Source organism: Chaetodon trifascialis, chromosome 14 (assembly GCF_039877785.1).
Source record: "Chaetodon trifascialis isolate fChaTrf1 chromosome 14, fChaTrf1.hap1, whole genome shotgun sequence".
NCBI classification, from domain to species: Eukaryota; Metazoa; Chordata; class Actinopteri; order Chaetodontiformes; family Chaetodontidae; genus Chaetodon; species Chaetodon trifascialis.
The window spans coordinates 16,252,111-16,392,092 of record NC_092069.1 but is presented as its reverse complement, the minus strand read 5'-3'; the positions used below and the strand labels follow the sequence as shown (position 1 = coordinate 16,392,092).

The 139,982-nt window shown below is 42.3% G+C and overlaps 11 protein-coding genes and 4 non-coding genes across 19 annotated transcripts; 5 read left to right on the top strand and 10 right to left on the bottom strand.

Annotated features, from left to right (window-relative positions):
• Positions 1–8,327: 8,327 nt before the first annotated feature.
• On the bottom strand, positions 8,328–11,549 carry rpl13a (ribosomal protein L13a). Its single transcript, XM_070979056.1, has 7 exons — positions 11,451–11,549; positions 10,674–10,746; positions 10,301–10,366; positions 9,972–10,073; positions 9,318–9,403; positions 9,063–9,122; positions 8,328–8,640 (listed from the first exon to the last, which is right to left on the bottom strand). Exons 1-7 carry the CDS (start codon positions 11,538–11,540, stop codon positions 8,431–8,433), a joined length of 687 nt encoding a protein of 228 aa, XP_070835157.1. The 5' UTR covers positions 11,541–11,549; the 3' UTR covers positions 8,328–8,430.
• On the bottom strand, positions 8,871–8,946 carry LOC139342832 (small nucleolar RNA SNORD50). The gene has a single exon (XR_011603069.1). It is a non-coding gene; the product is annotated as a small nucleolar RNA SNORD50 (small nucleolar RNA).
• On the bottom strand, positions 9,483–9,558 carry LOC139342831 (small nucleolar RNA SNORD50). Its single transcript, XR_011603068.1, has one exon. It is a non-coding gene; the product is annotated as a small nucleolar RNA SNORD50 (small nucleolar RNA).
• On the bottom strand, positions 10,159–10,239 carry LOC139342827 (small nucleolar RNA Z195/SNORD33/SNORD32 family). Its single transcript, XR_011603065.1, has one exon. It is a non-coding gene; the product is annotated as a small nucleolar RNA Z195/SNORD33/SNORD32 family (small nucleolar RNA).
• LOC139342826 (small nucleolar RNA Z195/SNORD33/SNORD32 family) lies at positions 10,487–10,569 on the bottom strand. The gene has a single exon (XR_011603064.1). It is a non-coding gene; the product is annotated as a small nucleolar RNA Z195/SNORD33/SNORD32 family (small nucleolar RNA).
• Positions 11,550–12,510: 961 nt separating the features above from the next.
• On the bottom strand, positions 12,511–13,918 carry atp5if1b (ATP synthase inhibitory factor subunit 1b). The gene is made up of 3 exons (XM_070979382.1): positions 13,751–13,918; positions 13,022–13,134; positions 12,511–12,801 (listed from the first exon to the last, which is right to left on the bottom strand). The coding sequence occupies exons 1-3, from the start codon at positions 13,901–13,903 to the stop codon at positions 12,660–12,662; spliced, it is 408 nt and encodes a 135-aa protein (XP_070835483.1). The 5' UTR covers positions 13,904–13,918; the 3' UTR covers positions 12,511–12,659.
• A 794-nt stretch (positions 13,919–14,712) lies between these two features.
• Positions 14,713–20,266, bottom strand: zmpste24 (zinc metallopeptidase, STE24 homolog). Its single transcript, XM_070979939.1, has 9 exons — positions 19,860–20,266; positions 18,877–19,023; positions 18,580–18,783; positions 17,880–18,032; positions 17,567–17,708; positions 17,214–17,389; positions 16,501–16,605; positions 16,207–16,350; positions 14,713–16,113 (listed from the first exon to the last, which is right to left on the bottom strand). Exons 1-9 carry the CDS (start codon positions 19,965–19,967, stop codon positions 15,889–15,891), a joined length of 1,404 nt encoding a protein of 467 aa, XP_070836040.1. The 5' UTR covers positions 19,968–20,266; the 3' UTR covers positions 14,713–15,888.
• Positions 20,267–21,626: 1,360 nt separating this feature from the next.
• On the bottom strand, positions 21,627–36,641 carry rlf (RLF zinc finger). Its single transcript, XM_070979215.1, has 8 exons — positions 36,430–36,641; positions 34,239–34,393; positions 32,339–32,420; positions 31,051–31,186; positions 30,736–30,938; positions 28,856–28,992; positions 28,521–28,662; positions 21,627–26,761 (listed from the first exon to the last, which is right to left on the bottom strand). The coding sequence occupies exons 1-8, from the start codon at positions 36,607–36,609 to the stop codon at positions 22,112–22,114; spliced, it is 5,685 nt and encodes a 1,894-aa protein (XP_070835316.1). The 5' UTR covers positions 36,610–36,641; the 3' UTR covers positions 21,627–22,111.
• A 2,875-nt stretch (positions 36,642–39,516) lies between these two features.
• znf593 (zinc finger protein 593) lies at positions 39,517–40,870 on the top strand. The gene is made up of 4 exons (XM_070979604.1): positions 39,517–39,555; positions 39,841–40,085; positions 40,227–40,289; positions 40,396–40,870. The coding sequence occupies exons 2-4, from the start codon at positions 39,886–39,888 to the stop codon at positions 40,520–40,522; spliced, it is 390 nt and encodes a 129-aa protein (XP_070835705.1). The 5' UTR covers positions 39,517–39,555; positions 39,841–39,885; the 3' UTR covers positions 40,523–40,870.
• A 787-nt stretch (positions 40,871–41,657) lies between these two features.
• Positions 41,658–47,947, top strand: selenon (selenoprotein N). Its single transcript, XM_070978849.1, has 12 exons — positions 41,658–42,069; positions 42,820–42,937; positions 43,027–43,157; positions 43,725–43,937; positions 44,026–44,150; positions 44,695–44,832; positions 44,916–44,997; positions 45,311–45,499; positions 45,581–45,686; positions 46,056–46,168; positions 46,272–46,373; positions 46,535–47,947. Exons 1-12 carry the CDS (start codon positions 41,881–41,883, stop codon positions 46,700–46,702), a joined length of 1,674 nt encoding a protein of 557 aa, XP_070834950.1. The 5' UTR covers positions 41,658–41,880; the 3' UTR covers positions 46,703–47,947.
• Positions 47,948–48,012: 65 nt separating this feature from the next.
• Positions 48,013–62,260, bottom strand: LOC139342022 (nuclear receptor coactivator 7). 2 transcript variants are annotated; one of them, XM_070978847.1, is made up of 16 exons: positions 62,083–62,260; positions 61,121–61,343; positions 59,453–59,649; positions 59,109–59,188; positions 57,408–57,554; positions 56,779–56,958; positions 55,111–55,242; positions 54,825–55,009; positions 54,369–54,739; positions 54,121–54,280; positions 51,975–52,170; positions 51,724–51,840; positions 50,309–50,461; positions 50,125–50,220; positions 49,134–49,207; positions 48,013–49,021 (listed from the first exon to the last, which is right to left on the bottom strand). In XM_070978847.1, the coding sequence occupies exons 2-16, from the start codon at positions 61,219–61,221 to the stop codon at positions 48,886–48,888; spliced, it is 2,325 nt and encodes a 774-aa protein (XP_070834948.1). In that variant the 5' UTR covers positions 61,222–61,343; positions 62,083–62,260; the 3' UTR covers positions 48,013–48,885. The 2 variants fall into 2 exon arrangements, with proteins under 2 accessions (XP_070834948.1, XP_070834949.1); XM_070978848.1 differs by having other exon boundaries at positions 56,779–56,955.
• A 451-nt stretch (positions 62,261–62,711) lies between these two features.
• On the top strand, positions 62,712–68,710 carry mtfr1l (mitochondrial fission regulator 1-like). Of its 3 annotated transcripts, none has more exons than XM_070979487.1 (8): positions 62,712–62,836; positions 63,758–63,921; positions 64,109–64,195; positions 64,315–64,424; positions 64,893–65,104; positions 65,637–66,015; positions 66,597–66,758; positions 66,935–68,710. In XM_070979487.1, exons 2-7 carry the CDS (start codon positions 63,907–63,909, stop codon positions 66,712–66,714), a joined length of 921 nt encoding a protein of 306 aa, XP_070835588.1. In that variant the 5' UTR covers positions 62,712–62,836; positions 63,758–63,906; the 3' UTR covers positions 66,715–66,758; positions 66,935–68,710. The 3 variants fall into 3 exon arrangements, with proteins under 3 accessions (XP_070835588.1, XP_070835589.1, XP_070835587.1); XM_070979486.1 differs by having other exon boundaries at positions 62,725–62,836; positions 64,088–64,195; XM_070979488.1 differs by having other exon boundaries at positions 62,718–62,836; positions 66,597–68,710.
• A 14,395-nt stretch (positions 68,711–83,105) lies between these two features.
• stac (SH3 and cysteine rich domain) lies at positions 83,106–113,852 on the top strand. Of its 2 annotated transcripts, XM_070980074.1 has the most exons (12): positions 83,106–83,617; positions 84,875–84,907; positions 86,601–86,934; positions 95,088–95,221; positions 100,244–100,325; positions 100,543–100,649; positions 101,587–101,668; positions 102,612–102,679; positions 105,895–105,992; positions 109,947–109,998; positions 110,737–110,874; positions 112,503–113,849. In XM_070980074.1, the coding sequence occupies exons 1-12, from the start codon at positions 83,504–83,506 to the stop codon at positions 112,599–112,601; spliced, it is 1,341 nt and encodes a 446-aa protein (XP_070836175.1). In that variant the 5' UTR covers positions 83,106–83,503; the 3' UTR covers positions 112,602–113,849. The 2 variants fall into 2 exon arrangements, with proteins under 2 accessions (XP_070836175.1, XP_070836176.1); XM_070980075.1 differs by lacking the exon at positions 84,875–84,907 and having other exon boundaries at positions 83,137–83,617; positions 112,503–113,852.
• A 7,185-nt stretch (positions 113,853–121,037) lies between these two features.
• On the top strand, positions 121,038–122,456 carry nkl.4 (NK-lysin tandem duplicate 4). The gene is made up of 5 exons (XM_070979501.1): positions 121,038–121,093; positions 121,172–121,257; positions 121,636–121,713; positions 121,797–121,951; positions 122,351–122,456. The coding sequence occupies exons 1-5, from the start codon at positions 121,045–121,047 to the stop codon at positions 122,424–122,426; spliced, it is 444 nt and encodes a 147-aa protein (XP_070835602.1). The 5' UTR covers positions 121,038–121,044; the 3' UTR covers positions 122,427–122,456.
• A 2,732-nt stretch (positions 122,457–125,188) lies between these two features.
• On the bottom strand, positions 125,189–136,171 carry tonsl (tonsoku-like, DNA repair protein). The gene is made up of 28 exons (XM_070978758.1): positions 135,820–136,171; positions 135,634–135,729; positions 135,287–135,429; positions 134,948–135,131; positions 134,713–134,842; positions 134,428–134,599; positions 134,193–134,307; positions 133,928–134,079; positions 133,641–133,793; positions 133,397–133,522; positions 133,081–133,279; positions 132,912–132,967; positions 132,712–132,801; positions 132,290–132,362; positions 132,030–132,193; positions 131,502–131,625; positions 131,164–131,405; positions 130,575–131,019; positions 130,250–130,452; positions 128,985–129,097; positions 128,645–128,801; positions 128,484–128,562; positions 128,085–128,392; positions 127,173–127,344; positions 126,695–126,870; positions 126,474–126,547; positions 126,010–126,143; positions 125,189–125,709 (listed from the first exon to the last, which is right to left on the bottom strand). Exons 1-28 carry the CDS (start codon positions 135,842–135,844, stop codon positions 125,510–125,512), a joined length of 4,305 nt encoding a protein of 1,434 aa, XP_070834859.1. The 5' UTR covers positions 135,845–136,171; the 3' UTR covers positions 125,189–125,509.
• Positions 136,172–139,982: the final 3,811 nt, after the last annotated feature.

Genomic DNA, 139,982 nt, shown 5'->3' with positions numbered 1-139,982 from the left:
AATACCCATATACAGCAGGTATCATCTGAAAATACTGTATGTTTACTTGTTTTTCTGCCTTTCTCAACTTGCCTGCGCTGACCAGTGGTGGGCTTTCAGCCAGTGAGGACATCAGTTTGAAATTTGTCCCTGATATGAGCAGCCTCACTCAATATCTGTCTCATTACAGGTAATTTCACACAAGCAAAACAGCCTCTTCAAAGCTGCAACAGCAGAAAAATAATTTACAATTTTACAGTTCACATTGCTGGGTTCAGATTGATTCATTAGAGATGGAGTTTGCTCTGGATGAGCTCCATCAGTTGGGGTGGTGTGTGTGTGTGTGTGTGTGTGTGTGTGTGTGTGTGTGTGTGTGTGTGTGTGTGTGTGTGTGTGTGTGTGTGTGTGTGTGTGTGTGTGTATGCGCGCACGCTCGGAGGTGGATAGCTGCATCTGAAGCCTTAATGGCTTACGTGCTGTGCTGCTGAGAGGGCTGCTGTGCAGTAGGACAGACACTAAGTACTTGTTCAAATGCCAGTTTTGAAGCCCCGTTCATGCTGATAGAGACTGAAAAAGGCAGCAGGAAAGGCTTCCAGATGCCTCCGGCAAAAGCATTAACTCCATGTGAAATGCATTTGTTTCACATAGCTCTGAAATAAATGCCTTCTCGTTTTAAGACCGACCATTTAAGGTCCTGTTTTACAGCATATACCAGGATATTTATTTGAGGGAACCCATTGAATCTATCAGTTCTGTTTGCTGTAATATCACATGCATTGCCTCTGTGATTGCGGTTATATACAGTACCCTGCAAATGCCCAACCAAGAATCAATGTGCAGCAATTGTTTATTGTTCCACAGAGACCAATACTGAAAATAGCTTCTGTCCGTCAACTCCGATAATCCTGCATAGTTGCTGCTCTTTACCCTCTTGTGCAAAGTCAGGTTGCGTAATCAGTGGAGCTGCAGAACAACTTGGAAGTTCAAGCAAAAAATCAATGGTGGCAAAAGATGAAGGAAGAATGCAACCTGTTTCTCCTGTGGCGCTTGTAATCATAGTGCTGAACTGACAAAGGCATTTCTTGGACTTATTCACATTAATGATCTGGTCTGGTCTCTTCTCACGTCCTCTTCACGCATGTACAATCCAAAAATCGAGCTGCACTGCTGAGAGTTTCATCTTTGTTCCTGCCTCGGCGTGTTACTTGACATGATACCACACTGGCTGAAACTTTGGGTCATTCAGGAGCTGTTTTTGTGTTTTTCCTTTGATTTATCTCCAGTTTCTTTGGCGCATATATTTATGTAATATTGCTTTGCATTTCTTTCTGCTGCAGTAATTTCTTTATAAACAGAGATGATTAATGCTGCCATTCAGGCTTATATACCATATAGGTGATATGTATTCGTTCCTGGGGTATAACCCATAACCCCCATTGACTATGAATATAAGGTTAAGCAATAAATCTATTCAGGAGCATGATGTGTACATTATGAATCGCTGCGACCCCAAAGGTCAAATCATTGGTTCACATTGCAAGAAGGAGAAAGACCTCATTATCATACCTCATTATGACTTCATAGATCCAATTCTAATGATCTTTATTCTAACTCTAATCAAATCCTGACATGTTCATACATTGCGTTATAAGACCTATTGGGATGTTTGAAATGCAAATTAGATGAAAAAAAAAATCAATTTCTAAAAAGCTGACATGTAGAAAATACCACCACTTAACAAAAGGCAGTTGAAAACATGAAGGAGTACAAAGCTAAAACCAATGAGGCAGTTACACAATTTCAGTATCAGAAAAGCACATCTCAGCTGCAAAATAGGTCTGACAGGCAACATTTTAACAGTATGCAGGAGGTACTATATGAGGCACCTGGACACCGTGGAATCAATGCCAGAGTTACAGCTGCAGTGCTCAAATAGCTGATAAATTGCCTGAAAATGGGATCATATTTAATGGTGCAGACGAAGAGTGGGTTCGAGTCAAAGCTCACTGATAAACACAATAACCTGTCAGCAAATAAAAAGCACAACAAACCTGAGAAATTACCAGTGAATTGAATCAATATCTCTCTGAGAGTCTCGGAGAGTCTAACTTCACAAAGTTATTGGAGTGAGGTAAACAGTCCCATAACTTAAAGTAAGCAACTTAAAACCTGGAGCCCTGCTCAGTGGAAAAAGGTAATATAGTGTAATAAGTTACATGTCCACATTTTCCACAGTCATTGCCTTCAAGCTGTTGGAGGAAGCAACATTACAGGAAAAAATATATGGCTTTTTTTCACACGCAGTTCAAACTTTCAGGCACCGCTAGTGATTTTCACTGTTCACGCATACATTCAGGAACATTTGCTCTTATTTTAAGGATTATTTCCTCCATTATTTCTGAACTCGTGTCTCTTGTTAAGCCTCCTTCTTCCTCTTTCTAACCACCTGTGAAAAGGCAGCCGTAAACAAGCCGCCGATTCGGACGATCAGCCGAGTCTTGTGATTGGTTGGCTCGCTCCACGTGAAAGCGTCTTTCGTCAGACAGCTTGTCCTTGAAATGCTACTCTTGGTCTTGAGGTGGGAAATTGGTGGTACAGATTTTGCTGAATGTTGATCCTTGCTTCCATTCACACTTGACCTCATGCAGGAAAAGTTACTGAACATTTCAGGAACAGCATGTGTGAAAGGGGTCTATGGGGCTGTTCTACAGGACAAGATGCACCCAGACTATTATGTAGACACTGTTTCTTTCTTAGACAGTCTGAGATTTGTGTGTCAGCTCTCTTAATGCTTTTGTTTCAGGAATTGTTTGGCACACCAAGAACAACCTGACAATGGGTGAGAGCAGGAGAGCTGCTTAAGTACTGCACTGATTTGTGATGATTGTCAGGTGTGTGCTCCGGAGATAGGGCAGGTGGGCGTGGCTGAGTGGTGAAGGGTGCTGGCTCAACAGGTGTGCAGACGAATGGCCTTTTTCAACAGTAAAGCATCCTTTTAAATAAGAGACACATTTAATATTTTAACATTAGCAGAATGTGGATCTGAAATTCTTTGTCAAACCCCCTTAACAACTCCTTTTCCTCTTTCACCTCCCCTTTAATACTTTCACAGTGGTTAAAATCAGCTTCCTCCACACTGCTCGGCCTCGCTGCTCATGCCCTCCACGCTGTTGTGATGTTGTGGTGATGTGTATGTGACAGACAGAGGTTAAAATCACACGGGGAGGCTGATGGTCTCCAGTTCTGAGGGACTGCTGCTGTCCCATGTCATTTTGTCTTTGATTTACTTGTTTCATTTAGCATTTTTAACACTGGCCGGACGCTCCAGGCCAATCAACGTGCCGGGCCGATGGGATTTCTCCAGTGCTCCCGATGGCCAGTCGCAGTCTGCTCTTCACCGCTTATGCGAACGTGTGTCTTGTGTGTGCGCTCGCCTCAGAGGTGCTTCATTACAATGAAGTCGATAAAGGTTTCTGTGATTGGTCATTCTCCCTTCCCGGACTTCAATTTCTGAATCCAATTTGTGACTCCCTGTGCCCAATAGCAATCTCTCACTGCCGCTGTCTCTCTTGTCTGAAATTTACAGCTGCTCTTCGCTGTAAATGGATGTAATGACTTCAGCATGACTGAATGAATCTAGTTGCACCATTGTCGTTCTAAATCATTTCAATTACGCTCAGAGGTCAGAGAATATAAACAAGGCACAGGCATGCCTCACTCCTGAGATCGCATGTTTAAAATGCATCACAGTGCTTCATCGTATAAAAAGGTTCTTTGAAAGGTGCTCATGTCCTGCCATCAGCGGCTTTGTGTGGGTTGAAAAATGTGTTCATGCATATTGCAGTGATAAGTGAGCTCCATCGACATTTTCATTTTTCTCTGTATATATAGAACAGTGAGTCAAACCAGACATATATGTTCCAAAGGCACAGCAGATTATAGAGCTCCACGAGTCTTATCATCTGCCTCTATGCTACATCACTTCTCCCTTTAATAATACTCAGGAAGTATTTGGGATCTGAGGACACAAACTGTTGAAGCTTTGAAAATTCCTTCCCATTCCTGCTTTATATACGACTTCAGTTTCTCAACAGTCCGAGGTTTCTGTTATCGTATTTATTGCTTCATAATGCGGCTCACATTTTCAGTGGGAGACAGCTCTGGATTGCGAGCAGGCCAGTCCAGTAGCTGCAGTCTTCTACTATGAAGCCGCACGGTTCTTGAAAAAGATGCCATCTGGAAGGCAGCATGTTGCTCCGAAATCTCTATTTGAAATGTGGACTCATCAGACCACAGCACACTTTTCCACTTTGCCTCTGTCCATCTCAGATGAGCTCGGGCCCAAAGACGTCGGTTGTTGTTCATACATGACCTTTGCTTTGCATGGTAGAGTCTTCACTTACATTTACAGATTTGTATCAACCTGCATCAGTAGTGTTAGATAATATCCTGCTTTAAATCAATCCAAATGTAAATTTGTAAGAAAGAAAAAGAGGAAAAACAGCTACAGGAGGCAGAGTATTTCTCTAAGGTGTCATGTGTGAAGAGTAAGTCAGTGAGACATCACAGCAAGGACAGACACTTCAAATATCCGTACATCTTGTTTTAGTCTGTTCGTTGATGCATTGAGATCGTATCAAGGCTAAAGATGAGGAAATGACAAAGGACTGTATTTCAGTGAGCCGTGTGTGGGAAGCAGCACGGGGCATTCACTGTCCATCAATAGCAAGAATTAGTTGTATAGATTTTCAGAACACATTTGTGAGGAAAAGAATAAAAGCGATTAATCTGAGTATAGCAGCCGGTCAATATGTGGATGAACAATATGATTTACGCATTTTTCTTCTCAGTCAGGTTCATGTTTTTCAAATCCTTTATTATACGTTTGACCAAACTCCATCTCTTTTTCTCCCTCGTTATCTTTTTCTTCTACTCTCTCAAAGCCAACCTTTGAGACGTTGAATGGATGTGCTCCCATTCAAGGGTGACATTGGCAGAGACTGGAAAAACTTTAACTGCTCAAAGAAGGAGTCAGCTCCTCTGCGATGCCTGCGCACAGAGCAAAATGAGGGATCAGGAATAAATTAGATATGTTATTCAGACTGTGCACCCTGACATGCTCCTCTTTGCTAATCTGATTTTAAAGCTATCTTTGGTTCAATAATGACTCAACGGCATAAGCTTGAGACAGAGTCAGTAGAAATGAGACATTACCGAAACATCAAATGAAAGCTTAAAAAACTAATCAGCTCATGCTGGGATGTAGGAAAGCCTTTTTGTCGTTGTCATTACTCACACGCTGTGTGTTCTGAATGCACTCTGTGGTAAAACATCCACCGCATCAGATGACGTAGTGGTATAACCCCTCAGGTGTGTCGCTCCCAACGACACCAGCCTGACAGAGGTAAGTGTGGACGCTAGAAAAAGAGATGAGGCTTTAAAAGGCAAACCGAAGTTTAAAATCAGCATTGTAAGGAAATCAGGATATATGCAGTATTATACCAATGACTCAGCAGGTGTTTAAATAACGTGGGCTAAAAGTCAGTTGGAATAAGTGCTAATGTTAGCAGGCTGGGCTAACTAGCGTTCACAGACATTACAATTAGTTTTTTACACAATATTGAATATTGTTAAGGGACAGATGTCGTAAAATCCACGCAGTTCATATACCCCTTCACAAAAAGTAGATAATTTAAAGATAATTTAAATTTCAGTTTGACTTTCAACTTTCAGCCCACACAGATGAGCGCCGCCATCCTGAAAGTCAAAGCAGGAGGAAGAGGAGGAGCAGGAGCCCATAATAGGCTGGGTCTGCAAGGGCAGTTTCAGACAATCATGGTCTTTTCAATCGGTCTCAGATGGTGTGATTAGAGAGCGATCCACTGCAGGCGGCATCATCCAAAAATCTCATTCTTAGAGCCGTCACAGTGATTTCTCCGTCTGTTTGCTGACGTCCCTCCTTAACGCAGGAGGACAGGCATCAGATTGGCCTGAGCCTGAGACTTGGTGGGCCTGCTAGTGTGTTTATAGTATATATAATACATTATTCTAAACAGTAAAAGCAGGAGAGAAGGCAAACATATAATGCATGCAACGTCTTGCCAGCTTTTGGTAATACAGGAAATCCCCCCGACACCATATGTCGTGTATAATATGTATAATTAGAAATGCCATATGACGCAAAGTCAATGCCTGCACATGCGCAACTAATCGTCTTAAGATACTGAAAGATGCTCAGAGGAAGTGGTAAGACAGATGTTTGGAGATGGATGTCTTTCAGCATTCGTCTCAGTATCAGAAGCCTCTTCATCAAACAGACAGGAGCTACGCGGCGCTTCTAAAGCTGTCATGTTCTGGTATAAAAACAATCTTCACCACACATGTTCTATTATGCTAAAATGACATTGAGGAAAGAGAGGAGACAACCTCAGAATACAGATTATCCGCTGAAAACGAAATCCGAGCTAACTGGGACAAATACTGAGAGAAGGGTTTGTGAGACTCAGCAAATATGAAGATTGAAAGTCCAGAGTCAAATGATTTCAAGAGGATTTTTTACACATTACAAAAGCAACCGATTAAGTTCTCTGAAGCATATTTTGCGTCGTAGTTAAGCAGCACAAAGAGACTGTTGTATACTAAATTAGATCTACTGTAATATGCATGCTGAGACAGTTATATTGAAGCAGTACTTGTAAGACTTTGCCAGAAGTTGTGAAAGCAACAGGCCAACGCAGATGTGATGCTCATTCGCCTCCTCAGAGGCTTCGACAGTGACTCACTTTGTCAGTCGTCTCTCACCTGCTCCCTTTGACCCACCAAATGGCAAAAGTGGTACTCTTTTCTAGGCTGGGTTACAAAATGTAATAATAGCACCTGAAGAAAAGAGGGAAGAATAAAGTTTATAATAACCTCAGAGCTGTCCTATTTTAAGTGGCCTGAGGTCCAGAAAACTGGACAAAAGGGCATTGAAGTCCACTCATTCCTTCCAAGGAGTTTCACTGCAAAAGTACAGCTAAACTGCTGATTATGTTGAGCCGCCCAGGAGGAATCACCTGCACAGTAAGATTACGTCCTAAACAGAAGTTGCTGGGATCAAGTGTACTGCCTGGAGGGTAATCCTTTAAAAACATACTACTGTACATGCAGTAAAACACTTTGGTGGGTGAGAAGCTGTCAAAGTTCACTTCAGCAGGAGCGTGTTGTTTCATATTCCAGGAACTTCAACCTGAACCTTCAAAGACTAAAACAAGATTGAGACATGAATCTTTTTGGGCTGTCCAGACCAGAAGGCTTGTGAAGGACTGCATCATGTTTGATGTTACGTATGTAAAAAGTACACACATTTTTGACAAATCAGTAGAAAGGAGGGAAGCTGTCTTACTTTAGCTTGAACTCCTCAGTGCAGGAGAGCAGCAGTAACACCTGTATTACGTTCTCTAACTTGATTCTTTGGCAATCAAATACTAAAGGACTTGAGTTAATCGTCCATGTTTTAACCAGTATATTGAAGTGTAACGCTGCTCCCTGCTGGTTGAAATGTTCAACAGCAGCAGCAACAACACCCAGTTCACCTCTGCACCTGATTTAGCTAAAACTCCACAGTTCACCTGAAAATTAGGCAAATTGTTGAACGCCTGGTGTCACAATCCTAGAACTTGTCTTTCTTATTCTTTTTCATGTCTTGTCATGTGTGATAACTGAAATAAAATGAGTAATAGAGCTGCAGCCTTGTAAACACTATGAATTACATTCAACTCCCATGATCCTTTTGTCATGTTTCAGGACAGATGCAGCAGATGGTGAAAAAAATGGAAAACTGAAAGGCCCAGATGGGAAATATTACAGAAAGGGGATGAAAAAGAACATGTTCACTGCTGTCAGTATTTTCAGTCGTTACTCCTTTGAGACCTCTGATGAAATACCACTGAGATTTTTCACTTGACATTGGAAGTGCCCAATTTCTCTAACAGTGGCTGTTTGGATTTATTTCCACGAAAGACTACAGAATTCAGAATTGTCCTACGATGGAAGTGTTTTTCCAATTACTTGCAAGTTATAAAGGCAAAAGCAGTAACTTGGGTACTGCAGGGTGTACATACATTTAGTCAAATACCCACATCATGTCATATGTGGCTGTCAGAAATTTGTGCATATGAATTACACAATTACCTCAGTCAGATGCAAGTGTTGTAAATTTCTCAATGTAAGTCAATTATCCACAGCCACATTTTGAAAACTAGGCCTGCCACACATTAACTGCTTTATACTGTAGTTTATCTACTTACTGCAACTAATTCTCAGAATATTTATATTCAACCTACCTACTAGCACACATACCACTGAACGTTATTTCAAACTTTATTTTAGTGCCATCTTCAGTCAGGAATGAAAAAGTCAATACACTTTCTATAAACAGTTATTTATTTTTATTAGCCAGAGGTAACCAGCTCAGACAAGGACTCCATATTGTTTCAGAACGTCTGTGAATTTTGCAATCTTGGCCTCAACGTTCTTTTCTGCCTGCTTGGTCAGCTTGTTCACTGTCTTTTTCTTTTCGTAGCGGAGCTTGGCCTTCTCCTTTCTCTTCTCCTCCAGGGTGGCTGTGATGGCCTGGTACTTCCAGCCAACCTCATGAGCCAGACGCCCAAGAAGGGCGAACTGAGGGGGAAAGAAAACCAAAGTCAGTATGATCAACCATGTAACTAAGATGTTTATACCACCAGTGAAAATTAAAGTAAAATTCACAAGGGCGGACAAATTTCTTCAACATTTAGAATGTTTTTAGACATAATTTAAAAGTAAAAACTGCCTTTTGATATTGCACTCAGCACATTGACAAGTTTCTTATGTTTCAAGGTTCAACTTGAGGCACAACTTGTCCCTCACTCGACTCAGCAATCAGATCCGAAAAGTTTGTCTCATCAATAGATGATCAGTTTCGGGATAAAGAGCTCATCACTGTCAAGTAAGAACCGTTGTGGCAGGTAAAAGCACTCTGATTTCAATGTATCCAAGTTTGCCAATTTTTTAGCCTGGTAAGCTCACTGAAGTCAGCTCTTCACCAAATAATCGAGGCTCACCTTGCGAGTGGGCTTCAGACGCACAATCTTAAGAGCAGCTGGAACGACCATGCGCTTCCTCTGTGGAACAAAAGCCAAAATCAGATACAGAAGAACACAGCACATCTCAGCCTTGACAGGACAGCATGTCTCAGGGATGATTTGTTTTCAAAGTCATGACTCAAACAAGGTACGTAAGGAAGTTTGTGACATCACAGACAGCAGAGTTAAAGCCACATGTACGGGCCAAACAGAACATTCATTGACATTCATCACCTTGTCATAAGGTGGGGGAATACCGTCGAACACCTTCAGCCTCTCAAGGGCAGCCTGGCCTCTCTTGGTTTTGTGGGGCAGCATGCCTGGTGAGCAGAGAATACTTGTAAGTTTGATACATTTTAAATAGCAAACACTGCATCAGATGTTTATTTGTCCCTCCTGAACTCAGCAATCAGATCCGAAAAATTTGTCTCATCAATAGATGATCAGTTTCGGGATAAAGAGCTCATCACAGTCAAGCAAGGAACAACTTGTGCCGTGTCAAATGAGAGCACACACATATAAATTGTCAACTCCTGTGACAGTTTCCAGATTAATATTTAAATCCAACAATGAATCTTCGGTTAGATTCATAGTTTAAAGACCCACAACGACCAGACCAATGGGGCATCTCAGTCAAACCGAGCAAGGGATCAAACCACCGTTAGTGAAGAAATTTTAATGTCTTAAGTAAATCTGAATGTGTCTTCTTTAGTAATCTACACTTAAAGAACATATTACGCTGTAAATCCATTTCTATTAAAGTAAATGTGTCCATTATTCAAGTGATAGTTTCACTACATTCTCAAGTTAAGAATCTTCACCAGTATCAAGAGAATTTCATGTTCTGTTAAGAGAGTTTCCATATCTGGAGTAGTGTCTCATTCTCACCCCTGACGGTCCTCCAGAAGATCCTGCTGGGAGCCCTGAAGTGGTAGGGTCCACGAGAGGGGTTGGTGTTCATCCTCTTGCGCAGGAAAGCCAGGTACTTCACTGCAGAGAGCAACATGACAGACATCACTTGAGCTGAGTTAACAGACTTTGCATAGTGGTAACCATCACTTCAGTATGGAGTGCTGATGTCTCAGATGGTAGTGCATGTAAGGTCTTCTCATGGTCATTGAAACTCAAATACTAGTGATAAAACATCACTGACAACCAGCCTGCTGAAAAGTGGCACAACTAAACAGCCCATTTAATCAGACATATACGCTACTTACACTTGTTGCGGTAGAAGTTGCCAGAGATGTTGATGCCCTCACATCTCACCACCACCACCTTATGTCCTATGAAAAACAAAGAAGTTTAACTTTTGGGTATTTAACCTAAATATATATATATATATATATATATATATATATATATATATATATATATATATATATATATATATATATATATCATGTCCCGTCTCAGATGGTAGTGCATGTGAGTTTTCTCATGGTCGTTAAACTCGAATAAGGGTGAAGAATTTCTCATCATTGACAGACTGAGGAAAGGCAGCTGCATCTCATTTAATGCGCTGGTTAGTATATGAATATAATGTTTCCTTTCCCTAATATTCACATAATTCGCCTCTTATTTAAAACTTACCCAGCAAAACCTGTTTAGCCACAATGGCAGCAAGCCGGCCGAGTAGGTGGCCCCTGCCATCAAGCAGCAGAACCTGCAGGTTAGAGAGAAAATTTAATAATGCTATATTATCTTGCTGTATCATCCTATCATCCTGCATGGTTACGTTAGCCGATTCAGACGGGTGTCTCACAGAGTCAATACATGGCTGTTGACTCTTCACCAAGCCTATGGTCTATGATAGCGCCCCAGAAGAAGTTACAACTAGTTTTACATATCTACTGCTAATTAGAAACAAGTATCGGGCCTCTAACAAAAAAACAGCTAAATCCACGAAATGACCCATGAACCTCCACCGGCACATGGACGCTGCCAAGTTTCCGACTAAGACAGCGTTAGCTTAGCATCAACGTCAAACCACGCTGACACGTTAACTGTAAGTAGACTTATGTTTGAGCATAAACGTGTAACACTGTGACATAAAACAGTAGTGCTATCCAATACAGCACATTTGCGCGTCCGATTCCCACACTTACACATAATCATGATATTCGGTAAAGCTACCAAGCTAACAGCACTAACTCCTTGGGGAAGCTGCCATGATGAAGGCATGTCCACTCAGCTATAGCTAGCTGTCTCAAACATGCTTTGAAATCACGTCTTAACAGAAACGATAAGAAACAAAGATTACACCAACGCGTTCTATAGTTTTCGTCCACCGTCTTACTGTAAAACGCAATGCTTAACGTCCAGTAATAAGCAAAAATCAGCGATTATGCTTCTGCTGCAATTGCCCACCTTATTGAACCGGTCCGCCATGATGTGCGAAAAGAAAGATAGACGGGGTTGCTCGTGGTAAAAGGCAGGGGCAGGCGGAAGTGACGACATGTATATTTCTTACTCGTGGAAAGTGTTTACAAATGTACCATCGCCGCTGTTGTACGGAGGGAGAAGTTTAGGTAATTGTTGATGGACGTTATAGCATGTATTTTTTTTAAAGTGCCCTTCTCAATTGATGCTGTCTTCATTCCTAATTAAGACATTATGTTTTCGACTTTCTTCCTCCTCCTTCGTTCCTCCTCCTCCTTCCTCCATTCTGTTGTTAGATTTAAACCCGGACTTTAAGCGAGAGCAGTCTCCTTCTTGGTGACATTGCTGCATGGACCTCTGTACTTCAAGGCTGCATTACAAACCGGGGAAAGAGAGCAAGTAGCCCAGGGCCACATATTCATTTATGCCAGTCGGTTTGTGGTTATTTGATTACCTGGAAATGGCCATGTGCACCAGTAAAGTAGAACATTAACTGATATGATTAATAAGCACAATCACATGTTCACAAAATGCTTTTAAACTCAGGGTCATGTGTCAGTGTACATGGTGCATATTCCCACACATTTCCAGTGTCAGTGGTTCCAGTGTCTATTTTATTATTATTATTATTATTATTATTATTATTATTATTATTATTATTATTATTATTATTATTATTATGTCACTTTAATGGCCAAGTGCTTTCTCTGGTAATATTCCCCCATTTTTACATTTAAGATATAAGGGCCGCAAGTAATGATTATTAACTTTATAAGCTATTATGCCAGTTACTCTCACGATTAATCAACTATTTATAAAATATCAGGAAATTACAGCACTAAAAGATAGAGCTACCAATGCCATTTACATGCCAAATTTATTTACACATCACACAAGAAGATGATGTTACCATAGGATAAAAGATATAAAGGGGTTTTTCCACTTTGGCACTTGCTTGCAACATACAGCACACAGATCTACGACAAAGAAGGAGGAAGTGTTGAAAAGGTTGTACAACTTGTGCCACAGCATGCCATGGAAACAATGATCATTTTATAACCAGTTTTAATAACTTTCAAGCATTTACAGAACAATCACCCACACACTCATGACTGGCCCGCTGACACGGTGCATGCAGAAATCTGAGTAACGGTGTCTGGCTGGATCGGTGAGAAAACAGGGACTTTTTTTGGTTTTTCAGTCATCGTGCTTCAGCTTCCTGATCTTTCCCTTGTGGCGGTCGATCTCACGCTGCAGACGTTCAATCTCCTTTTTGTGGTGGTCAATTTCCTCCTGGTGATGCAGCTTCAGTGCAGCCAGCTGCTCCTGCTCTTTACGCCTTATGTGCAGATGGACAAATAAGGTGGGTGGCAACAGAGGGGCCGAAGGATAAACAGTGAGAGAAGCAAGGGAGGGAGCAGGGAATGGACAAAGAGACACAAAGAGAGAGGAATTAGGACACTATGAAAAGATCATAATAAGAAAATATGCTGGCTGCTGAGTTTTTAAATGACACTTTCAGCCCACATTTTGTTCCTGTAAAAGAAAGAAATGCATACTTGAAGTACATCTCCTCCTCGGCAGCCTGCTTCTTCCCCATGGCTCCACCTGCCTCTCTGATGGACCCTCCACCACCACCACCTTTTCCTGCACCTTTACCCAGCTCACCCAGCTGAGACAGGACAGGGAGCAGTCAAAAGAGACATGTTTAGTGTATTCATTCCAGTAAGAGCCTTGGTCGGGCTTTGACATTTGGAGACAGGTGTTTCAAGTTACACAATTTGAAAGTTAGTTTCTCTATCTGGTTTTGATTCGTCTGTGTGATATGAAGCTACAAAAATGACCCTATTCTGAAGGTCAAGAATAAGTTTATTTCACAAAACAGGGAGAGGGGCTTCTTTGTTTTCCAGGTGATGTAATAGAGATATTTGGAACGGACCAGAAACTGTTTGTGTGACAACAATGCAACCAAACCCTCAGAGGACAAACCATTTATTAAAACTGAGTGAAGCGGTTCAATAGGCAACTGCTGGAATTTTACTAAGACAAAACTTGATGTGATTGAAACGAATCCCTGCTCATTTATCCTCGACATTGTTGTAAATCTGTTGATCAGTGCCCCAAAACTCCTGTAAATTTCCTCTCACCTATATAGCCATGTCACCAACAGTTGTCTGACAGTTAGGCAACATTATCAGGCTGATTCATTTAAAACGGTTCACACAACAACAGTATGGCGTTCACAAAAAGCAGTGTGTTTACTGATGTGCTGTCGGGACGTATTTTACCTGGTCGGATGACATTCTCAGCTGTGAGGTGACAAAACTCCTGATGTTAGGCCTCAAAAACCTCGCCATGTTTGATTCTCGCACGTGAAAACAACACAGACAGTGACAGCCGAATTTGCCCTTGTCCTCAAATACGCCACAGGACGGCGCCATTATTAGCCGGACGGGGGTGACGACATCTGCATCACGTTGGTCTATTGAGAAATCGAGGTGAATAACAATTGATATATTGATATGTTATTACAGCACCGACACAAATTTAATTTTACGCAACAAATGATTGAATATAGCGTGAGGAACGAAATAACTCCTTTTTCATAATGGTATGGTCTCATAGACAGACGGCGTGACAGCGTTTCTGTCTACGTACCTGCTGACCACCGTGGACGTACAGTCACAGCTGGCAGCAGGTTGATGTCGGACATTTAATGATTTGATTGATTAATACCAAGGAGATTTTACCAGAAACATAGATGCAAATCTTCCGATTTCTTACAGGAATTCTAATTATTTAATTAAACTATTGAACCTTCCGTAAGACATTATTTGTTCCTGTAATTTATTATTTTGAATTTTCAAGTAGTTATGGAGAGAAAGACAAATCAGATATGAGAAACCTTTTTTTAAGTCTTACACATAGTTTGTAATAAAAGTTAAATATTAAAAAAGCTACAATGGAATCATAAAAGACAGTTGTAAAGTGCATAGTTGTAAATGAGGCCTTACGAAACCCTTACATGTACTTACACAAAAGGTATGTGATATCCATCAATAAATGTATCCCATATCAGTTATAGCTGAAAATAAATTATTACTTAAAGTTGTCACAGTAGCACTTAAAGGTCACCATTGTTTGCCATGCTTAAAACACAAACTTATTTTTTTCTTTACTTTTTTCTTATGTTTACAACATAATTACAATTACAACTATTTAAAAAAATAAAACCATAAAACGTAAAGAATGCTTTGACGGATTTTATTCAATTCTGCAAAGAAAGTATACAGTCCCCTCGTTGAACAAACCAAGCACTGGCTTATGTGGTGAAAGGAACCTCGCAGACTCCTTTCCCAAAGTCCCCTATACTTTGCTTGCCAGGCACCTCCGGGCTCACACCGGCCCAAAACCAAGAGAAGAAACTAAGAAACACAGTATCAACTGAAAATTTCAAACCACATTCAACATTTTTCACTATTCACATCATACACCATTACTCTATTCATCAAAGTTACATATATACAGGTATGGTTGGAACCTTGTTGGCAAGCAAGTGCTTTAGAAAAAGTAAAACAAGACCCCCAATGCATGTAAAAAATAAAAATTACAAGTTTAACCGAAATTGAAATGAAATTTTCTGCACTGCTCTGTTCATAATGTGTTCATCATGTGAACAAAAACAGAGATAATATGATGCCCTCATATTTTTTTTGCTGTGACAAAGCATTTACATAGTTCCTCTTGCAAAACTGACATTTTGAGTTGTTGACTATATAACATTTTTATTCTTGAGCTTGCCTGGGGAGAGATTTCTAAAGAAGCAACAGTTGCACTTGAGGGACAAATCAAATTCTGGCCTGTGTGTGTGCAAAGAGCACGGTCATGAGCACATATGAAATTGTCTGCCCACATGATGTCTTTTTTACTGTATTAAATAAAACTCAGTGTACGTCTGCAAGTAAAATTTCAAGTTTTGAAACAGTTCATTGTCTTTGTTATTTCTCCTTTTTAGAACAAAGTTCTGATCAAATTGTACAAAAAGAAAATAATTTCAAAAACTAAGCCTTCAGGTCGATCTGCACAATGTGACCTGTGCTCTGACAATAGCTTTTGCTCAACAAACATTGCCCAGAAGTGTTGCTCTCAGCAGGTGCGTGTTAGATGTCTCTATAGAAAGAGGGGAGACTTCAGTTCAGGCTTTTTTTAGGCTGGCTTGTGCTGATATGTTTTGGTTTTGTTTAAAACAACGTTTCAAAAGGGAACAAAATAGAAAGTATGGCAAGTAAAGAAATTACTAAAACAAGATAAAACAAGATGGGGGGGCGGACAGGTAGAAAACGAGCAGGGTGCATCACAGGGCCAGGAGCGGTCTGCGGAGGCACTTTGGAGGAGGCAGCGATCGCCGCCCCCCCTTCCAGCCCCGTCAGTCCTGCTTGACGTTGCCCAGCGCTCTGAGGCGCTCCAGGAGGGGAGGGTGGGAATAGTGCCACATGGAGAACAACCAGTCAGCCACAGGAAAGCCCAGGTTGTCCTTGTTGAGCTTGATGAGGGCAGAGTAAAGCTCAGAGGCTTTGCCCATGCTGCGTGCAAAGGCATCTGCCTGGAACTCAAACCTGCGACTCAGAACTGTCAGACAGAAGGACAGGAGCTGCAAAAACAAAAAATATATGTACATTTAAAAAAAAATCTGTTCAACAGCTCAAAAAACAACTGAAACAACATCTCTGGATCCCACACTCGCCTCATTGTACGGAGAGAAGATGAACTGGAAGATAATCATCAAGCCTATTAATGTGGGTTGGCTGTCATTGAAACCAAAAGCCACAAACAGCTCCTTTCGTCCAATCAGAACAGCAAACAGCGAGAAGCACAAGAAGGAATTCATCTGCAGAAAGAACAAAGTCAGTCCGTGTTATGTGCATATCAGCTTACATCTGAATGCCTGCATTTGATCACGTGGAATCAGACTTTAGTGCAGACTTTGAAAGGAAACTCTGAGAGGAAAGTAAATCTTAAAATAAAGACAATTCCTCACCTGACTGATGACGATGTTCTTGACGGTGTGGCCAAGCTTCCAGTGGCCGAGCTCGTGACCCAGGACTGCAAGGATCTCTGGGTTGTTGCATCCTTGTTTCTTGTTCTGTTAAAGGATTTGTAACAATAACAGAGCAGAGAAACACTGTTGGATTACACAGAAAGACAAAAAATATAACTGCCAGGTCACAGGGATCCCTGCTCACTCACTACAACTCATTTTATTGAACACTGCTTGATGACCAAAAATGTCCTCCAACCTCTTGGCCTAGTTGTTCTGGACCTCAAGGTATAATTTCTAAATATGCATTTTATTTAATCCTATTCCATTTCCAGGTTCTAAAACTTTAAATTAATTCAAATTCTAGGATTTTTCAATTAGTTTAAAGGCACTGTTTAGAAAGTTCAACAAGCGAAATCGTGTTTAAGTTAAAAAAATATGGCCAGCAAGATTACAAAGGGTGTCACAGGTATCAGATTCTTAAGTTTAGTATGTTTTAACAGGCCAACAGATGGGTGCAGGTATAAAGTAAGAAGACAGTATTCAGTTCAGTGGTAGATTTAAAGATTTGTAACACGCGTCAGAAATGTGAACTTTCACACAGAAGAGCTTGACTCATTCTGACAAGAAGACATTAAAAGATGGGTGAATGAAAATGTGTTGATTAAGACCCCACAAACTCAAATGTCAGATAAACTTGACAGCTGTGCGACCTTGGGCTTGGCTTTTGACTCGCTGGATGTATCATCGCTCTCTGGCTGCTCGGGCTGTGGCTCTCCAGACTTGTTGAGAGGTGAGTAGTCTTCCAGCAGAGTGTCAAACAGCACAATGCGCTTGTTCTTGAAGAACCCATAGAAGTACGCGTTGCTGTGTGACGAACGCTTGGAACCTGGAAATATGGAAGACATTCAAGAAAACTAAAGACTAAATGTAGAAACGCTCAAAACATCTTAAAAAACATATAATATTCATGACATAATCCTGGAATGATGTCAAACAAAAACACGAAAGTTTGAGGATTAAAGAAGCATCTTTGAGCATCCTGGATTTAGGAGTATTACTTTACCTTCAACTACATAAACCTTAGTGAGGGGGAAGCTTATACTTTTGGCCATAGTCTCTATATCAGTCTTCAGCTCTCCTTCTGGCAAAGGAGTGAACTTGTCAAACAGGGGAGCAATGTAGTCAGCATAGATTGTTACCAGTACCTGAAAACACAGGGAGAGAGGAGGTGCATCACGATGAATTGTTAATACCAAACTGTGACCTTTGTATTACTTTTGAGTTACTCCCTAATGCCTAAACAAACTACACGGTTCTCAGTATATACAATAATGTCTTTTGTGCACTCATCGTTTAACAAGCTGAGCAGCACTAACCAGAGAAACAGCCAGGGTAAAGAGCCAGGCGTAGATGAAAAAGTAGTCCCCACCAATCTTGATGATGTACAGGAGTAGTGTGGTGACAGGCAGCAGGATACACTGGGTCACAACAAACTTCTTTACAGCATCCTTAAGGAAGAACCCTATTGTCTGAGAGGAAGACAAGGCATCACTATTTTAAAAATGACAATTGTGAATAGTAGAAAAAGGGACTGGTTGTGTGTGTGTGTGTGTGTGTGTGTGTGTGTGTGTGTGTGTGTGTGTGTGTGTGTGTGTGTGTGTGTGTGTGTGTGTGTGTGTAAAATCGAGCTAGAATTCTGATGTGGCTGTGAAAATTGTGTAGTTTACTTCTTCCCAGAGAAAGCTGCTGTGGTCAGTTGTAATAGATCTGGACAGTGACATGATTCAAATTGTTTATATCAGTTTCCATCTGTGTGCTTGTTATGTACTAAATTGTCATTGTTTTGCCAAAATACAGCTGAAAACACTACTTCCTTTGTAGGTTTGGAGGCAGTAATAGATGTGACAGTGTGGCACACGTTCCAACTCAAGTGGAAGCAAACTTGGTTGCAATTCATTCTAACCATCATGAAATCAAGCTGATCACAGCTGCTGTTCTTCCTGAGGAAGGAAACTACAAACATTTAACAGGCACATTTCAGGCCCGCAGAGGGTGCGTGCTGTTCGGTCAGTATACCTGCTGATTAAAGCCGTGCTTCTCCTCAATCACAAATGTGTTGTACAAACTCCAGGGAAGTCCAGTCAAGGCACTGAACAGGGTGGCGAGGGTCAGAAATACGAGTGACTGGGTGATCTCGTACTCTGAGCCAAATCCAAAGTGAGCTGTCACACAGCCAGCGACGCCCCACATGAATGGGATTCCGCCAAGGAGCAGGATGAGCTAAAAAGCATGAGCATAACATGAGCCTTCTGCATTTTACATGTCCAATTAAACATGTGGCATAAACATAAAGAGATTTGCTGGCAGTCTTACCGTTCCTTCAGTCTCAGAGTAGAGTCCTGACCAAAAGCTGAAGTTGCTTTTATCCAGCTGATACAGACGTGACTTCTCAAAGGTTTCAGAATCCATGATCTTCCCTAGTTCCTGTGGCACATGTGTTGTTGACCTGTATATCCTCCTCTGCAGAAGGCAAAGAGATTAGCACCAATGTTATATCCAAATTCATTTATATTGTAAGCCGTTGGTACAAATTTCAGACCTGTAACAGGGTTTGTTGAATTCAAACATCTAATGAAGCTTATCACACTCATTTGCACTTTTGATTCAGCCTGATTATGCTTTGCCACAATATCCTGTTACAAGGGGAAATACACCAAACTCAGCAGTCCACTGCAAACAAGCCATTTCATTGTGACTTTAGAAAACTCACTAGGGTACTTTTGACAAGACTCAGAGGAAATAGGGCTTTATATTTGTTTCTACATTAATAGGATTAGAAACATACATGTCTGCCAACATCTGCACACAGCGTCCCAGCAGTGGTGGGGTGAATAAGTGAGGGGGAGAATAACCTCCATGGCATTCACATATTTTTCAAGAATTTTGTAAAGAGGAAATGTTCAGTTTTCAGTTTCACCAAGTGAACAAGTTTTGCAATACATGACTGACCGTTTGTAACAACCTGAAAATGTGTGCATGTATGTTGTTTTACCACAGTAACGTTACACAGGAGTGCAGGATCATGGGTAAACATGGTAACTGTTACGCTGTCATACCAGAAGTTTTAAGGAAACAACAGTTTGCATATGTTGTGCACTGAAAGATAAAAACTTCTATTCACGTTGGACTTTAGCTTGCAAGAACTGTGCATCATTTCTTTTTAAATCACAGGTGTCCTGCTAGCTAACATTAGCTTCTTTAATGAATTAATTTGATTTCAGGTATTTACCACTCAAAACACACGTTTAGCTACTAGGCAGAAACTTTGGTCCAATACTGATACATGATTAACTTACCTGTCTGTAAGAAAGGTATGCCTCCCATAGATACACTGTCCACGAAAATCCCAAAACAGCATAAAATATCTGCTTCTCCACCGGGAGGTCAAAAATAGATTCAACCATATTGGCTCTGTTTTTGGTCTATGTTGTTGGAGGGACGACTAGCTAGCAGGCTAACGATAACGTTAACTGTTGCCTAGCCTGACTGGTAGTTTTAGGCTAGCGGTCACTTAGCTTCAGCTCTCCACACAAACTAACAGACAGCACTTTAAAGCTGAGCGGAGGGGAACTGTCCCCACGTTAAACCCACAGATACCGACTAAAAATGTTAACTCGGAAACCCTTACATCCACTTTCCATCCCTAAGTCAAGGCTTTAACGGCTACTATCATTCCATTCATGCGAGCTTGACGGCGAGGTGTGGCAGCAAATTCTTCCCCTACGGAAATGACTACGAGGTCTTTGGTTCCGCAGCTGATTTATCGTAGTTGTGAGGAACTTGCTTTGTTTAGTCAGATAACACATATTTGTAAATTAACCACACGCCTTGGCACGAACTATATCAGCAATTACCCAACTTTTTTTTTTTATTCAAATGTAGCCGAATTTTACTTGTTTGAAGATTTTATCCATCGCATAATGAGTCTGGAAAAATAAATTTATCAAGAGCAGTCTACTTTTATCTACTCGTAAAACACTGACTACATAGACTACACTGGCTACATAGAAATTAGGAAAAAGAAAAATCTAACAAGAGAAATTGTGCCACACCCAGTGTATTTATACAGAAAAACACCTGTCAATCACACACACAATGACCTTATGTGCAAAAGGTTATCCTGTCTATGGTCTTGATAGACATCTTAATATATAAATATGCAATACATCTCAGTGTCTACAAATTTGCATTTAATCATAAGGAAGACTGCAGATCATGTGAAATCAGCACTACAGCCACTACAGTCATGGATAGTTTTGTGGCCCCCAGGGAAAATATAAGCAGCTGGGCAGCTATTATTTCCCGGATCTTCCCACTCTGTGCAGTGTAGGCAGTATTCCTGTCCTGCAGTGCTGCGAGGCTGCAGGTTTTATGTGCGGTGCTTCAACACATTTGTTAGAAAATGCACCACAGTCATAATATCAGATGAAATAATGAAGATATTAAAACCCAGTGAGGGGGACTGACAACGACATCCCTGAGGGCCGATACCATGTCAGGCGATATTGTTCCTTTAGTTTATTCCCAAACACAATTATGATTCATTCATACACAACAAACTCATTTCTGCAGTTTATGGGGTCTAGACCCCTAGGTAGATGTCGGCTTTGCCTTGTTGGTAATCCAACCTCATCTGCAAAATGAACAAACCCTGAGAGTGAAAAGCCAGCACAAAATACTGCAATCTGAGACAATAAATGCAAAAGGTAATCTGTATGCATCAAGACTACGAAACTAATAAATGGTCCTCACTTGAAAATGTTTTTAAAGTCACGTGGAAAGAAAGAAACATTTTATTCAACTTCAGTTCAATTACAATTTATGATAACAGCACCTCATTGTGTACCATTAAACTTAAAAATCATATTCCAGGCCGTGTATTTACATTGATACAGCACAGCAGATTTTAAGATGGTGAGTTAGCTGTATTTTCAATTTAAGAAACAGCTCCCAAGACTCACGGTGACTTTATCAAACAAAAGAAGTCACTCACACAATCCAGAGAGAAAAGGGCTTTATATTTGTTTCCACATTTATTTTATTTTATTTTTTTTTATTAAAAAGTGTTACATACATGTCTGCCAACATCTGTCCACTGCATCCCAACACTGATTTAATATAAACTGGGGTGAAAAATAAGCAAACATAATCCTCAAGAACTGTGTAGTAAGGAAATGTTTTTCAGTCACATTTTCACACAACTGAAAAGGCCTTGCAATACGCTACTTACCATTTCTAACAATCTGAAAATCTGTACATTTATCTCGGAGAACTACAGTATATACACTACATGAGTTAACATAACAGGAGTTATATGAATGCTTTCATTATAGATGTCTAAAAAAAACAACCCACTTCTCATGTGCACTGTATAAGCTTGTTCTTATCTTAACGCTAATTTCTTTATCTCTTTAGTTTGGCAACTTAAGAAACAAACAACTAAAAAAACATAATACTATTATTTTGGGAGAAAGAAAAATACTGGTACACAGCTTGTGAAAATGCAAAGTTATTTGCCATAGCTATGTTGAAAAGGTGCTCCATTAAACTAACTTCCAAGAAGCAGTTTGCTGTTGTTGGTGTCGGATGGGAAGAGGTTGGGCTCGGTGGTGGTGCAAACGGGTCTCCCCAGGACCACCACAGGTCTGAGGTACTGAAGCTGTTTAATGGCCAGGTCCCCACAACCAGCCAGGGCTTTGTCCAAGATGGACTTCAAGTTTTGGACTGATGTGAAGTCTCCAGTCATAGCGTGGGGCTTCAGCAGGGGGGAATGAGTGCGTCTGCTGCGGGTGTGAGAGATTCCCAGCTGGTTGTTCTCCTTCACAGAACAACTACGCCTGAAAGAGTCTCGCCGCTTCACCGGCACCGAGTTTTTGTCTTTTGGGGATGTCTCTTGTATGAACCTCAGGAATGAGGACTCAAAGCCAATAGGCTTATAGGCGGCAATGTCAAAAGGGCGTGGAGAAGGGCTACGAGGCTGTGAGTCTTTCAAGTTTGACGGCTGTTCAGAGAGTTCATTTTTCCGTTTCAGCGGCTGGCGAACAGGAGTGAGAGCTGACCCATTCAACATTTTACCACCGTCCTTAGTGCTTGACGTGTCTTGGAAGCCCTCCTCAGTAGTAAAGCGCAGTGAGCATGGTGGCGAGAGGTCAACAGTGACGGGACGAAGAAGAGGTTTGAATTTATCCAAGCTTAATTCTGGTTTCTGACTGTTCGGTGTTGCTGCAGTCGAGTCTTCGGTGTGCCCACCAGTGCTTGGCTCACCGTAAAGCACCTCGTCTGCACCAACAAGGACACCATTTCTCTCAACAGGTGGTGGCTCCTCCTCTTCCTCCACTGGGAATCCCAATGAATCATGATTTTCCTCATCCTGTGTGTCTGCCTTGACTGAGTGTAAGCTCATGGGTGCAGGCTGCCCCCCTGTGCTTTCTGGCTCTGCCTGATACTCCATTTTGCGAACCCCGTTGGGCGCACATGCTCCTGTAACTGTTGGCCTGGCCGACTTCCTCTGAATCAGTTCCTCGAGCTGCTCAGCATTAAAAACGAGCTTATCGTCATTCTTAACAAGGTCGTCTCGACGCATGCGGTGAACCTTCAGGTAGTGACGGTGCAAGCTCCCCATGTACGTGACGACAGAATCACAGTCCTGAACCATACATGGGTAGGCCACACGCAAGCATCGGTCTTGGCACATCTGTAGTGCTTCTTCATGAGATCTGAACACAAAGCGGCTGTAAGAATTTCTTCTTGATTTCTTTTCTCCTGACGCTTTCTTCTCCACAACACCCTCCTTGCCTATTTCCTCTGACTGGGTGGTCACTTCAGGCTCCAGACTTGAACTCTCTGCCTGCGTGGTAGTTGGACCAGGTTCCTCTTTCTGAGGACTCTGTGGCGCAACAATAAGCTTCTTTTGGCATCCCGTAATTGACTTTTTGTGAGTGCTCTGGAGACGTACCACCAGTGAATCGCAGTACTCATAGTGACTATAAAGTGTATGTCTTTTAAGTGCATCATCGTGGCTGAACACTCTTGAACAGCCTTCATACTTACACCGGATTAGCTCTGGTGGTTGTGAGTGGTAATCACGAGTGTGACGAGCTAGGCTGCTTTTAAGGTGGTAGGACGCGTGACAGTTGGCAAAGTGACATTTGTACTGGGGTTGAGGCTCATCCGAGTTTGGGAGAGGCCTTTTCTTGGCAGGCTCTTTTCTCACTTCTGGACTGTGATGTGCATCAAAATCTTTCTCCAACAAGAGCTGGGAGCGATTGTAATGATGTATCAACTGTAGGTGGCGCACAAGCCCTCCCTGGGTAGAAAAAGCTGCATCACAGTTTTTTGCCACACAATGAAAGGGTTTACTGAATTTATCCAATATATAGCAGAGATTACTTTTGGCTACCAAACGTCTTGTCGTTCTGACCTGTTGTGTGGTCTTATCCTCACTTTCTCCCTTGTGCTGCTCACTGTCTTCCTCTCTACTCTCTGGTTCATCGTCTCCTTCCTCTTCAGATGGAGAATGATTGTCAGAGTTTTGTGCATTTTCGGTGTTGATGGTTGAGTTTTGTTCGTCATACTGTCGGTGCAACTGAGGGATCTCTGTCTTCCTCACATTTAGACTGTGGGCAATCAAATGCTGAGATGTATGTTGTGAGGGGTCTTTGTTTCCCTCGTATCGTGTAGATGTCCAGCTTATTTTGTCCACAAAAGTCTCACTCAGGTTGTGTGCGTGAATATAGTGGGCCCTCAACACATGCTTTTCTCTGTGACTCTTGGAACAAAGATGGCACACGTAAGGCTTAAATGATGTTGTTTTCAAAGAGGTCAACCTTTTGGCCTGTTCAACAGTACGGCCATGTTTGTTGTTATAGTGTCGCAGTAAGCTGTAACTCTGAGCAGTCCTAAAGCCACAACCTTTCATCTCACAGATATATGGCTTAGCAGTGGCTAATGATTCAACACTGCCATCACCATCACCATCAGCTGCTGATGCTTCTTCGGTTTCAGTTTTAACCCCTTCCTCAGGCTCATGTGGAGGTCTCTTCTGAAGCAATACAACCGGGGGCTTAGCCATGATTGCCTGATGAAGAGATACTTGTGATGAACTGGACTCTTGGTCAGACTGAGGGGCCTCACTTGACGCACTGTGAGGCGATGAAGAATTCAGGTCCAGTTTACTGAGACCAATGAGAATTTCTTTAAGAGCATCGTTTTTTGTTTGAAGGCTTGAGGAGTTTGTTTCACTGTTTTTGGGCTGAGTGGATGTTTTCCTTTCCTTGCCAGACTCCTTGCCAGACTCCATGGGTTGAAATGGGGTCGAGGGCTCACTTTTTCCCTTTTCCTCACTGTCTGGCTCACTCTTTAACCCTTTGGACTTCGAGCCCCGCTCTTTGTCATGCTTGTGTTCTCTGTTCTCCAGTTTAAGGTGTTCTGGGTGGGCACATTTCAGATGTCTCTGGACATCTCTGGCTCTGGAGAAAGTCATGCCACACTTCTCAAAACCACAGGTGAACTTACTTCCATCAAAACACACAGCCACAGAGGTCATTGTTGCTTTGGGCTCTTTGATGTCTGGCGCTTGCAAAGAGGAGGCACAACTTACTGAAGAAGGGTTTGGGACATGTTCATTTACAATCTCTTGTGTATCAGAGGACTTATCAAGATGGGCTGTTGCTTCAGTAATGGTCTTTAGAAGTTTCCGCTTTGCCTTCCTTTGAGCCTCAAAGTCCTCTTCAGAGAAGGTGATGTTGTGTGTGGATAAATGCTTTATGAATTCCTTTTTGGATAAATAGTATTTTTTACATTCAGCGCTAGAGCAGGTAAATGCTGCATCTCTGAAATGCTGTGCTTCATGGTGATAGATCTGTCCCAAGTCGGAGTAAGTGACGTAACAGCCTTTGAGCTCACACTGGTAGTTGAGCTGATAGCCGTGGGTCTGTTTGTGCGTGACAAGTTCATTGGAAGAACTAAACTGAGCACCACAACCTATAACCACACATGAGTAAGGCCGATCACCGTAGTGAATTCTTCGATGTTTGCGGTGATGGTATGCGGAGACAAAATGACGTCTACAAAAAACACACTTCTCCCGCTTGTCTCTCATCTGCTGAAAATATTTCACATTCTCATCACCTTTGTGCTCTGACTTCAAATGGACATATAAGTACTTTGAATGTTTAAAAATCCGGGTGCATCCGGTTCCTGGACACTGATACTCGTCCCGGTTCTGCAGCTTGAAGTGTTGGTCGATGTAGTCGAATGTTACATGCTCGTCATCGTCCACGTGCTTGTCTTTGACGGTTTTGGCTTGTTGCACGATGTGGTGGAGCACATCTGGATCATGTGTGGATTTGTAATACAGCATTAAGGAGGGGTCAATGGTGATCTCCCCTGGTTCAATGTCATCATCCTCGTCCATCTGTTTCTGCACATCCTCCTTCTTTACGTCGTTTCTGTAAAGATGCGTTTCACTCTGAATGTGGTGTTTCATGTGAGAGACGAGTTCCTTTCTGCTCTTGAACTTCTCCAAGCACACAGGGCACGGGTGGCAGTTGTCCTCTGCGTGTCTTTTGGAGTGATGAATGATTTGGGAGTCGGCGACCGATCTCTTACAAATCTGACAGCACAATTTGTGTTTCTTGGCCTCGGATTCTCCTTGGCTTTCTGCTAAGTTAGAAGACTGCCTTTCATCCTGCTGCTCATGACCATCAAGACTTCCATTTATCCTCTTTTGATGCTCATACTCGACTTTCACTGTGACTCCCTGTGGCTCGGGTTGTTTACCCTTCTCTTGTTTGTCTACTGCCTCCTCCTCTTCCCCTTCTGACTCTGGCATCAACCCCAGAAGGGAGATGCAATGATACTTTAGAGTTTTCCAGTCCCAGAATTCGGGGTCAAAAGGCCAGTATGCTTTCAGTGCTAGTAGCAACTCACAGCGCAGTGAGTTGGGAATAACCTCATTTTCCTGGTCATACTTTTGGTCTGGGCGTAAGTAAAGCTCCTCAAGGCACCCAAAGACCTCCTGGTTGGGGCCAAGCAGGAACTCTGTGAGCTGGCAGGCACGCAACACTTCAAGGTCATCTGGAAGAAGGCAGGACACGGTCTTACAGACAGAGATCCTCGTATCTGAGTCATCCTGCTTTGGAAGTTGAAGGGCTTTGACACTAAGTTCTACTGAGGCAGGTACCCCAATCTCCTCCGCCTGAAAAGAGAGCGACATTTTATTAGCATTAAACGTAGACACAAAACCCACATTTTCTTCTAATCACAAAGCATTTCACATTCATCACATTCTTCATGCATACATTAAAGCATCGATGACTTTACTCTTTCACTTTAGTACAAAAAGTAGCAAATTTACCCCATTAAAGAATAAGTCCACATTTGATTTTGGAAAGAAAAGAGTAGCTGCGCTGTTGCACTCTATGGGTTCATTTCTCCGTGTGGTCAGGTGTGGTCTGTTGACAGCTGTGATGCAGCATGGTACGCAAGTGTCAAGCCACATCACAGCTAGACAGGTTGTGGAAAAAACATGTCACCACTAGATGACAGAGTATGGTGTATTATTAAACGGGTGCAGTTACTCTTTGAAGCCATGAAATCATGTAAAAAAGACAGAATTTCTTATGTCATACTGAGCAGAAAATGCCCTGTCGTAAGGCAGGCACCATATTTTGAATTGGTCTTCAGCAGTTCAGTCACCTTTGGACAACTTTTAAGGACTCAAAAGATCTGCTGTGTTTGTGAGAGACATGACATTGGTCAAAATTAAACATTAACCAAGTGAGGCAACTAGCAACTCCAGTATTGGAGTTGTTGTTTGGTGTGGTGTTTAAGGGAAGTCAGAACGCCTCTCTGTACTTTATGACATGTCAGTTTGAGCAACTCCACAATTCTTAAGTGTAGTGAGCTTGTTTTAATATAACTGGATGAGTACTTCATAAAATGTGTCTAAAACTGCAGTCTTGTCATATAAAACTGAACTTCACTTCAACTTAACCTTTTTACTGCAGCGCAGAGCTGTTTACTGTCAGCTCTGTGCATCGTCCAGCCAACAGTTTGCTGGGATAGAGATGCATGTACGAAAGAAAAGCTTGAAACACACCCATTGTTGAACAGTTTCAACAGGTTTTTTGGATATGCACAAGTATTGCAACCTCGACCTTTTCAAGAAGTCGGTTCAACAAATGAAAGAGGGAGGCTGTGTTAATCAAACAGTGTTCATCAAAGGGCTTCATGTAAACAGGAAAATTAGGGGAATGAGGGCAAAATCTGGAATATTTTGTGCATGTAAACGTAGACAGCCTTGGCGACGCGGCTGTACTGATTTAATAAACTTTATTCTAACTGCCAATGGACAAAACTGGCACACAGGGTTTACGTTCAGTGATCCATTGAGTGTGGGCATCAAAGTTGCAACTATAAGAACGATAAAGCTGTAATTTGTCTTGCCTGAACAGCAGGAGAGTGAAAGATGCTAATCAAGCACAATCTGCACATGTCCACACCATCTAATAAGGCCAATAAGTGTGGGTCGAACATGGGTGTGCAGGACCTTTTAGCCTTTGTGACCCACATGCTCAGAAACATTCAAATAAATAAACAAAACCTTTTGATCATTTTTAACTTATAGCCTGTTTTCACCTTCCTTTCAACCTCGTCACGTCTCCTTTATCATGATCGTTAGATTCATTCAAGCATCAGAGCTGCACAACACAATGACTTTTGCGGTTTCCTCAAGTGCAAATTGCGTGTTGTACATTGGCGTCGTTTATTTTAACCCCTTATCTGACTTAAGCTAATTTTCATGGCTCTTCAGATGTGACGGAAAGGCAGACAGGAAACACATGTGAAGAAAGCTTTTAGTTCCTGAGAGCAGTTCTTGTGGCTCCTTTGTACCTTATATGCATGCACGAACTAAAATCCAGTATAAAAATGGGCAGTATGGCAACTGGGCTCACCTCTGTCTGGATGACCCGGACCAGGTAAAGCAAATGGTAGACTGTTTTGGCAATGGCACCCAGCTGAAGGCATCGCTCAAGAAGAGACATCAATGAGGGGTCGATCCTCCTCTGAAGCTTGCTCCATAACAGAGTCAACTCCCTTTGGATTGGGGGGAAAAAAGACAAGAAAATCAAGTCCAATTTTGATTGACCACAACAATAACAAAGAAAATCAATTTACTTGGTAAGAGATCTTCAGACATTTGATTCTCCATTTACATTTGACTGTAGTCATAAATACACAATACATGCAGTCCACTCAACCCGCTGGGCCCAAACAGGGACTAACTCACCAGGAGCAGTAAAGGCTCGGCTGCTGAAGCTGCTGTGTCAGGAAAGTTGTGCACAAGATGAAGGCTGTGTTCTCCTCCCCCTCCGTCTCCAAATTACATGTGATCTCCAGCACATCCTTACAGTCAAGTCTGGATATCTGTTCAGGGAGTAGATGCAAAGTTGGCTGCTTAGAAAACAGTATGACAGACACCACATTTTAACTTTGAATTTGGAAATTGGACTGTGTAGATCTGTGTGTGCACCATTAAGGCAAAAGGTGGAGAGATACACCTAAGCCAGTGTGAGGCATGAAGGGATTTCTTTCATGGAAAAACTTCTAAATGTGTAATTCCGATGAACAGTGATGAGTTTTTAGGGCTTTAATCAATGTCTGGAGAGGAAAAAAGGAGCACTGACATTAAATAATTAGTACTGGGAGAAACAAAGTTAGATCTGTGCATCCCTACAGTCAATCCACACCAATTCAAGATGCCCCAAAAAGAAAATTAAGGATTTAAAACAATGTCATAAACATAGACCTCAAGACACACCAGTGACATGGCATTTTATGATATGTAATATTACTATTAATGAAGTAAAAGTAAATGAGGTAATGTGATTTTTGGCAATTAAGACCTCACAAATTTAAATTTAAGACTATTTACTGATCTTTAAAACCTAAAATTTAGAAAGTTGAACTTAAGACATTGTTAACGACCTGCAGACACCCTGAATTAATCACTCACACATGAAAGAGTTTGGCTTTAAATATTCAATTTGATCCTCAGCATGCACAAGCCCCCTTTCCCTTTCTGCAAACATTACTTTGACCTCCAGAACTTTGTCTATCCCCCGCCACAAGGCCTCAACAAAAGCCAAACAGCATGTGTGAGTAAGGCAAAGGAGAGCAAGCAAAGTTATGAAATGCAAAGATACCAGGGGCCGGGTGGGCTGTGCAAATAGCACAAAAAAAGACCTTAGCCAGTATTTGGCTGTACACTCGTAGCAGTATATAATGGAGGCCCATCACAAACATCAGTGCTGCAGGCAAACTAATACATCGCAACGCAACATCTTTTTGATCAGAGACGACAGAAAGACATTACACATACCATAACTGCTCTGTGCCTCAATGTTAAGACACTGTCAAGTTTCAAACGGTTGGAAAAGGTGGAAAAAGATGAATTCACAGTACGTTTTAGTGACTCCCTGAAGATTGAATCTCAATGTTCAAACTGAATGGCAGGAAGCTTAATTTGGGGCTCTATTTTTGGAGACGGTGCAGATAAACTTTAAAAATAGGCACCTTTTTCATATTTATTACCAACAAAAAAAAAGGTTTGACTTGCAAACATGTCTGTATTTTTTATTTAACACTTTTATAATATCAACTTAATATTACCAGGAGGGACAGATTTACTTCATTTGGAGACCACAGCCTGCTGCGAGCCCTCTACACATCCTGCCACAACCACATGTCTCTTAATATAGCAGCACCATGTTGAGCAGAAGCTGGATGTTTCAACCATTCAGCCATTACTTTTAGCAAAACTGTTTGCATTTTTCAGTTCAGGATTTTTCTGTCTGAACCTGACCCAAGTCGGAGGGAGCACACTGAATTTGTAATACCTTGTCTTAATTGTTTAGTTCAGTGTTTGTTTGTCTACATGTCACTGCACAGCTGCATTCCCAGTCCTCCTGCTGTCATATCTCATCAGAGCCCAACACGTTTTATATATCACAATTATTCATTATTATCTGCATTGAGGAATAAATGGAATGCTTCAACATCGTCACAATTCATCACAATTAACAAAATTCAAATGCATGACTGTAAAAAGAGCATCATGATTGTGCAAGTGTTCCCACCCCTCTTTAAGCAAACACAGTGTTGTCATACCTCCATGATGGCTTCCTCGTTGGGAAGCAGGTGACACAGCAGGGAGACATAAGTTTGACGAAAGGTAGCTTGGTTGGAGATGAAGCTACATTCGGTGCAAGCTTTGGCCAGCACCACTGCCTTGGCCACTTCGCCCATCTTCTCCAGGTGCTTCACCCTCATCTCCACAAAGGCCTCGCCCTCCAAGCTGATGAATGCGTCAACTGGTGACAGAATTCACAGCAAATCTACTCAGTTAACTCCCACCGAAGGGACAATGTGTAAAGGTAAAGTCTGTGCTGTCACGTTCACATGTAATAACCAAGTTATTCCCACCTTCTTCTGGGTTGGTGGGCTGGCCAGTGAGGAGAGATGTAAGGATGGGGTTGCTCCACGCTCCTCCCTCTCCTGTGATCTGGAGTAAAGCTTGGAGGTCTGTGCTGTCATACTGTAACAAAGTATCATGGGCGATCTGCAGAAACACACACAAAGAATTTTTCATCTAAATGCAGTAAAAAAAACTGTTTGTTCAGCACCCTCGTGAAACATTAGATAAAAATAATAAATAAATAAATTGAATAAACGAACCCAATAAGCCACACACAGAGGAAGCAATGGTGCACCTCCTCTACAGCCATGTGATAATATCATGCAATAATGAGATTTACAAATTAACTTCTAAAAAGGCCCTTTGTTCACATTATTACATGCCTGACTGTAATCTATTGGCCCAATTTCACAATTTCCTAAACAAAGCCAAACATTTGTCTTCTGAACATCACTGTTTATGTCTGGAAATTACATCTTGATCACAGCCCAGCTGCCCCATTCTTAATAACTTCTCCTTTGTTGTCAACTCCGCCGAGATCATTTAACACTGTCTTATTTGTAATTACATCAAACTATGTAATTCTTGTCCAGGCAAGTATGAGACACTCTGCTTAATTTCTCACAGTGACTTAGCCAGGCACAATCTGACAGCAAAGACTTTTTTAAAAAACATATATTGGACTGTATGTCATTGTGGTAATGAGATCCAATGACCCTTCATATGGCTTCATGTGAATCAGTTCAGTTCTACATCGACATACTGACTCAATGTTACAGGGTGTGCTGCAAAACCTTTCATGCACACTTGGAACAACAAGCCTTGAAGTCTACGGCCTCACAAGCCCCCATGAAACTGAAATGCTCATCAAGCAATTTGAAGACCACTTTGCTAAACATACTTACAATAGACTAAATATTACCCCAGTTCATGTCTTTAAGGATTAGAAAAATGTCACATTCTGTTGTACACAGCGCCCCAGTGTTTTTAGATTCATGGTTTATCTCATTTGAAGGCCCACAGCTGACATCAATGATGAGTTAGAGGTTGCAGACACTGGTGAGTTAGACTCAACAAAGGTTGAAACCAAACACTGGCTTCTACACCAGCTTGGGACATTTGTTCTCAGCCTTCACTCGTCTCCTATCAGAGGGTTTTTGATCACAACCACCGCTGAGGCACAAATAATCAAGTTCCTAAATTCTTTCTCACACGCAACAAAATTTTTGTCTAACGACTGCTAACTTGCGTCACCATGATGGGATTTAATCAGTGTGGAAAATCAAGATGCTCTACCTGAACTGAGTGGTGGAACTGAACCCAGGCTTCATATGGGATTTCATTCTCAGGCACTGACAGCAACAGTTCAAAACAGCTCCTGCAAGACAGAAAAACAAGATGACAATGATTTCTGTAAGTGTTGACAATTCTGGATAGTTCTATTTTTGACAAAAAAAGAAAAAAATAGAAAACAGAGGCACTGCAAGTATGAAGTCTGGACATATTCATCCACCTCCACATGATTTTTCACAGTCTGTCATGGTACCTAAATTTCTGATGGTGCAACAGAGTGTTCTCTGGCTCTTTAATGTTTAAGAAGCGTCAGCCTCACACATTCATACATTAAACATGTCAAAAAGGCTTGTTTGAAAATGAAATGGACAGCGGTGACATGTTTTTGAGCCTGTCTCACATCTATTTTTCTTATCTGCCCATAGTTAAATTTAACCGTTACAACGTAACTATTAAAAGACTCTTTTTATTGAGTGGAAAACACTGAAACTCATCCGTCACAGTAAAACATCTGCAGATGGATGGAGTGTGACTGAAGCCGTGGTGTGAGTGTGTGTGTGTGTGTGTGTGTGGGCTTGGCAATTAATCCTCAGATATTATGGATGTCTAACTGACCTAATTTAAGTGGTGTCAGTAGACGTTCAGTAAAATCCTTCAGACAGGCTGTCATTCACAGCATGAACCCTTTAATGCATCTTAAAGTACAACAAGAATCACCTCTAATCCAAAGCAACAACCAGTCACTGTCAGTCAGTGCATCCTCATGTCTTGCATGTGCGTTATTCGTAACAGTTAGTTCTGTTGATAAAAACGTTCATGTTTCAAGCCTGTAACACATCCACGTCATACATAACGAGTGCGTGACCACAAAAAAAGGTCAGAAAATGACACACTTCACTGTGGTTATCAATACATACACCAAAGTGAAGCCAAAGTAGTATAATTCACTTCTATTTATAATATTACTTATTTCATGATGTAAAGATATGAGACTATTTCACCTGGACTTTCTATTTTAGCAAAGAAATGCCTAAGTTGTTCTTGACTGTTGAGTTCATTGAATAAAAGTTACTCAGTCCTAATCTGGGAAATTGTAAAACACAGAATTCAGAAAAGTTAAAAAAGAAAACCTATTTCATTGGATCAGGAAAATATCCACAGAAGCAGCTCAGCATGGACTGATACCTGCCGAGCAAAGTATGAGCAAACTGCAGGTGGCGATTTAAAGGACAATGTCACTCACTGTCTGTTGAACCACTCAAACCTTGTGAACGCCATTTCAACCAAAGGTTACAGATTTTTAAAAGTGAAGCATGATTTTGCAGGTGCAGCAAATTCGCTTGCATCAACTCTATTCAAATCTGAATATGGTGGACAGATAGGGGAACATTATCTTTTCCAGAACAGCCACCCGAGAGCAAATCAGTGCATTCATGCAGTAATATATGAACGGTGCATACTGATGTCTGAGTGAAGAACAGACCTGTCAATAATCTGCTGTACAGCCTACGTGAAATGTCCAAAACAAATTTAGGCCTCATTTGTAGTTCTTTATAGGGCAACAACTAAGCAGCTCTAGTTACGTGACACCTTTCTGTGAAATGACCTTACTGCACTAACCAAACGTTTGCATTGTGAACATTTCTGTGTGAACGAGAAGCCCAAACACAGAGGAAAATATTCATTTTGCAAAATATCCATATGTGTGTAGTCGAGGCCTGGAACTACAAAAGGGAAACTAGGGATTGTAGGCTTTGTGTTGCCAAGCTATTAAGGACCATAAATAAGTAAAGGTGCCCCTTTCACCTTAAATCCATATAATGACCATTAACAGTGCTCCACAACACAAACTACTAAGTGTGCGCACAGGATATCATCGCTTGACTCCAAACTCAGTACTCACAAAGCTAGTCTCTTCAAAACAAGGGCCACTCTGTCGGACTCTGCAGTAAGGTGTGATCGGGCCGCAGCAAAACAGTTTATGGACAGACAGTAGACCTCCAGAAGAGGCAGACCATGCTCCATGGAGTTCCTGCTCCCAGCATAGTGCATCAGTGCCTAAAAACACACAGAGAGACAAAGCAAAATGAAGTGAAAAAGACATTTGATCAGAGGAGAGCATCAAAGGGGAGACATTTGTCTTGATGAACAGGGGGTTTTGTACCTGGGGAGATGCAAGCCTATACCTGATTGATCCCAGCTGACACTCTGTCAGCTGTGTGGGACACTCCTGATTGGGTCTGGGGGGACATGACTGTACAGCATATGACAACCCTGAATCTTCAATAGTGAGCCAACACGCACTTTAAAGACCTGACTTCAGGAAAGAGGCATGTTCTTTGTCAAATTTCACTCATTTCACAAACTTTCACTTTTAATATTAAAAGTGAAAGTTTGAAATAAAAATATTATTTTACAGCTACAACGGTGTAGCTGGAAAATGAATGTTTTTGCAATGAAGGGAAGCGGACGTCCCTCCTTCACTGGACAATGTTTCAAATCTAAAAATGTATCTCCCCTAATTACACTGACTCAAAATTTTAAAAAATGTACTCACACAAAGAAAAAAACGCAGGTACAGAAAACAGTTCTGTCTCTTACTCGCTCTTCACCTTGACCAGAGATCACGGTGTCGTTTGTGGTAAATATTACCTTAACTGTCAACTGTCCCCAGGCACAGAGCAGTCAAAATGAGTGTCTAAACCAGCGTGACACCTGCATGCAGCCACACACACAAATTCATCATCACCATCAACATCCCAGGAGTCCCATTTGCCAGACACCAGGAACCATGCGGGTTGGCCCTTGTGTCTCAAGTGGCACCAGATTAATTCCCTTCAGTCTAAATATACTGTACCTTCACAAAGGAAGCCAAGAATAAGGTATCAACCCTGGAGATCCATATCAGTGCACTAATTACACCCAGGCTGCTTCCGACTTCAACAGAAAATAAACATGACATTTTCATCGTTTAATATTAACCCAAAGAAAGCATTCAGTTTACCACCACAGGATAGATTCGCATTGTTTCAGGTAGTAAGTTACAAACCACAAAAGACAAACTTTGGATTGAGTGCGACGAACACAGACAATAACTCTTTCAATGTACATATGGCCATGTGCATGTCCTGAAACAGCAGCCACTATCCAAACAGAGACGTACTATCAGAGTGAGCTGGCTAATGAATGCCTCCTCTCTACTCATCAGCTTTGGCTGGTGACCAAGTTTCACTGATTGTAAAACGCACACTTTGGCTTCAGCACAGAAAATGAAAACGATAGCTGATGGGGGGGGGGGGGGTTAAATCAGGTACTCTGAACCAAGGTAGCATCCAAATTAAGTTTCCTCGGTCAAACACTGACATGTCTTTTTAAATTGTACTCTCAAATCTATGAGATTGGGGATGAGGGTAACTGCATCTCCATTGTTACAACATGGCAGATCTACAACAACATGCACAACAACAAAAGTGCTTGCCCACACATGTTTTGACACTAACAAAAGCTAAAGAATACAACATTTGACGTGTACACTGCGGGCGCAACTTGTTCTAAATGCCAAAATGTAATTTCGCAGTGTTTACGCGCCCCAACCAGCTTGGAAATGTAGATAAACATACGGCGATGCCGCCCCGCCCCACACACATGCAATCATGCATGGTGTGCAAACTATGTCAGTGTCATGTTTATGCAAACATCTGCTAGTTTCCCTGATTTCCATTTTCGTTCGAGAGAATTCGCAGCTAGCTTAAACGACTTATGTCAATGACAGTTTCGGCGAGCATACTGTACCAACTCGAGCCAGCAAACAGGCAACCTATCTCTCATCTGTCAGCGTAACAGCTACATTATAGTTAGCCCAATGATGGGAAGGTTAATTGTTTTGACGTGAAATTCTGTGCAAACGTGAGTGTGAATAAAAACACACGCTGTTGCATTCGCTCCCCAGTTGAACACCAACCCTAAACTTGGCCAGGCAGCTAGCGGGCCAGCTGCCGTCGCAGATTTAGCTAGCTTGCGGGCTGCGAGAAAAACAATCCTGGGTGAGCTAACGTTAGGCTAACCATAGCTTCGATGTTGCATGCACACATTACCTGACAGAAGTTGTCGCAGTACTCCGTGGAGGACGCCACGGATATTTCTTGTTGCCTGAGCACATCTTCAAAGGCTCTCAGTGTGGCCAGCAGGGTTTCCACTGCAACCAGAGTGTCCTCGGCCGTGTCCAGGGCCCGGTCGCTCCATTCGTACTCTGGTTCGACATTATTCTCCGCCATCTTCGCTCTCCGCCACAGCGCGTATGCATTGCAGTCTGACGCCGCCTTCGTCTTCTTCTTTATGTCTTTCTTTCTGGTTTAACGGCAGGTTGGCTCATCGGTGTTGCATTACTGCCATCCTCTGGAGTAAATTAACTCCTACAGAGTCCAAGTTGTCAAGCGTTTCTTCTTCTTCTTCTTCTTCTTCTTCTTCTTCTTCTTCTTCTTCTTCTTCTTCTTCTTCTTCTTCTTCTTCTTCTTCACCTCCTCCTTTTCCTCCAGTCAAATGTTGCCTGTCTATTCTATTTTCTTTAGAAAGCTGACCAGACACTTCCTGTCTGGTCCACATCCACCACACTTCAGTCTACCCTTTTAACCTCCTCCTTTTAGTCCTGATCTTTTCATTCCCTCCATCATATCATTTCTTGAGTTCCTGCAGTTAACAAATACATCTACTCTATTTTTGATACCTGATGGTGTTCACAAAGTCCAGTTGCTGTGGAGACTCTCCACTGGAGTCCTGTTCATGTTACTGTCTCTTATTCTACGTCTGGTCATTTCTGCCTCCTTCACATTTCCTCCTCTTTTCACTCAATACACACTCTGTTTTGTTTTAGATGTTGTGGCCTTCCTCTTATCTCCCGATCCCGGTGTTGCTGCCATTCTTTGTTAATTTTCCTCCATGCATCCATCCATCTTCCCCTTCCCTCTGATTTTCAAAGTTTAATTGTGGTGTTTTCTTTTTTAGCAGCTTGTTCAGATAGTTTTTTTTTTTGTTTGTTTGTTTGTTTTTGTTTTTATCTCTGTTCCTTCTCAGTTTCATCCAGTAACTGAACTGTTTCCTGCATAAACACTGCGGCGTCTCTCCTGCCTCGACTGGTGTGGCACACACAGGTGATGCTGTTCCTGCTCCTAACTGAGGGCCTGGGCCTGGATCACATCTAATCCCTCAAGCACAGTTTTTGCTGCACATCCATATACTACACTCCCATAACCCAGCCTTGATCTAACTAGTGCTACATTCACATATTTCAAAGATGCTGCATCAGCTCCCCAGTCCAACCCTACAAGGCATCTCATCACTTTCCTGTAATACTTTTAATGTGACCCTAAAATATAATCCTCAGAGTCGAAACGATCCAAATTGTTTCCATCTACTTTCAATTATTTCCACTAATCCTCTTTCTTGTGAAGACCATAACTTTAGTATTTTCAACTGAAAACCTAAAACCTCATTTCTTCCCCCACATCTAAACTTGATTTATTCATTCTCGCAGTTTTTTTTTAAATCATAAAGCTCAAATTTCTCCCACTTTTCCACCGAGCCCCATCATCTGTACGTAACGATGTTCCCATATCTAACAATACATTTCCAAATATGTCATTTGTGATATGGAGAATATTATAGGATTTATCTTACTCCCCTGTTCACATACTTATTGGTCATTTCAGACCCTATCTTTACCTGGATGGTTCTTTTATTCAAAAAGTTCATCATCCAGTTAAAAAGCTGACATCAAATTCCCATTGCATGCGGCTGCACCAGAAGTGCCTCCTTCCATAGCATATTATACACTTTTTGTACATCAAGATGCCACTGATTTGTTCTTTCCTTTATTCATAACACTGGAACCAAAGCATCCCTTCCTTTCCTGAATTCACTCCAACATTCTGCATTTTTACTTTCATTTTTATCAGTCTTTCATTTACCATCTGTTCCATCAGCTTATCTACTGTATGTATGATGTTAAGGCCATTGGTCTATAGTTTGTTGGTTTGTTTCCTTCCAACTCACAGGTACTCTTCTCCCACGCTTTAGTATACAGTATTAATAATTTCTTCAGTCTTTCTGCACTTAAAAGTTTTATCATCACGTAACACTTTTCATCCATTCGTGGTGCAGTCATGCCTGGTTTCTTAACTCTCCCAAAGGTAAATGGAACACTCTGCTCATCTATTTTCTGCTGTCCTTAAGGCATCCATGTTTTTGTTTTCTCCCTCACCTCCTTAGACAAATTATTAGAACTGTGCACCTCAACAAAAGTGTCAACCATTAATTCAGCTTTTTCTTTAACACTTAATGCTGTTTCATTTCCATTTCTTAGCCCTGAATAACTCCACTCCCTTCTGCACCCTCCCATCTTTATGATCATCCCTCACACCTCTCATATACTGGAGTTGTGTTCCCAATCCAGTCACCAACCCCTCTCCAGTGTGCCCATTTTACCAGTTATTGTCCAACCACAGGCTTTTTTGTACCTGTGTGTTGAAAATGATTCATTATTTTCAATATTAAATGCCTTATTTCTGTTTCTCACAGCTTCTTTGCAGTTATCATCCCACCACTGTGCTGCCTTCCTCTTTATTTTGCCTTTATTCTGATGGTTGATTCAGTGTAGCTGTTCTTATTGGTCTCATTACCATCCATGTGGTTCAGATATTTATCACTCCCTTCGTTAAATTTCTCCCAGTTAGCTTCCCAAACTCCCACTTCAATTCCAGATGCATTAATGTTTATCGTGCATCAGAGTGGATAATGGTCACTATCTACAGTATGGGCCCCTCTGAGTACACTTTCCATTCACATATGGGAGCAATATTATGTGAAACCAATGGATCAGGTGTCAACTCCTTCCCTGTTTTAACATTTATTATGCATCGACGTTTGGAATTTACGAAGTGCACAGGACGGCAGCACCACACTTTGAGCGTAATTTACCTGATGACTCCACTTACCAAGAAGCATAAAAATAACATTACAATTAGCGAACATGATTCAACTGTGCAGTTCGCGGAACATTTAATACTTCTTTGTACTTAATTATATACGAATGCGAGTTTGGGTCATTATAATTTTTATTTTTGCTGGGTCGAGCTCTTTGGCGCCCTCTACAGGTGAGGAAATATATCTTTGACTCCTCTTGACCCGGAAATAAAATCCGTCCCTGTTGGCCACACGTGTGAAAGGTAAGCAGAGCTGAAACTGACATACGAAGCTTTTTTAATGCATCACTGATTGTTTTGAGCATAAATTGTCCTCGACCAGACCTGATTTGGTGGCACCAAATACCAAGTTCGGCTTTAAATCTTTGTCTGACTGGTTTTCTGTTCTATTACTCGACAGCCAAGTAAGATTTTATCGGTTCGTGTCGCCAGATTGTGGTGTGTTCATCATCCCGACAGACAGATTAGATTTTCCTCCTGACATTCATCTAAAACGCTTTGACCAACTATCTGTGTTCACCCTCGCAGTCCACCTGGTCTGGTCTGGTCTCACGCAGTCCTGCGGGATCCACCATGGGCAAGTCCAAACAAACAGGAAACCACAGGAGTAGCAAGAAGAAGAACATCTCAAAGACATGGAAGACCAAGCGCAGAACCAAAGACCTGGACCAGATCCACTCGGACATGAAGCCTGAGACCGCAGCCAAGCTGCTGCACCAGGAGGTGGACTACGACGTGACAGGATGCGCTCAGCACTACTGCTTACACTGCGCGTAAGTTCAGCTGTGTGTTGTTGTGTCTTCTCTCCTCTCTTATGTCTCCTGCTATGCTCAAATCACTGAGATCAACTGAGTAGATAAAGGTTATAATTAAGCAGCATGCTGTTTTAACACTGACACTAAAATGTCTTGCAGGAGATATTTTGTGGATATGAGATCCTTGAAAGAACACTTCAGGAGTAAAGTGCACAAAAAACGGTGAGACCCATGTCTTCTGTAATACGCTCACATTTCGAGACTGGGAATTAAAACTCAAATGACCTCCATCCTCTGTGGCTGTACCTGTCCTTCTTCCTCTGTTCAGGCTGAAAAAGCTCAGAGAGGAGCCCTACACCCAGGCTGAGGCAGAGAGAGCGGCAGGCATGGGCTCCTACATCCCACCAAAAACAGTTGAAGTGAAGACGCAGCCTGTGGAAGAAGACATGGACTGAGAGCTGTCCACCTCAGCCTGTGGAGAGAGACACTCAGTAACAGAAGCATTGACAAAATGATAATGCTGATCTATCCCTCGTTGTCACAAATGTTGAGTGCATTGGTAAATGCTTTTTTTGTGACACACTCAAGCCTGGCTGTTAGACGTCTTGCTGTCAGCAGAGTCAGGAAGCCTGACTTATACTCAACGTGTACAGGACCTGTGTAAATATTGAGTATGTGTGCAACTGTGTGGAATGCTAATAAACTACATCATACAGTGGATTCAGCCAGGTTGCATCAGTATGGGAGTACACAGTGTGGTTAAAGCTTGGGAAACCAACACAAACCACATGATTAAAGGAATGAAAAAAATCTTACTTTTTTTTTTTAACCTCTAGCCTGGTGATTAGGCTGACTTTGCATTTTCTTTGTCACTTCAGTATTTATCTGAATTGAGGAAACCGAACTGGATTAAATATGCTTGTCTTAATTTTAAGGCTTAAGAAGGCAAAAAGAAATTGGCAGTGACAGGTTTTAGAGAGACATGAACACACACCAGATACTGACAACCTCTCCAAAGTGAATGCATCTGGGAATGTTTATTACATAAACTGTACATGAAGTCATTGTAAGTAAAACACAGACATGCTAAAGTTTAGTACAGCAGAAACAAAGGCTCCGTTTCGACTGGCAGGAAAGAATGTAATGACAGTCTTACTTGGCAGAAAACATCTATAATTGAAGCTTGTTAGCAGACATTCCTGGGATGACCGAGGTAACCCTGCCCCTTTAAATGTGACGACTGTGCCAGCACCGAACATCTGCCAAGTTAGGGAGAATGTAAACAAGCTTCCGGTTTACATTTTCAAAATAATAGTATCGTCCTGTTCAGAGAGGGGGCACTTGTGAGATGAGGAAAAAAATATTTAAAGACGCAACCAGTTGGTGGATAACAGGCAAGATATGATATTTTGCCTCTCACCCCTACGATTTCTGCAGGAAACACAACCACAAACGGACCTCTCTAAAGTTAAACGAACAGGTGCTTTTATTTTTATCGCATCGACGCTACATATCCGGTACTCCCCGCGGTATTACTCGCTCGCTTGACGCATCTGAACCGCATCCATATGGTTCCAGATTAGATGTGGGAAATAGGAAATCTGTGCCGCTAGCTAGCGTCTCGCAGTTGTAGCCAGCGAGTGTAACGGCCGGAAAAGACGCGCCGTCGCCGGCTTACACGATAACAGAACTGTCGGAAGATTCTGAACATTTTAAGGGGAAAGTTTAAACTGAGCGATCCCTGCTGGTAGCTTTTTTTGGACCTTATCCGACGACAATGCCATCGTCTAAATAGCTGTTGTGGAGGTCGAGGATGGCCGCAGACGTGGATAAAACAACCTCCGAGGATGGGAGTAAAATTTCGCCGCAGAACGGGCACCGGAGCCCGGGTTCTGGATCCCGGACCTCCAAGCGACTCTGGACTCTGCTTCTCGTCTGTGCTGTCCCTCTTCTCGCTTTTGGGATCAAGTATTACCAAGATGCCCTGCTCCTCAAACGCCATGTGAGATCCACATCTGGAGCAACGTTAAACACGTTTCATAAACCAGCATTAATCTTAACTTAGTGGTATTTTTTAAGCTTGTTTTTTAAAGCAGTTTAATGAAATACACGTAGCATGCTCACAATATGCTCGTTTACGTTAAGATGCGTGTGTGGAAGGTTGCATTGACTTGGTACATTTTATTACCTGTAATTAACATAACTGTAGGCGCATTTTGTTCTTATATTTCAGCACTGTTCTCCCAAAAAGGTGTTCAGAGTCATTGCCAGACATCCACAAACACCACTCGTGCAGTTTTTCCACCCCGTGGTGTTTTATTAGGGGGCTGGATCTGTGCCACAGCTGGTAAAACTCAGCCTCTCGCTTTAATCCGCGTCTGTTTGGCCACAGAGGGTCTCCAAGTTGTCCTCCCTCCCCCTCCTCTCCCTCCATTGTACAGGCGCTAGTAGGCACGCATCTGTCTGAGAAAGGGTGGTCTGACTCCAACACATGTGAGGAATCTGTGGCCTCTGGGCTGATCTTTATCCAGACAGGACTGCAGAGGTTCAGTGCTCTGAATGCAGGGACCCCACAGCAGTGTGGATGTGTTTTATAAGAATGTTGCAGAGGATCATGCATGGTCTGTTTCTATCAGGCCAGTAGTTGTGTGTTATGTGATGAGAGGGCCGGCTGTCCCAGTTTTGCATTGAAAATCCTTGAAGCATGTGAACATGAGGTGAAGGATCAGTAACGCTGGTGTCCCTCCAATAGGAAGAGAGCGTTCGAACTCTGGGTGCCGAGGGCCTTTTTCTTTTCTCCTCCTTAGACACCGACCACGACCTTTATCTCAGTCCGGAGGAGTTCAAACCTATTGCAGAGAAACTCACAGGTACTTAATCTTTCTTGCCTCATGTGCTGCTTAATCAGTGGCTTAAATATGACCCCACATTGGCTGTGATCCCTGTGGCTTCCTCGCAGGAATTACACCGCCGGTGGATTTTGAGGAGGAAGTGATCCATGACCCCAATGGAGAGACTTTGACCTTGGAGGCCAAAATGCAGCCTCTGCAGCTGGACTCCATGACAAAAAGCAAGGATGGATTCCTCGGGGTAAGACAGGACTAAACTCTTTTTCCTGACTGCTGCACAGGCTCGGCTTTGATAAAAGACACATGCACTGCACTGAGGCACTCACACACAGTCACACATTCACATTTCGGAAAGGTTGCACAAACTTTAAGTCACCATCACAGCAAGACACTTGAGGTTTTTAGGAATTAATTCAATCAGTATTAATGAATATTGCATTTTCTCAGCCTGAATCAGCTCTTTATGGATGCAGTTCATTCAAAATGAAGAAGCGGCCAAGATTTGTGCAATATTTCAGTACATAAAAGCCTGTAATCTGTGCAATATTTTAGGACATAAAAGTCTGTAAATACTATTCCCGGTACACCCTTTTGTATATACTTTGTGTTAACTGCATGCACTTTGCCTTTTAATATTCTATTCTGTTATTGATGCTGCTGTGAAATTCGGAATTTCCCCTCGAGGGACGAATAAAGGAATATTGAATTGAATTGAATTAAATTAACTATGAAAGCAGAGAATTAACTGAATTAACTTTACTTTGTTTTGAGGAAGCCTCATCTCATTTTGAAGAACTGGCTCTTGCAGGTGTCTCACAGCTCTCTGAGCGGGCTGCGCTCCTGGAAGAGCCCAGCAGTGCCTTCTTCTTCCTTCTCCGCCGGCCAGTTCAGGGTCTTCTTGCCCCCGAAGAACAAAGTCGAGGTGGGAGACACGTGGTGGGTGATTCCGAGTGAGCTCAACATCTTCACCGGGTACCTGCCCAACAACCGTTACCACCCTCCCTCACCGAAAGGCAAAGAGGTACCCTGAAGACCACTTCACTGTCTGATTGGAGTGAGACTTGTGATGATCACACTGTATGTTAATAGCTGCTCTTTTCCCGCCGCAGGTTCTCATCCACTCCTTGCTGAGCATGTTCCACCCTCGGCCCTTCATCAAATCACGCTTTGCTCCTCAGGGCACAGTCGCTTGCATTCGGGCCAGCAACGACTTTTATTATGACATTGTGTTCAGGTGAGGAGCAGTTCAGCAGGAGGCCTGGAAGAGCGTGGTGGTGCTTTTTCTTCTTTCAGCCCATTAAATATTCAATTCAGCATACTTTACATTAGCGCTGACTAATATCCATAACACACTATGAATTTTAATGGTAACGTTGTCCTTGGCAGGCAGCCATGGGCTTCAGTTTGAAATCAGCATGCAGAGACTGATCCACTCCAGCGAGTCCACCTTACTTTTTTACATTATCACTGTGTGCTAATGCAGTTGCAAGTACTGTAGGGCCTCACACGAATGCATTTCCATGTGACAGTGATGTAACATTAGCAAATATAAAGCTGCCTGTTTATAAAAGTGAAGTAAAGCCTCTGACTGCCTGAAAGGTTTGCAATCAATCCACAGATGACGGCTTTGCTTTGGAAAAGTCAGCAGTAATGTCATATATACACGAGCTGTGATAAAGAGCTTAGAAAAGCACGTTTCAAAGGCTGAAACAAGCCTCTCCTGTCACATATTGCTGGTAGAATACACTACAAACGACTCCTCCTCTTCACCTCTGCAGGATTCATGCTGAGTTCCAGCTCAACGATGTTCCAGACTTTCCCTTCTGGTTCACCCCAGGCCAGTTCACCGGCAACATTATTCTGTCTAAGGACGCGTCTCACGTCCGATACTTTCACCTCTACGTCCCCAGTGACCGGTAAATCCGTTCTACACACTGTCCACTCATTGGTTGTTGTCAGCTACTGTGGCTGTAGTGTGAAATGTCCTGTTGGGTCCCAGGTCTCTGAACGTGGACATGGAGTGGCTGTACGGCGCCAGCGAGAGCAGCAACATGGAGGTGGACATCGGATACCTGCCACAGGTGCAAGCGACGGGGTTCTCTGTTACTTTATGTGATTTCCCAGCACCTCCTGCTCTTATCATGGCGAAGCCATATGATGGAGCCCTTTGTATGAATTTTTAATCTAAGCTGATTTTAGTTTTTGGTCATTAAGACAGTTCAGAATTCGGCTCATTCAGTATGATTATTCTCCATCTGGGTGTCTCGTTTCAGGATTTTAAATGTTTCCCGTCGCTGTTTTCTTTCCTAATGAAAGAAAAGCTCACAGCTCAAAGCCTGTCATGTTTTATTCATGAGACTTGCTTGGTTTAAAAAGTCATCAATGTGTCTGCAGTTGGAACTGCAGTCCACAGGCCCATCCACCCCCTCCATCATCACAGATGAGGAGGGCAACATCATCGACAGTCGAGACGGCGGCGGCGAGCAGATCCAGTTCGTCTTCGAGGACATCCACTGGACCGCAGAGCTCAGCCGGCAAGAAGCCGCTCGACGCCTGGATGTCACCTTCTACCCCTTCAAGAAGGTAAACATCATGAAGCTTTTGTTGGACACGCTGTTGGCTTCCACACGGCGGCGTCATTCTTCTCACTGTGCTCCTTCCCAGGTGTCCTACCTGCCCTTCTCAGAGGCCTTCGAGCGAGCCGAAGCAGAGAATAAACTGGTGCATTCCATTCTGCTTTGGGGAGCGTTAGACGATCAGTCCTGCTGAGGTGAGAGCACGAGCATGTCGTCGATGTCACAGCATTGCACGCTGTTATTGAGAGCTAAGAAAAGATTGAAATCACATGGCTGAAAATGAGCTGCAGCCAAACAATGATTAAAACAGGGTTACGCAAGAGATGCTGCAGGCAGACTGGGAGCTTATTGGGAAAATAGTTTAGTCTGCATCTTACTGTTCCCAAAAATTTTGAAATTGGAATTGTAGCTTTTTTCCATTACTTTCACTTGTTGCCATGGTAACAAGAAAAAGTCATGACTCACTTCAAAAGCAAAACCATTGAGTCCTGAAATCAGCCGTTTGAACTGTTTTTTCAGTGTTTTTTCAGCATCTCTGTCTCCCGTCTGTCACACCTCTGCAGGTTCGGGGCGAACTCTCCGGGAGACGGTCCTGGAAAGTTCGCCCGTCCTGGCCCTGCTCAACCAGAGCTTCATCAGCAGCTGGTCTCTGGTCAGAGAGCTGGAGAACATGCAGGTAAGCAGTTCAGCCAGTAATCAGTCGACTGAAAAAAAGCTTCATCGTCCATTGACTTTAATAATTTCCACATCTGTCTGCTGTACTTTGTTCTGTGAAACAGGCTGATGAGCAGAACCGTGCATTGAGCGAAAAGGCTCGATTACACCTGGAGAAGTACAACTTCCCTGTGGAGATGATGGTGGCACTCCCAAATGGAACTATTGTAAATGTTTTATCAGCCTACATTTTATGTAACATCCAGTAAATCATCATTGACACAATTATTAACTGGGTTAATTTAAGCAGGTTCAAGGCTAACATTGGATTTGATGTGGCTGGAGTTCCACTGTTAAACAATCATCAGTCTCCTGTGTTTGGCTTTAGGTCCACCACATCAATGCCAACTTCTTCCTGGACCAGACGGCCATGAAGCCAGAGGAGGAAGGAGCGACTTTCAGCTTCTCTGGGGGATTTGAGGACCCCTCCACGTCCACTTATATCAGCTTCCTGAAGGAGGGGTTGGAGAAAGCCAAGAAGTATCTGGCACAGTAATTTGTGTGGTGAGGAAAAGAGTCCTTCCTCTGGGATCCAAGATAAGGAAAAACCCTCCAATGATTATGTAGAGATGCTTTCTCTTCAGTGTTGGCAGCTGGAAAACGTTTTTCTGTCCTCTTTGCTACTATTTATTTTGGCGTCTCTGTCTCGGTCAGAAAGTTTTATAAACAGCATTTGTATTGTGACAAAATCTGTAGAAATGAACAACAGGGGAAATATTGCCTCTTTAACCTACTGTTACTGTCAGTCTATTATATTTTAATGAGATACGAAAGCTTTGCACTCTGAGCAGTAACAGACATGTAAACACACTTAGATCTGCTCTCTGCTTGTAGCTGCTGACATCAAATGCGTCATAGCACACGAAACATGCCATATTTCTTCTTTTGTTCCCCGGTGTTGCATGTGCAATATTTAACGAGCGAGTCTCAGCGCTGCGGAGCGAACCCAGAGACGGAGCGGGTGCAGGCGTTGCCTCTTCTGCAGTGTTTCAGCAGTTTGTGAAGACGTTGCCTGAAAGCTCTCTGTGGGCCGGGCGACGCCTGATGTCATTGCTGAGGCTGCTGGAGGGAACTCCCTCCTCCATCTCAGGGGACGAAAGCAGCAGGAAAGACAGCACTGGACTGTGGCACATAAAAGGATTATTACAGTCGTTCTAAGTTTGAAACCAAATGTTGAATATTTGACTGATTTTCTGTTTTTCGGATGATGTGACCACACCAAAGACCATGTGTAAATCCAATAGGCTGCTTGCCACTTGGTTCATATTTATGCTTTATGTGTTATTATGTAATCAGATGGTCATATGTTTGCAAAATGTTTTGACTCTTGAACTGTACTATTGTTGTCCGCTTTTAGGCTCCGGTCAAAATAATGTGTTTTCTTGTGTCTGTAGCTTAACGAGAGGAAAAAAAAAGATGAAACCTTGGACCTTATGTTAGTATTTTTGTAAGTAATCGTCTCATTTGAACTTTTTCCAGTGAGACAGAAAGAAGCTTCCTCTTCAGGTCCTCATTTTTAGTGTGAAGTGGAAGAAAACCTATTTGAAACAGTGACAGTGAAATGTGATCAATGAGGATAACATTGTCAGAATGTGACTTTATAAATGCGTAAAGGTCATACGAGGTCCGCTCCATGTGACGCCTCTGACAGCTTGGAGCCTTTAGGCGGAAAACACTGTTGTTCTGTCACCTGCCAGTGCCATGTTTTTCATAAAGGTGAAATAAAACCCTTTTTTTTTTTTTTTTTACAAAGTGATTTGCGTTCTTCTGGCACACACCTTACGGTTTAAGAATCAATCACAGAAGTTTTTTAAATGTTCACTTTGTGCTGATTTTTATTAACTAATCTACAATACTGTACAATGTAAGCAAAGTGGATGAGGCTTTCAGCTTATGTCTGAATGACTGAATGCATTAATCAGAAGCACTTCTAAAGCTTTTTCTGAAATGAAGAGAGTTCAGAACAATCATGAATGAGACTCTAACATCCTTTGCAAGTGCAGATGTTCTTCAATTGAGAAGCCTCGAGTGGTCTTGCGTGATTATTTTCGGCGTTAATTTCTGCCGTCTGCGTCACTAATTGATTAAAAACCCAGAAAAATGGTCGGCGCCTGATAAAGGGAGCTTGTGTCTGTGGGACTGGGAGCTTTGCACATGCGGTTTTCAACAGAGGAATCTGCTCATAAGAAGACTAATGTGTGTTTCGAACTTCCACCATTAACCGAGCACAGTTCTATAAAAGTGGGGGCATGCATTACCTCTGAGGACAGGCGTTCGTCATGTACACATGGTAAATGAGGAGATATCATGAAGCTACTGATTCACATTGAGAGCAAAGTGCAGTCTCTGGGACTTCTAACTCACTCTGTTCAAGAATGAGGAATCCAGTTTCTTCACAGTTCAGCTCCACGCGGTTCAGCTGAGCTCAGTCTGGCTGCCAAAGCCGCAGGAATGAGTCAACCATGAAACAGCCCACCGCTGACCCCGACTGCTCGAGATCAGCCCTGCTCGGTTCGTTTCTGTTCAATCCACAGCACTGAATCACACGGACAAATCCAGCAGTTTGTGGTTGATTTTTTTTACATGGATGCGACCATGAAATGAATGTTTTTGTTCAGTGATAAATGCCGTCTTGATGAAGCTGATCAGCGAGTCAAGGAGAAGCTCGGCTCGGTCTCCTCAGCTGAACGTCCACACCTCCAGCTCCATGACTCGGAAGTCGTCGGTTTCTGAGAGGCAGCAGTTATTGAAGGTGTAGCAGGGGCTGCTGCGACCCAGGTACAAATTCTCATCCACCCACAGACCAAAGTGACCACTGCAGGAAAAAAGAAAGAAATGTGTGTTTTTTCCACATTTGCCGAATAGATTCCAGACAGAACAGAGTACCTAAAGTTGAATGGAAGAAAGAAAGTGGTACAGAGCATTACCTGCCACCTCCGATGGCAAAGGAGTCCAAGTCTCCTTTAATGAAAAAGGAGTTCTCTCCAGTCCACCTGAAGCACTGCAGAGAAAAGGCAAAAACAACCATCACACTGCTCAAACAGGAGACACTCTGACTGCACAAAATGCAGAATTCATGCTATTTAGCAGATATTTTACAACCCTGTTTCCAAAACTGTTGGGACACTGTGTAAAATGTGAATAAAAAAACAGACTGTGATCATTTGCACTGAAACACTGAAAAGCCATTTTTAACTGAAAATAGCACAAAGACAACAAATGTCGAAACGGAGACACTTCATTGCGTTTGAAAATGACTCCTCAGTGAGAATCTGATGACAGCAACACGTTTCAAAGACGCTGGGGCAGACTCATGTTTACCGCTCGGCTGCATCACCTTTTCTTTTAACGGCACTCTGTGAGTGTTTGGGAAACCGGTCTCCTACCAATGGATGTAATTTTCAAAGTGGCTTGTTTTCCCATTCTTGTGTGCAGAATGTGGTTTGGCTTTGTCTCACTGAAGTAAGCAAACATCATTGACTTGGCAGCAAATGTTGCTCCAAAACTTGTAGATATGGTTCAGCCTTAACGGACCCTTCACAAATATAAACAGGACAGTTTTTAATGAGCTCAGAGAAGGCGGTGGCGGCATTCTGGATCTGGTTTATATGCAGTTTCCTCTTTGCACGGTTAAGTTTCAGCTTGTATTTGGGGCTGCAGTGATGGACTGAGTTCACAGATGATGCTTTCTGAAGTGCTCCTGAGCTCATGCAGTGACGTCCACTCCAGAACCGTCTGACGGCCTGAAGATCGCAACCGTTTCATCTGATATGTTGTCTTTGTGCTATTTTCAATGAAATATGGGCTTTCCGTGTTTTACAAATCATGACATTCTCTTTCTATTCACACTTTACACAGCGACCAAACTTTTTTGGAAACAGATTTTATACAAGTTGGCTGCACCAACACACAGCACACCTTGAAGCGAGGATGCAACATGAAGAGGAAAGTTTCTCCTGTGCCGTAGAAAGTCTCACTGAGCCTCAGAGGGTGAGAGAGGAAGGCCCCGAATATCTGTCGAAGGAAAGTGCCATGGGAGACAGCAACAATTAAAAATTATATAACAACACCCATAACTTATATTAGAGGCAGCATGTTTTACCTCATCGAGCGCATCCTTGATGACAATGAGCACAGGGGAGTCCGTGGCACTGAGTTTTCTGTACAGAGACTTGAGGCTGGCGCCGTGGCGGGACGTGCTGTAAGCCAGCTGCCAGGCGTGGCCCACTGTCCTGGGAGGCAGCTCCTTACAAAGCTGAGATTAAAGGAGGAGAGAAAAATGTAACACAAGTAAGAAAAGAAGGAAGGAGCATCAACATGAACAGACACCTAAACGCTACAGACACAGGTATCATCTGTGTGTGAGTTAAAGGGAGAGTTTAGAATACATGTCGCTGCTGCCCTCAGTCTCCACCAGTACTCCTGCTGCTTCTCTTCAAACAGGTGGTGTGCTGATCATCATCTGCTGTCAGGAATCCACTGACTGTGCATAAGGACCTCTTACATCCCACTTCAAAAACCCAAACTCTGCCTTCAAGAAGGGTGTCTTCTTGCTTAAATGAATACTGAATTAGCCGGGTGCACCAGCTCTTCTGAATTTGGCTTAACAGTTGGAGTTGTTGCTAAATGGAGATTTATTTATCTCAGGCTGTTCTTACATTGAGTTAAATATTAACACCTCCTCACTGCCAGGTGTAGCTAGCTCTGGAATAGCTGACTGAACCGACTGACAAAACGAGTATGCTAATATATAAGCCGTGAGACAATCCACTCCGTATTTACTTCTACCTCTAAAGGGCTTAATTAAGTCATCCCTACATTCAGAAACAGTGCATCACCCTGACACTGTTACATTTATGTTAAACTGGATAAAACATGGATTTAGTCGCCAAAGGTTTCTCAGGAGTTGCTGTGAAGCTCCGATCTTGGAAGTTCCTGAATCCACCAAACTCCCAGTTAGTCCAAAAATGGGCAAAGAGGTGGAGCTGAGGTGGAGCTGAGGTGGAGCTGAGGTGGAGCTGAGGTGGAGCTGAGGTGGAGCTGAGGTGGGCTGAATGAAGCCTGGTTGCTGGAACACAGCTCAAAGCAGCCACGATCATAATTATGCATAGCTTTAAGCCTTTATGTGATTTAAATGAGCGAGTTATATAAAAATTCACCCCTGTGCAGCTGTCATGAACTACAGCGACCAAAACTGCTTTTTCTTGACTTTTTTCTTGACTGATCAGATGTTTCCTAGCAACCAATCTATACATTTCTTCAGTGTCAAAGTCCAACTGAAATCAGAGTCTTCTGAAAAAAGCCTGACTTCTCAACTTATTTTGAGAAGTTTGTATTTTCAAAGGAAGAAAATGGTTCTTTGGAGAAAGATCAGAGAAGCTCCACAAGTTTTCATGATGCAACATTTAGAAAATCACACAAGTTTGAAACTAGCAGGTAGTTACTGAGAGCTCAGAGGACTTCACACACGAAGTATTCACACCACGCTGACACTGGAGTTCGTGTAGTCACACTCACCTCTCTGACATGTGACGCTTCTAAAATGTGGCTGCTCTCCACAATATTACAGAGTCCTTCAGGGTCCCTGTCAACAACCAGGTTGGGCTTGTCCCCGCTCTCTTCCATCAACACCATCTGCACAAAAACAGTGAAGCGTTAAAAACACTGAGCTGGTTTGTTCTGGACACTGACCGGTGTGAGAGCTCATTTTTGCCCTCATTAAGAATCAAATGCATTTCTGGTCCTGAGATTGAAATGAACACACTCACCTCCCATTCGTCCCCTGAGCCGTGGTGCCTCTGGAACACCTCTTCATCCTCCTCCACCTCCTCCTCCTCTTCCTCTTTGTCCTCAATGAGCACAAACTCCTCTTCGTCACGGTCCGCCTCCCCCTCTTCCTCCCCTCCCTCGAGAATACACAAATCTGGCCGACAGTGTGTAAGGTAGGCATAGAGCTCGTCAGAGCTGCAGTGGGAAGGAAAAGCAGCGGCTCAGACATGTTGAAATGACACACAACACCAACAGCTGCTCAACGCGGAGAGAAGAGACATCAGGAGGAGGAGACGTCTGAACGCTGCTCCCGCTTTTCATGTATTCTTATGAAAATACTCTCAAACCGGTAATCCTGCTTAAAATCAGGTGGAGCAGCTTCTGCTGACGGACGTCCAGACATGCAGAAGAGTGTATTATTTTTTCACATCTCTCATCTCATTTACAATTAAGTTTTCTTTTTCAAAACTTTAAAGGGGGTCACACAGTTAGAGAGGAAGTGGTTGGTAGGGTGTAATATTCACACAGCAGCAGTGGAAGAAGTATTCAGATCATTTTGTTTTGTCAAAATATCACACATCAAGTAAAGGTCATGTATTCAAAAGCACTCAAAATATTATATAAATGGATCATTATTATTATTGATGCATCAACATGCACGCAGAAATACAATGGTCTCGCTGATTAATCAATAATGATGCATAATTTGGGGGGGGGGGGGGGGGGTGGCTGGAGCCTATCCCAGCTGTCAATGGGCGAGAGGCGGGGTACACCCTGATCCAGTCGCCAGTTGGTCGCAGGACAACATTTCCAAGTAGCGTAAAATGTAAATACTCAAATTTCAAGTTCTGTGTGTGTCTAGTTAAATAGTTTATTTAGTTAAATAATACTTATGTAAGAGTACCTCAAAAATGTCATGAATTGCAGTACTTTAGTGACTGTTTTTAGTTTCCTCCCAGCGCTGTTCAACAGTGTTTGGTGAAGGTGACGTTAATGTTTTGATAATGTTCATTGAGTGACGAGGGATCAGCAGACAGAGACAGTAAATATTCAACTGAGGAGAGCCGGTCGAGCTTCACAAGTCGATGGAAGATGTGAATATTCGGCCGAAGATGTAAAGCTTGAAAGAGAAACCCTGAATTACAAATGTGTTTGAATGGATGTGTATTCAGGGGACAATCTGATTAAAGATGCCACTGAGTTGCACTGTGGGAAATGCTGTTAGTGAAACACTTCTCTCAGGGCGTAACGACAGACAGACTCGCTGTGTTATTCCAAGAGAGACACTTTAAACTGACTGTGTAATATTTGACCAATGTGGCAGGTAAGACAAGCACAGATGATTCTGGTGCTGTGTCACAGGATTTAAATAATTAATCAGATTTATGAGTAACTCCGCTCTAGACTGCTCCAAAACTGGAGACTGCAGATGAGGTGCACGTATTATTCAGCAGCCACGTCTCATAGGACAGACATTTTCAACCATGATCACTGCACCAATGACAACTCATCAGGTAGAAACTAAGAGGTTTTTCTCCTGTCAGCTAGCAAATGTTCTCTCAGCTGCAGTCACACTAAACAGATCAATTTCTGAGGGGAGAGAGTGATGCACCAGTAAAAGCTCCCAAACGTACGGTGAGGAAATATGACCCTGAAAACATTCAGTTTGGATCATGATGGCAGGCAGTGATGCAGAGTCAAATCACAGCCCAGTTCAGTTCTCTGCTTTTGTTTTTCATATTTTTTATCATTGAGAGAAAACAACACACACACACACACACACACACACGCACGCGCGCGCACACACACACACACACACACACACACACACACACACACACACACACACACACAATGCGGTTTGACCACTGACTGGACAACATGATGCTACTAAACAGTGAATCAAAAGCATCGTAATCGCCCCCTGGTGGTTGGATGCAGTAAAGCTCATAATTCCTACCCCTTCCATGTTATCAGATGGGACCTTAACTAAAAAAATCAAAGTCCACTTCAAATTAAATTTTTCCCAAAGACAGTTTATGTCATTATTATGTCAGTTGTTTTTTTTTATCGTCATTCATTTTCTAAAATCTGTCTCATCTGTCAAACTTCTGTTTCATGCACATTCCTCTGCCATTGCTGTACCTGTCTTGTGAAAGGGCAAGCCAGGCATCCTTTCTGGGTAAAGTCTTTACTGCCCCCAGCTGAAGGCCTCCCACTCCCTTTCTCTTTCCCGCAGACGGCTGAACCCGCAGCCGCACGAACATCAGACTCCCGGGACCCCCGGCTGAGGACCTCCGAGGCACTGAAAGCAAAACAGAGAACAAGAGCAGAGCTGCAGTAAAGAGAATGAAACCAGGAAAACAAACCATCACCATGATTCACATTTGCACCTGCAGTCTGACTCTTCATGCAGGACTTCTCTGTGTCATCAGAGCGCTGCAGCTGACTCGCCACCTCTTGACCTCCACAGCAGAAGGTGGCGGCGCTGCTCAGGACAGCTGCGCCCAGGACACCTACAGACGCCTCTGACAGCACCTCCAGCCGGCTGTTATTAAGCTCCTCTTCAGCCTCCGCCATGTCTCTGCTCTCTGCCTCCTCTTCCTCTCCAGAAACCTCTTTGGTCAGGCTCAGAGCCAGTTTGGACAATTCCGATGGAGCCACAGACTCCAGAGCCGGAGCTGACTCCCCCTTTTGGTTTGGGAAGCCGCCCGCTCGCCTTTTGGCGCTTTTCAACTTCTGGAAGATTTTCTTTCCCTTCTTCCTAATAAGAAATGAACAAAAAGACACTTATATTGACATTTCCTGTAGCCTGTAGTCTGTGTGTGGAGCAGCGAATCATTGCTGACCTCTGCTGGGACGAGTTGAAGTGAACATGTGAGATGTCAGAGAAGAAGGAGACGGACGCCAGACTGTCAACAGAGCAGGACAGGAGGTATTCCTCGCATCCATGCTCCTTCACCAGAGGATGAGTCTTACATGGGTCGAAGAAGATCTTATTAGAGGTCACCAGCAGGATACCTGAAACCACACCCTGAGAGAGAGAGAGAGAGAGAGAGAGAGAGGCAGGAAGTGTTGGCATTGGCCTGAAAGCATCTGCAGGTGGAGCAAACCGAGCATGCTGCTCTCACCAACCTTGCGGTCTGTGATGTAGCGACAGAACAGCTTGAGGTACTGCATGGCCTCTGGCCCCTCCCCCTGACAGCACTCCGGCGGCAGGGCCAATAAGCAGAGCTGTCCATCAGGCATCGGCACCGCCTCCACGTCCTGTCAGTGACGCAGGTTGTATTAGCAACAAAACGCAATAAACTCATGATAAAATAAGAGCGGATATGATTAGTCCACAACAAATCTGATAACCGAGCGGCCATTTATGTCACGTTTTAAAGACAGAATTGAAAAAACTGACTTGTTCTCGCTTTGTTTTGCTGATTTTCTTTTCTTTTATTGTTGTAAACTGAATATATTTGGGTTTGGACTGATAGACAAAACAAGTAATTTAAATAAGATAACTTGCTTTGCATAGAGTGCTTTACATGGTTGAACCAGCATCAGAACAATTCAGGACTGCAATGAGACGCATTAACATTGCATTATCATTAACATTATGCATTAACATAATGAATTTAATACACTAAATTAATAGTCTGTCAGAAGATGAATCAATAATGAAAATGACTAGTAATTGAAATCGTAGCCGTGGAAAAACATTCGATTTTTTGGTCCGCTGGATCTAATTTTCTATGTGATTTAAACAGTCATTCACAGAGAGCTCCACAGTCTCGAAGATGTGAAACTAAAGCTGGAGTCAAGCTCATAAATAAAGTCCTTCACATACGACCTTCAGCTGTCGGACTCTTCCTCACTGACATAATTCTGGAAACAGAAGATTTCTGCACCCAAAAAGCACATAATGGTGTTCTTTGTTTCTTCCTGGGTTTACTCTGCCCTCAGTGCTACATCGTTTTGATGACTACGTCTTGTTTTGGTGCTTGTTTCCACAGCAACACGTTCCGTTCATCTGAATCCATTATAAATCCTCCTCGGCTTGTTTTTCTTCACCACATATAATGACTGTGTGATAACCGCAAAAAGATGAACAGGCGCTCATGTGATACAGTCTGTAGACCTTTCTGTGTTTTTGATTTATCTACTTTCATAAATTAAAATATTATATTGACTGTGGAGCACCTGCACCACCTTCAATCACCGCTGAATGCACTGACGCAAACACCAGGCTCTTTGAGTTTTTACTGAAGTTAAAGTACCACGATCAGAGTTTTAAAATACCAGTAAAAGTCAAATGGATCAAAAATCCTGCCTAGATAAAGTACAGAAGCGTTCTCAGCGAAATGTACCTGCAGTATCAAAGTAAAAGTACTCATTATGCAGTCAAATGTGACTGATGTATTAACACTGTATAAGAGCAGCGTTTTACTGTTGTAGCTGGTGGAGTTGGAGCAGGTTTTACCTCCTTTATTTACAGTTAGTGGTTCAGTCCAGGGGCTACAAAACAGAGGCCCCTCTAAAGAGTCATAAGACAAGAGGATGAGGGGTCGTCAGCTAATTAATGATGCAGAAAAGAAGAAAATACTTCTGCTACGCACATTTGTTTTCTGGACCTTCCTCTAATGTTTGGTTTTGCTGTGAAATAATGGATTGAACAGCTCCAATAAAACCATGTGACAAGTTTAAAGGTGACCTGAGAGATAAGGGCTCAACTGTCAAAACGGTTGGAAACCACTGATTTCATCACTCTCAAACAAAACCATGCAGTAAAGTCAGTTATTTTGTTCTGCTCACCAGTAGTTTGTCATATTCTGCCTCTGGCGAGGGGGACTGAGGCTGAGCAGCGAGTTTATCCAAAGAGTCTGGATCCGCCTCCTCCTCTCGCTTCGGGTTAGCATCCGAGTCGGAGTCGACTTCTGACTGAGCCGATCCTTGACCGGTGGAATCGTTTTTTCCCTTCGGGACGACCAGCTGCTTCAAAGTGGAAGCCATGATAAGAACAGCTCTGACACTGAAACAGATAAGGCCTGGAGACAACAGCGACTACTTCCTCTTTCTACAGGCCTGCATTTCCCCACTTCGTTTTGTTTGTAGTCACATCTAAGCTCCATGTGATGCATGAGGGTTGTAGATTTGTGGCTGGACGCACATTTTTTCAGCTACAATACATGGCAGTGAGTAAAGAGCGCATATAATCAGATCAGATAGGTTTGAGGGTGAGGTATCGATTGCCTGAAAGGGTTTAAGGTACACACTTCCTGCCGAAAGCTGAGTGCTTGCCAGCGGAAAGGTCTTGTTTTGCATTTCAAATTCAGTCAGCGTCAGACGGCCAAACAAACAGCGTCATTTCCATCCTTCAACACACGTAGCACACACACTGAATAAGTGTCAGGCGCCATTGTGTGCTCACACTTGACTCTTACCTCTCTGGGGATGAGGGCAGCAGATGAGGAGGGTAAATTCAAAGAGCAGCGTGAAGGACGGTGACACATTTTGCCCTCTTCTGCTGAGGATGCACCGACGGTGTTGAACTGAGATGAGACGCTGAACACCGTGGCCCCGGCCAGACCCTGAAACACATGAACAGTTATTCCTCAAACATGTATAAGAAGTTTGCTTTGCATCCGTCTTCAAAACTGTGATTTGTCTCATTGCACCCTGCAGAAGAAACCTCTCAGCTGGGTGGGAGCGAAGAGTTCGTTTTTAGTGCAGTAAAGGACATTAAATGCAGCATCGAAGAGCTCCACTAACAGCTGCTTGATACAATTACGGGCTGAGACACCCACTGCAATTTGTCGAGCAGATCTCACTGCGTGCTTCTACTATAAATCAGCAAATCAGATCCGATGTGAATCTGTGACTAAAGCATATTAATGTTTGAAGAGTCAGTGCCACAACTGTCATCCACTGACAGATGGAACCATTGAACTAAATTAGATTACCGCCGGCTGACAGATTATGAGGCTGCAGAAAAACGGCTTCTGTGTGGCTGTGAGCATGTGGGTGTGTTTGTACATTGGCTCTATACAGTATATGGGTGAACACTGTCTTTGGTTACGAGTGCACAGTATGGATTTCTTTCAGCCGAGAACGATAACCCATAATGACCTGCTCCCCTCATGGCCGTTACCGATAAGATAACCAATCACTTCGTTTGTATTTTAAAAAGAAGTTCAAATTGCAAATTGCAAATTGCGACGACACGTTTGGCTGTCTGACATCAGGAGAGTGGCAATGGCGTGCTGTGCTAGTTCTTCTTCTACTGTGTGTTTATTGGCTGACGGAAAACCAACTTTAAAGGTGCATAAAGCCACCTACAGTATGTGTAGATGCTGTGCTTCAGTATTTTAAACATGCAATCCATGAGACTAAAAACATAAGGTGCTCAAGAAGAAAACATGGACGTTGTGCAGGTAAAATCCCGACTATCAATCTTAATGTACACTCTGAGAGATGTTTCTACTGTTTCATCTTCCTCAGAATAACACAACACAATTCAGCAGAAACAAATAAACATTGAGTCAACATCCCTCTAAAGCACTTAGTTGGATGGCTGCCGTGTTAGCGAGGTGTCCTTAATCAACTGGGAACTGAACACTGTGTGCTTCCTCTTCAGCTCAGAAACCTAAAACACACTGTCACTAAAGTGTTAAAGAAAAGCCCATCATTTCTAACAGAAGTTTCAAAGAGGAGAAGAAGAAAAAAGGAAGAAGCAAAGAAAAGATGACGATGAAGGATGAGGTGGTGAATTTCCAAGCATGCTCTTATTCATAAGCGCTAACATCCGTTCCAGACGCATGATAACACAGAGACTTTGACAGGCAGACCCAGCTGACGAATACCTCAGAATAAACATCTGAGTATACATTCCCTTTTTCGAGAACAGCTCTGAACATTGGACGCTCTTTATCAAAGCCTTTCAAGATCATAAATTGTGAAACCAATTACCAGCTACATCTCGCTTGCTCGAGCATACCTAACCAGATAATGAACATATGCAGCAATAAATCAATTTTCTGTCTGTCCAACTTCCCAATTCTCCTCTTACCTGTTCACACAGCTGAGCTCCTCAATGCACACAAGAAGCACAATAGAGTGTGAAAAGTCAGAAGCATGTGACTCACCCCGCTGCTTGTGCCGTCACCTGACGGTCCTCCCATATGCTCTTGCTTCACTGCAGTATTGTTTAGATCCCATGAAGTCCCTGCGAGCAGAAGAAAAATCAAATTCAGTCTTGCCTCATGACAAAACATCCTGAGCACAGCACAAGTATGAGGAAGCAGTGCTTCATCACTGCTTCCTAACAGCATTACTGCGCGACGGCTCATATGCCTGCCATTCCTCTCTATCTGAAAATAACTTTATGCAAAGACGTGAAATGGCCAACAGGCTCCAAGTGAGAATTATAAAATGTAAATCAAGCTGGAGTTCAGCCCAGAGCCACTCGATGCAAACAGTGCAGGAGCACCTCGCAGGTAGTACTGCCGCAGTTTGGGGTTCCTGATGTGGGGGATGTGGCTGAGAGGCCGGCCCACAACGGGCTGGCTCTGACGCTGCACGCCGGCTGCGGGCTCCGGCATCACCCGGGCCTGAGGTTGAGTCTCCCAGGGCCGCCGAGCGAACTGCGGAGGCTGAGAGACGCCAGGGGGGAGCTTTGAACCGAGCCTGAGGGAAGGAGCAGGAGGAAACAGAGAGAATGAAGATTTCTTTATGCTAACACATCTGCACATCTCTGAAATACCAGATGAAGAATTTACATTGGAATATTTAAAAAGCTCATGACTCGCTATCACTGATCGACTTCCTCTTTTTTAAAAAGCTTGGGGTTAAAGACAGATCAAGGCCCCAGTTCTCCACAGAATTATCAATGATGTTCAAGGTGAGATGAGACCTGGACTCCAGAGAGGTGATGGTGAAGCAGCCCACTGGCAGACAACTCATAAATTAATACATGTCACGACAATAAGGATCTTACCAATTATCAGCCAATTTCTAAACTGTCATGTCTTGCTAAAGTCCCAGAGTCATGAGCTAATAATCAGCTCAAATCATTCCTCTCAAGAAGGTCTGTTAAGTCCTCATAAATCTGGTTTCAGAGCTAAACATAGTGCTATCGCTCTTACTCAACATCACTGGAAAAGAGGACATGGCCTCAAATAATCAATTAGTCTGAAAAAATGTCATTAAATAATAAAAGCGGCCTTTGATATTTCCCTGAACCCAAAGCGACACATTAAAATGTCTTGTTGTATATAACATATTGGAGAAAAGCAGCCATTTGCACACTTGGAAGCTGAAAACATCAAATATTTGCCACTTTTATTGATTAAATGACTACAACTAATGACTGCTGATCAAAGTAGGTGTACTTAAATATTCTGTCGATCAACTAACCGTAACTGACTGAATATTGTGTTATTATAATGATTTTGGACCTACCATAGATGTGTCCTAACACTGCTATGCAGATGATATTCAATTATACATCTGCTTTAACCTTCAAACATGACATTATTTTCTATCTTGATCTGTTGAATCCTCACATTCGACCAGCCACTATCTGTTGACTAGTATGTGAAGTGTTTGATTTATTCCTGCTTTTTTCCAGCTGAAGAATTTTGCTACATTTATGCCTGCAGCTGAGATGGAGATGATTATTCATGCTTTTATTTCATTCCATCCAGACGACTGCAATTCCCTCTTCACAGACTCACAAATGGATACTAGAAACATAAATTCTATTTTATGGTGTATTTTCCCTTTACTTGCTGGGATTCAGGCATTCATTGCTCCCATTATTTGAAGTGTGAATCACTGTACCGTGCTGCATTCACGGTCTGATCAGAGTTATTTATAGGGGAGTGGGAGTTGTCTGTGAAGGCCAGGGAAGTGAATTCCTGGCAACATGCTGCAGCTCTCACCCACATTCTGCTCTTTGATGGAGTCCTTCAGTGACCGGGGATGAAAACAGCTGGTGGAAAAGTGCATTTTGTGCTCAAACATAACAGAACCATGAAAGACCTGATTGTATTGTACTTGAATCTGAGAAGCAAACACCAGCCAAACTTGTCACATGTCTATATAGGGCTTTCCCCCTTGTTTTTCTTCCAGTAATCCATGTATTTAGAGGCCTGACCTGGTCTTGACGTTGCCAAAGTAGCTGGTCCTGGTCTTGTCCCTCTGGGAGTCGTGGTCCATGGCTCCCAGAGTCTCGGGCCTCCTCATAGACTGGGCCATTTTCTGTGTTCCTTTATTTTGATGCTGGCAGCAGTGGCAGTCGCAGACGGATGAGGGGCTCAGCTGGCATCCTTCCTCCTCCTTTTATTCCTCATGCCTTCCTTTTGCCCCAGTTACAGCACCTACAGAGGACAGGAAGTCATAAAATGTGGGCTGATTTTATCTAGGCAAAGGGAGGGGAGATGGACGGTAACACTTCTACCTGCAGCCACACGACCCCACAAGGAAGTGAGCTGGACATGTAACACAGTGATGGAGCCAGGTTTCCAATTCAATTAAAATGGCAATCAATTAGTGTGAATGAATGTGGATGTGCCTGAGCTTGCTGACCAGGTGCAACAAGGACCGTCCTTCACAACAGATTTTCACATTGTGAAGTAGCATATTATTACAGATCAACATGATGCTTCTAAAATGGATCAGATGCTGCATTTCCTGTCTCTCAGCACGGCAAAGCTAGACTAAAACATGATCAAAAACTATGTTTGTACCATGACATAGGAATGCATCAGGCTACATCCTGCAAAAGCCTAATTTCGGCAACTCATGACACATCCCTTTGGGTGGTGATTTGCCTGTCATCTCTGAATGAACAGCAACAACAGGGTTAGCTTAGCTTTGTCTTGCGTCGTTTCACATCTCCTGACGTTACTCTGTCATATGGTTGAAAAATGACCACAGTTTGCTTCCCGCACATGATTGGGGTGAAATAATCACCTTGGAGGAAATAAGCGTTTTAGGCGACATTACAGAATGATCGAGACTGCTGCTATGGCAGAAAAATATTAGCTCCATCGGCGGCCCCTCAGAGATGAAGAACTAATGGGAGCAGCAGGTGAACTGTGCAGTGTCCTTACTGACCTGTGTTGAGCCCAGGGATGGAGAGGGGTGTCGGTCATATCAGCGCGTCTTCATATTGCAGTGTTATGATATGACTGTAGACAACAGTAACAAGTTCAATATTCAAGCTCCGCCCAGAGCCGCCGCGCCGCCGATAGTCAAGATAGTTCCTCCCCACGCGGCAGACAGCGGCGAAGGCGGAAGTAAGTGGGAGTGATTTCTTCTTGCCTTTTCGGGCATCTTATCTGTGCTTCTCCTCAACTGAAAATTTCTGCTGAACCCCTATTTATTTATTTATTTATTTATTTATTTATTTATTTATTTATTGTCTATTTTCTTTTATATCTTGTTTCCTGAAGATATGCTTCATGATTTGTTTTATCCTATATTATTTCTTTCTCATTCAATTTGCCTTTGTTGATTTCTGAATATAAAATTTCTGCCATCCTGTTCAGTGGATCCAAATGATGTATGGAGTTATTATGTTATATTAGAATTTGTCATATATTTTTGTCACAGTTGTCACAGTTCTGTGTTTATCATGACTATCGAGTGTATTCAGCAATGTTCACCTCCACCTCTGGGCGGCGCTCGTGCATAGGTTCTGACAAAGGAAGCTCATGGCGCTCCAGCCAATCAAAACACCGGGTAGGCAGGGACAGATTTCCGGCCTAATGAACGACAACACAACTGTAATCTGAAAGACGAAGAGGAGAAGCTCCCTCTCGCTAAGAATTGAACGGATTAGCTTGAATTTATGCAGCTGTAATAAACCGTAAGTTGTGCTCCTGCGGTGGTGATTGCATTCTCTGAAGATAAGCGAAACACTCTTAAAAGTGGTCGAATTGGTTTATAGCTGGGGGTCAAACAGGGGGTCGTTGTTGGTGTTGCTAAAGCTAACTGACTGTGTGTGTTTGTGAAACCCGGAGCTACCGGCTAATGATGTGCTGTTGTAAAATATCTGCACTAAAGCGATCTTCCTGGCGTCCATCACGTTTCCTCAGCGCTAACGTTGGTCAGAGCAGCCAGTAGTTGAACGTTAAACACGATCGGCTGTTTGAAATTTAAAACGTAGCATTAGTTAGCTAATGTTAGCTGTGTTAGCACTGATGATTTGTACCCTGCTCCTTCATGTGTTGATCTGATCACGGTGAGATGATCATTTTGTGCCAACATTAGTTGGCTCGTCACACCATTCAGGGCTGCACTTTTCAATATTCATTAAATCATCGTTTATTTATTTTTTTATTGCACAGCTTATAAAGTCAAAAATGTTGAGTGCTGATAACTTTATTTTTAGTTTGGACCTTTAAACGATTTCTGATGTGTTTTGTATGTATGGGTGTGACAGGCTGTTTGTTGTGTAATGTTATCCTTACCTCTTTTCTTCCCCAGCACGCCTTGTAAAAGAGTTAAAATTATGATTGATGATTTCAGTGACACCATCTAATAATTATAGGTTGTATTATATATTGCTTGCAGTGCCAAAAGCTCTAAGTAACACTATATATTTTCTAATGATACAAAATAGCTAAAACCAAGCAAATTTTACAAATTCAGAAGCTGTAAAATGTGTCATGCCATGCTCAAAGTTGCCATTAGATGATCTTATGCCACTTGTCTTATCATTTTTAAACTATTTTCTGTTTGTGGGTGGACTAATTCAGTGTTCCCTCCTGCTTGTTTCTCTCAACAGATGCTCTAACTGCTCACTAATTTATATCCCAAGAGTTGGCAGTCATACTGACATGGCATCTGTTTACTGAATTGCTCCGTCCTCAGCTACAGCGAGCACCAGTCATTGGTGTGCAACCCCTCAGCGAATGAGACTGACCCACCGTCACCATGGAAACAGAAACAGTAAGTGTGCGTCAGTGCTGACAGTGATGTCTTCACTTAACAGTGTTTAACTTAACACCGCCGTTCTTCCGCATGATTGTGCAGGAATGGCAATCATAGACTAAGCACAGACATTGAAGCATTATACCTCGAGTAGAGACTGTGTTTTTTAATACATTCACTGCAGGAAGTTATTCCCATCTGGCAGAATAAGCCTCATGGATCCACACGCAGTGTTGTGAGGAGAATAGGTTCCACTCTTCCACTCAGACCTCCACAAAGGGCATGTTTCCAGGTAAATATCAGATCCCCTAAGTCCTGTATGGTACCTTTTTATCTGTTCATTTCATATATTCCATTATTGTAATAGAAATCCTTATGCATGCAACTTTAACTTGTGTCCTTGTGTGGTAGGAACTACCCGGCCTGCCACCTCTTCGGCCTATGGATGGCCCTATGGTTCCTACCTTGGCAGACATAGCCTGGATTGTCGCAGATGAAGAAGAGACATATGCCAGAGTGCGGTAAGTATCCTGTCGAGCCCGAAGAGACAGCCACTAAGGTTATGGACAAGTGCCAATTCACTGCACCATTGCTCCATTATCCCAGACTGTCTGAGCCTCTAACTTATTAGGTGCACACGAGCAGCCGAAAGAAATTCAGTGCAAGGTGACAAAGTCTTGTTTTTGTTGATACTTTGTCAAAGAGGTGCTGAATCAGCTCTATGCTAATTTTTTTACAGCCGTGGGTAGTGGCGGAAACTCCACATAATAAACTTGATAAAGGCAGGATTTATGGTACTGCTACTGGGTTGGGCTGTATAAACTGCTGGTAAAGTATTGAACAGGGCATTTTTGGAGGAGTAGGTGGAGGGAAAGAAATTCATCAGATGACCCGCAGTATGCTTCAAACAGTGGACTCAACCCTGTGAGGTTTGATGATAATAAAATCGCATTTTCAGTAATCCTGATCACCAGCTCTTCCATTTTCAGGAGTGACACTCGTCCCCTGAAACATGAATGGCGGCCCACGCCCCTGCTGGTGCTCCACAGGAACTCCTCTGTACCCAACTTCCGCCGTGAGGGCAAAAGAATGGAGGGGCTCAGGAAACCTGGGGTGACGGCACTGAACCGTACAACTGCCCTGCAGGACGAGCTCAGCAGACTCCGAGCACAGATCGCCAAGATTGTGGCAAGTGATTCTGGTAGGTAACCAAAGGAGGAATTACAGTGAACACAGTAGATTTGAATGGTAATAAAAACACATGGACATCATGTGAGAACTGGTAGCACATCAAACATTGACCCTTTCCATGTTGCTACCTCAGACTATGATTCGTAATGTTGCTTAGAGCAGTATAGATTTACAACTGCTTCACTGGCCCATGTTTATCCCCTGAGTTACTATCTTCATGTGACTGTGATCCTTTTGTTGCCAAGTCAGCTGCCCTGGTTCTCCTAAACCTCTTTGGATGTCTTGGCATCAGTTTCTAGGTCAGCAACAAAGCATAATCTCTGGTTCAGTGGCGGTCGGGTGTCACTTGTTGAACATTTTAGCAGGGAAGTCATGAGAAAATATCATGTATTCACATGCAGCGCACCCCCACAGAGTCGACTCAAATTCACATTCACAAATGACAGATAAAAATAGAAATGGCATTGTGCTTTTGATATCTCCACTTGCTTTGTCTGTTTCTCTCAACTTAAATTCTGCCCTGCTCCTGTTCTTGCTTTCAGGCTCCAATCCCCTGACTCCTGACCTGCTCTCCCCCGATGACACAAGTATGAGCTTCTCCATGGCGCCTTTCGAGACGGTTCCCTACCAGCCGGCTGCCACGGCTTCTGCCTCCTTTGTCATCAGCGATGTCACAGAGGAGGAGGAAGAGGAAGAAGAAGAGGAGGAGGAGAAAGACGTGGTCTCTGTGGTGTCAGAGCTCGTCCCTGACCCTCTGCCACCTGTTTCCATGACGGCATCAGCGACCTTTGATCTGGACAGACCAAGCATGGACTTCCGGGAGGCAGAGGAGGATACAGTGTCGCTATCAAAGTCCACCAGCTTTGCTGATGTTATGGACATCCTGAAGGACATGAACCGCATGAAGATGAGCAAAGACAGGTAAGAGTGGGTGAAGCACGGTAAATCTCAATCTGAGTTTGCTTGTTATGTGTTAGTCTTTGGGGAATTGTTTAACGAGCACCGGTACAGCTCACTAATTAACATGCTACAACATGTCTTCTTGAGTCTTGTTGTCAGCATGAGCAGTGACTCCACGAAGTCACTTAAATGACTGAGATATAATGTGTTCATTTGCTAGTTTTCCAGGTTCTAGTAGATGACTTTTTAACTTTGGACACAGCCAGGCTAGCTGCTTCCCCAATGTTTCCAGTCTTAACGCTAAGCTAAGCTAAGCTAAGCTAACCAGCTGATGGCTATAGTGTAATATTTACTGTACAGACGTGAGAGTGGTGTCAATCTTCTCATTTTACTCTCAGGAAAGCAAGCTAGTAAGCGCATTTCCCAAACTTCTGGACTACTCCTCCAAAGGCAATTCCTTTTTAATATGCTGACATTTATAAATGGCGTTTAAAATGACATTTCTTTCCCTCTCATACATAATTTGATTATTATCATACTCCAGGGAGTCTGAGCAGTCGCTGCATCATTTGGTTTGTATTTTCTGGTGCGTGTCACTGCAGGTACAACAGAGGCTGTACGTCCCTCAGAGAGGAAGACTCCGCCACTTTGATCTCAGAAGCTCTGAGGAAAAAGTTTGTCCTGAAGGAAGAAGATACTGCCTCTGTGAAACGGAAGTAGCCTGATCACGTGTTTATCGTCAATACTCGATCCTGCTGCTCCATGTAAGTCGGGACAAGATAGTAGATAGTAGTATGGTTGTTTGTTTTTTATATATTTTGTATGACAAACCTTTGAAGGCATGTGGTAGGTCATCATTGGTCGTGTATTCAGTGGCATATGGTTTTTAGCTCATTTATGGGTTCTTAGCTGTTGTTGTTTTTCTCCTGATTATTTTTAGGCCTTTGCCTGTGGAATATGTACCCATGGATCCACAACCTTGCTCCTCAGACCCGAGGCAATAGCTGTCTGCCACAGTTAGAACAACAAAAAAAAACAAAACACTTTGTCCGAGACATTCAGAACCAAATGTGAACTTCACAGCGCTGGTACAGTGAGGGGGGGAACAGCCAAGTCTCCATGAGTCAGTTTCAGCCCTGCATCGCATATTACATCCAGTTTATTTCTCTCGAAAAATAAGGCTTTTATGTTTGAATTCATTCTGAACAAGGACTCAGCAGACTGTCCAGAAACGTGCTCCGTGTGCAGGCTGTTTTGATTTCAGATGCATTTTTTTGATGATGTTATAGCACACCGTGGAGCGGCTGACATCCAGTTTGAACACAGTTTTTGGACTTTGATTGAAGAGTGTCCCCTTAAAAAGCCTTTCATCCATCCTGCTATTAAAAGAGTCCTTTTTCCTTTTGAATTTTCCACAGACTAGATGCAAATAAGCTTTTTTTTTCAGTTATGTAAAGAAGTCTTCTAACATACTTGAAAATATTTTCTGTACAAATGAAACAGATCTAGCGTACATGCAGAGATGCACTGTGTGTGGGGACAGTAACTTGAGATCTTTGCTGTGTAGTATTTGCAGTACAGTACTGACTTTGCAAATGTGCACAGCATTGTATATAAAATGTTGCTTGCTCCACTGCACCTCTTATGCATGTCCTCTTGTTTGTGATTAACATATAGATTGATAGTCACTGAACCACAGGACACTGATTTTTGAAACCCAAACTGAAAGGAGCAATCTTATGCTGCTGATATAGTCTGAAGTTTGAGGTGTACAAATCCAAGGAATACTCAATGAAGTGCGTGAGTGAAATATGCATCCATCATTGTTTGAACTGTGTGGCTTTCCAGTAAAAGCAACAGAGACAAGCGTGTACAGGTCTTTTTACACATAAATGTGTGTAGAATGTGCTAACTAGTAGCTGAAACCACCTTCATGATGTTTCTTAATTCTATTGAAAAGGTGATTTCAGCTTGGGCAGAGGCGACTGAGCTATGCGTAACAGCGCTTTTACACCATTCTGTATGCAGAGTTTGGCTAAAATGCTTGTGTGAGTCATTATGATAGCAATCAATACTCTTGTTGACGCCTTACCACAGATGTTTTGCCTGTTCCAATGCCTGATTTTATTCCCACATTTGTTCAAGTGCCACGGGTTTGTTTTAATCAGCCCACCCCTCATTGCCTGCCCTGTCCTGAATGCACCTCTTCCATCCTCATCTTTACTTAGACTTCATCTCACAAATATATAGTGAACAATGACATTAAGGACCAGTTTTGTGTGTTTGCTATTGCTGAATGTTTGTTTGAAAATAACCCTTCAATGTCACTTTTACCTCCACGTGTATTAATCTGTTTTTCATTTCTCATGTTTATGCCCACATGAACCCTTATGTGTAGTTTTGCAGTGTGAAAAATTACTGCTAAGTGAAATGTTTGGATTGAACAAGGATGTGCCCATGTGTGTTTTGCTGTATGCAGTAGAGTTAAAAGTATGTTCTGTCTTGCTAGAATTGGCCCTCAACTTGTCTTTGGTTCTTCTCAAGTTCCTCTTTGGTCAAAGTGATCATGTACATGTCGACTCGTTTCTCTTATCTTGTTTAAGGGTTTTTCACCGTTGTACCTCTGTGTAGGATTGAGTTCACCACCATGATCTGCGTGTTTGTTTTTTGTCATGTGAGGACTTGTAAATAAAGATTGGCTGATGTTTTGAAACTATGTTTGGTCTGTGGAACAATTTTTGGCTTCACTGTGCATTGTCAATAATCACCACACGGGGGCAGTGTAGGTGAACAATATACATGATTTGTGACACGCAGTTTGCTGAAAAGGGGACTGAGCACCAACGTTTCCAACATAAAACGCAGAATTTACTAAATAGATACATCTAATTTCACCAATTAAACAAAAGAGGATGGAGATATAGGCTTACTTTTGCATTGGTTGTAGTTTCATCCAGAGATGTAAGAAATAATGAGATGTCTACTTAAGTAAGTAGCAGTGCCACAAGATGTCAAAGTATTTAAGTATTATCAGCAAAATGGACTTCAAATATCAAAAGTAGAAATACTCATTATACAGAAGGCACCATTCAGACTATATGTTATTATTATACTCATCATATATTCTTATTGATGGATTAAGGCTAATGAAAGGATACTTTTACTTATATACTGGCTTGCTGTTTCATCTGTAACAATGTGTATTACTTTATAAAATGAGCATGTTTCAGATCCTTATTTACAAAGTAAAGGAGTAAAAGGAAATACAGTATTATGTTCGGTGGGCAACAGGATGTTGCATAAATTGAAAAACAAAAGTACTCAATGAAGTAATGTACTTAGTTGCACTCCACCACAGACAACAAATATTTAAGTGTTTAGATGTTGCCAGATAAAGTTCCTGCATCTGAAATATTAAACACACACTCACCACTTTATCAGTTGTCTAACAGTCATAACGTAGTACCTCCTCACTCTTACGCCTGAAATTTTGAAGATCATTGTTAACCCACATTCTTTCCCATTTCCTGTTCTTTCCCAAGATGATCCGGCCCCTCGGTGTTCCACAGTCTATTTTCTGTGAAAGTCCTTGGCCTACTTTGTCCCTCTTCACCTCCACGATGGACTTCCTACCTATTTTAGATACAGGGAGATGTCTGTGGAGAGCTCATCTAATAGGGCTCAGTGTCAAAATTAGTCTCTGTTAAACCTATAAATACAGGCCTTTAGTTCAAAGTGACATTGACACATTTTCGCCACTATATGAGTAATGAATTTCAAAGCAGTTTAATGCACATTTGAGACTGATATTGTTGACGATATTGTTGTTCTGTGAAGTCAATTTTAAAGATCCTCTCCAGGAATGTTTTAAGATATACATAAAGCATTTTGAATAAAAAATGCCCATAAAAAAGTAAATATATCTGGTTATATCTACTTCTTCTGCCTCATTTAAAAATTCAGGAATCTATGAATATGAAATTATTTGTTATTTTTAAAGGTTAACTGCTGGATATAAGATGTCTCCTACTTCACTGAAAGTCCATTCTCAGTGTTTGTGCACTGCCAGCCTCAAGTTTCCACATCACAATTTTGTAAGTTGAATTGGTTGAATGAATTGGTTGTCAAATGGCACATACATCATTCTGCAAAGTGAAGCTCAAACATTCAACTTTAGGAACAAGAAAAGTACATTTTTGAGTAAAGTGAAAATTAAGGAAACTACTTTATGGTAATTGTGATAGGTGTGAATTATGAATCTGATGAGTTTAGACTCAACAAAACTTTAATACCAGTGAAGTCAGTAAGACTTTAGCATTTTAACTTGGAGAGACTAAAACCAGATCAGCCAACAGATGATAAGTCAGATTATCACCTTCATAAATTGGCTAAAAATGTTTTCTGTGACCAAACAACTTTAAAAAAGTCTCAGGACTAACTTTGCTAAATGTTTTAATTTTTTTTTTTTTTTTTAATTTAATATGAATCTGTTGCTATGTTTAAGTCTTGACCATTCTAGCATTAACAGCTGTGCTTTGAGCTAAATGCTACTGCTAGCATGCTAACATGCTCACAATGACACTGTTAAAATACTGATGCTAGCTGACAGTGTTTACAGTGTCATTGTAGTTAGTTGGCGTGCTAACATGCTAAATGGCAATACTAAAATGATGATGTTATTTGATATACTTGCTATGTTTTCTGTCTTAATTTCTAAGAATGCTAACATGCTCACAATGGCAACACTAAAACCCTGATGGTAGCTGATGCATGCTAATCACAAAGACAATGTCAAAATGCTGATGTTTGTGCTCTACATATAGCTGCTATTTATCATGCATGCTAACATTTTCACACTTTTACAGCTGGGAATAGCATTCATTTTTTAGGTATCTGATCATAAACCAAAGTATTGGATCAAAAATGTTGTTTGGGTGATAGTGCTACAGTACAGGGATAAAGGATTGTCTGTACCAAACAGCCATTTCACTCAAAGCCAAAGATGTGATCCTCATGATGATGCTTAGAGGAAATGCCCGGGGATCACTAAAATCAACAGGATTCATCCTCTGGGAAAAGTTCTAGGCAATCTTTCCAAAAATTGTCAAGATATTTCAGTCTGGATCAAAATTGGTGGACTACTGGCCACACCACCATCACAGCATAAAAGGATTCATTATTTCTGTAAATTTACAATAGGTATGACCGTGTTTGGACAATTGGCATCACATTGTGTGAAGGGTGCACCGTGACTACGTTAGGACTTGAAACACAAACTTTAGGACTTGGATTTGACTTTGGACAAGTTGATCTCACCTTGAAACCTAAGGCTTAGTTTGCATCTTGCAAGACAATGACTTTGTCTCACCTAGAGATGTGTCTCTTCAGCAGTCATCCTGTAGTTTGGCCAGCTTCAGTCGCGCCACATGAAGCAGTAACCCCAGCCAAGTTCCTGCTTTGTGATACGTGGCAGTGAAGCAGCAAACATGCCAACAGGTAGAAAATCTGTCATACTGACTGATCAGCAGGGCTCCTCTATGTCCCTGAGCCACAGAGCTTTTCATCATTGTCTCCTTATGTAGCTGGAAGCTTTCCAATGTCCAACATGTTTCCGATGCTGCCCAGAGGTTGTCAGGTTTCAAGCTCATTTGTTAGTTCCATGCACAATGTGATCAGAGGAATTGCTTTTTGGTTTCCCTTTATGGTGGAAGAATTTTCTTGTGTCGTCTAAACAGATGAAGTTTTACTTTGGACAGAAACACTGTCAGGGTTTTTGGTGTTGATGAATCGGTCTGACAAATGTGTCGAGCACTGCTGCATTCTGAGCTACAGCTGAGCTGAAGCGAAACCAGGGGAGCATAGATCACTCCAGGAGCTATCACTCTCACCGAGCAGGTGTTACAGAAAACATGTCACTGTAGCTTCTATTTCTTGGCATATTTGCATCCTTCTGGGAGTGACAGGCAATCATGGTTCACATCTTAAAATCCTGCATTAGCATCCCCAATTCAAATTAACGCTTGCACTGGAGGTCCAGGGAAATGGTTTTGTCATCAAAAAGAGGCAACTGGAGAAAGTATTATCTTGGGAAATACAAATCTGCTTTTCCCAAGATACAGTAACACTTGAAGCTACCCAGAAAATACAATTGAATAAACATGAATGACACCTTGAATGCATACTGATGCCAACTTTAATTTGCTCTCCTCATTACATATGAATTGTACGTATAAACAAGTTGCATGCATCACACTGAAGGAGTGCTTCATGTGAAATAAACATGTCCACACATACACCCCTAAAGTGCAATCAAGGTACAAGAATATAGTGAGTGCACAAAACACTTTCCATTATGTTGTTCTGCAGTTGTACCCCACCCCCCATAGTTTTCTGGACTGAATGGCCCTCAACTTTAGAAACACCGGAGGAAATACCAGAGGCATCGTGCACTAAGCTTCATGATGATCAAAACAGCTCCCAGGCTCTGTCCTACTCATCATCCACATGAGAGGAATTAAACCTGAGAGCCAACAGCCGCCCAGACCAACCAAATATTATCAGCCTCAGCATCCTCTTTATTTGACAGGAAAAAGCCACTGTAGTAAACATGTCAAACACGGTTAATGTGATTAACGCAAACCAGCAATATGCAGCAATATGTTGCGTGTTCACAGCTTAGTGATCCTGATTTGACTCCAACTTTGTAGGCAAGACATTTCAATTGTTTCAGAAAAAGAAATTATTTCCTAGAATGTGTAAGAACGTAACAGCTTTTGTGTGTTTGTCTGCGTGTTCGGTTCGAGTGTCATCTCCCATGTTGTATCATAGCAACAACCAGCTGAATGAAGCCGAGACTGAGTGGATGACAAGGGTCTGGGGGAACACAAGCAATGCATCTGCTGCTCCCAATCCACCCACCCACCCTCCCCCTGTGTCACCCACGCATCCGCCCGCGTCATCAAGACACAAACTAACACTTATGACTCACAACAGGAACAGCTCCACGGCTGCAGCGCCATTGAATTCATGCTGTTGTTTCTATTTTTGGGCCCTTGTAGTGTTTCTGTCTTATTAGTGGGTTTGCCCTCTAAACATGATTGCTTTGTGATGCAAAGTAAATTGTGCCCATAAATGGAAGTGTTGATAGCACTTAGGTGTTGCGCTGCCTCTCACTGTAACACTGGTGAACCTGTTGCTGCTTTTTCAGTGTTGTGTTTCAGCTCAAACTGACTGCAGTTAAGCAGATTAAAATACCTTGAATGTCTATCAGACATGAAATGAACTCTTGAATCCTGCTTAATCTGCCTTTGATTTCATGCTAAATTTCTTTTGATCCACACAGTGCCTTCAGGAAATATGCATATTCACTGCGTGGCCCAAACACCATTTGTTTAAGGACTGGTCATGGAAACACATAGTCTGGCTCTGTCCAAAGTGACAAAATCCACAGGTCAGCACCTTTAAAGTTCATATATTAATATGAAATATTTTGCTTGCAAGCCAGTGTTAAAATGACATATTGTACTTTTATAAGGAGTAATGACTTCTGTGCTGCTGTCTGAAGCTTAATATTTAACAGACAGCAAGAGTGGAGTCAATCTTCCCATCTAACTCTCAGCAAGAACGCAAGTAAGCAAAACTCAAAATGTCAACATGTTCCTTTAACTGCAGCCTCCAAAAAGTACAAGTAGGATAGAAGAATTGATAAATAGAGAAAATGAGGTGAGGGCGTAATGAGGAGAGATTACAGATGAGGCTGATGGGATCTGTATGAGGACAGCACAGCAGCCAGATAACTGTGGCGTGTTCATATCCATCATTTTACTCTGTTAATTGGAGCAAGTCATCATCGTGGCCTTGTTTTAGCCTGCCAGCTCCTCATTCCTCCTTCTTACCTTCGTCAGACAATATCTCAAAAGTCTCTTCAAGCAGATGAAGACAGAGAAGAGATGGCCCCTTTTCTTTCCTCCTCATTCTCTTTCCCCTCCACTCACAGTCACGTTTTGATAAGAAATTGATAAGAGCCGGTTTGTGAGTCCCAGATGGTACCCCAGTATCACGGCCTGTGAGGCAGCCATTCATAAATGATGCAACTGCTGAAGAAAAAATGTGGTTTCAAATACTGTACATACATTTGTGATAAAATATATGCTTTTTTAGAGCCGAATTACGCAGTGGACTTAAAATACTGTTAATCTTTTACTGCCGCAGGTGATATTTGATCAGGATTTCTACTTGGGAAAAAAATAAACACACACTTTCATCATCGAAGTTCATTGTGTTTTAGCTGTCCTGGCCCTGACAGTTGCGGGCATCTCCGCTTTGCCTGGTTGCTAACCCAGTCTTGAATGTCTTAACTCATCTCAGCCATTTTGAAATATGATGCAATTCATATCTGTGGTTTACCACCAGGCACAGCCAACCTGGCCATCTCACTATCATTGGATAGATGTGGAATAAGGAGCTTGAATGGCTGCAGCCACAGATGAAACAACCTGTGATTAACAACACATTTATGATTAAAGGAAGCACCAGATTGTGGAAGCAGCATAGAGTGATGTCATCATCGTTTGCACTGTGGTTATGGGTATTGCATCGCGATTGCATCCAACTGGCAACTGCTCAGAAATACAGTGAGGAATGTCCTCAAGTGTGTAATAAGTATCTTTGGAATAGTGTAAATACATAGGAATCAAAGACAGACGAGAAACAGAGAGACTGCTAACTAGCTCCCTCGTTACCACAGGAATTGGCAAAGCAACCAGCAAAACCTTGCTAGCCATGTTTTATGGGGATTAACAGCACAGTTGGAACCTGTCTTTAATAAATCAGACTGCTTGGCTGAACCAGCCCATGGTATAAATAAAACATCTCACTTCAGGCCAACTGTGTGAATAAAAGACTGGTGATTCTACATTTATTGCATGGATGATGGAGCGCGCACCAAGACAACAGTCAAATGATGGCTTACCGTCCGGTATGTTTTATGTGTAGCATACCTCTTTGCAGATGTCATTAGGCTATAAAATGAAACATGTCCTGTTGTAAAGTGAAGGCTTTGCGGGAACATCAGTAACATTTGCGTGCAGCGGTGATATTTATAGTTTGTTATCTAAGTGTGCTAACCACAGTAAATAGCGGGCAGACATTATTTTTTCCTGTGGAGACTGATGATGTACTTTTTTTTAAATGTTTTTATAATTCAATTCAAAAACAAATCAAGTAATTGATCCTGTGTATACAGAGCCTGATACAGCTTATTTCTCTCTGCCAAAGACCTCCATTGTTGTCCAAAAAGTACTGAAAACACAGCAGTGATGCACACCTTTGTACACAGGCACTGTAGATTAGCTTGAGTCATTCATTAGAATTATGTCGGCCTCATCCTTGCATGATTCTTGGGCGTGTGGCATAAATTGTAAGAATATAAAGATATTTTAATTTTCAGGTTTGTGTGGTGCCTCTGGTCATGTTTGTCTGGTGTGAATTATCTGATTTATTGAAAACTAAGGGTGGATTTTGCAGTATGACTCTTTTACTCAGCAGATTTATCCAGATAAACTCCGTAAACTTGATTCCTGCGACAGGTGCCTCTGGAATTTAAGGATTTTAGTTTGTTGCAAAATATGAGAAACAACTGCCAGTCATCCCTTTATAAATTTATTGTGAAAAAAAAAACACATTTAATTAAGCAGCACGGTCAAAAAAAAAAAAAAACTATTAAAAGCAAAACCTGTGTAACTCTGACAGTAGGTCACCCTGCCTCGCTGTTGATGTGATGCTCTCAGCCAGGCTGAGGATCAGCTGCTGTTCTGTGCTGTTTTTAGCCTCTGCTGTCTCATTTGCTCCAACTGGCACACACCAGGACTTATAAATGACCAGCTGGAGACCAGCTACATGGTCAGAGGGGGTCAGCAGTGCATCACTGGGTCAAATAAAGTGATGAAAAAAATGATGCTTCAGTCTGAACAGCAACGCTCTCACTTCAACCTGCGTGCATTGATGAAAACAGACAGAACGTTCATTATCTCAGTTTTACACCTTGAAAGTGTGAGAGCCCGGGAGCTGCTGAACATTCAGCATTATGAGAAACACACTGACAAAGTCAGCATCTTAAACCTTTGGAGTCTTAATATCAACCTGCCATATTCACAAAAACATATGCTGGTTTGCACACACACACACACACACACACACACACACACACACACACACACACACACACACACACACACACACACACACACATTTCAGTGATGGTGATGGTGATTAATGGAATAGTTTGACATTTTGGGAAATACAATCATCCACATCCCTTCTGAGGGTTTGATGAGAAGATCGATACCACTCTTCTAATGGAGTCTTGTCATTACTGTGAGGTTGCCAGGCAACCAGCAGAGTCTCCAGGAAGTCTTTTAAGCTTGGCTAACATGTTACTGTAATAAGATAACATTATAATAAGATAATAATGCTTTAGAAGTGATCATTGTTGACAGAGCCAGAGTAACTGTTTCTACTCTTTCCTGTCTTCGTGCCAAGCTCAACCAATCACTGGCTGCTCTAGCTTATGGCTTACAGTTCCAACAGTGAGAGTGATATTAGGCAAACAGCTTGCTAAGCTAAGCTAACTGCTGCTGGCAAGCAAGCATGAGAGCGGTATCGCTCTTCTCATCTAACACTTAGGAAGAAAGCAATAAGTGTATTGTCCATAATGTCAAACAATTCCTTTAAAAGTATCGAACCAAAGCAGCAGTTACTGAATTATATAATGATAGCATACACTTTTTAATTAAAGAATTTTTTGTCATTTTGAAAAACAAAAGTCTGATTCAGGAATAATGTAACTTAAAAAATGTGGCCACAAAACATGAGGAGAAAGAGAACATATATCATGCAGCACTGGTACCTGGCTTGGATCAAAATACTGTCGGTGTATAGGATGCCTCTCTCTCTCTCTCTCTCTCTCTCTCTCACACACACACACACACACACACACACAGGCCTATATACTCCTAGCTCTCATTACTTTGTCGTGTACCCTGCAGAGACTATTCTGGCCCATAATAAGATGAGCTAATTAGCCTTGGTTCTAAGGGAATCCATTTGCCCATTACTGTAACACATGCTGGGATGTGTGTGTCTCTCTCTCTTTCTGTGTGTGTGTGTGTGTGTGTGTGTGTGTGTGTGTGTGTGTGTGTGTGTGTGTGTGTGTGTGTGTGTGCGTGTGTGTGTGCGTGCGTGCGTGTGTGTGGGTGGGTGGGTGGGTGAGTGGGTGTGTGTATGTGTATAATGTCAGTCTGGGTCATTGGTAATTGCTAACATTTTCAGTTTTGCTTTGAGCTGAGGATAGAGAGAATAAATTGAAGGTGTACACTTTCAGATGACAGGCATCAAAGGGCCATTTCAACCATTTTATATCATTTTATTCTCTATATGTCTCCATTCATTCACAGTGAAAACAATCAAATCAGAGTTTTTATTGTTATGCTTCACATATTTGCCATTTAGTCTGAATTTATTCACTTTACAGACCCCTACACAAACACAATGCCTTATAAATGACAGAACTGCCGCAGTGTTAAATTAGAAAGCATTCACTGATGTAATGATAAAGATGTAATAATAATTTTCCCAAACTAGAAAGTCACCTTCCCATCAGTTTCCCATGGTGTAAAAAGTCACTCTTGTAATAAAGCTACAACCACACATTAACTCCATTAGCCCTTTGCCTCTGAATGTGGTAACGCTGATGACGGGATTCAACACCGCTCATGTCTTCTTGGCAGCAGAAACTGATGCGAACACCATGTGTCTGCACAGGAAACACTCCAAGAATAGCTGGCTGATATGTTGAGTCTGTCGCAGTGGCTGAGAACCCACCAGAAAGAGGCAAAATGTGGAGACTGGGACATGCAGGTGCGACAAAGCTTGAGATTGGATTTCAGAACCTCATGGTAAAGGAGAAGCAGCGAGCACAAACGATCAGGTTAAAAGTCATCTTTTCTAGCCCAGGTGTTGTGATTTGTGTAATAAACCACAAATCAGAGTTCAGCCTCTTGATAGTATCGATCATATTCATAGAAGCATTTGACAGCCAATCACCATAGCGTGCTCTCACTATCATCAGTTACACTTGACAGGACTAAAACAGGCTCATGGTCCCCCTTTGAATTCTGGGTATTGTAGGGGTTGTTGTAACTTGCTATGTGTAATGTTTTGGTGAATATCATGAAATATTTTACTGGGATAATGAAAATTAATGATTAGAAAAGTGGTCACAGATGTATTTTACTAATAAAATAAAACAACTTGACCTTCACCTTTGTTTTATGGGACCCATTGTCTTTTTGTTGGTTGCTTCACCACTTTTGTCCCAACTGAAATATCTCCATCTAAGACTTTGCACAGACATTCATGATTCCCAGTGGATGATCTCTATCAGAGATATCTGCATATCAAGTCTGCAATCTGCAATCTGTAGGGAAGAGATAAGATTTGGTTTCAAAACTGTTATCGTTTTCCTTTGTAGTCCATTTGCAGTCTGAGTAATACTGACTTATCACATTTGAGTGGGCCCTGGTTGCATGCACAGATGAGGAAGTCTCTGTCTTGCTATTCATTATATCTAGATATCTGCTGGCTAAATCGTCATCAGGTCATGGCCAATGAGTCCAAATATAGCGAGATCTGAGAAAGCCCAGAGGATGAATCCCAATGACTCTGATGATCCTCTGACCTCAAGCACCATTGTATTCCATGTCAAAATGTTAAGTTGTCCAATACTTTTATTAGATTGGTGATCATGATATCAAAGTATTTGATGCTATGATCAAATACTTTCAAACATTCCCTCAGCCTTAACCTTGGCACTAATAAGCTAATGTTAGCATGCTAAAACACGAAACCAATATGGTGATTATGCCACATACCTGCTAAACATCAGTGTGTTAATTTTGACATTATCAGCATGTGAGCATGCCAGCATTAGCATTTAGCTGAAAGTACAACTGTACAGAAATGGTTACCTTAAAAAAACGGCTCGATTTAATGTAAATTATTACATTATTAAGTTAGTCTTGCTTGGATGTTAGATCTAATATGCTGAATTCAGGTTGATTACGTCCAACCAGCAACAGCTGGAGATCTTGCTAATATTCCAAGGGCAGAAATTAGCTGCGGTGACATGTTTTTTGATCCAATACAACACGTTAATGTGTGAAATCATTACATATGCAGTGAGGTAGTCAAACAGTATAACAACCATTTACAGCTCTGTGGCAGAAACCTGCAAACAGCTAGTGAAGCACAATAACTCCACAGCATTTTTCACACAAAGTAACACGTTTCAGCACATCCTAAAATACACCCCCTCATCAGTGTGTCCGCCACACATGTGTAAATCATGTAAATCACAAAAGTCTGATCTGACAAAGAAATGGCTTATTGCAGGAAATAGATGAGGTTTAATTTTGTATTTGTATGCCGTGATATTTGTACATTACTACATTATTATTATTATTGATCATCAACTTCACTTTCTGCATAAATATGAAAACAACAGAACGTTTCAGATGAATAAATCTAAAGATGCAATAGACTGCTTCTCCACAGTCTGCGCTCACGTCATATTGATGAAGAAATCCAGTCATAATAATGTCCGACGGCAGTCTGACCACATATTCATGTGTGACTTTAAACCAGATCTGCTGGACTTACATGCTGAATCATATTCCATGTGAAAGTGAGTCGACTTCAAAGGAATGAGTGAAAATGACCAGAGCAGGTTATAAAAACAAAACTGAAAATTGTTTCTGGAAAATTTGACCACAAGCCTCCAGAGGGAAAACGTCTGAATGGAGGGAATGTGCCTTCTGATATAATCTGCTGAACAATTCGAATATATTCCTTCAACTTGTCTAATCTGGTGGCAGGTAAACAAAACAAAACACTTCAAGGTTAGAAAAAGGTTAGAAAAGGTCACACTGGTGTCTTTAATAGTCATAAAACAGATTATTGAAGAGGACAGCTCTTATAAACAGGAATAATAACTTAAAGACAGAAAGAAAGAATCAGTGGCTGTGAGGCATGAAATTGCACAACTTGGCTTTTCTCATTGCCTCCATGAAACCTTTCATTTGGAATAATTAACCCCTACGTATCGCTCCACTCCTCTGTCCTATCCTCCTCCATCGCTCAGTCTTCCTCTCTCATCTTTTCACGCCCTCCTTCCACTGCAATGGTCCAGCAGCTGAGAGGGGAAATTATAATGTTCTCCCTCTGTCTCTCATTCCCTCTTTCACACTAAGTTCTCTCTTCTGGCTTCTGCGCCGACATTTGGCTTTTTCTGCTGACGTGATTCACAGCAACCGCGCACACACCACATGGACTTACATGCACAAATGCAACATTGACTCATGCTCTGGTTGTCTGGCTGTATGACTAACTCGAGGGATGGTCTTGTGCACTCACCAGGTGGTGGGCTATTGTGTGAAAGCGTACAACCTCAGCTCATTTCTGCTCTCAAATTAAGCTGTTTCCACAGCCGACCCAAGAAACTGGTCAGATTAATTTAGACCGGCATGTCTACTGCGAAGCATGACAGCTCACTTGACCTTGGAATTAGTAGTTTGAGAGAACTTCCCAACTAAAGAGCGGCGTTGATCTTTTCATCTCATTCTCAGCATGAACCTGAAAAATCGCACTTTCCCAAAATGTCAAACTATTCCTTAAAGCAAATGATTTGGAAAGTCATCTCATCATGCTCGACTTAAACAGTACTTGGACAGGAGACTTCCACCAGCTGCAGAGCTCGTCTGTCAACAGATCCATCTCCATGAGAACAAACTCCATTTGCTCATGAAGCCTGTGTAATTATTGTAAGAGCTGCAGAAGAAGAGACTAAGTTGACCTTGTCAAAAGGGCACCACAGTTTACATGGTGGTACATTTAAGTTCCACTTGCCTATTTCCTAAGTCAGATGCTCACACCCAGAGTCTTGGGATCACCTGGATGTACAGAGGTTTTTGCTGTTTTTGCATCCTGGAAATCTCCCAATTAAGCTGATCCAGAGTCTGTTGACTAATCTAGTTTAGAAATTAAAGGGGTACAAGAGGACAGGAGGTAGGAACAACTGTCCGGGGTGACTCTTGTATTTGATGATGTTTTGCTTTTCTGTGCTTCTTCCAAAATGAATGCCATGCCATTACCCACCCTGTCATACACCTCTGTGTTTCAGTCATTGTGCAGTGTTTTCTCTGATGTATGGCTCTTTAACACTAGATGTGTCCTCAGCCCCTGAGTACTCATCATTCAGATGATGCTTTTTGATGATGCTGTAAATTGTGGAGAGCTTGTTTATCACAAGTGGCAGAGGAGTGTCAAAATAACACATCCACAGTTTTTTGGTAAACTGCAGTCTGACAAATTGATAGCTGCCTGCAAAACGAAAAAGCTCAAGTGATTTATTCTCAGCATTATAACAGCTATTCCTGAAGCCTTCTTTGATGTAAGTCTCATGTCAGAGGATGTAGGTGAGTTTTTGGGGAGGGAATCCCCTCTGATCTCTAGCAGAAACTGAGCTGGATGCAGACTCAGTCTTTGGGACTGTGCTGGTGTTTGCATTCCTGTCAGAGCGAGGAGGCTGTAATCTGGTGCCTGCCTCCTTCATCCCACGATACAACTTCAAGGACATCGCATCACAGGGGAGCCTGGAGGGAGGCAGGGTGATGTATCACTACAACGAGCAACACGCCTGTCCCATCTGAGGTGAATGAGACGCCTGATGCTTCACTTTAAAACCTAAACTGTCATCATACTGATTATTTCTTATATAATGGCTCATCTATGTGTAAATCAATTATTATGTAATTGTTTGAGTAGTATTCTTACTATTCTGTCAGAAAAGCGAATTTCAGCAGACACCTTCCAGTTTTTTTTTTACTAATTAAATAATAGACCGCAGTGGTGGATTCAGGCTGTCTGAGGGGCACAGGCAAAAACAGTGAACAGGGCACCAGTATGCAGAAGCTTATGATGCATTTAAGGTGACACAGTTCCAAAATAGTAAGATTAAAATTGTTTTATTATGTGACTCAAATTTAAAGTATAACTACAACACCTCTGCCGTAAAAACACACAGAGAACTGTGGACTATTTAAACATTTAAAGGCACATAGAGGCCAACTTATGTTCAAGCATGTATAGGGAGACCTACATGGCACTGCATGGTGTTTTCTCCACTTGAAGGGCAGCATGTAGGGCAATTCATCATGATGGGAAGATTGCTACCACTCTCATTTATATATATATATATATATATATATATATATATATATATATATGTGTGTGTGTGTGTGTGTGTTTAATTTGTACAAAAACCAAAGTGTACAAATAATTAGCTACCTAACATTAGCTTATTTTCCCTTAGAGAGAAGGTCCAGCACATATTTAACATGAACCTTAAATAAGAGGTTAATCTTTTTACACTTTTACACATTTTTTGTACGGATTAAACAAACAATATATAATATTTTAATTAGTGAGCCTTACATGAGCTGGTGGGGGTAATTTGTTAATTTTGGACCCTTATGCTAATCTAAGATAATGCTAACCTAATCGCTGCATGTTAGCTTCTTATTTAATGGACAATAACTGAAAAGCAATCAAACTTCTCATCTTGTTAGCTAACACACAGCAATAAAATATGAGTGAATCTCAAATTTAACAATTCAATATCATTTTGGTCAAAGTGATAGTGACCAATTTCCTATATGTGACTAATTATTTAGTCTTCAAACCATGCTTTTGCTGCCCAAAGCATTATCACCTGCGTCAGGTAGATTTTCTCAGTCCATATCATTTAGTCTAAACCAGGAAGATCACTGAAAAAACCTGTTTCTAGAAGAAAAAAATATTTAAGCCAGTGGGTTTTCCCAGGAAATAAGAAACAAGTGGCCATCCTGTTACACATCCTCTCACTTTCTTCAGCAGGGATTCAAGTTGACCATATGGGTATTTTTCTCTTGAGTATGTCCTCCATCTGAGTTTTGGCAGGACAGAGTCGTTGTGTCATGTTTCTCCTCCTTCTCCATCCTTCCCTCCCCTGGTCGGTCACAGCTCTCCGCCCATCAGAGTATTGGCAGTGTGCGGCGCACGGCGCGCGGCGTGGACTTGGAGATGTCTTGGCAGCATTACGCACGACGACATGATAAACGCCAAAGCCTCCTGTAGAGGGAGAGGACACCGCGAAGCTGAACTGGACTGACTTTAAACTTTCAATTCGGAGAAGACTTCTTCTGCCTCCTCAAGACATTTTTCTTATCTCTTCCTGTCGGCGGATGAGACTCAGACCTCCTCTTCGGAGCGGCGGCAGCAGCGGGTCTGGATGACTTCTCCTCCTTTTGTCCTCGGGTCACGGTGACTATGTAGGAATGGGAACGACATAAACAGCTCGGGGAGAAAACAAACTCTACAGAGCAGCCGTTTTTTTTAGAGATCCCAAAAAGAGAGGATGATCCCACCGGCCAACATGATTCAGGACGAAAGTGGGGGCAAACAGGACGAACGGGACCAGAATGAGACACCCAAATCCCCGACGGCGAACGCCAGCCAGCAGGAAACCAAGGTAGGACTGTCCTGTATTATCTGGTATTTACCATCATCCCGGACAGACAGATATACTGTGGGATACTCCATACATCCCCCCAACTCTTATTAATAGAGCAGGGTAAACAAACTTCTATCAACATGAGCATAAATTAGATTCAACAGAGCTCCCAAAAAGAACAACATGTTTTAAAGTGTCACTTCTTCTTCTTCTTTTTTTTTTTTTTTTTTTTTAACACTGACTCACACACTGATCAGCCTTTTATCACAGCTTCAACAGTCTGATGCTTATTAAAAATTAAGGAGGATAGACTTGAGAAATATCATCAGCTGTACAAATAACATGTTTAAAGTGCCACTAAGAGTCCAGTGAGCCACCTCAGCGGGTTGGAATACCATTAGAATAACATCATGATGTTTTACCATATAAGAAAACAACCTTTAGATGAAGATGAGACCAGTTTAAACTCACACACTTCATAGATGCTTAAGGCTTTAATCAAAATACAGCTTTTGTTCTTTAGATAAAAGTCTAACAACTCGTAGGGATCATGGCATTTAAATTCAGCGTTGCTCGATCAATGAGGGCTGAAAGGCTATTTAAAGCTCTTGGTTAGCCTAAAACAGGTTCACAATGGGCTGCAGTGGTAAAAGAAGTAATATGGTTGTTATGTGCGTATTCATAGAGAATAAGTGGCATATGGGTTTGTACTTTCTACTTGTGGCTGTCGTAGGAAAGTAGGCTGTGTGATAGAGATCCACAGCTGCCTCAGGCGTTTTTGCCATCTATGTGGGCCACATGTTGCCCAGACTACTACAATTAGCAGTAAAACATTGGACTAGTCATCACAGCATCTCCCCTGTCCTGTTTCTAAAGCTCCTGTACAGGACAGATGAGTCTCATACATTGTATTATTTTATCTGTTTTTCTTATATAAGGCTTTTTCGTTTGTACGATAAGACCTCGGCCAGTTTTCTCTTTCTTCTGGGATGACTCTGTTGCATTGTATTTTTTAAAGCTCGGGCATGTGGGCTCTTACTTCTGGCACGTTTGGTCACTGGGTATTTCAAGAGACTCCTGGCTGACTTCTCACTTAATTTTAAAGCTTCTGCCAAACAGCCTCACTCATTCCCAATATGTCAGAGTCGTAGAACAGCTCAGGAAGACGAAAAAGTGATTCAAGAAAGTGTTTCATCATTCGTACAGGCAGGTTAAGCAGAATAAGTTTACTATCATTAAGTAAAGCTGTGTTTGTGTTTTTATTCCTCCTTTAAGAATACTGTGAGGCCTGAACATCACAAGCGCAAGGTGAGCCTCCACTCTTGTGCAAACTGTAGCGTACTGCTGATTTTAGTCCATCATAACATAACAGCATTCCTGCATGTATATGAAGATAAAAGTTGATTCAGATACAACTTTTACTGCTTTTTAAGATCGATCACTGAGCGGAGTCAATGGCACAAAAGGTTTAACTCATCACCCATGTTTATAGAGCACACTCTTTGTTCTGAGGCTGCATCAGTGAATGTATTTATTTACAATGATTTGACACGTAATCTTACACGATCACTGGCTTTTTTAGTTTGTTTTGCATTGCCCAGTCCAGCCCCCAGTAACCCTTTCTGCTTCATGGTAGAACACAGCTCTTCTGGTGCCATCAAACACAGCATGAGCTCCTCGATGCATGCACACATTCCCTCACTTTGATGATTGAGAGAGATTTTTATTTATTACGATTGTCTTCTATTTAAAATATATGAAACCTCCTCACAGGAAAGAAGCGTGGTATCCTTTACTATCACAGCTTTTGTAAATACAGTGCAACACATGTAGAATTTACAGAAAAAAAACTGCTCATCCATCTAATCTAGTTATCTGAAACCAGCTGCATTAACATTATTGTTGTGTTTCACCGTCGTTTTTCTTTTCAGGATGTTTAAAAGCCATGCAAGTGAAGAGCTGCAGGAGGTTGCAGTCGAGCGTGTGTGCTGTGTGTTCATGTCTGTTCGTGTGTGTGTGGGTGGTAATGGTAGAGAAAGGGTCCAAATTGATTGTTTCCAGAGTGACCCGTAGAACTGATTGATCTTCACCATACCAAAGCTGCAGTGATGAGCTCTCTAAACAATTTGCTCAGGCATGTTAGCCAAAAACATCAGCAGCTAACAACGTATGTCTGTTTATTCACCTTATTGTTTTGTGGTTTAAGTCCGGGATTTAATAAGAATATCCCGCCTCAAAATCAGTTGATGTAAACTGTGTCTGTGCGTGTATACTGTCATAACCTTAGAAGAGGACGGATCAACCTTGAGCACCCAGCAGAAACAGTAACTCCCCACAGGTGTTTACCTGTTTACAGTTAGATTACAGGCATGTACTGTGTGTTAGTATATAATGGACCATTAGGATTCAATCCCTACTCATGAATTATATAAAACAGAATCCATTTCACTTCAATTAGAGACCTGCAGCCACACGCCAGCTGGAAACCAGAACCATAAAATCACATTACAGTAGCTTAGAGATTCTTTATTGCATGTTTGAGTCCAAAATTAAGTGGCTACACTGAGGAGGAAGTACACACTGAGAGGTTAAATGAGGAGCTGTCAGTGTAGTGTTATGAATAGCATTACTGTAAAAGAGGAGACTAATGAGATTGATAGAAGCTGCGGCCAGAAACGGCAGCACAGCGTGTGAGAAATAGTGTTGACGTGATGCATTGCCCTAAACAGGAAATCACATTACCTTCCAGGTAGGGAACCTCGAAGGTTTTCCACTGAGCAATGATAAGTTGCCCCTAGCCGCCGTCTTTTTATCGGCCACTGAGACATTTGCCCGAAGGTTTTAGAGACTAAGCTTGTAATTTATTTTGGCTATAACAGGAATTGATTTACTTCACATCTCACTCTGTTGCTCTGAATTCTCCTCTCTCTCCTCTGTCCTCATTTATCCTATTCTTTTTCTCTCCCTCGCTCCATTTTCAACTCTTTTTCTCTCTTTTCAGCTGCAGAGACTCAAGCGCTCTTTGTCCTTCAAGACCAAGAGCATCCGCAGCAAGAGCGCAGACAACTTCTTTCGAACCAGCAGCGACAACAAGACGGAGCTGCTGTCTGACGTGAGCAGCAGCACGGGCCATCTCTGCAACATTGGGATGGCCCCACCGCACACCACCAACCTCCCCATCCCTCCGGTCCCTCCAGCCATCCCCTGCGCTCCTCCTCCCACATCACGTTCCCAGTCACGCAACCCGCTGCAGGTAGACTCAGCGGGACACTGCTTCATGGAGCACATCTTCAAGAAACCCACGTTCTGTGACGTCTGCAACCACATGATCGTAGGTATGGTTACACACCCCCCCCCCCCCATTAGTGTCATCAGAATATGAAACAAAGCACGGTGACAGGATCGCAGCAGAAAGCAAGTAAAAAAAAATCCTGCACATCATCGAATGAACTTTACAATCACAGCATTGAGCATAACCTTTTAATAATGAGTCCTTCATCAGCTTATCTTTCAAGATAACCCGATGAAGGTGTAAGGAAAACTTTACTGTCATCAGAATCAAAATTAGAGAGTAATAAATATGCAATAATATGCATATTAGGTATGGAGACAGCAGGATGCAAGAGGTTATAGTCTCCTAAAGCACCTACCTTTGTTTCCGGAGGCTAAATACTGTGTTTTCCTCCAGTGAGAATGTGCACACAAGCCATTTGTATTGAAACACACAGACAGTTCAGCACCTGACACTGAGCGTCCAGCTTGACCTGCTGACATGTGACCAAAGTATCTCCGTCCTCCTTTTTCGCACACCGAGCCAAATCCCTCCATCTGTCCTCTGGGATGTCAGATAGCCAACAACAGCCGTGCCAGCTCCTCTACCTGTTCTCCCCTCACCAGATGTTCCAGTTGCTCCCCCTTGTTAGCCATCAGTACTGAGAGGCCACTAAGTCTTTATATCTCAGGGCCTCAGCAGCATGATAATGACAAGGGCTGCCTGTACCATCTGCTCAGCAAGCCCCTGATATCACGTTTGGTAGCAGATAGAAGATGTCAGACTGGTGGGAATGGAGGCAGTTCAAAGACGAGCATGTAAATGTGCACATATACACTGGAGTAACGCCAATACTCGACCAGTTTGCAAACAATCTTTGATTTTTTGTGTAATTGAAGGAAATTAGTTTAAGTAAGAACTTGGATTTCCCTCTTTTAAACTAAGAAAAGCAAAACCAAATGGCCCTGTAAGTTTGGAGACTGAGTCAAAGCTCTAAAAAATACTTTTATACTGGTAATGTATTAAATGACAATGTGTAATATGAAAGGCGTCACTCATACTGCCAAAAGCACAGAATTTTCAGATCATTAACTTGAGCGACTCTTCCTCTCGCTGCTCTCATCAGCGTGCCGAGCACCAAAGAGCAGATAGCGTTAGCAGCTTAGCAGGTGAACACAGCTGAGCAGCTAAAGAGCCAGATATTTCCCTCAGGAGGTGGGCCAAGCTAAAAGGAGAGTGAATATTAGATTAACTGTCACACTCTAAATGAATGATTATTTCACTTTGTTTCTCTTGAATGTCTAAATAAGAAGTTGTTTGCAAACAAATTCATCATTTCAGTTCCAGCTTGACTAGTATAAACTTCATTTCTGGCATCAACATGGTCATATTAGGATGGAGGACGCCAACAAATCTGTTAATAGTTTTGGTAGTGGTCATCAAAAATCCATGTTGGATGACTTAAATAAAACTCATTCCAACATAAAACATATTTATACATGTCTACCACCATTGTTGCTTACACTGGTCTGTTTAATGTGGCACGGTCAGTGCGGTGCGTCCAGTGGTTCGAATGGGCCTCCGGTGGTCAGTTAATAATGAGATTGTGATGTCAGGCCTGCCTGACCCTGTGATAGGTGGTGAGCCCTCTGGTGCACTCATGAAAAAAGATACTGCCCTCTTCTTCATTTGTCCTGCTTTAATGAGAACACAGCATGGTCAGCAACAGAGAGAGAGAGAGAGAGAGAGAGAGAGTGGAGGATGGCTATCTGTGTGTGTGTGTGTGTGTGTGTGTGTGTGTGTGTGTGTGTGTGTGTGTGTGTGTGTGTGTGTGTGTGCATAATAAGCTGCGATGGTGCTGTCAAAGTCTGACTCAGTGTCCCAGAGTCAAAGAGCAGCACACAGGAGAGAGAGAGACATGGTGGTGTTGGAGGGGACTCAAACTGAGAGTACAAGCATACTGTGATTATTAAATCCTAATGCCCATTCATTACAAAGTTTATGGAGTTCAAATAGTGCAGTCATTATTTATTGAAGTAATTATTGTCAGGGTTGGGGAGAAGGTTCTGTGGGGTGGAAAGTACTTGGAATTGAGTGGACGTAAGTGCACAGCAAACTAAATCCACATTTGTACTTTTCTGTGCACAATATCACACTTGGTTCTCTCAAGTACAAAGCAAGTGTTGTCGGTGCAGATTTTCATTCAGGCGTTTATCAGTCTCATCCTGTAGACACAAACCCAAACAGACACACGGGTCTTTGTATATGATCTGTAGAAAGATAGCACTTGGACCACTTAGAGTAATACTTCAGCCAAAGATGGCTAGAGCAAAGAGTACAGCGAGCAGCACTTCCTCTGATGATATGCTGCCCCTCTACATGGACATATCTTACACATTATACCTGTTACTGCTTTAGTAAAAAGGTGTTTAAATCCATGACCCACCCTACACTGATATATAGTTTGATACCAATATGTTAATTGTGCAAAAGTCGGCCTGGAAAACACCACCTTCTTCCTAAAGGAGGATCCTCTATTAAATAAGAGCCTGTAGAAATTGAAGGTGTCATCTATAATGGAAAAGATTAAATGGTATTAAAGTACTCACTGACTCATTCATTATGTTTGCTTAGAGGAAGGTCGAGCAAACTAGATTAGTAATATTCAACAAAGCAGTGAACATGTTGCCATTCCTTGTGTAACTACATAAGAGACTAGCTCATACATTGTTTAATTGACCACTTGTAATTAAACATAAGGATAACAGAAACTGTCTATGTATTTCAGGTTACAACACAGCTACAAAGAGCAACTGTTACTCAGAAAATTGTTAAGAAGAGCATTCAGCGTGCATGTTTACCCTTTATTTAATCCAAGGTTACTCTCACTCCTGTTGTGTTCCACCCGTGTTCTCATTCATTACATGGGCTAAATGCAATATGCAGCATGCAGCTCATAAAAGCAAGTGTCCTTGTTGTGAAACTCACAGTGAATTAATTTCACTGGTACATAAAAATGTTCTGTTCCCTAATGCTGAGTTACTATTCGCAGGACCCTCCTTATTAAATAAACGTCTATATGAGTGAATAGTAGAGTTATTTGTGGCCGGCAAAAGGTAAAATATAATTTGCAGGACAGGCTTGCAGAAATGAAATATTCACAGCTTTTAGATTGTGAATTTATGTAACAACACAAAGAGCTTGAGGGATTATACTTTGCACAGTAAAAAAATATGTTTTCTTAAAGGACACACTGAATGACAGATATACTGAATGCAGATGACAAATGCAAACATGTAAGCTATTACAAGCTATTACAAAATATCACTGTCAGTCAGTAATCACTGACATCCTGCAACAACCTTTAGGGGTTAATTTACTTTCACGATCCCTTAAATGCATCACATCAAGGCCAGATTCTTGGATTCCTTAATAAGACAAGTTGATGTTCATCACCAATCTGTGCTGTGAAATCCCTGAGCTATGCATGACAGGTTTGGCTGCCACCGCAGAGAAATTAATCTGGAATCAGAGGTCAAGATTGGGTACACTGCTGTGGTGAAAACTGAGGCTTTACTATTCCTCCCTGCATTAACACATAAACGTGCTGCACTTAAGTGTCAGAAACACACACTCTCACTGTGAAAGAGATGTATACTAGCAGGTGTCTGTCAACAAGATGCAACAGCTGCGTGTTGTGATGACTTTGCGCTTCGACCGATACTGCATTTATCCATTCTAGCATCACAATCGACGGGTGACATTGTCTGCCGTGTCTTAAAAATGTCTCTCACGCCAGTACTCCAGGAAAAAAAACGCATTATAAAATGTCAAACTGGATGGGTGCCAGCAGGGAAAATGCCAGCTGAAAAAAGTCAGATCATGAAGAGTTTAAAGAAATTGATATTTTTGGAGGTGCTGACATATTTGAGTTTAAACCCTGACTCAAACTACACGTAGCTATTTTTAGCCATGCTAGCGACAGTTATTGATGGCAGAGTCCGCCTGTCTGTTGGTCCACCACTTTAGCCGAGACTGAAATATCTCCAGAAATATTGGATGGAGTGCCATGAAAGTTTGAACAGACATTCATGGTCCCCAGAGTCTTTTCTTCTCATTCTACCATGAGGCGTTCTGTGAAATGTCTCGACCGCTAATGGATGGATTGTCGTGAAATTTGGTACACACATATGTATCCCCCTCAGGAAGAACTGAAATGACTCTGGTGACTTTTTATGCAGCGCCACCATTAACATTCTATTTGAAAATCTAACAACATTCCCGTTAGCCTGGGCTGTACTTTGTGTTTATTGCTAATTAGCAGATGCTAGCATGCGTAAATACTAGCCTAAGATGGTAAACATGATGAGCATTATACCTACAAAACACCAGGTTGTTTTCATTGTGAGAATGTGAGCAAGCGAACGTTTGTATTACCTCAAAGCACTTTCCCTTAGTACAGCGGCATGGCTGTAGATTATTGTTTTATCCAGATTTGTTTCGTTTGAAGGTAATTTTATTTCAAATCTATATTGCATACACATATGGTACCATTTGACAGATAACAGGAGTAGTTGGACCTGAATGTATTACACATTCTTGGCTTTATTTACGTAATTCTCAAGATGGGGGAATGGATTTTTCAGTGGCAACACCAACGAAATGGCTGTAGGAGACACTAATTAACGTCTGCAAATAAACCAAAGAAATGCTGCTCAGGTCAGTGTTTTGGAAGAGCTTAAGAAGAAGAGATGGTGGAAGAGTTATTGTCATGATGAAGGTTATTTGCACAGGAAATCAGGAGGCGTGGAGTGAGAACACGAGCTTAATGGATCAATGTGTGGCTATTGTGAGGGGAGTGTGCAGCGTGAGAGATGCTGTAGGGAGGAAGAGTGGGGAATTCAGGGAGAAAGAGTGTGTGGGAAAAAATAAGAGGCAAGATGAAGGAGTCTTGTCTTTTAGTGTAGTGTGAATGAATAGTGGGCTTTGAAGCCAGAGTGGCCAAGAGAGATCAAATGCCAGAGAGAGCAGCACTGTCACTCTGTGTTATAGCCATGTCACACATCTGCTTAGCCCCACTTAAATCCTCTCAAGCATTTTAGTATATATATTTATAAATAAAGAAATATCCAATCTGATAATTGGCTGCATGCTCGTGCTGCCCTATGACGTGTGTGTGTGTGGGCTGGGGGGTGTCTGGAGTGTGTGCTTGCGCACGTTCTGCTACGTTATGTGTGATGAGAAGATTGCAGGTTGCAAATGAAAATCCAGATTCAGAACCCGTCTCTGAGCCTACACAGATTTTTGCAGTTAGAAATGTAATCACAAAGATTGTGATGACAGCAGCTCGTTTTGGCTGCACTGTGGTCATTATATTCTTTCTGCTATCGTGACATTTATTCCATAACAGTGTAACCAGTGTGCAGCAGGAAGCATGTGTATCATCAGCCTACAAGTAATTTTTGTTTGCAACAGAAATACAATCACTGAGATTGTGATGATGTGAACAGGCATAGGCACTACTCGTGGCTGCACTGAGGATGTCATGAATTTGATTTCTTACATTTCTTCCAATGCACAGCATGAACTAAGTGACAACACGGCAGTGACAAAAGCGTCCTTCACGTGCTGAAGTCTGTCACCTTTGCACGTGAAGGACGTTTTTGTCATTGCCGTGTCGTCACTTGTACGAGGCTTATAGCTATTTTGTTGAGTATTCTATTGGCCAAATTCAATTAAAAACTAATGCGCTGTGTGCCATATGTGCTTTTAATGAAAAACAAGAACAAGAACAAGAACAAGAGACACAGACAAGAGCTTTGGTCAGGCTGTTTTCAAGATGCTGTAGATGTTTCCTGAAGGAGAATGAAACTCTGAGTGTTCGTTAAACAAAATCAGCTGACCTGATTTAGTGTGACCTAAAAATTGGTACAGGTTGTGCCCATGGCCTCCGCCGCTGCTGCTGCTGCTGCTGCTGCTGTTGTTGTGGTGATCTGTGGCTCACCGATGAGGGTTCAGGCCGGGATCATGTTTCTCTCGGTTTCCGTCTTAGGTTAACGAACTCCTCTCCCGCTCTGTGTCAGTGAGGCTCAGCCAAGCAACACAAGAGCTTTAAATGGGGAATACAGATCCAGTTTTCCGCCCATTACTGAGTTTCGAGTGTCTGTCGCTGCTGTTCAGCTCCAGACAGCCGTTACTCCAGTTCACATTACAGCCCGCGAAGAGCGAGCAGAGATTTTTTTCCCCTCTTTTGGCTAAGTAAACTACACATGAGGGGCTTTGTACCTGAAGTACACAGTATCCTGTCTTTGCTGTCTTGTTCGGGGATCAAGTGTTCTGCTTGGTTTCACATTTACAGTAATGTTACCTCTGCTCACTGAACCTCTTCGCCCTGCTCATCAAACTGAATATGCTGCATTTTTGAGGATAATCCAAACTGAAATGCTGAAATTATTTGCACGCCACAATGCACACACACACACACACACACACACACACACAAACAAAGCAACTATACCCAACATGACAATCTTGAACAAGCCTGACAATCTTTCAGAGATCAAATTTGGCTTGTTCGGATCTTATATTCTCCCTGCGCTCTCAACGCCCACTGAAGATCGATGAATCCTTTGCATGTCCATATTTTCACATGCAGGGTGTCAGCCAGGGCAGGGCACGTGCTTATTGATTAATCAATAAAGAGCCAGAAGTGCACAGCTGCCAGACTACGACTAATAACAGCACAGGGACGTTGTGATACTGTCCTCTCTTGTTAAAGGGGAATGGCTGTTAAATGATACACTTTCATGCATAACACAGAGATAATTTGAAGCCCTTTCTACTCTCATGTTTTATGAGGATTATACCTCCATTTATCGCTTGACAGAGTCTCCGTTTACAACCAAAAGATTAGGAATTCACATTTTTCATATATTTGATCTTATGCCACATGCCTCTACAGTGCAGGGCTTGGCACTAACTTTTAAAAGCAGTTGCCAGATTGGCAACCAAAGGCCAAGAAATGGTTGCCAGTGGCAAATTGGCATCTGTTACTGTTGAGCTCTGACAGTGAAGTAGCAGCTGTCTCTTAGCTTAACCTCTAAGTCAAGGTTCAGCTCTGGCCACGTCACTCCCTCTGTGTACACACAGCCTCAGCCGAGCAGAGACTGGGGAGTGATGAAAGCTTCCTCCCCGAGTCTCAAACCCTACAGGTGGATGCTGCGGATGCTTATGAAATGTTATATGAACTTTTTTTCTTTTTACAGCTTACTCCAATATTGAGGATTTTTTTTCTTCCCTGAGCAGGAAAACAGCCCATGATGCTTCAGGGTCTAGACAGTAATCTTTTAAATCGTTAAAATTTAAGGAAGCTGAACTTTTGACAAACAGGTGAGCTTGACGAGCTAAAGCTGGATTCCCCCTTTCACTGCCCATACTGCCCACTTACTGCACATTCATGCAAACCTGCCTGTTCATCTTTTGCTCTGTTGTTGTATTTCTTTCTGTGTTACAAACACAGACAGTGATCTACATTAAAGACTGAGCTGCAATGATACAATCTGTTGTTGTTGCCATGTGAGCTTTATTCTCTGCCGACACCTTTCTCTTCACAATCTCACATCTCCGCCCTGAACAAGACTATCTTTCTCCCTTCTGTCTCCTCAGTTATCTCTCTCTCCATATTCATTTGTTACTCCTTCGCACACCTTTATGCACAAATGCGCACATACATGCTGAGTGGTTGTAGTTGCAACGTTGCGTAACTTTGGTTCACAAATAAGTCAGATTAGTCTTAATTTATTCCAGCAACTGTGAGTCACACATTAATAAGTGTGGATGAGCCGCACACAGGCAGCAGTTTGAAACGGTTTCGCATGGTGGAGATAGCATGAGCTCAGTTGCAGCCAGTTTAGTGAAAATGGTTTTGCAAGAGTGTGTATCATGTGTCGCTTTTGCTAAATATTGTCCCTGTTAAAATGTTCCACATGTCACTTCACAGGTTTCTCCCATTGCATGCTGGGAAAGACTCCAGAAACTCTGGCTAGGAATAAGTGTGTAAAGACAATGAATAAATGAATGAGATGTTGCTCTGAGCAACAGTTTCCATTACCTCTGCCTTTTTGTGTGTAATTTGCTGTTCGCTTAGGAACAGCATGTGAGTCCAGTTCCCGACATGACAGATCTGAGCCTGTTGCCTCTTTTCTGTGTGTGTATCAGGTACAACAGCCAAGCATGTGGTGTTCCTGGCGGGAAACACGGCAAAGCACGGACTCCGCTGCAAAGCCTGCAAGATGAGCCTCCACCACAAATGTGAGAATGGAGTGGGACAGCAGCGCTGCATGGGCAAACTGGTAAGATGCAGGACACAGAATAAACAAGACATGAGACATGATGTAGACAGTGCATTTGTCTCTTTGCCGTCCACAGTTTGGGAGATTCTGAGCTTCAGGAATATAGTCGCTGATGTCATTAGCAACCAAAACAGACATATTAGAATTGGCTGTCCGACCGTTTCCCACCAGAATGTGCTTATTCAGAAATCACACTCTATGTGTGAGTGTGCTGGTACATCTGTGACCACCATCCATCCTCGTCATCATCCTCATCATCGTTATATCATCACTCTGTCTGTCTGTGTGTTAGATAATAGTAATGCAAAAATACCGGCCCCTCCTCAGCGCCGTCGAGCTAACGTCAGCATAAACCATTAAATCAGGATCAATACAATCACCCTGAGGCAGCTTCATATCAACTATTGAAGATGTCGCACGTAATAGTTTTATGATGTGTTTGACATTTCACTATCTCAGTGATGTCTCTTTTTTTAAAGTCAAGCCTGGCTCACTGGTCAAATTCGCTTGTGGAAAAAAATATTTGTAATAATAATTACATCATTAATTTTGAGCTTTTCTATCACTACTGGAAGAAAATGAGATTGTGATAACTTTTGAGTAGCACAAGGGAAAGTTGGCGATATTAATCAATGATAATCACACTGAATAAATAGAACTCTGGGCCCAATATGCCGCTATTGCTAGCAGCCATCAGTTAGCTTTGGTTTCTGCCATTTAAACCACCTTTAAACACATACTTGGTGTGAATTAGTTTTGTTTGAAGCATGTTGAACCTTTAAAAATTGAGGGACGTCTTCAACCTTTTTGGCTTATTAACCCTTTTGAAAACCTCACTGGAAAACCATTAAACCGTCAACCTTAAAATAAACTGATTTTCTGAAATCATGAAGAGATACGAGGTTTTTGAGACTTCATTCAGTTTTTCTGTCATTTTATATAATTTTCTGAAGTCTATAAAATGCATCTGTGAGGTTTGTTTTGGCAACAAATCCAGATGATGCTTTCATTTCCGCAATTTACTTCCCTATGTTGTTTCATACGAGCTGTTTCTGTGCTAATGAGCTCTAAATTGGAGCCATAACTCTAAACCAGAGCTGATTCGTCTATTTCAAATGTGCTTCGACATAATAAAAGTAGATCAAAAGTGCAATATTGAGGAGGGGAATCTATTTTACAGTCAGTAAATCAAGATTTTAAAGTGTTATTACCTCACAAGTCAGAGGTAATGTGGCTGTACTGTAATAACCCCCTGACTAGACCGAGAGATCAAGCCTCGTCATCGTCATTGTGCATCGTTTCCCTCCCGGCAGCACACTTTCTGGGGGCCTGTTCTTGTTATTGGGTGATGCTAATCGAGGTCAGGGGCTATAATGTGATGCACAATCATCATCGCCCCTTATCATCTGTGGACCTGCATTACGATGAGACCATTTGGCTGTGGAGTCGGGGTGGGATGAGTGTTTTTACTGGGGAGGGTTCAGTTGCATCAGTGAAAGCCAGCGCCAAGAAAACGTTCATCGCTTCCACTTCAAAGCAAAGCAAATTGGCAGTGAGGACTGATCTGGTACTCTTTAGTCATTCACACATATCCCACACTGAACAGAGAGAGGCTGTAGCTCTGTCAGGTCATTTTATGTGTGATTTTCTACCTTTCCTACCTCGTTCCTCCACAGTATTTGACTTCCCTTTAGAACATTTGGCTTGAATTGTGAAGAAATCTGGGAAAAGCTGAGTTGTTAATCAGCAAGAATAAAGTGAACGTATGTCATATGGAGATGACATGGAAGTAATACTGACAGTACAGGCAGCCTTTCTCTTTTCCTTTAGTGACGTCTTTCCACGAGAGGCCTGAGGGATGAGGCTTGAAGATATGATCGGCTCTCAGGAGTGGAAAATGAGGTTGAGAGGTCAAGCATAAAAAGGGAAGTTTCCCCAGTGGAGTACAGCTCTAAATTCAACTTACTCTAAACTTGGACACTTCTATGGCCATGCTTGTTTCTCTTGGCTTGAGAACCTTTTTGCAAAGAAATCAAGTTACCTCATGCTCTGAATCTCTATAAGCTATGAAACCAGAGTATCACCATCTCTCCATTAGAACTCACTGAAACAGTGACGATGAATTCACAACAAACGTAGTTGAAAAAAAATACGCCTAACAGGCCCTGATTCATCTATTTAGTTACATAACATTTTCTTACCACATACAAAAGCTGCACTCTAAGACGTTAAATCTATGATTATCAACAATAATCCGCTAATTATACTGTTTTAATGTTTTCAGAGACTATAGAAAGGAATTAGCTTGGCGTCGCTAGACCAATACGCCACAAATGCAAATATGTCTGGAACGTCTCGGTTCATATTTCATTTCCAAAGGGAGTTATCAATGGATGTCGACCAAAAGCCCTCTGGACACAACTGGATAGACCTACAATCAATCAGAGCAACAAAGCATGTGACATCATGCAAAATGTAAACAGACTATAGCATGCAGAGATGACCGGTGATGGAGTAGCATCAATATGTCTGTCAGCCCTGCAACGTACATATTGTGGTGTGTAAATGACTAATAGGCACGAGGTGCTTTGGAATTGGTCCAGCTGATCGCCTCAGCAGGCAGCCATGAAACAGGCTACAACGTAATTCCTTTGGGGAAACCTGCCCCGTCAACGTGCATCTAAAAGTGCTTGTTTTTGCCACTGACGGGCTCAGACTGTTGGTCCGAGCATCTGCCTCTCTGACGGCCATTCTCCCTCTTGTACCCTTGCAGCCATCTTGGTTGTTTTTTCATCAAACCAGCCCATATTCGATAAATGGTTGTGATTGGTCTGACACGGATCAGGACGGATGGGAGTCTGGGTCTAAATGGGAGTGTCACCAGACGCATCTGCCAGAGCAAATAAAACATGAGCTCGCAGATGTGTCTGGTTCCCAGGCTGTAAAGAAATACTTGGGTTTCACAAACATTTTTTACTTATCTAGAGTCACACGCACACTTTTCCTTTTTTATGGTTGTGTATAACGTTTGCAGAGACAGTATGCACTCAAAGGGAAAGAGTTGATTTGGCTTCTCCTGACGCACACAGTTTTTGTCAAGATTCAGTCTTGACACCTCCAGTTTGTTTGGAGTTTCTGGGAGATCTGGATCAAACATGATTAATAATCAATGTGTCAGTTAATGTGTGATTCACTGCTTGAAACTCAATAAGCTGAGTCCTACTACAGTGCACAAACTGCGTATTGCTCTAAATCTGCTGCAGCGTCACGATTCAGAAATTAGCTTTACGGATTCAGAGGTTGACTTGTGGGAAATGACACGATTTACTAATCAGTTTTTCATGAATAAAGCTAATCAGGCACACACAAACAATAACATTTGTTTTGCATTTCACTGACAAAACTACAGTTCGTCCATGTCACTGCATGTAGATCCACTTTCAGCTTCATCCAGACTTACTCTTCGTCGTATTGCAATGTGTTAAAGTTTATGCAGTGATTGACAGAACAAGATCACTCATGACATTCCCGTAGGCATGTAGAGTCCATGCTGTTATTTATGAACAATATTAATGGTTACTGTTTCCCAGCTAACAGAGTTACGCGCCTCTCCTCAACCCCTTTGAGTGCTGAATCCTCCAAATCAAAACTCACGAAGGGGACATCTCTCTCTCAAATTAAATTATTTATGGGTGTTTCAGGCTGATAACAGCTGTTCCAGACTTTTTTTGGGTTTGGTTTTAAGGCTCACCTGCACTTTGTTTGTGTGCTGAGGAAGACTGGCTACCCGAAACACCTGTCCATGAATGAATAATTTATGTAGAGAGAGCTGTCCACTATAGTTTTTGATGACAAGGAAAGCAATTTTGAAAAATATATTTCCAAACTAACTTTTCTAAACTTATGTATTTTTTATATATATATAAATATATATAATAGTTATGAATTAAAGACACAGGCTGTGTGATGTCTCTCATTTGTCGCCAAATAACCCGGACGGACCCCCAACAAGTGTGCGCTTTTAACCTTCTCCTTAATGAGTTCGCCCCCTGAATCTCTGACACCTCAGTTATTGAGATGGGCCTGAAGAGCTCAAGGGCTGCTTTTTTTAGCCGTCTCATCATGAAAAGTGTCAAATGAAGAATTAATCAGGACTGATTTACGATGCAGATTTCACCACCTGCCACTTGAATACATGAAATGTAAACAAACAGAAAAAAATAAAGCAGTCCTATGAGATTTAGGTCTGATCCTCACGTTCTGAGGATATGATAGAAGATGAAGATATATATATTAAATCATGTCTGCTGGGATTGAGGAGTATTTCCATCTTTCTTCTGTCCTTAAGAGGGATTCAAAAGTGATGTGCAAGTATTGATTGGATAGGACGCAGGTATGAAATGGATATATGAATGATAAATGTTTGAGGGCCTTTGCAGACGGAGGGCGGACATGACCAGCAGGTAAATCAAGACCTCAAGACCAGTTTTGTCTTGTCAGGTTCATGGCAGTGGATCCTGTCACTTAAATGCATCATATGTGACATTTCTACATTAAAGTGTCTAAAAACAGCTAGACCTGTGTCATTTATTATGTTGAGTTGTGTTCCTGCATGATCCCAACCATGTTCAAACCCACAGAAATCTGCAATTTTATCCAACGTAACCGTGTGTTTCATTTGGTCGCCTGTCAGTGTCGCATCCCCTGTACCGTCTCTGGTTTCTATAACTTCTGGAGAAACAGAAAACAGTGGGGTGAGGAGTAGCAAATATTTATTTTTTGTATCTTAGTATTTATCTGACACTGCTTATTCAGTCTGCATTGCGATGTATAGTTCATCCGAACGGTGATGTCCGACATCCAGCGAGGCCGAACTTTCTCTCTGCAAAGTGCTCAGAAACGTCCAACCAATCACATTTCGGTGCTGTATGTCAGTGTCAGGCTGCTGCCTGTGGTGCCGCATGTCGATTTGTCTCTGACGTCTGTCGCCTCTCTCTCGTTTCGCTCTCTGTCTCTCCTCAGCCAAAAGGCTTTCGCCGGTACTACAGCTCTCCATTACTGATCCAGGAACAGTATGGTTGCATCAAAGAAGTCATGCCGATCGGTGAGCATCTTAAATCTCCATTGTGATTTCAGTTCTGTGTGGGATTGCATGCTCCAAAGAGCACACGTCACTCTTACAGAACCACTTTTCCACTTGAGCTGTTTTATAAGATTTACCTTCTTGGTTTTATAGTATTGTAAATCACCACGTGGCTGTCCTGAAAGCTTAACATTTGTTTACCATCAGCTTTTATCATGTCTTTAATTCTTTTCTGAAGCCTGTGGCAATAAGGTGGACCCTGTGTACGAGGCTTTGAGGTTTGGTACGTCCCTGGCACAGAAGGCCAAGAGGGCCAGCGGCTCTGAGTCTCCACACAGAAACTCGGTAAGAATCATTTATCATGTCGGGTGGTGTTTGTTTTCACCCTGTTAACAGTAAATACTCTCACTGTCTTTGTTTAAACCCAAACACAGATAAATTGTATACACAGAAAGTATTTCTCCTTCTTCGTATCTCTTCGGTACACCATAATGTGCACTCACGTATAAACTTGTAGATTATCACGGTTCAGTATTGTACTTATTATGTTTTGTCCCACTGCACCACACATAGTGTAGCTGATGGTCTAAATAGATACTGCCACTGCTGGGCTGTAAACACTACCAATAAAGGCAGTCTGGTCCAGGCGGTGATGAAGGGAAATGTTGGTGGTGCAAACACTCATGTTACAGCTCTGAAGATGGACTGGACTGATTGGAGAGCTCCGCTCTCCGGCCTCCTTTCCATCTGTGTGTGCGTAATACACGAGGAAATCTGTCTTTCATTGCTTATCACTTCTAATGTAAGCTAAACTGTATGTGCAGTCTGGATGTGTGCCTCCCTATGATGACATCTGAAAGCTGTTGGGTTTGGGCCATCCTGCCCTGTCCTGTGCAGCTGTTAGTGAATGGGTGTGTGTGTTTGTGTGTGTGTGTGTGTGTGTGTGTGTGTGTGTGTGTGTGTGTGTGTGTGTGTGTGTGTGTGTGTGTGTGTGTGTGTGTGTGTGTGTGTGTGTGTGTGTGTGTGTGTGTGTGTCGGTGCAGGCTCACAGAGACAATGTGATCTCAACAGGGGTTATGATAATAGTTTCCAAATGCAGACTTAGAAACAGCATGGTTGCTACAATACCGTTTTCTCCAAAATAGCTGGTTAGTCTGTGAAAGTGGATGAAGTTTAGTTAGTTTCTAGGCCGGAATTGGTAAAGAATCTATGTCTCTTTATCTTCATCCATCTATAAATCTATCGTTCACCTATCCATCCATCCATTCATCCATCCATGCAGACCAGTGACTTGGATAAAGTTCCAGAGGAAGTGGTGGCTCACAGCAGCAGGCAGGAGCTGTCAAGAAAACACAGCGATGATGGTGAGTATCCGTTGCGGTACACTGTGTGCATCTGGATCAAAGCCATGCAGTGACACAGGGAAAAAAACCACACCGCTATTGCTCTTCCCACAAGAGAGTCTGAGAAGGTTGCAACATCGAATTCTCCTCTTATGAACCATCAGATAAGATTCTCTGCTGTTTTCCACTGAGCCGAACTAGCTCTTTTTCCTGTGTTGCCGTGCTCACCCTGCCAATCTGCTCTAGAAAATCTGGTAGAAAAAGGCCAAAAGAAACGTTTTGACCTTTCTTTTGAAAATCTGCATTGTGTGCAGCTCTTGGTGTGGTGATGGGTGGGTTTTTTACTCTCTATAGTGAGGGGCAAGGCACTGACCCTATACAATCTGTGCTACCAGGACACAAAGGTAGTCCTTGGTGTTTGAAAATGCTATTTGAAGCATGGCTACAATGCTGCTGGACTGTTTCCCTCAGAGAATAGTGCCTGACCCAACAAAAGAAGAGACGAATTCATTCTTAACCTGCGCTGTGTGTCGACCACAGAACTGCTGGCTTAGCGGGGTAATGCAGTAAACTGCGGTCAGTGAAGAACTGTGTTCAAATTTGGTACAGTCTGGATATTTACGAAGCACACAAGGCAAGTCATCATGTTTCTGATGATTCAAGGCCAGTGTTTCCATTTGTTTTCAAAGGTATCTCATATTCAAAGCGGTTGATCGGTGTAAAATCTACGGAGCACATTCCTGCTCCTAAAGAGACTCTTGATTTCCAGCAGTCCCTGAGACAACATTCATCATTTTTGCCTCTTTGCTGTTAAGATTCTGAAACAGTAAAGACAACCGACATGTAATCTAATAAACATTGCAGTGTTTAGGCACCACAAGCAGGTATTTAGACTTTATTCTTGTTTATTGAAATGATTGTTCATTTCATTTAAGAATTGATCTATTTTCTGATATTTGTCCAGTTTTCACAGTCATTGAGAACGGGACGGAGCATTACCTCCAGCCGGACAGAAAGCCTGACCATTTGCCGGTGAGAAACTAATCCTCCTAATTGTTTTACATAATACACATGTAACGCTGACAAGTGTGTGTGAGGGGCACACAATAGATGCCTGAGCAGTTCTGCTCCACTGACATACACCTGCATCTCAGTCGTGCCACAAAATCAGGCTTATTTGAACTGAGAGGAAATGATACAAAGTTCTTTTTGCTTCTTTTCTTTGGTGATATTCAAGTATTTTGTATTTGCAGGAAGTTATTTTCATATTTAAGAATAGGTTGTGTAGTTCATTTTTGCCAACACTGAGTATAAGGTTGGACTATGTACTTGGTACATGTGTCTGTGTGCCTCTGAGGACATAATTGAGGACTGTTCATACCTATTTATTTGAAAGAGCAATGGCCAGTGGGGAAAATCAACCAACATTCAACGAACCAACTTCATCACTCAGTGAGTCAGAATTGTGAGTTTATAAGGCGTTCCAGCCAGAAAAGAGAAAAAAACAACTGAATGTACTAATTTAGAGGAATGTGAAGCTTAAATAGTCTTTTCAAGAATTTCAAAAGTCGTCATCCTCTGGTCATCAACTTTTAAGTTTTCCTTTCCTCCTCAGTTTTCTCAGTGTTATTCTGCAGCTCAGATTCGTACAGTGCTTTATTGGTGCGGTCTTAAAGCCTCTCCCTGAACTCTTTGTGGTTACTCTGTGAACTGATACCCAGCCAGTCTGTCCAGTTTGCACCATTGTGCACTTGCCCCCTCCACCCCCCACCCCCACCCCCGCCGTCACTGCTGAATTTCCCAGGACTTTGATGGAAAACTTCTCTTCCTGCTGTAACAAATCATCCCTAAGCTGACACAACCACTGGGCTGCACTGATAGAGAGAAGCCTTGACCTTACAGTAATGTTTGGATCTGCAGCTCTGGGATCTGCGCTGCTGTTTTTATTCTCCACCCTGTGGACGGAGTGCTGATGGTGCAAAATGCATGCTAGAAAGCAAAAGGTTCTACCTCTGTGAATATCTTGCCACCTCCTGCAGAGTAACGATGAATATTTCATGGGCAGATTTCAAAACTGTTCTTTTCCTTTCTATCTTTTCAACTTCCATGGTGGGATTTGTGGGAGAGGTGCTTTCAGTATCAATGTTCTTTGTACATATTTTCTATGTGCAGCCATCTATCCTGTTTACTTTTATAGTTTAACATGTTTATCTCCGTTGTCAACAGTGGAAAAAGACCACAGATACTTGGACAAACACGAAAATGAACAAATAACCATACAAGGCAAAAAAACACGCACACACACACACACACATCCTCTGCAATACAATCGAGCAGTCCAGCCGTCCATTTCGGGCTAGAGACTGCATTGTGCTGTGTTATCAGGCTGGACCGAGCACAGCTGGCAGCGGGCTGTTTGTCTGTCAGCCGACAGGTCCATTAGCTCGGGCTGTCGGACAGACAGATGGAGGCTCTGCGGGGTAATGAGCAGAGAAAAACGCTCAAAAACTGCTGCTTCACAGAGACGGAGCCTCCAAATTGAGATGAGAGGATCACACGCACAAATGGGAACACGTGCAGTCACTCACAGGATGCCCATCTGTTCACACTTTTCAGGTTTGGTGTTAAACTAGCCGAGATCAATTGACAGAAAAGATTGTCTGGCTCATTCTGTGTATTCTTTCTTGTCTTTTGGTGCTTTTTTTTGTTGTTGGATGTATAAAATTTGTTACTTCCAAAAGCCAAATGACTGTTACTGGAACAAACTAGTGCACAACAAAACAATGGATCAAATGAAAGGTGATCATCATGACAAACCATCAGGACCAGACTCTGCAGTTCCTCTCTGCTTTATGGAGCTTTTTAGCATTTTAAGCCCATTGTCATTTGCTTTTACAGCCTTCAACTTAACTGTTTTGGTTTTGTTTTCAGCGTTTCAATTCAGAGAGGAAGTTCTGAAAAACAATGGAAATTAAATGCCCAGCACCATAAGACAAAGTTGGCGACTAGTTAGTGAACATGGTGGAGTATTGACGACCTAAATTGGCAGATATTTTTCCTCAGGAGTTGGTGGAGCAACCTGGAAGGAGATCACCAGGTGGCTGTAAACACACCTCCAAATTAAAGCTAATATTGTTCTGTGTCAGCTAGATTCCTAAATAGGCAGCCGTTGGCAAACATGTTTTCCAAAAGAAGCTTATGAGGTTAGAATATGTGAGTTAACAGGTTGTTTTGCTTTCCCCAAGAGTCTGAAAAAAAGCGTGATGACAGATTTTAAAGAAATGAACAATGCTCCTCCATCCCATTGTCCCTCACCTCAAATAGTGCCTTGTTTTCCCATAACTCACTTACAAAGGAAGCTGTTATCTTGGCCTTACCTCTCATTCAGTGTTCCAGGCTGCCACAGCATCAAGAGTCTCTCAAGGCCAGTGAGCAGCTCTTAGTTTGTTGTAATGGATTGCCACTGCTTGATGTTATTGTTTTCACCCTGAGGCCACAGAGGCAGTTTGCCTTGTGGCTTCAGTTAACTCAACTCATCCATCAGCCTCATTGCTAGTCCACACGGGTGACGCTCTGGGAGCCACAAAAGATCAGAAACACTTCTCTTCATTACTATACAGCGCCACAAAGATGGAGCATTCTCTGGCAAAAGCAGCCATTAGTGTGCCTTAAAACGCCATTCTCATATCTTTTAGCAAAATACCCCTCCAGGTATTGCGCAGGAACAGGACAAGCTATCATTTGGAGGGATTTCAGGGACACAGCAGGCGGGATTCATGCGCAAGGTATTGGTGATGAAACAAGAAAACGCTCACCAGTTTTCTGAGCAGGTGTGAAGAGCGCCAGAGCGGCGGTGCATCTCCCTGCTAATTGTGCTAACACTTCCCCAACAACTTCCTCTCCACCCACAACCATGTCCTGTTTTAACTTCCCGAGCGTTCACGAAAGCCTGATCCTGCTTCTCCCACTCATGTTGACGGAGGATTAGAAGGAACAGATTGCAGAACAACTTAAGCATCTCCGCGGTCTATCAGTGTACTGTAAACAAGGGCTTCTCCTGCCTATGTGAATGCCAAAAGACTATTTTCAGATACGACTGCGAGAAAAGTGACAATAGAGAATATGGTGTTGTATTGTGTTTGTGTGTCTACGAGCATTGTTTAACTTGTCAGCCACGTTTTCCTCTTTCCGTCTTGAGAACCAAATGTGCTTTGTTTCATGTATTTCCGTGGGTGTCTTGTGTCTAGTTGGAGCAGAGCCAGCTACAGAAAGACGTCCTCAAGCTCAACACCTATGTGGCCTTGCACAGCTTCACTCCCCAAGACAGCCATGACCTGGAGATGAGGTTAGCTTGCATGCACATGCACACACTCGTCGCTGTAATCAAGAAGTCCCACGACTGCACTCGCTGTCATTACTCAGCAGCTGTCCAGGGACGCTACAGCTGGCTGACTGACATGCTTGCTTTTTGCTGTTCAAAATGTCCTGAAGAAAAGAGAAAACAAAGTAAATGAAGACACTGAAAAATTTTTATGTAAGCATGATTCAACTTGACTGTGAAATGTATATCACAAATATAAATCCAGTGCTGATTAATTCATACAAAGGTCACCTGCCAGGCAAGATGTAAAACACAAAGAGGTGACGCTGCTCATTTCACCTTTAAGCAATATTTTTAATGATCTTTATTAGGCAGAGTGTGTTCTCTTATTTTTAATTAACACTATAATTATAATATATTCATTGACTGCATAGGCCTGCCGTGCACACACAGCAGCAATGACAGCAGTAGACTCCCTGTGTGACTTCTGAAGGAGCGTTGAGGAATAAACTTAATGCAATCAGTTGCTCTAAACGTCCCTTGTGCGCTCTGCAGCACACGTACTGTCATGTGACCATGTAACAACAAACAAACCAAGACAAACCAAAACAAAAAAAGAAATGCAGTCATTCTGTACTCCGTGTTCATATATATTCACCCAGAACACCAAGACCGAGGCACACAATCACACACCAAGTTTAATTTATGTTTGGAAATAAGATGACAGGTGTCAGTGTTTGCTGGTGAAGAGCTGTCTGCTCCTTGTCAATATTCATCAGCTTGTTCACACCAGGACATTCAGTTGTCTGTTAATTAGCGTGTCTGTCTTTCTTTCTCTTATCTTACATAATCACTGTACTCAGAGCACTAGACGTCAAAGTACACAAGAATAGATTTAAAAAAGGAACTAATTAGCTCCCTCGTTTAGGTAGTGGTCCTCCAACATTTATATCTCTGGAGTGGCCTCATTAATAGTACCTGCGTGGATGCCGCAACGGTCTATTAATACCAGTCAGTCTCACCCCTGCTTGGATTCATCCTGCGAGAAACACAATCTTTGGAAGGTCCATTTAGACAGACAGTGTGCCAGTGACTAAGATGGGATGCATTAATTTTGAATGCTAATAAAAGAAATCATTTTATTTTGGTTATAGATTTGTACGTAAGAATGTGGACAGAAAACAACAGGAAGTATTTTTAGCTTTTCGGGCAATCTGATGGAAAAAAAAAAAAAAGCGATGATGCCTCCCACTTTGTGAAAATGACTACAAAAATGTCAACAGGCTGCAAGCAAAACAGTTGGAAAACCAACGTCACTGACAGGTACATGTAAATAAAACACAAAATGAATACCTGTATAATCTATTCAGTTCATTTAAAGCTATACACAGTTTGTTTGTATGTAGTTTCAGTCGAAAAACGCAGTGAAAGAAGCACGTTTAGGCTCTTCAGTTTGTCTGGGCTGACTACAAGGCCAGCAGTATGTCATATGGACCTGTGAAACAGTGACGCTGTACTGCTGCTGCTGCTGCTGCTGCTCTCTACATTCAAACATGTGGCCGCTCTGAACACAGTTTAATTATTTATGTCACACTCAGTGTTTTTGCTTTGGCAGTTAATTGAAAACACCTGTTGTGGCTCAATTACTGAAGCATTTTAAGCTGTTGAGATCTGTGCAGCTGAAGTTTTCTGTCCTGTGCATCAGCTCTGATTTACTTTCACATGGAGTTTTTGCAATATTATGATTTTAGATTTCTCTCAAAGAATGAGGTTTTGTTTGTCTGTTATTAAATACTTGACTGTGTCAGCCTCCACCTGGCCCCCAATGTGTTTTCATGCACACAAAGCCAACAATGGAGCAATGAAATTAATGCAGCTATAATCTATATTTTTCTAATAACAATATATCAAATGAGAAATGCAAAAACAATTCCAAAAGCTCAAAGAAGCACACTGGTCCAGTAGGTGACAGTTAGTCTATACCAACAATAAGTCAAATGTGAGACAACAATCGTAGCTATTTATTTCTTTATTTGTAGTTATTTAACACCAAAAATCTGTTGTAGTGACCTAAAACATGTGTGAATGATGTGCAAAATATCTGTTTTCATGTGGTCAAGGCCTAAAAACTCCAAACTACAGCAGCACCAAACAGCACACAGACACAGTTAGCAGCTAGCTGGTGAACGTAGTGGAGCATTAAGCAGCTAAAGAGCAAGATGTTTCCCTCATGAGCTGGTGGAGACCAAAAACAGAGCTAAAAGAGAGTGGACTTAAATTCACCAAGTGGCCAGAAGCACGACTCCAAAGTGCCCAAAGTAGTCAGCTGTAAATGTCGAGCCTGTCTTATTACCTCCAATGCAATCTGAAACTCTCCTGATTGTATCCCGTGTCTTAATCGTGATTGACAGGGCATCATCTGCGACATACTTGAAACAGGCCCTGAGGAAAGAGAGCAGTCCTTCAGCCTAAGTACCCATTTGCTCCTGCTTCTCACAGAAATCCTGCGAGGATTTAAGGATACGAGGGTGCACTTGTTCTCCGACTCTTTCTTGTACACACACACACACACACAAACACTCACAGGTCCTTCCTCTCTCTTTGGTCGAGAAAAACTTCAATTGCCAGGCTTGATGTATAATTCATTGACTTCTTCTCAGCGGTTCCCCGTCCACCGATATCTGCTACACAGCACAAAGTTCACTTCTCTCATGAAAGCCTACATCAATGTTTTTCTCCTCAGGGCTTCACTGCACACAGTAATCAATAACATCAAACTCTAATACAGAGAGCACAAATGGGGGGGAAATGGAATCTTTAATCAAAAGGTACAATTTCCATTTTCATTTTAAGTGAGAAAATCAGGTTTGAAATTAGTTTCAGTTGCCACCACATGCTCTGATTACATGATTACCTTTGACTATGTGGTGATTGTAATGATGATGAGATCTGCATGTTTAAAATACAGAGTCAGAAAACCCAGAAAACTCCTCTTCGTTGTTTAACGGACATTGTGATTGTGGAGCAACATGCTTTTACTTTGTTTTCGTCACCTTAGAAGATTTTACAATGTCGGCGCTGTGCAGTTTCTCGCCTACAATAAACAGTGTTTTCTGAGTCATGGTGAGCGTTACCAAGCGAAGGACAGCAGTGTTGTAACCGAACCACAAGGGGAAGAAAAAGGGAAGTTACGTAAACCGACATTTGGCTCAACTGTGCCAGGCTTTTTGATTTTTATTGGTCAAATTTAGCCGACGGCTTTGAACAGATGCTAGTAATTATGGCGCATGCGGCGATGGGGTAAAATGATTCATGCATTTCCTGGATGAAGAAGAATTGCTAACAACAAACAGGATTAGGGTGCATTTAATCTCATTTAAAGCAGAGAAACTTGCAAACACCTTCTGTTGTGCTTGATTATGCAGCATAAAGAGGGCCTCCTAAGGAGATCAAATGGAGAGGTGACGCTCCTCTCATCACCAACAGTGCTGACAGGAACTTCGCGGTGTTGCTCAATTCACCTTTTGCTAAGCGCTGCCCCCGCTAATGTTCCTACAAACGGCACTGTGTGGTTTACAGTGATAACATTTACCTCTCAAAACTCAAATAACATTTGAAACAATGGGTCAGTCATTTCACACGGAAGTAAACAAGATCAGGATTCTCAAATGTAGCCTGTGTATGTAGATTTTGGTCGCTAACAAGATGACGGATGCTAGTAGATGTAGCTAATAATGCTAATTCTGTGAGATGGCTGAAAACTCAATCTCATGAGGACTTTTTAATCTTTCCAGCTGACTCATTTTAAAACAAGAGCAATGTTAAAAGGTTGTTAAACGTGCACTTGATTGGTAAGCATCCTCCCCAGCTGATGATCCATAAGTTACACCCACTCAACAGGGCCCCCTACTGGATTTATCCCACCATATGGAAAAGACATTTGGTAATTTCTCTTCATTGTTTTGCTCTATATTGCAGAGCTGGAGACAGAATCTTATTGGCTGACGACTCCAATGATGACTGGTGGAAGGTAGGTACGACACTAACATATTAGTTGCGACAAGGCTCATTTAAAACTTTTAGAAATATAATTAACCTTCCAAAGTGCTAATTTCAAAGATAATGTTTGCAAGGTTGTTGTTTAGATGTAGTATGTTTTCCACAAAGCCCATAAAATGCCAATATAAGAGGTGGATTGATAAATTACAGGAAGTCAAGCTGTAAATTATAGGAACGAGGCAACAGGCCGCCTGAGGACACAAATGCATGACAGATAAATTACGGAGACAAAAAGGCCAAACGTGATTGTATAGAGGCAGCCGGCTGCCACCAGACCATGAAGAAACTCATCACACACTGTAACACTGTTGTTGTTCTCTACAGGCTGTAGATAAACGGAGACATCTGGCCTGTTTGGTCTTTGAACAGTGGATACTGATGTAATACCTGCATACAATGTATAGGTGCTGTATATGAAGACATACAAAAATCGATTTTTCTTTGTTTACACAACTTGCGCCGGGCTGACTTATTGCTGGTTTTCTCGTGGTGGGTCACATATATAGTCTATCTTCTTTGCAACAGGTAGTATGGCCTAAAATAATGTTATACAGGTATTATGTACTGTAACCAACAAAACCCCTGTTTTTTTTAAAGGATTTAATCTAGTCATTTATGAAAACACTGTTTTTGTAATCCTCTTATGTACTGTGCAGCCCTTCCACGTGTCAGCTGTTTTCATGTTTGATAAGTTATTTTTTTCTTTCAGGGGGTAATTGAGGACAGGATCGGTTTCTTCCCAGCAGCCTTTGCTCATCTGGTGCGGGCTGGGGACCAAGTGTTCAGGTGTAACAGGACATTCATCGGCTGTAAGGAACAAGGCCAGATCACCCTGAAGGAGGGACAGGTACTGAATGAGCCTTACGATGATGATTCAGATTAAAGCCAGTATGTGTAGAGCGGGAGGTGTATTGTGGAGGTCGCCCTGAGTCCTTTCATCAGACATATATTTGTCGTTAAGGGTTAATTGTCTGCTCTTGGAGCCACAGAGACAAAACACATGAAGGATTCATTCAGACTAAACATTAGCAGGGTCGATCCCATGAACATCGTTGTCATTGTGAGTTGGGGAAGCAGTGACCTTTATCATGGACGTTAAAATTTCCACATTAGACCTGTGTCTAATTCATGATCACACCCCAGCCATTAGAGCACATCAGATTCACATTATCCAGCAGCTCTTTAGCCATCCTATTACCCTCCTGCAGCTCCCACATCACCTCTTACCTCCAGCGACTCTGAAAAGCTCGAATGGATTTGGCTGACAGAGAATCCTTCTCAAGAGTTACCATTAAATTAGCATTTTGCCATAATAGCTGTGCTTAGATCAGGCCCCTTTTTTCCCACAATGCTTTCCAGGGCATGTTGGGACACAGAGGAGGTTTAAAGTGAGCAACCCCCAGTGGAGATGAAACCACCAAAAACATGATGAGTCCGTGACCCGCTGCCTTTCTTTTCCAGTCGCACAAACCCAGGGGAAGATGTTGTACAGTACTTAAAGTAAACATGCAAACACAATATGTTCTAGTCCATTATGAGGGTCAATGAGCGACTTCAGGATCTGAAGAGAAAGATCGCAGGTTTGATCTCAGTACTTCACTCATAACCACAGCAATATTATTAACAGTCGTAAGTGCAGCTACAGCATCATTATCACCTTTCAATGCAATTATAATGATAGATTGAGCAATTCTCTCTACTCCAGCTGGGCAGTACTCTCATCTGATACAGTATACAGAACTCAGGATGTGAGACTTTCAAAAGTCAAACTTTGTATGTGTAGGTAATTTCTCGCAAGTTATTTCACATAAAAGTGAAATAATTTGAAATAATAAATAGAAAAAAGAAACTTAAGATGAGTATGAAAGGGCTTGTCCTGTCAGCAGAGGACCTTTTATTTGATACTATCAAATAAAGCCAAAAATATCCAACAAATCATTTGAATAGCACCCATATTTGATTGTTGAATGTGTCATTTCAAAACCTCTGATTGCTCTGGGAAAGCTTTCCACAAGCTTTTAGACTGTGGCAGATTTGCTCCAATTAGACATAAGAGCAGTTGTGAGGTCTGCTGGGCTTGTTTCGCAGTCGATGTTCCACTTGGTCTCAGAGGTGTTGGGTGGGCTGGGTTTGGCCTCAGTTTGAGCTGAAACAGAGCGGGTCCTTCTCTTAACTGTTGCCACAAAGCACTTGTATATTTTCCTTAATTCAAATGAGAGCCTAACTTAAATCATGCAAAACAGCCCCAGACCAAAAGTATATGCCAAAAGGAATGTCCATATACTTTTGGCCATGTAGAGTATGTCTAATGTCCCAGTATGCATCTATCTTGTGCATCTATGACATATCACTATTATATTTATAGATTTTCAACACACATATAGTGCCCTACCATCGATATATTTGAAATATTTATTTTACAACTGCACCTGTCAACTGTTAATGTTTTCACATTAAAGTGACATTTTCCCTCAGATTTGTGTGAGCAGCGAGGGCGAGCGCAGCGGCTTCATCAGAGTGGCGAGTGGAAAGAAGAGAGGCTTCGTGCCCTGCGACGTCCTGGAAATCATCTGAGACGAACACTCAGAGAAATGAAGAGAGGGAGAGAGGGAAGGGAGGATCAGCCGCCTGGAGGTCAGAGGAGGGCGATATGAACCCACAGAAACCAGTGAGGGAGTTCGCCTCGTCTGGAAATTGGAGTTTGGACTTCTAAGCGCTGCTGGTTGTCAGTGAGGACCTTGTTGCAGGTCAGAGTCTCTGTACCTTCCTCACTCCCTGTCAACACAGAGAGAGATGCTGAGACGACAGACTGTTTGTTGTTCACAGGGAGACAGGAGATCTCCGTTTCACTGGATGTGATTCATAGAGCCGATGTGTGTTTTTTTTCTCTCCCCGTTAGTTTTATTCCGCTACGAGCTGTTTATCTTTTGAAAGTGGAACTGCCAGCTGGCTGTTTAAGCCAAAGAAAATGAAGCAAACACTTATTACAATGATTATTTTTCAAGACTTCACTACATACAACAGTATTCCTCCTACAAATAGTTTAGTTTCTCATGCTTTGACATTATATTCCCGGCAAAAGGTGAGCGTTTAATGCAAGATGAGGCTCCAAAATAGATTATTTTGGATGTCCAAATCATTGTTGTTGATGGAAAGCAACATATACAATAAAATAAACTAAACTAAATGCACTACTTCCTGCATGACCTCTAGCTTACAGCTACAGTCCTGTGACAGAAGTGAAACACGGGTGACAAACAGCAGATCAGATGCAGCAAAAAGATGTGGGCGAGTATCATCAGAGGAGTGGCCCTCAAAAGTATCGCCCTCCCACTCACTTGCAAACCAGGATTTTAATTAATGATGACGCTTAATTTTGTTTTGTTTTGTTTTTTTGCATTGTCTCCATGCTGCAGAGTCTCTTAGATTTATCTTTGAAGGCTTTAAAAGTGTTTTCTTTTTTTGGGGTTGACTTATTAATCGATTTAATTTTCTCGCTCTTTGGTTGTTTTCAGAGTGAACGAGAAGGTACTGCTGTGATATAATCGACAGTATTGACTTCATGATCGGAGCTCATGTGATCTGCTGAAGACGTGTTGTGATCAGTCGTGTGGTTTTCCTCTTTCACAGCACGGACGGTTTTGACTAGCTCTCCTCGTTCAGGTTGTGGTCAAGTGCATATATGGAAAGGTGTTGCATCATAGTAGATATATAGTATATCTCTTAAAGGCTGTTCTGCACTGAAGCTTGGCTTTGTTGAATGTCAAAGAACTCTATATTGTACATGCTGTACATACAAGAATAAAACCTCTTCTTTACCACAACAAAACAAAAGTGTGTTCTGATGGTTTTTGTGGCGTCTCATGTGTCTTCTGCAGTTGATAATATGAAATCTCAAACCTAATATTTGATCTATCTCATCCTGATTCCTCCATCTGACAGAATGATTCCTGAATTTCTATCATGACGCTCTTTTCTCTCGTGCTCATTCATTAGCCATCGATAATAAGCTCATCACTCGCTCAAGTGGGCCCCAAGATGATTATGCGTCATGAAATTATGCTTATTATGATTTCATTCGCACCCAGTGAAAACAACTGGATTGTGACTCAGCTGTTCAGAGTGCATAAAGAACCAAATCCATTTTCACAGCAATGCAGAGGTTAAGACTGAAGTTGAAGAGCTGGACTGTAAAACAGTTTGTTACAAAGCACAGAGAAAGTTTACAGTTTCATGCTTCACTTTTCACATCAGTCACTCTTTATGCTAAATACTGATTCCAGTGCTTTCTGACGTACTCAATACTCAACAGAAAACAGTACAAAGACAATATATTTAATGTTTTACCTCATCAACTTCATTGATTTTTGTAAATATCTGCGTATTATGAATTTGAGGCAGCAACATGTTTCAAACAAGTTGGGGCAGGAGCAACAAAGACATGGAAATGAACACCAAGAGTTCAGGGACAACTAAGCAAACTTCATGTATTGTTGAAGCCTGTTGCAGAAGTGAGACCATTCACAGGTGCTTTGCAGTGTCGTTTGTAAGAAAACACATGAATGTAAATACATGTTGAGTTAGTTTGGTGCAATGAATGTGTTTTATGCATCAACACGTCAGCTTTAGTTCAGTTTTTCACTTTTTCATCCGAAGCCGTTTCCAGGACACTTTCTCATCTTTTCATCTCACAGTTCAGTACATCTGATTCCCCCCCCATTTGATCTCCCTCTGAGCAGACGATCTGCACACCCTGCAGTCCACCATGAGAGGCTGTTCCACTGCAGACTCACAGGTTTGTCCAGCTTCATTAAGCATCTGCTCACATGTTTGAGTTGCTGCTGGAGGCGTAAGCTATCTATAGAAGCTGAGACAGTCACAAACACTGCTATTTCAGTGTCTGTCCATTTTATTGCTCTGTCTGTGTAAGGACACACCAGGCCAGTCCCCAGCTGCTCTCAGACACTTGACTCTGGCACCACCTGTTGGTGCATTAGAGTAACAACAACATCTGGTTAAGGATGAGCTGATTCTGTGTCAGTCCACTGCAACAACCTCTGAAGCAGCAAGGAACTAATATGTGAAAAAAAAAAAAAGCTTGAAATGAGCAGAAGAGCAGAAGCATGAGAGACCAGAGACATCTGTGACTTTCGAAACTACACTTTGACACATGCTTTCACACCTTCACTGCATGAGCCAAAGTTGTTTGTGATACAAATTAAAGCATGGCTGTTTGGTTCCAGACAAGAAAACACCAAAGTCAGAGTAGGAACACCTTATCAAGTCAAGTTTACCATTAAAATCCAGAGTTCTTCTCCACCTGGAGAAAACTTGATCACTTTGTGGAAAAGCTCAACTTGAAGCAGCACTAATCCATAATTTTGAATGAAAAATGGATAACTAATAATTATATGAATCTGTTGGTTCGTATTGGTGAACCCACATGGTGAACACTTAGCAGCTGAAGAGCCAGGTATCTCCCTCAGGAGTTGGTGGAGACCAAAAACAGAGCTAAAAGAGAGTAAATATTGGATATATACGGAAGCCCTGAAAGGCCATGGATCAACATATTTTTTCGCTCTGTTTTACCGTGATAACGACATAATATTCCACCGTTTTATCGTTATAACAAGTTAATTTTCCGGTGAGGTAGGATGTCAAACCAACCCGCCAAACCAGACGGTGCTCTGCTGCCCTGAACACCACCGACTGAAGCCAGACCTGGACGTGCTCTCCTGCAGCTGCACACTCGGTAAGTTAAGCATGTTCATGTGTTTGTTTGTACTTTTGGTGGGTTGGTTTGACATCCTACCTCACCGGAAAATTAACTCGTTATAACAATAAAACGGTGGAATATTATGTCGTTATAACGATAAAACGGTGGAATATTATCTCGTTATCATGGTAAAACAGAGTGAAAAAATTATGTTGATCCATGGCCTTTTAGGGCTTCCGTAGATATACAATGAAATCAGTACACTATAAAAATGACCCAATGCATTAGTTTGATGGACTCCTTAAAAGACATGTTACTCAAGTTAAAGCAGTGTACTCTTTGAAAAATGATGATAAAGGTCATTTGTTGCTTCCACCCTGATTAATCATATTATTCAAAGTGGGGATTTTGTTCCAATTAGCCCAAATGACTATTCCAACAAATGCATCAGCTAGATAATTGTGCACGTTTAAAAGTGTACATGTGAACTGTGGTTTCAGTAGGTTTGAAGCAGGAAGGAGAGAACTGACTCATAATTGTTGGTGGTGTTTGTTTCATTCTGAACAATCAATGGAGAACACTGCGAACACAAAGCAGAATTAACGATTGCGAAAATGCTGGAGTATTTCGGCGAATGTCACCTGAGTAAACCGGCAAGATGATTCACAGTGACGCTGACAAGTCAGAGCTGACACCTCAAATGGCATGTGTGGACTAAAGGTCATGGGGGAAGCTGAATGAGGGTGTTTGGAGGACGGTTTAACCCTAAACTGTCCCTTGACATGTTGCACAGTATATTGGGGCTTTTGTGGTGCATCGGGCAACAATCAAATGCAGATGCAGTGCAGTTCAGTGACAGCTTCCATTGAGCTTCCCAGCAGCATGTGATTACAATACCACAACTGTGATGTATAGAATTTTGAAAAAATGGTTTATATTAACCCCTCTGAGGCAAGATTCAAGTTCTTGAAAGTTAATTTCGTGGCAGCATAATGAAAGCGGACAAGGCCAGGGGGCTGCTTTAAACACCACAGCACGGTCAGGGAACTCGATAGTGCTGTGAAGTCACAATGTCCTGATTACTTTTGGTACAAACACAATATATTAAATGTTTTACCTTTAATCAGAGTTTCAGGGAAATGAATAAAGCATGCAAAAAAAAAAAGGTTCTTTCGAGGGGGAGAGAGAAACTGGTCTAAGTGATCGAAGCCCGCCCACCACAAGAACAAAAAATTGTGCGATTGTCATGGTGCCTCGTATGCAGCTTGCTTCTGCCCACAAAATTCTTGCACCGCACTCACAATGGTCCATAGTCTGAAGTGGAGGCAATCTTAAAGCTCTGCAAAATTGGAAACTGTGGACTGATTAGTTTTTCTTTCACAAGAGCAGCCCTGTATGAGATCAAGTGTACAGTGTGGCATGTTATTTTAAATTCCTGAGTAAATGAAAAATAAAATAAATAACAAATAAGAGTTTTGCTTTTCGTGTTAGACATTTAACAATATATGAATGTAATTCTCTCTGTGAAGGTTGTGCACCAAGCTTGTGGTAACTGAAGTGCTGATACATGCATTTGAGCAGCAAGGAAATGACGTGTGAAAGCCACGGAGGGAGCAGCTGAGACAGTCAGCTCAGATGAAACAGCCATGAGTCCTGCCTTCAGCCTCGCTTTCCTCCTGCCCTCCACAAGTGTGACAGACACATCATTTCCCAGATGTTCCCGATCATGAAAGTATTTTTGTAAGTGTTAGTCTGTATTTTTTCAGCGTTGATGGGCAGCCTGGTTGCTGAAATCTTTTAGCTAGCTGTCACTCAGAGTAGCCATGGCCATAATTATGCATAACTTAAAGCCTTAATATGATTTAAACAAGTGAGTTATATACAAAATTCACTCCCTGTATAGTTTTCATGAACGAAGAAATTAGCTACATAGACCCAAGGTGGCACGGTGGTTCAAGTGGCAACACTGTCGCCTCACAGCTAGAAGGTCCTGGTTCGAATCCCGATGTGGGCGCTGGTGGCATGTCCTCCACCATGCCTTCAGTGCCTAAAAACATGAAGGGGATCACAACCTGACCTGGGTCAGGTCAGGAAACTGGGTCCCCGGGTGCCGGTCGGATGGCAGCCCACCGCTCCTGGTCTGCCGCAGAGGAAGGACGACCAGGATGGGTCAAAAGCGGAAGACAAATTTCACCAATTTGCATGGTGGGTGTGTTCAGCGTGTTTGTAGAATGTGTGACAAATAAAGGGGGTTGTCCCCCTGATTCTTCTTCTTCTTCTTCTAAAAAGTAGATTTTGTGTGAAGCTGGGTATTTTAATGTGGGGGTCTATGGGAAGTGGTGGGGGGTCTATGGAAGTGACTCGCTTTTGGAGCCAGCCTCAAGTGGCCATTCGAGGAACTGCCATTTTTGGCGAGGTTGTCGCTTGGTAGAAATCAAATATCTATATATAAATCTGAATATTTAAAACAAACTTAACTTGATGAATCTCTGATTGTAAGTTGACTCATTGGGCATGTGTGTACACTTGGATAAGATATTTTTTTTTTAAGATTTTTTTTTTTCATGTGTATATTTAAAAAAAAATAGATGGAAATACATAATTTATTCATTCATCATTTGATGATGAATGAGCATGAGTCCTGCCATCAGCATCACTTTTTTGTTCTGCAAGTGAGAGCAACATTATTTACTCCACTTCAAGTATTTACTGAGACACAACTGTTTTTCAACTTCTCTTAAGTCCAAGCTGAAGAGGAGGATTTCCCACCCAGGTTAAAACATGATGTGTGGGAGAGAGAGCAGACTACTGCACAGAGGAGGTGAGAAACTATGACACACACACACACACACACACACACACACACACACACACACACACACACACACACACACACACACACACACACACACACACACACACACACACACACACACACACACACACACACACACACACACAGAAGACCTGATGAATTTCATGTTAACTTCAGCCCTCGTCTTTTATTTAGACATGTTGTGTCAACATGCTACTATATGACTGACTCAGCAACAAATGAGCTGAAGTTTCCATGAGCACAACATATTTTCTTTATTACTCTCTGGAAGAAGCAAATCATTTTTACCTATGTGGGTTTTCCAGGTTAATGTGATGCCTGTAAGTCCATCAAGCCCACAGTAAAGCTGGGCTGTGGCCATTCAAAAGTAATGAATATAAAACTGTTGAGGGCTGAGGAAACTGCTTAACTCGAGGTGGAGAACACAGTCACGGAGGATTTATTGTCAGAGGAAAAAAGTATAATGATCACTGAGAGATGCTCTGTATTGATTCAGAAAGGAGCAGGCAGGTGAGGTGGGTTAACTCGGGAGATTTGAGACACATGGACAGCAGACTTGTCGGTAAAACAAGCAAGGCAGAACTCTAGAACTCATAATAAAGCATGAGGTGAGCAAAATGGCCAAGACTTTTCCAGTATAGTGAGTACAACAATCTGATGTGGACCGGTGAGGAGATCCGGCATTTTATCCTGTGGCTGATGAGTGTGTATTGGCTGCAGCTGTGGTGGCTGATTGGCACAAGGACCAGGTGCAGGTGAGCCATGAGGAACCACCCAGTCCACGCACACACACATTAAAGGACAGACACAAGGAGAGACTAACACGTCACAAAGGGACAGGGAAAAGCACAGGGAGACACCAGGAAATGTAAAAATATATGTTAAAATAATGTATTCAGAGGCTTGCCGAAGCACCCTGAACAAATTCAAGTTCTGAACTCTCACTTGGCTCTTATGTTCAGTTTGCTGCCATCACAATATTTAATAAACCTCCAGAGTCCAGGTCCACTTTGATTCAATAACAAGTGATGTTTCGACCGCTCCCGTTTGCACATTGTCTTGTTGTTACTTTTACAATAAAGATTTTCTAAAGTGGTTCCACAGCTGAGAAAGTTTAATGGGTGAAAGTAAAATCACGAGGCAAAAGTTCCTGGAAACGCAGGCTGACATTCAGAAGGCATGTTGCAGGAGATTATCTTCATGCAAAAACACTTAAGCGTCAGTGTTAGTAAAGAAGTAGAAATATTGGCTCGTGAAAAATAATTCTTATAAACGCAGTGGGCTAAAGGTCGTCAATTTGACCAATACCAAAGTACAGTTCAACTTCAGGCTTATACTATGTTTATGCTTTAGAAGTGCTGGTAGTCTCTTTTTGTTGTTTTTACAGAGCCAGGCTTGCTGTTTAGTCTTTGAATGCTAAGCTAAGCTAAAGCTAAGCTAACCTAACTCCATCCATCCATCCATTATCTATACCGCCTATCCCTTTCGGGGTTGCGGGGGGCTGGAGCCTATCCCAGCTACAATGGGCGAGAGGCGGGGTACACCCTGAACCGGTCGCCAGCCAATTGCAGGGCCACATACAAGGACAAACAAACATTCACGCTCACACTCACACCTACGGACAATTTTAGAGTCATCAATTAACCTAATGAGCATGTTTTTGGTCTGTGGGAGGAAGCCGGAGTACCCGGAGAGAACCCACGCATGCACGGGAAGAACATGCAAACTTCACACAGAAAGGCCCCACCTGACCCGGGGATCGAACCGGCAACCTTCTTGCTGTGAGGCACGCGCACTACCTGCTGCGCCACTGTGCAGCTTAACCTAACTCCTGGCTGTAAATTCATATTTATGTGCAGACTTCATGTCTGGTACCAATCTTCTCAATTCCTTGAATTCAAGGTCCTCAATATCGCCCCATAATGCTTTGTTTTCTGACTGAAAACCTGCAAAAAATAATGCCATTCTCCTTTGTACTCAGTTCTAGTAGGCAAATGTTAGCATTGACACTATTAGCATGTTAACTGGCATTTAGCACAAAGCACAGGGGTGACGACAGCGTCACAGAGCTGCTAACATGGAGGCTATCAGTCTATTTTTTCATTTGTAGTTGATGCCAGGAGAGTTGTGGTTTCAAGCTGAGCCCACGAGTGCTGACAAGCGCTAAAATGTGTGATGTGTGAAGCTCTGTTTAACAAACCCCGTCACCCCAACACACCGTTTCCTGAGCACTACCTGGAATAGATGAAAGTCAAAAGAGTGGGTCCTCAGAAGGAAGCTTTTCGTGAGGGTGGCCCCCACAAAACCACATGTTAGTTTCTGTGCTGTGACCAGATGCTGGTTGTGGTCTAAATTTCCGTCCATGGAGGCTTGCAGGAGTGTCGTTGTATAGCCCCTCACTTCTGCTGCCAATAAAAGGTTATGACAGGACGCACACACTCAGAGACCACCGCTCACTGCCAGCAATGAAAACCTCCTCAGTCCTCCTCGTGTGCATCCTGGTGACATGTTCTGGTGAGTGTTTTTCGTTCTAAAACGTTGTCTTTGCTGTGTAGATTATGTCTAAACACTTTTTGTTTTGTGTCCTCACAGTCTGGACAGTCCACGGGAGAAACTTGAAGGTCAGCACTGATGACCAGCAGCAGGTGGAAGTGGAAATCTCCGTGGAGGCCGGCCGGGTAAGGTGTTTGCTTACAATCAATGATGGAGGAAGTGCTCAGATCTAGTAAAAGCACCAGTGCATCAGTGTAAAAAATACACTGTTACCAGGATTCTACTTAAATAGAAATTTGAAGCAGAATGTGCTTAAAGTCAAAAGTAAAAGTACTCATTCTGCAGAAAATTGGCCCCTGTTTCTCACATATATTCTATATTCTTTTATTAGGTTGTTAAGCAGCATAAATATGAGCTTTCAACCACATTTTAATGTGTTATAACCCATTTATAAGTTGCTCAAAAGCTGCTTACTTCATATATTTCCATCACATAAGAAGTTCCCATCGCATAAAGTGTTATTTTGAGGACTTTCTCTGTATTAAAAGTACTTTCATCTGCAGCTTCCAGGTGTGTGCTGGGCGTGCAAGTGGGTTATGAACAAGGTGAAGAAAGTCATGGGACCCAACGCCACTGCAGAGGTAAAAATAAAACAGCTCAGTGAGCGGGATGATCTCGTCGGTGCTTTGTGGAAGGAGGAATAATGTCATGTGTGCTCTTGCAGAGTGTGACATCAAAGCTGAAGTCTGTCTGCAACGAAATTGGCCTCTTGAAGTCACTGTGCCGCAAATTTGTGAAGGTGCACCTCGGAGAGCTGGTCGAGGAGCTCACGACCACAGACGATGTGAGGACGATCTGTGTTAACACTGGAGCCTGCAAGTGAGTCACCAGCCCACCGTAATACTGCACACAATATGGCTTAAATATCTTGAGAAAACCCTTCTAAGATATTAATTACTCACAATGAAGCAACTGGAATTCCACCTCTTCAGAAACAAATGCTCTTTCTTTCAGCACATACTCCACAGTGCTGGAAATGATTACATATTACATATGGTCTGTAATTACCCGACATTATATGAAGTAGTTAAAATGAGCTTCACCTGATAATTACCATATGATTAATTGTTATAATATCAGAATGTTATATTAATGTAACACAGTCAGGGGCCACTTGATGTACTGTACCTACAGTCTTTAATTCTTATCCAGCACTGATTCTCCATTACACTGTAATTATTTTGATCTTTTCCTGTTTTTCTGATGTGCTCTCTTTAGGCCAAAGGAGTTCTTAGACCTGCTCTTTAATCAAAGCGACGAGTATCCACAAATTGAAGTCAATGAATATCCCTGAAGTTGTGTGGATGGATACTGCCTTTAATTAGCAATAAAACCATGAAGCTCAAGTGTTTGTGTGATCGTGGGCAACTGACCGCAAAAAGCTTGCATTAATATATAATCAACTTTATTTTTCTCACTGTATGTACTTTGTGTTGCACTTCTTTCACGTACCTTTATTTGCTTTACAAAATGTGTGGTGTTAATTTACAATTTCTGCATCTGTGCCGAAGAAATCAATAAATGTTTGAATTTCAAATTTTCTGAATATTCTTTGCTGGACAGGACACAGCAGCAGTTTAAAATCACATCTCCATCAGCATTAAAACTGCATATATCTTCATAACTTACAGAGCTAACACTGGGCTTTCAAACGTCTTCTTACAAACCAAAGATTTTCCTTTAGTGTACTATACAGCTTTTAGTGCATGTAAATCATCAATGTTACAAAGCCCAAAGTGAGTTATTCTGTCCCACAGAAAACTGCCGCAATCATTTACAATGGTTCACCTTAGGCCATATTTCCTTGCATGGTGTTGTTATGGCGGATTACCATGACCCAACACTTTGCTGTTATTCACCCATGACCAGAACATTTGGTAGGACATGTCCTCTCAGGTATCCTGTCATAGCCAGTTAAATATTCTGTTATTGCAAAGGTATCAGGTCATCATGACCTTCCAAAAATTGTCAAGCAACAAATTCTACCACATAGTGTAAACCCTCATACAAAAGAAAATTGATTGGTATACAGGTGAATACAGCAAATCAAGCTTTTTTGTGTAATGTATAACATAATGATGTATAACGTAATGAATAACATAATGATCAAACCATATTGCTAAACCGAAGCTATATATTGTAAGGTATGCTGTGCATGAGTTAACCATGCATAGCATAATCATATTCCTATTATTGATACTGATTAATTTACCCAGACTATATCAAACAGCCATGTTGTTGTTGCTTTTAACAGAGGGAGCAGGAGCTGCAAATGGTTGTGCCACATTGGGAGCAGCATGATTCATTACTGCAGCTTGAGTCTTTATTTTGCATTTGTGCAAGTTTTCTTTGGACAATTTTGTCTCATTTTTGTCTCTCTCTGCCTCCGCTCATCGTTTCTCACCTGCAGGGTGTGATCACGAAATCCTCTGTGTAGCTTTGAGGTTAGCCCCACATCATCCTCCAGTCTGCTCTGGACTGGGACTAGAAGAGCCTCAACAACTGAGTTTCTGAATAGAGTTGTTAGCACTGGGCCTGTTCTGTTGTTTCCATCTCTTCAGCTGTCATTTGCAACTGGATTTTCATTTTCAGCGAGTGGCTCACCTTTAAGCACCTTTGGGTCTATTTTGACGGGATATTCAGTGGGATTGCCAGTTAGTCAAATTACAGAAAAAAGCTAAAAAGCTCGGAGTTCCTGAAAACAAAGACGTGTAAAAGACAACTTCAAAATGACCAAAACACTATTAATGGTGTGACTGCAAAGCTGACACACAGCTGCTGCTGAGCCAAATCACACATAATGTCTGTTGATTCTGACGCTTGAGATCCACTTTTGCAGACAATGACAGCAGTAAAATGCACTGCTGACAGGATGTTGAGTGCTCTTTATACACAGTTCTCACAAAGGTTATGTTAAAGATAACACCATTATTTGTAGTTTGTGATAAAGGTCATACTGGCTGCCATAATGGCAGCAGCAGTGGAACTATTTAGTTCTTTAACTCAAGTAAAAGTAGCAATATCGCACTGTGAAAAGACACTGTCACAGTAAAAGTCCTCTCAGATCTTTACTGAAGTAAAAGTATAAAAGTAAGTTGTAACGATCACACATTATCTGATTATATTTCCCTCTGAACATAGTGGAGCAGAAGTTAAAGTAGTTTCAAGTGCAAATACGTATAGGAGGACCAGAATTGAACCCTTTAAACCATAAACGCAGTTAATGATTGCTCAGATTCCTGGACATGATTGAAAAGTTGAAGATCCATCATCATCATCAAGCCAAATGTCTGCTTTGTCCCATACGCTGGTTTCAGCTGCAAAAATCCATCCCATCAGCCTCGGCTGTACTCTGTCACGTGCTAATTAGCGAATGTTAGCGTGCTAACACACAAAGCTAGGATTCTAAACTTAGTATTATACCTTTTGAACACCCTGTTTGTGCCGCCATTGTGAGCATATTAGCTGACGTCAAAGAACTGTTAAAAACACATCAGAGGCGAATAATATGATGAGATGATAATCAACTACAGAGGATAATATATTTGTATATTAAAACAAATGTTACTTCTCATATTTAATTTTGTTGCCACTGTGCAGCCAAAATGACTCGAACTGTTAAAGGAAGTTTTCACTTGAACTTTCACTTTTTCTAACATGAAAATGAAGATCAGATTATTCAAATTTTATAATATATATAACAGATCATAGAATTCATCACATAGAACCAATCACATTAAATGATTAAATGTCAACGTTGGCAGCCTTGACCCTCTTACTGAGTCCACAGGCCAAGCTGGATTATTTGGAATTTGTTGTCGACGGGAGCATGCACAGCTCGTTTTGACACATCAGACGAACCCACACCCACCCACACCTATCACCACAGTCAATCGAGAAACTTTGCAGTAACCACAAACCGGTGCACTGAGCAGCAATGTGTGAATGTGCAGCAGGTTTGATGTAGAACATGTTTGATATAGACTGAAGAGTAAAAAGTCTGTTTGTATGACCAGGAAGAATTCTCTCAGAGAGAAAAACGGGCCATCGTGAGTCACTTTAATTGTCCTTTTTTTAATAATTCAGTGGGTTGAAGAAGAAATGTGACATCATGCACACTCCTAACATGAATCGTCTTTCTACACAGACACCCATAAATAACAACAAAAAAAAACATGAAGCATTAGCTATTTACACCGAGCATCTGTGGATGTCACTGGTTATTTTTTAAATATTCACATGCGCAGCCTCAAACTCACGGCCAGCTATAATATTACCATTATTATAAAGGTTGTGATTTAATAAAACACCACAGCTGCTTGAAATTCAGTGATAAAGGTCTGCCATCATCTCTGAAGCACATTTCATTTCCCCTCTTCATGAGGAGGCTGCAGCAGAGAGCAGACACTTGCTTTTTCGGTCAATGAAGTGTCCGTGCGACCGACTGTTGTCCCAGCTCTGCTTTAAGGCCTGCCGGTCCAGCTTGTTGAGTCCCTGAGAGCAAAGACGGAGATCCTGGACCAGCTCTGACAGACCATTCAGACATGCACTGTCCCAGGGCCCAGACACTTGACAACCTGTGGCAGAAAATCAAAGTGTGAACTGATTTTCCCACAGCTCGTTCTTTCACAAAATAAACCCTTGTACTCTGTGATACACTACAGCCTGCATAAATGAAAATTACACACAGACTAGAATAAACATAATATGAAAACTTAAACAGATGTGACTCAAACTGAACAAAAACTTTTACATCAACTCATGTCAGTTTAAACGCTTTACATCTGATTCAGTTCAGAAATCGTCAGTAATTCATATGAAGTATGAAGACTTTAGAAATTATTTCTTCCCTCTTGTTTTATATTACAAATGCTTACCTTGAAGATTTAGAAGGGTCAAGGGTCGACAAGCCTCTCTGAGCGAGATCAGGATGTTGTGAAGTCCCGCTGAGGTGACAGACGGGTTTCCTGACAGGTTCAGTCTCACCAGAGATGGACATGAAGGCAGGCACCTGGAAGTCCAACGAGTTAAACAGAGAAACTGAAAACTGCAGATCAAACCACTGAAATCTCAAATCAAAGCACTTTCACAATGAAAAAGAGCTCTTGGTTCTGTGCTAATGCAGCGAGTGTGAAATTAATCCAATCACCCAAAATAAGGCAAATGAAATGTCATCGCTAACAGCATAATTCTGCACACGTGTTCACAGATTAACAGAAAGACCTTTGGCAGCACGCTCAGAACAAATCATTACACCATCATGATGAACCATGTGTGCTCAGAGAAAATGGGGCAGCATGGACACACACGCACGAACACACACAGACACAAACATACACACCTGGCCAAGGTGGCTGCGCTGCTGTCTGTCAACCCGTTTGCTGCAAGACTCAGGTGGGTCAGCGAACACTCGTCCTATGAGGAGATAAATGCTTTAATATATTTGTACTTCAAAAAAACAACCTTTATAAATCAGAATCGGCCGAGAAAAGTGAAACTGGTGCATCTGAAACATCAAACTGTGTGTGTGCAGAGTACAGGACATCAGTCACATGTGTGTACCTGTGACAGGACGTTGGTGAGGTGCTCCAGCGGCAGGTGATCGGCAGGAAGCCCGCGGATGGACGACAGGTCCAGGTGTGTGAGACAGTGGAGGGGCAGAGTCTTTAGCACCAGCTCAAAGCCGGTGGAGCCCAGTGCATTGTGGGATAGACACACCGATTTCAGGTGGCCCGTGCCTGAAAGTTCAAAGGATATTAATTTTACTCATTTTAAACCCTCCAAAACATCTTTTTCTCAAGCTGAAGCAGATTCCTTAAATACTGGCTTACACATGAAAACTGTCTGAACTTTTTAGCCAATTAAACCTCTTACAGGGATTTGATTAATAGAAGACACTGATGCTGAGAGCTTTATTGAGCGTGCTTCGTTCGCCACTTACTGCAAGCTCTCATTTCAAACCAAAGCAAACACAACTCCGTCCAGCCCATGAACTCATCTCTCACGTAAACGTCCGGCGCTCTGCCTGGTAAAGACTCACCTGTCAGAGCGCTGGCTAGCAGCAGTCGATGCTGCTGAAGGAAGCGAGCAGTGAGGCCGCAGGCCTGCAGGGACAGCTTGGCTAACAGAGGACAGCAGGACAGCAGACAGGACAGGGACTCAGACACACCGTCTCCCAGCGGGTTCATGCTGAGGTCCAGCTCCTCCAGGCACTGCGAGAGGGAACCACAAACACACACATTCTCAGATGTGCATGCTGCTTGAGGCTTGAGGACGGTGTGTTTGGACGCTGCGGTTTAATGACATTTCCAGGAAAGCACAGCTCACACGTCACGAAAGTGCAAATAAAGACTTCGACAAACAGCGTCACATACACACTGCATTTATGAGTGAAATCGAAATCTGAGGACAATAAAGAAGCATTCCCCTAAGCAACAAGTCATCGGAACCAAAATAAATAAATAAATAAATAAACTGCTTGACTCAGCAACTGTTCAACATGAACATGAAACCAGACACTGACAGTCAGTTCACCCAAAGAGCAATGAGAAGAAAACAATCTGGTCTTAAACCGGATGAGGTGAGGTTTATCTTTTGAGAATCTTGCATCATGTTTCTCCATAAAACTGATATCTGCTATCACTATCACACTGAGAGTAAAGACAGTGACAGAATCAATCAAAAATATTAGAAGCTACAATGACAGTACAGAATATCATGTTTTTAACATGCAAAGCTTCTGTGGTTTTAGAGGCTTTGAATCCTAAAATATAGAATAAAGCATTCGGTACAGCCTTAATTAGAGTGTTGATTTTCAACACAATCTGGATCCAAACAATCACATTTATCCAATCAAATTATCTACAAAAGCTTCCAGCTGCATGAAATGTCAGCAGAAACACTGGTGACAGCAGGTGGGATGAAAATAGACTCGCCCAGCTGGGCTCCTCACCGGAAACGCCGGATGGCTGTGTCCCTTTAAAGCGCTGACAGCCCTCTCCAGCCCTTCCCCTGTAACCTGACAGGCAGAAATGTCCAGCAGCCGAAGCCGAGGCATGGTGATTGTTGTGGCAACCAGCTCGGGGATGAGGCTATCATGGAGACGGTTGCCAGAAATACGCAGCTCGGTGAGGCTGGTCTGCAGTTTTAGGGCACGAAGGAGGGAGTTGAGGGAAGAGGGGGCCAAGCTGAGGCCACACACCGACACGGCGGAGCTGCCATCCTGCACCTCACACAGCCGGGTCACACGCTTGTTCTCATCTGCAGGGAGACACAGAGGTGCCATGCTGCAGGATGGGTAGTCAAAATGTGTGTGTCTGCATTTGTGTGTGTTTGTGTGCGTGTTGCTCACCCACTGCCAGGCTGTGACAGGCCTTCTTGTAGCGCTCAGGAAGAGGAGGGAGATCCCAGGAGCAAACCTCAGCCAGAACCTACGACACAAAACGCCATTACACTTCTGGAAATAAGTAATCTAACAACATGTAAGGCACTTTTCTTCATGTCTGGCCTCACCTCTTCATTGGTGTGCAGGACAGCCAGCAGCAGGTCCTGCGGGGAGAGCAGAGCACCTTCCTTCTGCAGTGAGAGGCGAGGCAGGAGGCCACATTTCTGGTAGTAACGCTGAGCCGCCTGCTCACACAGCCACGACACAGTGCAGGAGTCGGCCTCACTGGAGCGCAGTGCAATGAGGGTGAGAGGATATGGATAGCAACATGCAAAAACGCAAAGTTGTTTCCAAAAAAAGGCACGTCACTGGGGCTCCTAGCGGAGCAGAATGCCCCCAATCACTCGTGATTTAACAGCTGCACAGTTTTGAAGAAAATAAGTAATGACGTACTACTTATAAACCAACCTTTGTGGAACTGGGATGAGGAAAACATCTTCCTGAACTCTGACCCTCATTCTGATTGGTGGAGGCAGTGATGTGGGCATGGGAGCAGCTGAGGTTTGAGTTGCAGGCTGAAACTGGCAAATTAAACAAACATACAATCATGTCAAACTGTGAAGAGGAACTTTTACACATCGAAGTCAGCTCAGAGGTCTTGGGGAGTACTGGTGCACATGTGAAAAACGTTGTATTAAACCTTTTGAAGCTCTAGAGGGAGCTGCATAATATCTGACAAAAAAGTGATGTCATTTGAGTCAGCGTTGGCTGGGTCAGAAGACGTCAAGGTTGAGAATGAAAGATATCTGTGAAGTTAGAAAGAAGTGAGCTTAGCAAACCTCTGTAGCCTGCTTGACGCGAGCAGCTTTAAGCTACATTAGCTGCTACTAGCATAGCAGACTAAAATCTCTGCCTGAACTCCTGGTGGTGGACTTGCATTGTGGGTAATTTAGGCGCTGCTTTTGGTGAGGAAGAAGAACATGTGCAATAAATAAAGATGATATCCCTGATTCTGCTTTGATTTTTAGCCTTTTTTTTTTAACTGTCTAACATGAGTCGGACGGTGCTACAGAGTGCTAAATCTATGAAGTATGTAACCGTTCACAGGTCTGGAGAGTCTGCAAAGAGAGGTATAATACATTTGCATTTCAGAATAAGCATATATTTACAAAAATCAATGAAGCTGATGAGGTCAAACATTAAATATATTGTCTTTGTGCTGTTTTCAATTGAGTGTATATCAAAAAGGAACTGGCAAATTGTCAAATTTTGTTATTTTGCTTTACAGCATCCCAGCATTTTTGGACAGGGGTTATACTGCTGAGCCAAAATCTCACAAAGGCTAAAATCGAAACCGTGACTCATGCAAAGTTATGACACGAAATGCACAGAGGCAGTTTAGAGGGGAGATAAAGCTGATGGCGTTGAAGCTGCAGAGGTGTCTTAAAATGACGCTACCTTCGTGATCATCTCTCATTTACCACCACATTCATCACTGTCTGAAGTTAACCAAGATAAACGACAGATTCCTGAAAAATGAACAGTCGTGGCTCCTGGAGATGCTGTAACATTAATAACGGTCTAGCTGACGTCAACGTTGTCTTGCATAAGCTATGCAAATTTTGACTTGACTTTCACCTTGAAATGAGTCATTTTATAGATACCATTATGTGTGTATGTTTCTAGATGTGACTCCATCACATCAGGGGGGTAGGAAACAGATTAGTTCTCACCTGCATGCGGACTTGTGATGACGGAGGTGTCTCTGGTCTCATGTCGTCATCATCTGTAAGTGTGGGGCTATGTGACCTGTTGACCTCTCGTCGACCCAGCCTGACCATCCCTGGCATCTGAGTCATTTTGACCTGGTGAGGCTTAAGGGATCCGTTCTTTTTCAGAGAGAGACTCCTGCTGGAGGAGGAAGAAACTGCTGAACCTGAGGGAGAAGAAGAGCACAATAAAGGTAAAACAAAAAAATGTGGAGCGACATCACATGAAAGAAAATAATGACATTGTTCCCTCTGCGGGTCGTGTCTGAGTTAAAGTGCTTGTTTTGACCTCTTGTGGCTGAAGACGACACGGCATTGTCCCCTCTAATCCCATTCTGTTCCACTCGAAACCTCTTCTTCTTCGGCTGGATTCCCTCCAAATCATCCTCCAGCCAGTCATCAGCCACATACTCCTCCTCTGGAACCAGGGCTGACTTGCTGCTGGAGGACACAGCAGGTGTGCTGGAGAACTGAGGCTGCGACAAACCGTGGAGACGACTTTTGGCGCTGCCTAAGCTTCGGATGGCGCTTTGGTACTCCTCTCGCGCAAAGACAGACGGCACAGGAGCCTCCCTGACATTTTCTCCACCCGAGTTGGGAATCGACTTGGCTTCCCTGTTTGGGTGAACCTCCTTTTGACTCGGGGCTGCTGGGAAACTGCGTCTAGGGCGGACGGCACGGAGTGGACTGATGGGGCATTCAGAGTCGCTGTCATCTGAGGAGCTGCTGTTGTTCTGAGGAATACATATATGCACCAGTCATGTACTGCAATGGCAAATCTATAAAATAAAGCAGTTGTACAATCCCAATGGACCCAAAACATTTGTAAGAGGAAATAAGAAGTATTTCTATATAAATAAGCCTTTGCCAGAGTTTACCCCATACAGGACAGCAGCCTCTGTTCCTCTGGCTCTGTGCCGCTGTGTCAAGCCATTGCTCTGCCGCCGTTTGGGGCTGGCAGGTAGCGCCTTCACCTCCAAGCACCTGTTGGTCCGGGGCCAGTCTTGGCTGGAGGAACAGCCCCCTCCAGAGGACGAATGCGGCTCTGAGTTCTCAGCATCAAACAGCTGGCTGTCCTGCAGGGCATCGAAAGGTTTGGCTGGGGCCGGAGCAGCAGGGACTGTGTTAGACAGAGATAAGAGGGCAAAACAGCGCATGAAAAGATGTTTAAAAGGCAAACTGAAGCAAAACTAATATGACGACACAAAGGCCTCACCTCCGCCTGCAAAAGCCTTCCTCAGCAGCCGCTCTGTTGCGATGCACTCCTGCTTAGTTTCCTGGTCCAACTCTTTGCTGTATGTCTTTTGCCACTGATGCAGGGCGTCCATGGCGGTGTCACCCTGAAGGAGGATGGTGACAGTATGAGACAGACGCACACATTAGCCCTCATCAGACGGGATTCACCTTTCTCTGGAAGGAGGGGGGATTTCAGTATTCCCAGTCGGTGATTTTAATGGTTGTACTTTATATTAAAGTACACAAATTCAAAACTATTAGCATGCAGATGACTAAAGACTGGCTCTTTATTAGTCATTATAAAGCGCTTGTATTGCTCAGGGTACCAACAGAAATTTTGTTGTGGAAAGTGGAAACAGACAACTTTTCACCCCCGACTCTGTGATCATAATTAAATCACAGTTAAATCATTTCTGGGCACGTTGTTGTTGAGGGTCACATGGTTTCATCACAACATCATCTTCTATTGCAGAACCAGCTCCTGTAATTTAACCAGAAGCACACACACCTTGGAGTTGCGTAGGGTGACAGAGGCCCCTCGCTCCACCAGGAGCCGTGCCACTTTGAAGTTGCCACAAGCAAGGGCATCGTGGAGAGGAGTCACCCCCTCACACAAGGGGCCGCCAGGATCATTGATGTTGGCGCCGCGCTCCAGCAGCACGGCTACAACGTCTGGGCGAGAGGAAAAGAGACATTTTCAGTTTTCATTTCATTTTCATAAAACATCTTTTAAACACAGTTAGGCAGCGTTCAGCTTTAATCAGTTACCATAGTGACCGTGGTTGCAGGCCTCATGAAGGGGAGTCCAGCCACAGTAGTCTCGTGGGTTGACTGGGTGACCCTGACATACAGAAAATTATCACAGTCCAGTCACATTAATCATCACACAGTCCAGGTTGACTGATGTTACAGTGCGTTTTTCAATCTTTCATCTTCATGACCGTCTCTTTATGAATGTTTCAAGCAGAGACGGCCACTCTTCATTTTAAAAGAAAAAATGTGCTTTCTGTGTTGTAAATATTTAACAGGCTGAAGCATGAAGCTCTTTTAAGCCTGAGAAGTCTGTTGCTGGAGTAATGCAGAGTACAGTAGAGATATTTTACTGTTAACTGAGGATTGTGCTCTCATCTGTCTGGCTTTCATTACGCTTTGTGGCTTGATTTTTTTTTTTTAAACAAAACTTATCTCACCTGTTCTACCAGATACTGGACCTGCCTCAGGTTTCCATCTATACACGCTCTGTGCAAAGACGTCTCGCCCTTCTCATTCCTCTTGTTCCACTAAAGCAGGAAAACAGACGCAAAAAGCAGCAGAGGGTGAAACCTTGAAGATGTGGAATACAAAGAAGAGATGATTGCTTGTGGGAAGAGACAACTGATATATGACTCACCCTTCCTGTCTTCCTCCTTCCTGATACCATCTTGTCATAACCCTCCAGATCATCATCTATCATATGAAAAGTCATATAAGACAAACAGAAAATGGCTTAAATATTAGAATTTGTTTGTCTAGAGAGGTCAGGGGGGCAGAGTGCAGGAAGGCGATAACACACAGCCTACCTGAGTCTGAGAGAATGACATCACTGTCGTCCAGAGGCTCACTGTTGTCCATCTCCTCCTCCTCTTCTTCCTCACCATCGCTCCCGTCTGCACTCCAGCCCTCAGCAGCACACAGCTCCTGCAGCCTCGCCTCGGTGTCGTCTGCCATTGATGAGCCACATCGTCTCTGGGACGCCAGCCAGAGCCTCAACGCTCGTTTCTGTAGGAGGCGAAGACAGCCTTCATTCCCAGACATCTTAAATCTCTGCACAGCGTTCAAAGGATTATTCTTTAACATAGCAGACTCTTTTTTTTTCAGCTGCTCGTTCCAGCTCACCTGAAGTCTGGCCTGCCCAGAACTCTGAGCGCAGCGTGAGGCTTTACTGTAGCTGCTGTCTACGTCCTCAAAGGCGCAGCCGCTCTCCTCCTGAGCTGCTGCGATGTTCAGCCAAGTGCTACACTCCTGAATCACACACATACGAGTGCTTGAATTACATGCATAAGTATGGGCAACCCATCAAGATTTATTGTAATGATATTATTGCATTTTTTAACATTGTAATTAGCATTAACATTTCTACCTCATTTGAGCTGCCCTGTCGTAAAGCCAGCTCCTGCCTGTAGTGCTCCACTGCTTTGCTGTGCTGTCTCAGGTCTGTGTAGGTCGCAGCCAGGGACACGTGGATGACAGCCAGCTCCCTGGCAGGCTTTCCCAGAGCCACAGCGCCCTTTAGCTACACCACACAGACAACAAAGCTTAACATAATTAATTGTGGTGACATTCTGCGATGTGAATAAACTCAATTTGGAGAAGAGTTAAAGCACAATGAATATTGGGGGCTAAAGTGCACATTAAAATATTATTTACCTGAGCTTGATATGCAACCAGAGCCTTGCTATAGCAGCCAACCTTACAGTAGAGGTCCCCCAGCTGCTCCGCCAGGCCCACGGCTCGATGGGACCCAAGTCTTTTGCCCTGATCCTCCCCCAGCTCTTCTTCCAATTTACAGCCCTGGTCCGCTATGAAATTCAAACAAATCAAGCCATCAACATCAGCTGTCCAAGTCCAAAAAAATCTTTTAAAGTAAAAAAAATCAACAAGACTGAGCGGATGAATAAAAAAGCTCTTTCACCATATTTGAAAGCTTTCTTCACTGCCTGCCTGTCCAACGGCTGCTGGGAACCCAGCAAGAGAGCTTTCTTCAAAGATCGTCTGGCTGCTACAAAATCACCCAGAGACAGCTGCACCTGTGGATGATCGTCATGGAAGTGCACACTTTATACAGCCATAATAACAGAAAATGGGTTAGTTGGGTTGAATGCAGTTGGACTATTTCTGCAGTGGCCTTCTCAAGAGTGAGTTCATACCTTGCCAATGCAGTGAAAGCACTCGCTCTCGCTGAACTTATCTTTGATTTTCCTAGCGCACTCTTTGGCCTGTTCAAGGCAGCGCACAGCATTAGACTTCTGATCGTTACGGAAGTAGATGTTGCCCAGGTTTAAGTTTGCACGGTAGAGATCCTCCAGCAGCTGACTCTTCCTTTACAGGATAAGGATGGAGAAAGCACAAAGCAGTATGTCATGGTAAGCCCTTTATTGATTAAGTGCACTTGCTGTATGTGTCATATTAAGTTTAGTTTAGGATGTTCTTACTCTGCAATAAAGACACTGCGTCTGATAAACTCGCTGCAGCTTTTAGCCTCCCCCAGGTGATCACAGACCAGACCAAGATTGAGGAAGAGACGGGCCTTCATCTCACTAATCTCTCGCCTTGACACAGTCCCTGGAGGTGAGAAAAATTAGAAATGTTACAACAAACAAGCAATCCAAAAAACTATACGCACTGGATAATTGAATATGCTCCACAAGAGGATGAAAACATGCAGACCTTCCAGACAGTCATCCACAATGCTCAGGCTCTTCCTGAAGGCATCCTTTGCTTGCTCTAAACTGTTCCTTGATTGGTCTGACTCATAACGGAAGAGGTATGTTCGACCAATTGTGGCCAGCGCCCTTTGCTCCTCAGCACGATCCCCAACAGAACGAGCCAGGTCCAGGTGACGCTGCTGGTGCTGAAGAGGAAAAATGCAAAACAACCCCTTACATGCTTTCTGAACATCTTTGCAGGGTTTTAATATTAGCCTGCATGTTGTCCCGTGTCTTTTCTATCACTACTGTACTGATGTAAAGATGGTGCATTTTTAATAAAGCAGATCAATGGACTCACTTTCAAAGCAGCCTCAATGTTGCCCATCTCTGCGTAGCACTCTCCTATCTTACGATTGGCCACAGCTCGTCCAATCACATCGTTTAGCACCTCAGAAAGAGCCAACTCCTGCTGGTGCTCCCTGATGGCAGCCTCATAATCACCTGGGATACACAAGAACCGGACAAGAAAAACTGGTGAATAAAAGTAATAAAAAAGCAAATGTACTGTATGGATCAATTTTAAACTGTCAACATGAATTAAAAAAATACTGATCAAAACAACTGTATTCACTCCATCTCAAATGCTGCCTCAGCTAAAACCGAGAAGAAGAAGAAAACAAGGAAGACCGACTGATTTAAACTTACCATTCCTGGACAGCAGCTCTCCCAGCTGATTGCAGATGTTGGCCTCCTCTTTCAAGTTGCTGCTGTTCTGCGCTTTGGTCTTCGCTTTCTGCAGCTCTGCAAAGAAAGTAATCACACATTAAACTTTGACATAATCAACAGTGGAACACGACTTCCAACGTGTGAAGCAGTAAGAACAATACTTACGTTTTATCTCCCGTGAGGAGCTCATGCTGACTCAGGTCTGAGCAGTGCTAGCTAACAGCTAGCTACAACTTAAAGCTGGAAGTAAATGACAACTCAGCGCGCTAACTTTAGCTTAGCGCTAGCTGAACGAAAGTAAACTGTCAAATCCTAAAATGAATAAAACAAACCGACTTCTCACTTCACTCTAGCCGATACACGTCCCTGCGTGTCCATTGGTGTTCTCGGTGTCATTTATTGATCCGATCGGGTTCGGTGTCTCACCAAATAGCACTACACAGTTAACATTTCAGTCAATATCCTTTCTCTTTAGCTTTCAGTTGTCTGTAAACTTTACATGCCCCGCCAGTAATGCGCAAACCAATGGCTTCACTGTATTTTCTTGGCAATTATTACCCTGTTCTTGCCTCTCAGGCACAAATTCCGCCTCATTCACCGGGAATGAGGGTCTCATATCCAGCCCTGCCCTTAATGCCTATCATCTGCTATAGCCAAGCAGGTAAACATAACGCACTTGATTTGTCGACGTCTCGTTTACGTGTAGCCCTACAACAGACTAAGCCTGACTGTCTGACAGGCAAAATTTAGGGCGCAAAGCACATAATTCAGTACCGACCGTTCATTGGTTCACGCCAGAGCATGACGTAGTTTCACTATGTATGCAGAGGCCACAGACATAATATACGTAGACGCCTCATTGACGCTTCCTATTGCAACTGACGTTCAGCGCGGCCGCCATCTTGGATGGGTCTCCCATGCGCCCCCAGTGCATTTATTTCCACGGAGGAAGGTGTATGTCCAACTACAATAATCATAACTTTTTACCCGATTTTCACACGGTTTGGTTTGTTACAAATGGCAGAGATGTAGTTATGACACAGGACGCTGTCACACATTAAAAACACGTGCTCGATGCTGAAATACTTTGTTAAAGAGCAGAATACAGACATATGGTATGGCATATGAATAAATGTATAAATTAATTAATTTTATATTTTAATAAAGAAACATTTTGATTGTTCATTTGAATTTATTTCTCTCTCTCTCTCTCTCTCTCTCTCTCTCTCTCTCTCTCTCACACACACACACACACACACACACACACACACACACAGAGAGAGAGAGAGAGAGAGAGAGAGAGAGAGAGAGACACACAAAATCATGACCCTTCAGTACACACCAATAACACAAGAATTTCTTCATTTTTTGCTTTTGCACGCTGAGTATTTTTAATGTAAAGTTAGGCACAGGCACATGCACGCGTGCGCGCACACACAACACACACACAAAAACCAGACATCTCACATAACCTGTTGACATGCGTATTAAACTTTGAGTAAGTTTTTTTACTCAGTTGTGTTGGAATAAAACTTCACCAAAACAAACTGTCGAAATGAGGAAGGTTTTTTTCTTTTTGGCCAACTCATCATGTGTGTCGGCCCACAGTCCACTGCTGCTTTCAAACACACACACATTCTGGCCTGACATGTCTAAATTTAAACAACTGTTCACAGCTTTAGGATGACAAAGATTCCACAATAGCCTGAACTGAAACTGCTGATGTTTGTGATATACACTGATTTTAACACACATACATACATACATACATACATACATACATACATACATACATACATACATACATACATACATACATACATACATACATACATACATACATACAAAGCTCCCATATATACCTGCTCAGTTTTTTTGTTTTTTTTTTAAGGCCTGGAAGAGTAAGCTTTAAAATTCCAGGTCATTCCAGTGTCTTACACTACCCTTTTAAGCTTGCAACTGGGGCAGGGAAGCTAAATAAAATAAAATAAATAAATAAAATAGGGGCATAGTTGCTCTCTTTACGTTGACTTTGGTTGGCTCTGGTGCGAGCGGAGACCCACCCAATATATCGGTGATGCTGGATTATGCTCCTGCACGTAATGAGGTGTCTACGTATATTATGTCTATGGCTGCCACCGCTGTGCGTTGCCATGGATACAAAATGTAACGGTACACACATCACTCATGAGAAGCTCTTTTCTCGCTGTCTTGTCAGTGCTGTGCCATGTGGCTTCTTATCAATACTCCTTATTGAATTGTCTGTTCTGGGGTGTGTGTGTGTGTGTGTGTGTGTGTGTGTGTGTGTGTGTGTGTGTGTGTGTGTGTGTGTGTGTGTGTGTGTGTGTGTGACAGACATGTGTATTGGACATTTGTGTAAATACGGAACAAATTGCGTCCCAACATTTAATTGTCAATTAAAGGACGATTCCATATTTTACGGGACGGGTGGCAACCCTACCTATAATTGACCTTGAACAGCCAATCATGTGGAGAGATTGCTGCCCCATACAAAATAAAACAAATATAGAACAGAAATATGTCAGCTAAGACGCTAGTGTCTGACATTATTACGGAAAGAATACATACAGAGATACTTCTTTGTTGATGAGTAAGATCTGTTTTGCTTAAGCAGAAACAGCTGTTGTAGCGCTGTTGCCAAAGCCACCAGACTCCATTCAAAAAACAGTCATTTTAGCATTTTTAGAAAAACTTCTTCAAATGCATCAAAAACAAAATAAAACTCGACAAAAACCTTCTTGGATCACCTTTTTAATGTTTCGGCAACAATTACTAACTCTGGATTGGTTGAAATAAGCTTTCAATTCACGGAATGGGAAGAGGAGCGAGAGAGCTGGCTGACGTCAGAGAAGCAGCGGGGGAAACAGCACATTGAGTCGGAATGTTTAATATTTTTACACTTAGACTGACACTACTACGTAGACATTAACATGTCGGACTTGGTTCTTGGTAAAAATAAATAAATAAATAAATAAATAAATAAATAAATAAATAATAGTAATGTACAACACTATGGAAACTCTGATTGTGTGGCTCCTGTCCATCATGAAGTTCTTTCAGCAGGCACCAAAACAATGCTGCTTTTTTCCCACAATCCAGTATTCATTTACATATTCGAATGTATTTATTTTTCAACAATTTGAATATAAATTAGAATTTAGGATATTAATTGACAGCCCTACTCATGCACTATGGTGCATGTCCATATATCTCAGAAAAATATCCCCATCAGCTTTGACTTATGTTAAATGCTAAGTAGCAAGTGTTGGCGAACTAACATGTTGACCATTATGCACACTTGCTAAACATTAGCACATTAGCATTGCCACTGTGAACATGTTAGCATGCACACATTAGCATTTAGCTAGTGCTACTGTGCCCAAGTACAGCCTCAAAAATTTGTTAGAAGGGCTGTACACTCATATTAGAATATAAACTGTATAATGTGTCATATACGTCAGTTATCATCAACAATGCAGCTACCAATGTTTTACGGCCTTTTCGAGTCTTAGCCTCATTAAATTATTGCTGTTATTTATTTTTATTGTTAGATAGCTCTTTTTAGGATGCCAGGTTGTTTCAAGGCTGAAATCTTACGTATGATTAATGAATTTATTAATTCATCAAAACCAAACCACCACCTGGTTGTCACTGCAGCGCCATTATGCCAGCCTCCTCATTTCTAGTCACACCAGTTTGTGTTGTTATTGACTCGAGTACTGCACACATCAATACAGTATGTTCCAGCGGAGTGCTTACCTGTGTGGGGAAGTCGGATGAGGTGTGGAGATATGAAAAGAGGAGTGGTAACTGTAGATTTATGGGTGGCTGTGCACTGTTCTTAAATATTTTCTATACTTTTAGTCAGGTTTTCCTGTTATTCGCCTGAATTCAAAGGAATTAAAGCTGAAGAAGTTACAAAATAGAAGAACTGGGTGGCAATGTCATTTGATAGATATGAAATTCTTAAGTACTTCAGTATTTTGAGGTTATGCGTCTTTACAGGGGCTTTATTAGCACTTAAAAATCTCCTTAATCTCACACGTACATCTCATTTTTTTGGCTGCAGACAAAGCTTTGATGCCTCATTACGGTAAAGCTTTAAGGGAGAGGCGATTTCCTCAGGATACAGTTGCTTACCTTCTCCTGATTGTTTGGAGTTTACATATGCTGCATGCTTTTCACAGGCTGTGTGGATGCACAGGATTCCGCAGAACCGTTTTACAGCCCTTTGTTTTCTGTTCGCAGTCTGTGAACATAAGACGGTGTTGGCTAGGTACACACTACAGAGACAAGGTGATTAAAAA

Excerpts from the sequence above, each read along its gene's own strand:
- rpl13a (XM_070979056.1), bottom strand. The coding sequence starts at position 11,540 with ATGTCGTCACTTCCGCCTGCCCCTGCCTTTTACCACGAGCAACCCCGT. Across the intron at positions 10,747-11,450 it reads TGGCGGACCGGTTCAATAAG|GTTCTGCTGCTTGATGGCAG; the intron begins GTGGGCAATTGC and ends TCTAACCTGCAG. Across the intron at positions 10,367-10,673 it reads GGCTAAACAGGTTTTGCTGG|GACATAAGGTGGTGGTGGTG; the intron begins GTAAGTTTTAAA and ends TGTTTTTCATAG.
- atp5if1b (XM_070979382.1), bottom strand. The coding sequence starts at position 13,903 with ATGGCGCCGTCCTGTGGCGTATTTGAGGACAAGGGCAAATTCGGCTGT. Across the intron at positions 13,135-13,750 it reads TGAGAATGTCATCCGACCAG|CTGGGTGAGCTGGGTAAAGG; the intron begins GTAAAATACGTC and ends GTCCTGTCTCAG. Across the intron at positions 12,802-13,021 it reads GAGGAGGAGATGTACTTCAA|GCGTAAAGAGCAGGAGCAGC; the intron begins GTATGCATTTCT and ends TCTGCACATAAG.
- zmpste24 (XM_070979939.1), bottom strand. The coding sequence starts at position 19,967 with ATGGTTGAATCTATTTTTGACCTCCCGGTGGAGAAGCAGATATTTTAT. Across the intron at positions 18,033-18,579 it reads AGCACGGCTTTAATCAGCAG|ACAATAGGGTTCTTCCTTAA; the intron begins GTATACTGACCG and ends TCTTCCTCTCAG. Across the intron at positions 16,351-16,500 it reads AGAACATCGTCATCAGTCAG|ATGAATTCCTTCTTGTGCTT; the intron begins GTGAGGAATTGT and ends TTCTTTCTGCAG.
- rlf (XM_070979215.1), bottom strand. The coding sequence starts at position 36,609 with ATGGCGGAGAATAATGTCGAACCAGAGTACGAATGGAGCGACCGGGCC. Across the intron at positions 31,187-32,338 it reads AGTTCCACCACTCAGTTCAG|ATCGCCCATGATACTTTGTT; the intron begins GTAGAGCATCTT and ends GTGTTTCTGCAG. Across the intron at positions 30,939-31,050 it reads GCCCACCAACCCAGAAGAAG|TTGACGCATTCATCAGCTTG; the intron begins GTGGGAATAACT and ends TTCTGTCACCAG.
- znf593 (XM_070979604.1), top strand. The coding sequence starts at position 39,886 with ATGGGCAAGTCCAAACAAACAGGAAACCACAGGAGTAGCAAGAAGAAG. Across the intron at positions 40,086-40,226 it reads CACTACTGCTTACACTGCGC|GAGATATTTTGTGGATATGA; the intron begins GTAAGTTCAGCT and ends AATGTCTTGCAG. Across the intron at positions 40,290-40,395 it reads AGTAAAGTGCACAAAAAACG|GCTGAAAAAGCTCAGAGAGG; the intron begins GTGAGACCCATG and ends TCCTCTGTTCAG.
- LOC139342022 (XM_070978847.1), bottom strand. The coding sequence starts at position 61,221 with ATGGCCCAGTCTATGAGGAGGCCCGAGACTCTGGGAGCCATGGACCAC. Across the intron at positions 59,650-61,120 it reads TTTGGCAACGTCAAGACCAG|GCTCGGTTCAAAGCTCCCCC; the intron begins GTCAGGCCTCTA and ends TCCTTCCCTCAG. Across the intron at positions 57,555-59,108 it reads GTGACGGCACAAGCAGCGGG|GGTCTGGCCGGGGCCACGGT; the intron begins GTGAGTCACATG and ends CATGTGTTTCAG.
- mtfr1l (XM_070979486.1), top strand. Across the intron at positions 64,425-64,892 it reads GAGACATATGCCAGAGTGCG|GAGTGACACTCGTCCCCTGA; the intron begins GTAAGTATCCTG and ends TTCCATTTTCAG. Across the intron at positions 65,105-65,636 it reads GATTGTGGCAAGTGATTCTG|GCTCCAATCCCCTGACTCCT; the intron begins GTAGGTAACCAA and ends TCTTGCTTTCAG.
- stac (XM_070980074.1), top strand. The coding sequence starts at position 83,504 with ATGATCCCACCGGCCAACATGATTCAGGACGAAAGTGGGGGCAAACAG. Across the intron at positions 86,935-95,087 it reads CTGCAACCACATGATCGTAG|GTACAACAGCCAAGCATGTG; the intron begins GTATGGTTACAC and ends TGTGTGTATCAG. Across the intron at positions 109,999-110,736 it reads CCAATGATGACTGGTGGAAG|GGGGTAATTGAGGACAGGAT; the intron begins GTAGGTACGACA and ends TTTTTCTTTCAG.
- nkl.4 (XM_070979501.1), top strand. The coding sequence starts at position 121,045 with ATGAAAACCTCCTCAGTCCTCCTCGTGTGCATCCTGGTGACATGTTCT. Across the intron at positions 121,094-121,171 it reads CATCCTGGTGACATGTTCTG|TCTGGACAGTCCACGGGAGA; the intron begins GTGAGTGTTTTT and ends GTGTCCTCACAG. Across the intron at positions 121,952-122,350 it reads GTTAACACTGGAGCCTGCAA|GCCAAAGGAGTTCTTAGACC; the intron begins GTGAGTCACCAG and ends TGCTCTCTTTAG.
- tonsl (XM_070978758.1), bottom strand. The coding sequence starts at position 135,844 with ATGAGCTCCTCACGGGAGATAAAAC. Across the intron at positions 133,794-133,927 it reads TGGTTGCATATCAAGCTCAG|CTAAAGGGCGCTGTGGCTCT; the intron begins GTAAATAATATT and ends TGTGTGGTGTAG. Across the intron at positions 129,098-130,249 it reads CATCACAAGTCCGCATGCAG|TTTCAGCCTGCAACTCAAAC; the intron begins GTGAGAACTAAT and ends TTAATTTGCCAG.